Source organism: Arvicola amphibius, chromosome 1 (genome assembly GCF_903992535.2).
Source record: "Arvicola amphibius chromosome 1, mArvAmp1.2, whole genome shotgun sequence".
In the NCBI taxonomy this organism is placed as follows: Eukaryota; Metazoa; Chordata; class Mammalia; order Rodentia; family Cricetidae; genus Arvicola; species Arvicola amphibius.
Window position 1 is genome coordinate 93555522 of NC_052047.1, and position 124074 is coordinate 93679595.

Below are 124074 nucleotides of genomic sequence, written 5' to 3' on the forward strand. Positions count from 1 at the left end.
TCCATCTGCCTCTGCCTCCCGAGTGCTGGGATTAAAGGCATGTGACACCACTTCCCAGCTGTTTCCTTTAAAAATGAATTGGTGGGCTGGAAAGATGGCATAGCCGTTAAAGGCCAGGCTCACAACCAAAAATATAAAATGAATTGGTGACTGCGTTTGATATTTATTGACCCATGTCACAAAATATATTAAGCACACAGAATTATATAAATATATTCTCAATAAAGTCTACATTTGCAATTCAATGTCACCATTTCAATTATATACATATATGAGACACTTTAGGATGCAGTGACCTATGAGGATGCACCAAACTATGATGCAAAATGGATTTAGTCTAATTTCAAAGATCCCCATATTATGTAATAGTACCGATACTGTTGAATGTCACACCAATAAACCTCCCACTTGAGTTCTGTCCTATGGTGTAACTTTCCTTCCCGCCGCTGCCACCACCTCAGCTGCCAAAACATAACAGTTCTCCTCAGTACAAATGACAAAGAACTGCAGGAAAAAAAAAAAAAAAAACAGGGAAATAACACCATTCAAAATTGCTCAGATTATATAAAATATCTTGGGTAACTTTAACCAACCAAGTGAAAAACTTTTTGGACAAAACTTCAAGTCTTTGAAGAAACTGAAGACAGTTCTCCCAAGCTCATAGATTAATAGGACTAACATAGTAAAAATGGCAATCCTACCAAAAGCAACCTACACCTTCAATGCAATTTCCATCAAAATCACAACATAGTTCTTTACAGACCTCAAAAGGACAATCCTCAACCTCAAATAGAAAAATAAAATACCCATATAGCTAAAGCAATCCTGAAGAATAAAAGAACCTGCTGGAGTTCCAGACTGCATGTGTGCTACAGATGTGGTTATAAAACCACACGGTATCAGCGTAACAACACACATCGGTCAATGCAATCAAACTGAAGACCCAGACATGAATCCACACTCCTATTAACATCTGGGTTATTATAAAGCCAAAAATACACACTGGAGAAAAAACAGCATCTTCAACAAGCGATGCTGATCAAACTGGATATGTGCGTGTAGAAGAATGCAAACAGATCATCATCCTGTACAGAACTCACGTCCACATTTCTAAGAAAGTTGTATGGCCCTGCCCTGTGTAAAATGTTAGCTGCTGGGTACTGCAGGCTCACACACAAGCCACAGCCAAACGCTGGGTGTCTCAATCCTCTCACCTGACTAAACTGAGACAACCAGGTCTGTACGAACCAACATGAGAGAGTTGCCCAATCGGAAATTTCAGTGGCTCAAGGTAACCTCCCCAAATTATGCACCCACAGATTTGGTTTTCCTTCATTCATTTGAACTAACGAACTGGGAAAGTACACAGAAAGACACTCCCCTGCACAATCAGATCCTTCTTTATAACAGAGACACCTGCAGTTCACTGATTTAAGCAACCTCCAGTCTAGCTATGGCCTAGCCAATTTTCCCCTGTGGTGTACATAATAAACTATTCCTTCTATTCTGGTATCAATGGAGAAGCTGTGTTCCACACAAACCCTTTTCCTATTAGTCCAATGGACAGCCCACTCTGTGACTCCAGTAGGTAGTTTTAGAAGTGTGCGCTGTTTGCCCGGCAGTGGTGGCTCACGCCTGTGATCGCTGCACTTGGCACAGGTAGAGGCACAGGTAGATGGACCTCTGTGAGGTCACTGGCAGCCTGATCTACAGAGTGAGTTCCAGGACAGCCCGAGCTGTCTCATTGATTATACAGCACACACAGTGACACCATCTGACTTCAAAACTTAGCATACAACTGCAATAAAGATTGTACTGGAGTCCTGTCCAAACCGCAGAAGAAGCAAGATGTGACTGCTCCACTGAAAAAGGTGATGGATCAAGAGATGACTCAGTGGTTAAAAGCAGTGGCTGCTCTTCCAGAGAACAACATTCAATTCCTAGCACTCACAGGATGGCTTACAACCATCCGGACCTCCAGTTCCTGGTGCTCTTACGCCTTCTCCTGGCCTCCACAGGAACTGGGCATGCACTTGGTACACATACTCGGACCCTTTTGGCTGAAAAAGTAGAACAGCTGATGGAATGGAGTTCCAGGCGCTCGATCTTCCAAATGAATGGCGTTTGTAAAGGCCCCACCTCGAAACTACTCTATGATTGTTATGTTCACTGCTCTCCAGCCTCAGAGGCAATGTTCTGTCTGCAGGCAAGCTAATGAGGAATATCAAATCCTGGCTAATTCCTGGCGTTATTTATCTGCTTTCTGCAACAAACTGTTCTTTGGAATGGTGGACTATGATGAAGGAACAGATGTTTTTCAACAGCTCAACATGAACTCTGCTCCCACATTCATGCATTTTCCCTTCAAAAGCAGACCCAAGAAAGCTGATACTTTTGACCTTCAACGAATTGGATTTGCAGCTGAACAGCTAGCAAAATGGATTGCAGACAGAACGGATGCGCATATTCGAGTTTTCAGGCCACCCAACTACTCTGGCACCATTGCTCTGGCCCTGTTAGTATTGCTGGTTGGTGGCTTGCTCTATCTAAGGAGGAACAACTTGGAATTTATTTATAACAAGACTGGTTGGGCCATAGTATCTCTGTGTATGGTCTTTGCTAAAACGTCTGGCCAGATGTGGAATCATATCCGTGGACCTCCATATGCTCATAAGAACCCACACAATGTACAAGTGAGCTACATTCATGGCAGCAGCCAGGCTCATTTGTGGCAGAGTCACACATCATTCTGGTACTAAATGCTGCTATCACCATGGGGATGGTTCTTCTAAATGAAGCAGCAACTTCCAAAGGGGATGTTGGAAAAAGACGGATAATATGCCTTGTGGGATTAGGCCTGGTGGTCTTCTTCAGTTTCCTACTTTCAATATTCCGTTCAAAGTATCACGGCTATTCATACAGCTTTTTAATTAAATGAAGCCAAGTGGGATTCGCATACAGTGAGTTTCTTGTGAAGAGAAGCTATTCCTCACATTTTATTTGGAATTCTTGGATTCATTCTTTGTTGTGATACGCTAGCTTATTCTTGTATGTTTTCTTTAAACTGTGGATTTTCCTAAAAAATGTAATTTATAGAAGTGGATATGTAATATTGAGTAATCCACAATGGAACATCAAAGTGTTTTTCCAGTATTCAGTGTATGCCACATGAGTGAAATAAATGACAGTGTAACTATCATTTATCAAAAAAAGATTGTACTGACTGGAAAACAAAAAAGAGATCAACAGAACATGAGAGCAAACTTAAGACATAGAAACACAATTAATATAGTCAATTTTGACACATGAGGCCAGGAAACCCAGTAAGTGGGGCCTTACTAACACAGGTGACAGAACCACCCTGGCATCTCCATGCAGATGTGTTCATGACGCAGACTTTACGCCCTGCACAGAATTAACTGCAGTCGGATCCTACACTTGAATGTTCAGTGCCAAGTGCAGAACTTCTAGAAGACACTAGAGGAAGCAGGGCTATGAGAGCAAATTGGCCTTCCCTGGTGACAGTAAAAACAGCGCATGCCTGCGCCCTGCACCAAACCGAGCACAAGACAAAAGGGGTCGCGCTTCCCATGCTCAGCGCAGGCGCAGCCCAGGAAGCCACGTGATTAAGGTGTGTGCTGGTTCCCTTCCCCCCCCCCCCCCCCCCCCCCCGCCCAGCTCCCGGAAGTGGCATAGCCCTCGTGTGGCCTCACTGTGTTTGGCGGCTGTTTCCTACAGCTCTGGGAGGACACCACACCGGTCCCCACAGATTCTCCCCGCGTGGGTGAGGAACCCTTTACTCACCATGGCCGGGTTCCGAGCTCCTCCCGCTCTCTTCACAGCTCGCGGCAGCGGGTCACAGCGCAACATACGGAACACTAGAATCGCCCTCATCCCTGGAGCCGCCGGAGCCTAAAGCATGGCGGACCTGAAGTACCCGCCCCCATTCTGACTTGGCAGTCCATCTAGAGGCCGTCATTGGCTAGTGATGCCTGAGTGACAAGGATCTCCCTTAGCGACAGCGTGCAGCGAATAGAGGCCTCACTGTAGTTCCCAACTGTCCCAGGCTGGCAGAGACTGGCATTGCATTAGAACTTGCAGCTGGACAGCAAAGTCGTCCCTAAACGTTTCCTGCACTCAGCAGGCAATTCCCTATCAGTGCACAGGGTCTCTAGCATATGAAGATCATTAAACAATGTGCTGTGGAGCAATCCCCCTGCCTCACAGCTAAAATAGCTTCCAGTCCACCCAGGTCAAATACAAACCACATGATTGATATTCACCAGACACCAGCAATTTTAATAAAGCACATCTAGGAGTGCTTATTGGGGGCTCACACCTCTCGGCTGCACACTGCTATCCAAAACACAATTTCCCAGTTTTCTGTGGTGGCACTGGCCCATCATGCTGGCATTTGGGAGGTGGAGACAGGACACAGAAAGGTTAAGTCAGCTTGGGGACCCCAAAGGGGAAGTGTCCATAGTGATGACCTGGGATGAGAAGATAAAGATAGAAAGTTATGGAGTGGTAGATACTGCGTAAGCTGATGGCTCATGCTAAGCAAGTTTATTAAATACAACTCTGGTACAGTTTCTGCAGGAGGGAATCAATTAGAGTCAGCAGAAATCCTAATTCAGCAATGCTGGCAAGAAGAAAGAGCTTACCTCAGGCTGAACACGTGGTAGCCTTGGGACTGACAACCACAGCCCCTCAGGCTAGAGTCTGGTCCCCTCAATCCCTTCAAGACAGTGGCTCAAATACCAGAACAGACTTTGGCCAACATACAGAACTAGTGTTCTTTTGGGCACTTTTATCAGGGGCCTCAGAAAAGGCCTTGGATTGAATTGACTCACAAAAGGCCCACCTCCAAACTCAACAAACAAAAATATATGAAAATGGAAAATTGCTTTTGTGGAAGAGTTGTATCCTGTGTCCTGCTTTTAGGTCTTCCACTGAAGTTTTTTGTTGCTGTTTCTTTGGGGTTTTGGTTTGGTTTGGTTTTTTCAAGACAGGGTTTCTCTGTGTAGTCCTGGCTGTCCTAGAACTCACTCACTCTGTAGACCAGGCTGGACTCCAACTCAAAGATCCACCTGCCTCTGCCTCTAGACTGCTGGGATTAAAGGTGTATGCCACCACCACCCAGCCCACTGAAGTTTCTTGCAAGCCATACTAATACTTGAATGGCATGTTCAGTCTGGCATACGATATGATTTCTAGATCACACAATCTATTTCCCCAGGACTACTCATTTGTATCTGAACTTGGAAAATGCTGATTATAGAATGGCTGGATGTTGGGGGCACAGAGGTGTAGCAGGCTTTCTTTTGGACCACCAACCAGCTCCCAAATCATAACATAGAGACTTATTATTAGTTCTGAATGCTCGGCCTTATCTTATGCTTGTCCTACTAGCTCTTATAATTCATTTAAATTGTCAGGACTTTTTACCCTTCTTTCATTCTGTATGTCCCACTTTCACTGCTTCCTCGGTGGCTGGCTGGCCATGGGCATCTCCCTCTCTTCCTCCCTCCTCACTTCTCTCTCTTCTCTGGTTCTCTCAACTCTGCCTGTGTCCCCTACCAACTCACCACAGGAACAAGGGCATGCCTGACATTCTCAGTCAGATCCTGCAGATGCAGCACTTGCAGGCTCAGGGTTGCTGAGGACGCAGCTCAGCTATTCAATCTCCGTCCTTCACTTTTGCAAGCTGATGCCCTTGGGACAACCTTCCCCAGGTTCCAGGGTAATGAACTAGGGGCCCAGCTTGGGACCTTACTGTCTTAACTAAGGTTTCTATTGCTGCAACAAAACACCAACCAAAAAGCAACTTGGTGAGGAAAGGGTTTATTTAGCTTCCACTTCCAGATCCTTTTCCATCATTGGAGGAAGTCAGGACAGGATGTAATGGATTGAACAAAGATGCTGTGGTGGAGTCAGACAACAAACAGCTGGTCCCGAGAGCAGCCAGTCCCAGGCAAGGACAGTGCAGTTCCCCAAGAGGCTGCAGCGGGCCACATGGTGGGTGAGAAACCTCGATGGGGCCGGGCGGTGGTGGCGCACGCCTTTAATCCCAGCACTCGGGAGGCAGAGGCAGGCGGATCTCTGAGTTCGAGGCCAGCCTGGTCTATAAAAAAAAAAAAAAAAAAAAAAACTGAAAGAAGTCCATTTGAAAAAAAATAATAAAAAAATAAAAAGAAAAGAAACCTCGATGGGGCAGCCAGTCTCACGAGGAGAGACAGACGGGCATGCCATGATAACACACCGCAGGTCTCCGAAGGCAGCTAGTCCCAGGCAGGAGCCACAAGGTGGGCAAGAGACAGAGACATGGATCAGCACATGCAGAGTGAGGATGGATATTTATTTAGTGGGTTATGGAAGAGAAGGGAAAGGGAAAAGGGAGAAAAGCAGAGAGAGGGGGCAAAGAAACAGAGAGAGAGACAGGGGAATGGGAGAAGTGGGGAGAATGTAGGGGAAATGGGGAGAAGCTGGCTCTTCGGGGGAGAGACAGAAAAGGAAAGGACTCAGTCTGGAAGCTGAAGATCAGTTTGCCTCAGCTGATGGGGGGAGGGGGGCTTGTCTCTTAAAGGGACAGGACAGATCATTACACAGGAACCAGGAACTCACACTGGGCAGGAACCTGGAGGCAAGAGCTGATGCAGAGGCCATGGAGGGTGCTACTTACTCCCATGGCTTGCTCAACCTGCTTTCTTATAGGACTCCAGACCACCACCCCAGGGATGGCATTATTCAGTGGACTGGACCCTCCCCCATTGATCACTAATTGAGAAAATGCCTTAAAGCTGGAACTCAAGGAGGCATTTCCTCAACTGAAGCACCTTCCTCCATGATGACTTTAGCTTGTGTCAAGTTGACATACAAAGCCAGCCAGTCCAACTGACCCCCTGTCAACTTGACACACAAATACATCACTATTAAGCCACAACCTTTCCTTTCTGATTCATCCCCAAGATCTCAGATTAAAAACATAAATAACTTGGGCCAAGCGGTGGTGGTGCACACCTTTAATCCCAGCACTTGGGAGGCAGAGGTAGGCAGATCTCAGTGAGTTCAAGGCCAGCCTGGTCTACGAGAGCTAGTTCCAGGACAGGCTCCAAAACTAAGAGAAACCCTGTCTCAAAACACCAAAAGCAAACAAACAAATAAAATAGTCAATCTTTTTAAAAATCTAAAGTCTTTTAAAATTCAAAATTTCTCCACTGAGCTCCAGTCAAATATTTATACTCCAGTGAAGTACTTCCTTCAAGAGGAAAACTGGGGCACAGTCACAATCAAAGCAAAGCCAAACCAAATTCTAACCATCCAGTATCTGGAATCCACTCACAATCTTCTGAACTCTAGGGGCTTGGGTCACTTCTCCAGCTCGACAGCGCCCACAGCTTGTCTTCTAGGCTCCAGTGGGCTCCACTCCCCTGTGCTACTGTTGGTGGTGGTGGTCATCCAATGTACTGGCATCTCCAAAATGCTGGGGCCTCAGTTGCTCTCCATTGACCCCTTCTTGGCTTCAAAACAAGCACCACCAGGGTGACTCTTACACATTACCAAGTCACACTGCCTGCACGGGGTATGACCTTGGCCACCTCTGGAATACCTCCTCTGTGCTCTCAGGAAACTTTTCCCAGAAGAGCTCACCTCTGTGATGCTGGTCTCTTCTCAATCACGTCAAATTTCTTAGCTCCAGCTGGCCAGCACCAAGTATTCCAGCAAAGCAAAGCTTCACGTTAGTCGTTCTGATGTCTTGTTAACCACAGCTGATTCTTCAGCCTCAGCTAACCAGAACCACAGACTCTTAATTAATAACAGTGGCCCCAATAGAGTCTTTAAACTTCCCTCTGAAACGTCACAAGCCCGGCCCGCAGCCTCTGCCCTGTTCTCAACGTCCTTATCCCCCAAGTCCCCACAGAGGTCTGAGGTCCAAAGTTCTTCCGCCAGTCTTGGTGCTTACTTCTCTTAGTTAAGGTTTCTATTGCTGCAACAAAACACCATTACCAAAAAACAATCTGGGGAGAAAGGAGTTTTTTTGGTTTACACTTTCAGATCTTCATCCACCATTGGAGGAAGTCAGGACAGGATCTCCAGCAGGGCAGAATCCTGGAGACAGGAACTGATACGGAGGCCATAGAGGGTGCTGCTTACTGGCTTGCTCCCCATTGCTTGCTCAGCCTGCTTTCTTATAGAACCCAGGGCCACCAGCTCAGGGATGGCACCTCCCACAGTGGATGGGCCCTCCCCCATTGATCACTAAATGAGAAAATACCTTTAAGCTGGATTTCGTGGAGGTATTTCCTCAGCTGAGGCTCCTTCCTCTCTGATGACTCTTGTGTCAAGTTGACACCAAACCAGCCAGGCCACTCGCCAGTGGTGTCCAGTTGACCCCATCACACCATTGCTCCCTACACGCTGAGCCTCTGAATCCCATCACTCTGCAACACCTGAGATGTTAGAACTTCTACATGCCATCTATGTCACAACTGTCCACCCAGGAGGATAAGCTCCCTATGAGACACTGGTGAGGGCAGGGGTCTCAGAAGATAGTTTGAGCTTCTGAGCCCAAAACTCAGTTATGGCAGTAAACATGAGTGCCATGCAATAGTTAAAGGCACCAAGGACTTGAGTTGTGACTCAGGTAAAGCCCCTACCTAGAAAACCCAGCCAGGGGCTGGGAGCTGGCATGGTGTATTCGAGGCCCTGGGCTCTGTTCCTACCAGTGTTTCTAAAAAGTAAATAAAGGAGCCAGGCGGTGGTGGTGTATGCCTTTAATCCCAGCACTCGGGAGGCAGAGGCAGGCGGATTTCTGTGAGTTCGAGGCCAACCTGGTCTACAAGAGCTAGTTCCAGGACAGGCTCTAAAAAAGCTGCAGAGAAACCCTGTCTCGAAAAACCAAAAAACAATAAAAAAGAAAAAAGAAAAAAGAATAAAACCCAGGCAGTGGTGATCCATGCCTTTAATCCCAGCACTCAGGAAGCAGAAGCAGGCAGATCTCTGTGAGTTCAAGGCCAGCCTGGTCTACAGGGTGAGTGCCAGGACAGGCTCCAAAGCTACAGAGAAACCCTGTTTCAAAATAAATGAATAGATGATAGATAGATAGATAGATAGATAGATAGATAGATAGATAGATAGATAGATAGATAGATAGATAGATAGATAGATAGTGAATAAAAAAGCCAGGCTCCAAGGCTACAGAGAAACTCTGTCTCAAAAAAAAAATCAAAATAAATAAATAAATAGTGAATATTTTAAAAAGCCTAGACTGGATTCTCTTGTTCTCCATCTTTTCAATATCTTGTTCAATTTTATTTTATTTTGCTTTGTTTTGTTGTTGTTGTTGGTGGTGGTGGTGGTGTGTGTGTATTGAATTCAGGACCCTATGCCCTAATCTTTTTCCATTTTAAGGTGGAGGTCTCCCTGTGTACCTCAGGCTGGAGTTAAAGTCACAGATATCCCCCAGTCTCATTCTCCCACGAGCTGAGATGATGGGTGGCAATAGTCATGCCTTAATTTCCATTTTTCTTCATCACTTTCCAGCAAGGCCCCTGCTCCTGTCTCTCCCCATTTCTGGGCAAATCCCCTGAATCTCCCAGAGACTCTGGGTTCTCTTGGTGCTGAAGACGGGGATGTGGCCTGGGATTCCCGGGGACACCAGCCTGTCCTGGGGGTTTCCTTGGGTGTCCTGAACACTTCAGAATGTTCCCGGGGCTAGGAACTACCTAGGGGTAGCAGCTGCTCCCTGTTGTCTGGGGCCTGACACAGTTTTGGGAAGATGTGGGCGGTAAGAGGGCCACCACCCTGCACTGGGACCAATCTCTAGGCCAGTGTCCCTGTCTCTTTCGGTCCCTCTTTCTCTGTCTCTCTCCTCGTCTCTTACTCTCGTTTCTATGTGTCTCTCCAGCTCCCCTCCGCTACGCATCTGCCCTCTGCCTCACCCACCTTCCTGGGGCTTCCCCATCAGCAGGAAGTAAGGCCACTCAGTGACTTCTCCCTTTTGGGGCCCTCTCCCTGCCCCCACCTCAAGGCCTTTCACACTCACACACGGGGCAGTGGGTGGCAGAGTCTGGACTGTCACCATCGCCGCTGTCTCCTGCTCCACACACTGGGCGAGTGAGCTGCTCTGGGCGGATCCTCACCAGGTCCAGGCTTCCAGGACAGGAACGGTCCTTTGCCCCTTCTCCGGCGAGTCTGGAGAATAGAGCCACACAGGCATGTCCCCGCGGCTCCTCCTGTCACTCGCCCTCTGGGCTAGCTGCTCCCCTGGCAATGCAGGGACAGGTAGGTGGTCACACTGGGGACTGGGGTGTCTGGGCCGAGGGGACCAGCCCTTCGCTTCAGTCTTAGGTTATATCTGGAATCGGGTAGGAACTCACACCTACCTACCTATACCAGTGGGTCCTGTTCCCATTCTGCTATAGGGATGGGGAAACTGAGGCAGAGAGGCAAAGCCTTGTTTATCCAGGCAGAGGTACCCTTGAGCTTAGAGGTTTGTGGAGATCAACAGTTAACTCTCAGCAATCCTCAAGTTTCACCTTTGTGACTCAAGTGTGAGTCTGAAACTCAGAGATGCTGGGCGTGATAGTACACACCTGGCGCAGGGCACTCTCACGAGGCTGAGGCCAGAAGCAGCGGAGTTCAAGGTCATTTGCAGTTACTGCATGAGACCCGCCTTTAAAAAAAAGGAAGAGAGGAAGGGAGGACGAGAGAGAGAGAGAGAGAGAGAGAGAGAGAGAGAGAGAGAGAGAGAGAGAGAGAGGGGGGGGGGGGGGAGGGAGAGGGAGAGGGAGAGGGAGAGGGAGAGGGAGAGGGAGAGGGAGAGGGAGGGAGGGAGGGAGGGGAGGGACGGAGGGAGGGAGTGAGGGAGGAAGGAGGAAACTCAGTTTTCTCATCTAGAAAATGGGCTCTGTTGAGGCCCTGGGGGTTTGTAGTAGACGTAGAAGCTCATGCTTCCACACGTGACAGAGACCTGCGAGGCTCCTGGAAGCTCACGTTTCTGTCTCTCCGGCCCTAGCTGCTCTGAGCCAGCCAAGGGTGCGATGCCACGCCTCTCGGTACCCTGTAGCCGTGGACTGCTCCTGGACGCCATTGCCGGCTCCCAACTCCACCAGACCCACGTCCTTCATCGCCACTTACAGGTCAGAGAATGGAGAGGGGCCAGGACGACGAAGGGGAACTAACTCGGGGTCGGAGGCAGCCTGGGACCTACGGAAGCCTGTCTCCAAAACAACAGAACAAGTGTGGGAAGTGGGTTATCTAGGGAGTTCTTCAGAACGCGGTGTCCCCCTGACCGTGTCCGGGCCCCACGGTCTGCTATGGGTGAACTGGGACCCCGCGGACACCTAGATGCCCTTTGTGACTCCTCACGGTGCTTCCCACGCAGGCTCGGTGTGGCCACCCAACAGCAGAGCCAGCCCTGCCTACAGTCGACCCCCGAGGCTACGTGGTGCACCATCCCCCACGTGCACCTGTTCTCCACGGCGCCCTACGTGTTAAATGTCACTGCGCTTCATCCCAGCGGTGCCAGCAGCAGCCTTCTGGCTTTTGTGGCTGAGCGGATCAGTGAGTGTCTGTCCTTCCGGCCTCTCTCAGTCCTCGCCCTCCACCATGCGCCCGCCCCCCGTCCCCCGCCCCCCCGCCGCCGCCCCTACGTCCTGCCAGGTACCTGCCAGCTTCTCTACTCCAGCCTCACGGACTTTCTGTTGCCTCCCCAACACCCCAAACTCCATCCTATCCGAAGCGTTTGCATAACTTCGTTGCTTGGCTTTCTTAGGTCACTGCTTGGGCGTTAGCTTCTCGGTGAGGCCCCCCAAAAGTATATTACTAAACATAAGTGACAATTGCGGTTAAGGGAGGACGAAAGCTGATGTGGTATACAGGGCTTTAATCCCAGAGGTAGACCGATCTCTGAGAGTACGGGGTAAATTGGAGTCAAGAACCCAAGACCCTGATACTAACAAAAAAAGCAAAAAAAAAGGAAGGAAGGAAGGAAGGAAGGAAGGAAAGAAAGAAGGAAGGAAAGAAGGAAGGAAAGAAGGAAGGAAAGCCGGGCAGTTGTGGTGCATGCCTTAAATCCCAGCACTCAAGAGGCAGAGGCAGGCGGATCTATGAGTTCGAGACCAACCCAATCTACAGAGTGAGTTCCGGTTCCATAGCTACTGAGAAACCCTGTCTGTTTCAGTGAAGGTCAGTGAAAGGCTACTCCGCCCTCAAAGGATTAAACATGGAGTCTCCACTCCCAGATATCTGCTCAACAAAAATAAAATGTTCATCCCTACAAATCCTTGACAACCTTATGCACAGCATCCAAAAGGGGGCGGAGCATGCCACGTGTCCTCCTGTGGATGGATGGATGGATGGATGGATGGATGGATGGATGGATGGACGGACAGAAACACAATATCCATCTACACAGGGGAACACCACTCAGCCCTGGAGAATGAGGCTCTGGCGCCAACTACAGTGAGGAGGGACCTTGAGGACACAGTGCTCAGTGAGCAACCCAGACACAAACCGCACAGCGTGGGCTCCCTAACAGGGGGACCAGAGACAGATCTGTGGGTGCTGAAGGCAGGGGAGGAGTAGGGTGATGGCTTATGGGTGTAGAGCTTGTGTTGGCATGAAGCAGCGTTCTGGAGGCAGGCAGAGAAATGGTAACACTCTCCGATGTCCTCCAGCTCAGTCCTGTGAGAATGGTGTCGGGAAAGCCCTTCAGCCCACTTGGGACTTGCACTCTGAAACTCTCCCTTTGTCTGTCATGACTTCTCCAGCAGGGGCAATGGTGATTCAACAAATGCTTGCTCCTTGCGAAGATGGGTGAATGAACGCATGACTGACATGATTGCATAATGAACACATAATGACTTAATGAATAAGGGAATGAATGAACGCGTGAATGATACAGTGAATGAGGAAAGGACTTATTGAGTGAGGAAATGAATACCTGAATGACCTAATGGTCTAATCAAGCATGAATGAATGTACAAATGGATAAGTGAAGAAACTAATGGATTCAATGAATGAATGACAGCGGACAAGTTAATGAATCAATGAATACATCTGCACGTGAACCATGCAATAAGTGTGAATGAGCAGGTGAGAGCCAGCATATGAATGAATGAAGGAGGAAATGAACCAGTGGAGCCGCTTCTGACCCCGACCCCCTGCTCCCCGCAGTCAAGCCCGACCCCCCGGAAGGCGTGCGCCTGCGTGCAGCGGGGCAGCTGCTACAGGTGCTCTGGCATCCCCCTGCCTCCTGGCCCTTCCCGAACATCTTCTCTCTCAAGTACCGCGTCCGCTACCGGCGCCACGGTGCCTCTCACTTCCGCCAGGTGAGAGGGGGTTTGGAAGAGGGTGAGACAGGGTTCCCCTGGACATCCTCCGGTCTCCATCTCCCGCCTATCTGTAGGAGCGCTGAGATCACGTGACTCTGCAGCTGGTTTACAAGAGTTCTGGAGTTTCGAACTCACCGCCAGCGCTTTACCCAGGTTTACCCCAGCTCCCGGTACAGCGTGGTCCTACCCACCGCCTCGTCCTCTCTCCCCGCAGGTGGGACCCATTGAAGCCACGACCTTCACCTTCAGGGCCGCAAAGTCCTACGCCAAGTACTGTGTCCAGGTGTCAGCCCAGGATCTCACGGACTATGGGAAACCAAGTGACTGGAGCCTCCCTGGGCAAGCAGAGGGGACGCCCCAGAAATCCCTGAAGAGGGACTAGGTCTTTGATAGCAGACCCTTATGTCGTCTACGTCAAAGTGTCTGGGTGGCCCGGCCTGGCCTGGGTTCGAGTCCTGACTTTGCACGTGCTAAGATCCTCGGCGCGTTGACCTGACCTCTCCGGACATCAATTTCCAAATCTGTGGGGATGTTATTTCTCCTTCCATCAAGTTCCGTGCTTTGTAAACTGTAAATGTGATTTGATTAGAAATTTTGATTAAATAAGAATTATTAGCCTGGCAATGGTGGCACACGCCTTTAATTCAAGCACTTAGAAGGCAGAGGCAGGTGGATCAATATGAGTTCGAGGCCAATCTGGTCTATAGAGCGAGTTCCGGACAGCCAGAGCTACACAGAGAAACCCTGTCTCAAAAAACCCCAAAACAAAACAAAATTATTATTATTATGAGGAATGGAGAAGCTCGAGACAGGACTTCTTCATGTAGGCCTGGCTGTCCTAGACCAGGCTGGCCTCAAACTCACAGACATCTCCCTGTCTCTGCCTCCCGAGGGATTAAAGACGTACGCCACCACTGCCTGACAAGAATTATTAAAACTGTCCATTTTAAAAATTTAAGTATTTTAATTTCATTTCTAAATATGTGCATGTGGGGAGTACGGCAGTGCCCGCGACGGTCAGAAGAGGGCGCCAAAGCACTGAGCCTCCTCTCCAGCCGCTTGTCCATCTTGTCCGCGGAATGAGCAAGGTGAATGTCTGTGTTTGTCTACAACCCCAAAACAAGGGCTTCATGACGAAAAGAAGCTGATGTGGCTCAAGGTTCAGGAGCCTTGGAGGACACAATTCCACGTGGTACAATGTCTAAAGGTGGAAGAGTCGGGGAGCACGCGGGTGAGAGAAAGGGAGCGAATAAAGCAAGGTGTAAGGTCCGGGTTCCCATCATCGGCACTAAAAAAGGACAAACACACCATAGCACTTGTTTTCCCAACTGAGAGACAAACAGGATGCAGCCCGGCCTTGTCGAAATGAGGACGGAGGGAAAGAATGGTGGGGAGATAAAGGTCAGCCTGGAGACTCTGTCCCAATAATAAGAATAAGGGCTGGGGACGTGGTTCAGGGGTGTTGCCCCTGCCTTGGATCCCCAGGTGAGGGGTTGGGGGCGGACTTGCCATCGTTGTATGCACAAATAATAACTAAGCAAATGTAAAAGCCAGTCTAAGCCTGCGTGCTCCACCACACCTTTAACCCTAACACTCGGGAGGCAGGGGCAGCTGGATTACAGAGATTTCAAGAACAGCCTGGTGAGTTTGTCTCACAAAAGAGAAAAAAAGAGAGAAAAAAAACACAAACCAACAACAGCAAAACAATAAAAATCAAGCAGGCCACTGATTTCCAGCTACTCAAGAGACTTGCAGGAAGACTGTTGCAAACTTAAGGCCCTCTGAACATTTTAGGGAGATGCTGGGTAGTGACTCAGTGGTAGAGTGACTGACTGGCTTGTGCAAAGAGGAAGGGAGGAAAGGAGTGAGGGAGGAAGGAAAGAAGAAAGGAAGAAATAAACAACAGAGCGGGGAGGTAGCACAGCCTTTAATCCCAGCACTCGGGAGGCAGAGGCAGGCGGATCTCTGTGAGTTCCTGACCAGCCTGGGCTACATGGTGAGTTCCAGAACAGTCAGGGCTACACAGTGAGACCCAGAATAAAATACAAACAACATCAATAGAGCAGAGATGCGGAACAAAACTTTAGTGACTCCAGCGTGGCGCACACGCACACACTCGACCCAGATGCTCCCGGAACTTTTATTTACTGCCTCACCTACCGGCACTCAGGAAAGGAACAAAAGCGCACACGGGACCTTGATCGACAGATGCCACAGCCAATGAGAACGCTAAAACCTATGACCTACGTCAATAAGCCAGCCGAGGAAGTGACGTCAGAGAACGGCGGCGCCTGGCGGAATAAACTCCGAAGGGACCGAAGACCACATCTCCTTCGCTAGTTCGACGAACAGGAAGCGACTATGTCGGAACGGAAAGTTCTAAACGTAAGTGCTCGGAGTCTAGATTGTCTCTGCCGTGAGTGTGACGTCCGAGGACTCCGGGAGAGGCTCACTTCCTTCCGGCTAGTTCCTTTAGGAATCCCCCCCCAACGGCTTTGGGGCGGAGCCTCCTAAGCTCTTGCCAATCACATTTCTTAGGGGCGGTGTTAGCGTATGTTTCCCTTCCGGTTTAGAAGACGTCAATCATCCATCCCCAGGCAAGCGGAGCCTGGGTCACTTCATCCGATGGGTTTTCTACAGGAAACTATCCAGTCGCTTTTTCCGGACCGTCGGGGGTGGTGTTCTTGGTGGCCTCAGTTCGTCCCAGTTTCTGTTAAGCGAATATCAGACAGCTCTAGTTTCAGTGGCTGGAACACAAGGACTCAAGTTTCCTCTCCAAAAACTTGACTCTTCATTCCCTGGAATTTTGTGTTTGAGTCAGGGCCTCACTAGCCCGGAGTGGCCTCCGGTTCAGACCCACCTGCCTGAGCCTCCCGATTGCTGGGGTTAGGGCGTGTACCCCTACGCTAGGCTATATTCATTTTTAAAAGATGTATTTTTATTTTATCTTTTGCCTACATGTCTGTGCACCACGGGCGTGCGTGCAGCGCCTAGCCTGACTGGGCTGGGATGACTGGCAAACAGTACCACCAAGCCGGCGTCCTCCCGAACTCTTGGCAAAGCTCCCTTCAAGCGAGGGAGACACCCCCTTCCCCGTGGGCCTGGCTGCCAGCAGGTGGCGTCCGCAGCAGAGCCTCCTTGCTGGTGGTTTACACAGTTCTGAACTTCTGGTTTGTTGAGACAGGGTTTCTCTGTGCAACAGCCCTGGCTGTCCTTGAAGTTGCTCTGTAGACCAGGCTGGCCTCAAACCCACAGAGATCCACCTGCCTCTGCCTCCCGAGTGCTGGAATTAAAGGCATGTGCCACCACCTCCGCCTGGCCTCTTTTTGACTTTTTTTTTAACAGGGGAGTTTGTCGTTCTCCACCCCCATCTCACACTGGAAGGTGCTGGGATGGCAGGTGTGGGCGTTAGCATGCTCTTGATGACCCAGAGGGGCTGTGCCTGTGTGTCCCACCCCAGCCTCCCAGGTACACAGAAGAATTCACTGACCAGGCTTTACTCTGAGAGCCGGTGTGGTTCCCTAGTCCAAACTAGACCATCATCGACAATGCCTGATGTATATTGGGTCCCCGTTATCTCATGAGCATCTAGAGTCCTATGTACTGGACAGAAGGGGTCCACCCCCACTGCAAATCATGGGCCTCTAGAACCTTCCCTGAAAGGCATGTCACAGCTCTGGGAAGCAACCTGCACACACCCTGTGATTTGTCTGAGAGAAGGTTCTGGAAGCTTGAACGCTCCTCTCTTCTCATGGCTGTTCTTCAAATGCCCCATGTCTGGGAAGGCACAAGCAGAATGAATCCTGGGCAGATCCCTAAAACTGGGATATGGTGGGTCCCCTGACATGGCTCCCAGACCCCCTTTCCACCCCCGTGGGCCCTGAGTACTGGAAAACAGCATCACTCCCTTCCCCTGCAGAAATACTACCCACCTGACTTCGACCCATCAAAGATCCCGAAACTCAAGCTACCCAAGGACCGGCAGTACGTGGTTCGACTGATGGCCCCCTTCAACATGAGGTGAATCCCCGGGGGGGTGAGGCCAGGGCTGGAGTCTGTGGAGAAACAGCAAACAAGTATGAATTCCACATCCTCATGGGGTCCCCATCAGAAGGCCTCACTGGACAGTCAGTGACACCTGGCCCCTCCAGTGGCTGCCCTCTTCCTGCCCCAGGGTCTTTGAGCAGCCGTGGCCTCTGCAGTTCTCACGTCAATGGCTCCTGTCCTCCTCATAGAGCCTGCTTCCCATCTCATCCCAGACATTCATCCCACCCTTCCCCTGCTTTCCTGGCTCTTCCAGCTCGGAATCAATCAACCTTCAAACCTGACTTTGTGTGAGAATCATACTCCCGGTAGTCACACCCTCATAGTCACTGAGGACAGAGAGGCTGCCCATGTTAGCTGGCTGATGGTAGATCATCCTCATTCCTTCATCTGTGCCTATCCTACATACTTGAACATGGGGACTCGTTTGTGTGGTTTTGGTTTTGGTCTTTTATTTTGTTTCATTTTTGGAGACAGGGTTTCTCTGTGTAGCTTTGGAACCTGTCTTGGAACTTGCTCTGTAGACCAGGCTGGCCTCAAACTCACAGAGAACCTCCTGCCTCTCCCTTCCAAATGCTGGAATTAAAGGCTTGCGCCGCCACCACCAGCACCGCCCAGCAAACATGAACTCTTAGAAGAGAAAACGTTTACTTGGCGCTCACTTACAGTTTCAGAGGCTTAGTCCATCCTCATGGGGAGCTTGGCGGCAGGCCTGGCAGGCCTGGCAGGATGTGCTGAAGAAGTAGTTGGAAGCTACGTCCTGATCCACAGGCAGAGAGAAACACTGGACCTGCCATGGACTTTTGAAACCTCACATCCCAACCCCAGTGACATACTTCCTCCAACAAGGCCACACCTCCTAATCCTTCTGATCCTTCTAATCCTTCCAAGTAGTGCCACTTCCTGGTGACTAAGCCTTCCAGTGTGGGACCCTGCTGGTCAGGACGTGGCCCAGCCTCGTGATGCTCACAGGCTAGTGGGGAGTGGAAATGATGCCCATCCTCTGGTAGGATGAGGCAGGGCAGGTGACCTGCCTGCTGGACAGTCAGGGGTTGTTAGAATCTCAGGCTGTGGACTCTGCAGAGTAAAGGCCCTGAGGTAGGACCAGCCACAGGTGTTTGTCAGCACAGCAGGAAGGAAAGAAGGCCGGGTGCAGGATCCTGCTGTGCCCTGTTCAGTCAGAGTCTTAGAAGCCCCACACACCCAGACAGCACAGTCCTCCCTGCCTATGGAGGTGTTTATGCTGCGGTCAGGTGCTGGAGCAGAGTGCAGAGACGCTCACGCACCTGCTCTGGCTGCAGGTGTAAGACATGTGGAGAATACATCTACAAGGGGAAGAAGTTCAATGCACGCAAGGAAACCGTCCAGAACGAGGCCTACCTGGGCCTGCCTATCTTCCGCTTCTACATCAAGTGCACGCGCTGCTTGGCCGAGATCACCTTCAAGGTAGGGGCTCCCTTCACTCTGAGGACACCTCACATAGGTGCAGGTGGAAGGTGCTTGCAGCAGGACCACACACAGACAAGCCTGCTCGCCTGCGTGTGCGGATGTGGGGTCGGGTGCACAGGTGAGGACTGTGGAGTCACACTGTGCTGGGCTTCATTTGTTTAGTCTTCTGTAGTCTGAGTGACCGTGGTCCTCCTGTCTCCACCTCTGGTGCCAGGATGACAGGCATGTGCTGCCACATCTGTCTAAAAATCATGATTTTCCTTTGTTTTTTGGGATGAAGCCAGGGCTTCACAGGCACTCGGCAAAAACCTAGGAATTCAGGCAAAGACAGAAGAAGGGAAATTCCCTTCTCTGGTCTACACCATTAGAGGCCATGGGTTTGTTTGGTTAGTTTTATTTTTTTTTTTCACTATAAGCTTTTTCATGTGAGTTCAAAAAAAGAAATTTAATCAAAGTGAACAAAACAAGCTTGAATAAGTTACATTTTTACTTCAAACGTGTTTATCTCTGGAATGTCTGTGTGCCTGGTGCCCTTAAAGGCCAGAAGGGGTGTCGGGTCCCCTGGGACTGGGGTTACAGGTGATCATGGGCCACCATATGGGTGCTGGGAGCTGAACCCGGGTCCTCTGCAGGAGCAGCCAGTGCTCTAACCCTTGAGCCATTCGTCATACCCTTGTTTTGTAAGCGAAGTCCTCATCTGCCCAGGCTAACTTCATTCACACCGTAGCTCCCTGCATCCACCCCCAAGACGGGTGTACACATTAGCTTGTCCATGAAATTCATAAGAAAATAAAGCTAGATGTGTGCACAGCCGGGAGGCCTGAAGGTGCAGAGAACACAGACAGGGAGGCAAAGTAACTGGGACCTGAGGGGATGGAAGCCCACCCCTGCAGTCAGGTGATCTGTGTTATGGTCACGAATATCCCGGAGGGTCTGGGCCTTAGGGGAAAGTACACACCCACCAAAGGAGTAAGCGAAGAAAAGAGGCTGGCAGAGGGAGAAATGCACACAGGGATGCAGGCACCACCCACAGCCATTGGCGATTTTGTCACCTCACCTCACCTGACAGACAGACCCCGAGAACACGGACTACACCATGGAGCATGGCGCCACACGCAACTTCCAGGCCGAGAAGCTCCTGGAGGAGGAGGAAAAGCGTGTGCAGAAGGAGCGCGAGGATGAGGAGCTAAACAACCCCATGAAGGTGAGTCCTAGGCTGCAGGCCTCCACCCTGTGCCCCTCCTACCCCTCCCCTTCCTGCATCCCTCCCCGGCCCTCCCCTTTCTATATCCCTCCCCCCATTACACCCCTGCCCCTGCCTAGTAATCCCTCACCTGCCTGCGTGCCTCCAGGTCCTAGAGAACCGCACCAAAGACTCGAAGCTGGAGATGGAGGTGCTGGAAAACCTGCAGGAGCTGAAGGACCTGAACCAGCGGCAGGCACACGTGGACTTTGAGGCCATGCTGCTGCAGCACCGCCTGTCACAGGAACAGTGGCGACAGCAGCAGGAGGAAGAAGATGAACGTGAGACTGCGTGAGTGGCCAGGGTCCTTGTGGATCCTTCTGTGATTGCCCCTCCCCTCCCCTCCACTCAGCTCAGAGCCCCTTCCTGCCCTGTCTCCTCAGACCCTTGGGATCCAGCGTTGCGTGACCATCACTGGCTTTTCGTGTTGGTTCCATGGCTGTGGGTTTGTTGTTTGAGACAGGGTGTTATGTAGTCCAGGCTGGCCTCAAAATCACTAAGTTGCCAAGGATGGCCTTGAACTCCTGATCCTCCATCGTCCACCTCCCCAGAGCCAGGGTGGTAGGCATGTGCCTCTTCGCCCAGCTTGTGTATGCTTACTTATTTTTGTAGTGCTGGGAATGGACCTCAAGCCTCCATGTGCCAGTCAAGCCCTCAGGCCCTGGGCCACTGTCCTCAAAATTGTTAGCATCGCCCCTGCTCCCATTCCTCCCACTCTGAGAGCAGGACAAGGCAGCAGAGACCCCTGGGGGCCATCCCTGCAGCAGGTTCTCACTGTGTTCACCCTATAGGGCCTTGCTAGAGGAGGCTCGCCACCGCAGGCTTCTGGAGGATTCCGACTCAGAAGATGAAGCTCCACCTTCCCGACCACGCTCAGCAGCAAAACCCAACCCCACAGCCATCCTGGACGAGGTGAGCAAGACCAGAGTGTGGGGGTGGGTGCCCAGGCTGAGCAGCCACAGGGAAGCCATGGGCAGCAGCGCTGTTCCTAACAGGACAGACAGCCCACAGCGTGGTTCCAGTGCTGTTTCCTGCTGCTGAGCCTGAGGAAACAGACCACCAAGGAAGGGAGACAGTCGAGTGCCTGCCCCACAAGCACAGGACTGGGGTTTAGCCCAGTGCCATGCTGAAAGCCAGGTGCTCTCTGGTCATGGTGACACACACTTTTAATCCCAGCACTTGGGAGCAGAGGCAGGTGGCTCTCTCATGTTTGAGGTCAGCCTGGCTATATAGCAAGAGCCTGTTTCAAAATATAAAGCCAGATGTAGGCCTTCAGGCCTGGGATCTGGCACCAGAAGGCAGAGGCAGGAAGTCCTGGGTTGTACCAAGTGGAATCTGCCAAGTCACTGAGAGACCCTACCTCAGAAACCATGGTGGGGATCAACTGATGAAAACAGGTGTCAGCCTCTGGCTTCCACACGTGGGCGCACAGTGAACAACAGAAAAGCCCACAGACCCGAGATTCATACCACTGAAGGAAGAAGGGGTGTCCCTACTTCCCATCAAGGTCCTGGGCATATTCTAAACTTTGCAACAGCTGCAGCCCCAGCTGTTGAAGGTTCTAGGGCCTCCTAGCCTCTTCCAGCTGCATCCAGATGTGAGTACCAGTGCACACACTCAGCTTTTAGGTCTGCAGATAGCCTCCCTCCCACCCTGTTGTGACAGCTATGTGTTCTGGGCCACTGACTCCCAGGATTCTCTTGTCTCAGTTACAGCCATGTGCTGCTCTGCCTAGCTCTTGGTGGTACTGGAGACTTGAACTCGGATCCTCATTCTTCAGGCAGTGCTAACTGGGCCCTCTTCCCATGTGGAATCCAGACTTGCTCTGGTTCTGTTTTGTTTTTCTTTGAAGCAGGGTCACACTCCACAGCCCATCCTGACCTCAAATCCACAGTCCTCCCACTTCAGCCACCATGGGCTAGGGTGACAGGCCTACCTGCACGTGGTCCCTCACATCCTCACACCCCCAGAACCCTGGAGCAGTGGCACACACTGTCGTGTCAGCGCATGGGGAGGCCAAGGCCAGCTTGGACTGCAGGCTGAACACCTACTGTGTGCCAGGAGCTATTGGTGGCACTAGGGAATAGTGGTCAGAAACTGATTGTGAACTGTGGATAGGGGTGGGTAGGCGTTCATAGGGTGAGAATGACCAGCAGGTGAGAAGTCCTCTGATGCTTCCCTGGACCTTGGGAGCCAGAGAGGAATTTAGAGCTGCAGCAGACTCGGTGTGCACACTGGCTCCAAAGAGCCAGGTCGGGGAGGCCAGGGAGGCCAGGGAGGCCAGGGGCGACAGATGTGCATGGTCCCCACAGGCACCAAAGGCCAAGAGGAAGGCAGAGGCCGTGGGCAGCAGGGCACAGCTGGCCGGATTGGTGGTGCCAAAGAAGGTGAAGGCGGAAGCCAACGGGGGCTCAGAGCAGGTCCAGATGCCTGCCGTGGGTAAGTCTAGTGCCTGGCACTGTCTAGCAGCTTCATAGGGTGGGTGAGGTGAGGCCAGTGACCCAAGGACTAGGGCTCGATGGGTAGAGGATCAGGGGTTCAGGGTCACCCTCAACTACATAGCGAATTTAAGGCCAGTCTGGGCTACATGAGACCCCATCTCAAAAAAGAAGGAATAAGGTGGTGCTGGCCATGCCTTTAATCCTAATACTCAGGAAGCAGCGGCTGGCAGAGCTCTGAGTTTGAGGCCAGCCTCGCTACAGAGCGAGTTCCAGGACAGCCAGGGCAACACAGAGAAACCCTGTCTCAAACAAAAAAGATAAAAGGAGCAAAGGCCTGGAATCGAAGTCACATGATAGCTAAATTCGCCATATGGCTGGTTAGTGTCAAGGGACACCAGGTAGCTGTAGATGGGATGCTGCCCATGTAACCTGCAGCTTCATTGTCCTTTCTGTGGTTTGGATAATTTCACCATGTATAGAGAGCACCCTGCTTGGGGTTGGCACGTCTTTAACACAGTTGTCACTGCCAGATCCTAAAGCTCAGAGGGTCACCCACTGCCTGAAGCCACATAGCAGGTCAGGTGTTGGAGGCCACTGACCCTGTGTCACATGGACACTCAACTGCCTGGGCGGGGTCTCCCTGGCCCAGTGTAGGATTGGGGTGACCTTGTCACGGGTCCTCTAACCTGGGCACACTCCCCTGCCCTGCATCCCTGGACTGATCTGTCCTCCTCACAGGTGCCCCCGAGAGCAGGAAGACAGCCAACCTTGCACCCCAGACACCCGGGGCCTCCTCCCTGAGCCAGCTGGGTGCATATGGGGACAGTGAGGACAGTGACAGCTGAGTCCCTACAGCGACATCACAGACCCAAGAAACCAGAGGAGGACATGGGATCAAGGAAGGTACCCTCAGCAAGTTCCTCAACACCGTGTCTGCTGTGGATCCCAGCAGGGTGTGGAGAGGCAATGTCCCTTGTACCAGGTATCCCAGGACAGACAGCCTGGTTCACTCTGTCAGTACTTGAGTTATAGGGAGCCTGTTGGCCCATCCCTTCCTGCCACAGATCTGAACACTATCTGACGGGACAGGTGGCAGCGTCCCTGGGGACTACCTCCCAACAAGGCCTAGGACTCTACCTGCAACACAATAATACTGTGTGATAAAGAAGAAAATCAATTAACAGCCATGTGGACCAGCGAGAGACCCTGCCTGACCATCTAACCAGAGTGAACACTCACCTGGGATTTCGGCCACAGCCAGCCTGGGCCTGGACCCCAGCCGGTGTCCGCCCATTCAGAATTTGGCGGTACATGAGTCTGTGTTCTGGTACTGTAGGAAAACTGCTGAGCCTGAGTCTATCATTTAGAACACAGTGAGCCTGGATGGGGTGGGCAGTGGAGAGACAGGCGTGGGTAGCCCAGGCTTGCCTTCACCTCCCCAGGCTGGGATGAGAGATGTGAACCAAGTTGATATTAAGCCTGAAATGTTCGTGTTGGAGTCTGTTTTTCCCTGAAGTTCTTCCTTCTCACACCATGTCCTTATCCCCCCCCCCCAAGAGCAGAGACACATCAATGGCACCCTGGGGTCTGGTTGGAACCCTCCCACTCCACCCCCACCCTGGCTTCCCCAGCTCTGCAGCTGTCATCTCTTTCATCAGCTCCCTGGGGGTCCCTGGCAACAGGAGCCACAAGGATAGAGCTGACCCCACCACCTGTCCTTGCAGCTTAGACACTAGCTGGACCAGCCCACTCGTGGCCCTCTGCCAGCCTGCTGGTCACCACCGTGGCCCCTGTGCTGGAACACATGGACTGCATGCTAGGGGTTAGGACACACTACAGTCTGATCTGTGAGGCCTTTTTGCCCCAGACACCATTGTTCCTACAGCAGACTGGAGCACTGGGGAGCAGCTGGACCTCCCCCCAGACTGGGAACCTTGAGAGTCAGTGTCTTGCATCTTCCTCAGGCTATGGCCCAGGAAAGCACTGTACTTCACCTGACTGGGGACCACTGAAGGTGGAGCCACACCTGCCTCAGGCTGTGTGCATGCCCCACAGTAGACAGCACCTCCAGATGGGAGGCTACTCAGGGCAAGTTCTGCATCTGCCTGCCATCAGACTGCACAAGGCAAGACCCGCCTCTGCAGGGTCCCCTACAAACACATTCATGGCTCCTTGGGTCTCTGTAGACTAAAGGCATTGGCCACCAGACTCACTGTGGACCAGTGTACCTCCCATCCTGTCCCCGTGCCTTGGCACACTTCTTCCCAGTTTTGAGGTGCAGTCGGGGAGGCCCCACTTCAAGCACTGCTGTGTGCCTGCCACATGATGGGCAGTCACACAGCTCCATCGCATGTCACTGACTGCCTGCATGTGGAAACAGTGAGAGGACCAGACCGCCAAATCCACTGTGAGACTCCAGAACAAGCTGGTGCAGGGACAGGATGGATTCATGGAAACTGGCCCGGACATGGGGGTGGAATGTTCTAGAACTAGAGTGCAGCAGGTTCTATGGCTTTTCTGATACACTGTTCAACCCACTCGTGCGTCGTATTTTCATTTCTATTTGAGTTTAAGGTGCTTGATGAGGGACAAGCCGCCCCGCCTCCCCCCCCTCCCAGTGTTGGGCCGGAGCTCACCTGTTAGGCGCCACCCCACAGCCCTTGGGTTGTACTTCTAAAAGGGGCAGCGGTAGGGCATGTTAATTACAGTCAGACCAATGGGACATATTTGGGTACTGTCCATGCCCATTTTCTTAGTCATCCAACAGGATGTATCAGGATGGCTGCCATGACCCCCTTCCTTCATCAGAAAGTCAAGTCCCTGCTCTTTTCTCTGTTTCCACCACCACCACAACACACCCCGCCCACTCCCCTCCGGAGGCTCCAAGGCGAGGGGAAGTCAAGCGCCGTTTGGTTCCGCCTCGGGGCTCCTGATTGCCATTCCTGCCACGGCGCAGTTATCTGCCCTCCGTGCGGCAGACGAAGCTCACGAGTGATGCGCTCGGCTGCAGCCGCCTGTGCCAACAGGACGATTGCCCGTGCTCTGGGGACTCTGTGGGGCTGAGATAGGAGCTGCCGGTGGTCAGGAGATACTGCGGACTCTGGATGTTGTGCTCGTTCTAAGCCTCAGTTTCCCCAATGGAAAGCAGAGCTCACATCGGATGAGAGGATGAACGCTCATCCTATGAGGGACCAGTGCCACCCTCGAGACGTCCAAACACAAACTGATGGCTGAGTGGCCTGAGTAACACCCCACACCCATAGCCTCTCCTGAACATCTCAGTGGGTAGGGCGTTTGTCTAGCATGCACGAGGCCCCAAGTGTCATCCCTAGCACTTGGGAGGCTGAGGCAGGAGCACCAGGTCATCCTTTGTTGCAAATGAGTTGGAGGACAGCTTGGGCAACAGGAGCCCCTCAGCAGTAACTCTTCTATCAATGCTCTCTGCACCGTTTACCATTTGGGGAGCCTAAGGAACATAGACCCGTGGCCATGGCTGGATTGATTCTGGCTGACTCCTGCCCTGCAATTCCCCTCCTTAGGGTCCCACTTCCCAGCCCCCTCTCCAACCCTTAGGGTCCCAACCCGCTCCCGTCCCTCCCCTCGCGGACCGGCAGCTGCGGCCGCCTCCCGCCCCTCCCCCTCGCCCGCCACAAAGCGACGGACGCGGCGGTGACGGACGGCGCCTCCCGCCCCGCGCCACAGCCAGCCGCGACCCTGCGCGATGCTCAGGTCTCTCGCCCAATCCCCTCCCGGCCCCGGTCCCAAGGGCGACTCGGTCCCTGCGCCGGTGTCCTCGTCCTCCGGGGCCATCTCCGCCCCGGAGCGGCTGAAGGTCTGAGGTCTGTAGATCTGTCGCGGGGCGGGGGCGGGACCCGGTGGGACGCGGGTGTCCTCGCCCCTCCCTCGGCCCGGAGAGCCCAGGCAGGGACCCAGGGGTTTATGTCCCTTTGTGCAGTGGCTGCGGCCGTAGGCGGTTGAGGAATTGGGAGGTTAAAAGGTTGCAGGGAGTGGGGGGGAGGACCCGGGAGTAAAGGGATTGGGGAGGTTAAGAGATAGAGGCGGTAAGGGGTCTGGAGGTTAAGAGATGTAGGGGTGAGGGATCCGAGAGTTAAGATGTACAGGGAGCGGGTAAGGGATCCGAGGGTAAAGGAAAAGGGAGGTTATGAGATGGGGGTGGGGGATAAGGGATCCGGAGGTTAAGGTGTATGGGAATGGTTTTTAAGGGATCGGGAGGTTAAGAGATGGGGGAGTAAGGGATATGGGGGGTTAAGGAATAAAGGGTAAGGGATGGAGGCGGGTAAGGTATAAGGGGGTTAAGGGAATGGATGTGGATTTAAGGAATCAGACCGACTGAGCCCTTGGGATCGGACAACAGTCCACAGGGAGTACGACCCTCTGGGTGGTCCAGCCTCTGGAAACTTTGTGGTGGAGCTCTGGGGGGGACAACCACGCTGACACCATACTGTGTTGCCTGTAACTCGAAGTGCATGACTCCCGCAACGCTGGAGTAACACCTGCTGCCCCCTCCACTCTGAGCCCAGCCTAGGACTCCTGACCACCTCCCCCTTCTCTTTCCCCTTCTCTCTCCTCTCCCTTCTTCCTGCCCCTTTTGTCTCTCCCCTCTTTCCTCCCCCCACCCCCGCTCCCCAGGACGAGCTGAGGAGCTCGCATGGAAGCCCCGGTCTGACACCAGTCAATTCCGGGGACATCGATGGCCAAGTGGCTCCGGGACTATCTGAGCTTTGGCGGCCGGAAGCCTCCGCCGCAGCCGCCCACCCCCGACTACACAGAGAGCGATATCCTTCGGGCTTACCGGGAGCAGAAGGACCTGGACTTCGAGGATCCCTACGAGGACGCCGATGGCCGCCCCGAGTCGGAGCCCGCAGGGCCGGTGGACTCCAAGTACGACTCTCCCAGGCACCGGCTGATCAAAGTGGAGGCTGCAGACATGGCCAGAGCCAAGGCCCTCCTGGGCAGCCCTGGGGAGGAGGTGCGTGGCGGACGGGCACTGGTGCTCTGTCCCCATCATCCCAGGGTCCCAACCTCATGCTCCCCCGCCCCCGGGGAGTCTAAGAGTTTCTGGGTTAGCCAGAGTACCCCATCGAGCCTTTCTCCATTCGGAAAGACCGAGGGTGGGCGCTGTTTTTGTTTTGTGGGAGGCTCAGTGCAAGGTCGCTCAGACTAGCCTCAAATTCACTACTTAGGTGGCGATGATCATGAATACCTGAGACTCCTGCCTCTACTTCCTAAGTGTGTGTCACAGGGTGACAGGCGTGTGTGTCACACTCGAAGTTGGATCTGGTGCATGCTGGGCAAGAGCTCTCTGCCCACAGAGCTCCAGCCCTGCTTAATTCTGGGGCAGTGTTTCTCAGCCCGTTGGTGGTGACTCCCTTTGGGTTCAACGACCCCTTTCACAGGAGTCATCTAAGACCATCAGAAAACACAGATATTTACCGCGATTCTTAACAGTAGCACAGTTATGAAGAAGCAATTAAAAGAATTCTATTGGGGGGGAGGGTAATCACAACCTGAGGAACTGTGTTACAAGGTCACACAGCATCGGGAAGGTTGAGAACCTCTGCTCCATTGGCTTAGTTTGGTTTGGTTTTGAGACAGGTTTTCTCTATGCAGCCCAAGCTGGCCTAAAACTTGCCATCTTCCTGCCCCCAAAGCCTCTAGAAGAGGGGAACCTGAGAGGAGACAGGACAGAATGGATTAAACCCTGCCTCATTCTCTCCAGCTGTGTGACCCTCCCCAGGTCACTGACCTCTGCTGTTGTTTCTTTGCCTATAAAACAGGCTTATCTCTTTACTAAGGGTTTAGGGGCTGGTATTAGAACAACACCAGAGGATTCTGGGAACTGGGTTTGAATTCCCAGAACCCACTTGAAGAGTTGAATGTGGTGACCTGTATACTGGGGAGCCAGGCACCGGAGGATCCTGGGGACTCCCTGACCAGCCTAGCTCTGAGAAATGCGAAATGGCCCAGCAGGGGCAGGAGGAGAGCACAGTATAACACGACAGGCCATCAGAACTAGCCCAAGCCTTTCCCCACAGCCCGAAGCAGACACTGAGTACGCAGATCCTTTTGACGCCCAGCCTCAGCCGCCAGCTCTGGATGATGGGTACATGGAGCCCTATGATTCCCAGACCGGCTCGGGTGGTGAGTGCACAGGGCTGGATACGAGGGCATGGTCCTGCATGGAACAGGAGGGTGACGAGTGTCTCCTCCAACCAGAACGGCCAAGTAGAGCTGTCCAGCTTTACGATACTCCATATGAGGAGCAAGATGCAGAGCCGGAAGATGGAACGACTTCTGGCCAGAGTCGGCTGCCCCTGGAGGATGAGAGGCCGGCGGATGAATATGACCAGCCTTGGGAATGGAAGAAAGATCATATCTCCAGGGCCTTCGCAGGTGTGCGCAAGTCCAGGCCCTTCAAAGCCCTCCTCCTCCCTCCACTGCCTCAGTTTTCCCCAGAGAAAATGCCTTTTTATCCCCATCCGAGTCTGGGTAGTCTTGGGAAGAGACGTGGCTGTGACATCAGACTGGATTTGTGGTCATTGTAGGACCAACCCAACAGGATGGTTGTAGATGAAACGCTAAGTCGCACTCAGTTGTGTGGGAGCTGGTGAAAGATAGCGTGAGGTTTTTAGGGGCTGTCACGCGGTAGACTTGGAGTCAGACAGGTCCTAGCTAAATAGAGTGAAAGAGTAACAGGATCAACATAAAAAATGGAAGGATGAGCCAGGCGGTGGTGGGTGGTGGCGCACGCCTTTAATCCCAGCACTCGGGAGGCAGAGGCAGGCGGATCTCTGAGTTCGAGGCCAGCCTGGTCTACAAGAGGTAGATCCAGGACAGGCTCTAGAAACTACAGGGAAACCCTGTCTCGAAAAACCAAAAAAAAAAAAAAAAAAAAAAAAAGGAAGGATGTGGCCATGACTTGAAGCAGTACTTGCCTTCCACCACGTGGGTAGTCCTGCTTACACACAAGCAAGCACTATTGCCTGCTGACTACAAACTTCCAACCCATTCCTGTTGACCACACACCCTCTGCTCTGATTCGTCAGCCAAGGCAATGCCCCGCCCCTTCCGTAGTGTCTAATTTCTGGGTGACCACGCCACCTTATTTTCAAAAACCAATCAGTTCTTGTGTCAATTCTGTCTTAACCTTAGACTCCACCTCTCCTGGGTTCTGATAGCTTGCCCCAAACTGAGATCCCATTGACTGGCTCCTGTCCTGCCCTCTAGGTGGGCGGGACTTAACCTCACCCTTTCCTCTCCCAGTACAGTTTGATGGCCCTGACTGGGAACGGACCCCAGGATCGACCAAGGACGGCCGGAGACCGCAGCCTGCGGAGCGCGTGGATGCGACTCTGGCCCTGGAGAAGCAGCCGTGAGTGCAAATGCTGAAGGAGGGGTGACCCCGGGGACCCTGGAACTGCAAGGGAGTTGGAGTCTCTTTCATTCATTCTGTCATTCATTTTCTTGGCAAGGGTCTCATGTAGCCCAGGCTGGCCCCACTCACCTTGTCCAAGGGAATTGTCTGGCTGTGCCCTGGGGTCCTTTCCTCGGCCCCTAGGTGTGTGAAGTCAGCTGGAGATATCTGTCCCCACGCCCAGGTGGTTTCATGGCCCCCTGAGCCGTGCAGAGGCCGAGAACCTTTTGTCCCTCTGCAAGGAAGGCAGCTACCTAGTGCGGCTCAGTGAGACCAGGGCTCAGGACTGCATCCTGTCCCTCAGGTGAGACCCAGCGGCCAGTGGGTGGGGATTTCTGGAAAGTGGGCGGGCTTTCAGGCGACTGGGTGGGGCTTCTGGGTCAGTGGCTAAAAGGAACACGAACCAGGTTCGTTTGAATGGCCCTGTCCAAAACTTGAAATGCAACCTGAGTGTGAAGCAAATTCTCAGGATGTTCTAGAAAGCACTTGAGTTTGAAACTCTGGTTCCTTAAGATCCCTAAAGTGTGAGTCCAGTGTAGCATGGCCTGTGATACCAGCACTGGGGGGGTAGAAAGGTAGCGAGGAGAGGGCAGGGCGACCAGGAGTTCAAGTTCAGCCCCGGCTCTCATCCAATTTGAGGATATCCTGGGCTACATGAGACTGTCTTAATAAAAGCAAAGGAGGGACTGGAGAGGCAGTTCAGTGGCTAAGGGCACTCGCTGTTCTTTGGGAGGACCTGGGTTCAGCCCCTACATCTAGTGGTTCACAACTGCCTGTAATTCCAGCTCCAGGGAATATGACGCCGTCTTCTGGCCACTATGGGTGCACACGCACGCGCGCATTAAAAGTAAAATATAGCCGATCCTGGTGACGCATGCCCCTAATCCCAGCACTCGGGAGGCAGAGGCAGGCGGATCTCTGTGAGTCCGACCAGCCAGGTCTACAGAGTGAGTTTCCAGAACAGGCTCCAAAGTTACACAGAGAAGCCCATCTCAAAAACCCAAAATACATAAATAAATAACTGGGATGGCGAGATGGCTCAGTGGTTAAAGGTACTTGCCACCAAACCTAAACAACTTGAATTTGGCTGCTGGTGGTGGTGGCACACACCTTTAATCCCAGCATTTGGGAGGCAGAGGCAGGTGAGTTCAAAGCCAGCCTGGTCTACAAAGCAAGTTCCAGGATAAGCAGAGCTGTTGCACAGAGAAATCCTGTCTTGAAAAACAAAAACAAAAAAAAAAAGAAGAAGAAGAAGAAAGAAAGAAAGAACTTGGGTTTTGAGAACCTATATGGTGGAAATAACGAACTGACCTCCACAGAGTGTCTCCTCTGACCTCCACATGTGTGCTCCCAATATACATATAAATAAATTAATAAATGTGAAAAATATTTTTGAAAGGGTGCATAGGAGTAGAGTCAGTCTCTTCATTGACTCAACATTATTAGAACACCTATCAGGGACTAGAGAGATGGCTCAGAGGTTAAGAGCATTTGCTGCTCTTCCAGAGGTCCTGAGTTCAATTCCCAGCACCCATCTATAGTGAAAGCTGGTGCTCTCTTCTGGTGTGCAGGCATATATGCAGGCAGAACACTGTGCACATTAAAAAAAATGCCTGCCTATATTCCAGGGTCCCCACTATGAGTTGGGGCCCTGGCACGGATGAACTCAGGTTCCAAAATGGGACTGTGGAAGATGAGAGGCTGAGGGAGGACGTGTACAAAAGTGGTACTCAGGCTGAGCTAGGAGCCATCAGGGCCGGGGTGAGCAGAGTGGGAAGGAATCTTACTGCAGAGCCCGGGCTGGCCTGGAATAGCTCACAGAGATCTGCCTGCCTCTGCCTTCCAAGTATTGGGATTAAAGAATAATTTATTTAACTTATTTATTTATTGTGAGGAGAGGTCTCACTATGTAGTCTTGCCTGGCCCAGAGCTCACTATGTAGACCAGACTAGTCCTGAATTTGTAGCGATCTGCCAGCCTCTGCCTCCCAAGTGCTGCAACTTTTCTTTTACTTTTGTGCATGCGTGGGTATAGCGGTTAGAGGACAACTTTTGAGGTTCAGCCCTTGCCTTGCACTTTGTGGGTCTTGGAGAATTAAACTCAAGTCATCAAGCGTGAGCTGCAAGCATCTTAAACCTCTGGTCCCTCTAATTGGTCCAAAACGGAACTTCAAAGGGAAAGCTACCCTGCGGAGCCATGGAGGTCAGGAAATCACTCGTGACTGTCAGTCCCACAGAGAGGCACTGGTGGGGCTGCCAGAGGTGTCCCTGGAGGCCCAGAGTAATGCACCCGTGGAAGGCGGCTGTGGAGAGATGGACAGTTGCGTGGGTCTGGAGAAATGATGCTCTACCTTGCCCCCACAGGAGCAGTCAGGGTTCCATGCACCTGAAGTTCGCGCGGACCCGGGAGAACCAGGTGGTGCTGGGCCAGCACAGCGGGCCCTTCCCCAGCGTGCCCGAGCTGGTCCTGCATTACAGTGCCCGCCCGCTGCCTGTGCAGGGTGCAGAGCACCTGGCACTGCTCTACCCTGTCACCGGCAGCCAGAGCCCCTGAGGGACCCTGCACACTGGCTGCCAGGCCAGAGAGGGGACGGAGGACCCATGACAGACTCCCTCCAAGCCAAATCTACTGCCCTCCGGGAGGTTCCAGGACCCCCTCTCTGTGAGTGGGCTTTGCCTGAGAGAGAGAGAGAGAGAGAGAGAGAGAGAGAGAGAGAGAGAGAGAGAGAGAGAGAGAGAGAGAGAGAGAGAGAGAGAGAGAGAGAGAGAGAGAGACACGCGCTTGATGGGTTCAGTCCCAGGAACACACACGGCCCACACGGTGGCAGTAGAGAGCGGACACCTGCAAGTTGTCCTCTGATTTACACACAAGGCACACACCATAAATTAACAAATAAATGTAATAAAAACGAATTTTAAAACCTTGCCATTCCTTGCTATTCTTTCGGAGCTTCGGAGAGAAGCCAGGCGACCGCTCAGACATTGGAGCGTTCCCAAAGCCATGGCAAACACAGGTGCCTGCGGGTACTGAGCAGTGAACAGCAAAGCCTTTGTCACAGGGGCCCAGCTGGGTTTAGAAGCTAGATGTCCCCAGAGACGGGGACAGCTTCACCTCATCCCAGCCTGCAGCTGGGGCCTCTGATATCCCAGGCAGAGCAAACATCTGTTCCCTGGGAAAGCCACAGGAGTCGGGGAGGGGAGGCAGCCGCAGCCCCGTCACTTCAAGGTGACAACTGGGCAGGGACAGGACCGTGTGTTAGTAGCCCTGACCCTCAACTCTTCCTTTTTTCGATCGGGAAGAAGCTCTTGGTGGCCCATTGAGGAGGAAGGGGCTATTCAGGGCTGAGTGTGGACTCCCTGCTCACTGGACATAAAAGCAAGGGAAGGTGGGAAATTACATAATTATAATCGAAATGTGTGTTTGGGTAAGTGCACGTGTGTGCAGGTGCCTGGAGTTTTGAGCCACCAGAAGTGCTGGGAATCGGTTCTCAAGAAGGGTAGTGTGTGCTCTTAACCTGTGAGCCATTGCTCTATCCCCCTTATAAAAATATAAGGCAGTCCGTCAGGTTCTGTCTCAGGAGAGAGAGACAAGTGGATCTCTGAGAGTTCGAGACCAGTCAGGTTTACAGAGCTGGTTCCAGGTCAGCCAGAGCTGTTATCCAGAGAAACCCTGTGATGAAAACAAGAAAAAATCAGAAGAGGAGTAGACGCTTCCTGGCCAAGGTATGATGCCAGGCCATCTCCTGGGATCCTGGAACCCACAAATGACTCCTCATCACTCCCAACCAACAGAGTCACATTGCATCTTTGACAAGTCTTGTTAAAATTGAGCTTGGCAGCGGCTAGAGAGATGGCTCAGCGGTTAAGAGCATTGCCTGCTCTTCCAAAGGTCCTGAGTTCAATTCCCAGCAACCACATGGTGGCTCACAACCATCTGTAATGAGGCCTGGTGCCCTCTTCTGGCCTTCAGGCATACATGCAGAGAGAATATTGTATACATAATAAATAAATAAATATTTTTTTAAAAATTGAGCTTGGTGGTGTAGGCTTGTCCCTCGTGAGGTTGAGACAAGAGGATTGCCAGTTCCAGATCCTCCCCACCCCCACAGGTATTTATCTCAAAGTAAAGATGAAAATCAGAACTAGTGAGGGGCTGGGGGCGTGGTCAGGATGGAGCCCCGCCTAGACTCCCCCAGTGAGGGGCTGGACGCGTGGTCAGGGTGGAGCCCCGCCTAGACTCCCCCAGTGAGGGGCTGGAAGCGTGGTCAGGGTGGAGCCCTGCCTAGACTCCCCCAGTGAGGGGCTGAGGGTGTGGTCAGGGTGGAGCCCCGCCTAGAATCACCAGTGAAGGACTGGGGGTGTGGTCAGGGGTGGAGCCCCGCCTAGACTCCCCCAGTGAGGGGCTGGGGGTGTGGTCAGGGGTGGAGCCCCGCCTAGACTCCCCCAGTGAGGGGCTGGGGGCGTGGTCAGGGTGGAGCCCCGCCTAGTATCCCCCCCCCCCCCCGTGAGGATGGGGGTGTGGTTCACGAATAAAGCGCTTGTCTAGCATGGTTGAGGCCCTGGGTTCCGTGCACACTACTTAAAGAATCCTTTATTGGCAGCTCCTGGGTAACATCATTGACCTCAGCCTCTAGCTGTTGGACGCTCCCTCCCTTTATTAAAAAAGTGACGCCCTCAAAAGCTCTTGACCAGGTCCATTTTGGGTTCTCAAAGGTCTCCAATGCCTTTTTGACTTCGAGGATTCCTCTCGGCATGTGGCCTTTTCCTACTTCCTACGACTTGCAGAAGATGCACAGTGGACTGAGGTGGGGTAGCCAGGCCTGGGCCTAGGGCTGGGTTTGGAGACCGGAAGTTGCTGGCATGGAGCAGGTTTGGGGAAGGCGGTGGAATATATAACCTGGGCTCTCTGTTCACTGCCTGTATCCTTCTCCTTAGGCCGGGCCTGAGGCCTGCGTGGGATCTCCCGGGGCCGGTAGAGGACATTGCTGTAGAAAGAATTTCCTGGGGGCCGATGACATAAATCAAAAAGCGACAGTAAATTAAGAGTGGCCATAGCTGTCTTGGCAAGGGCAAGGGACCAACCTTCCCTACTATGAAGCCTCCTCTCCACCCCCATCCCCACCCCCAGCTCTCTTGGCAGGGTGCAGCAGTTCCTACATCTGCCACGCGGCATCGGCGGCACCATGTACAGAGATGCCTTCAGCTCCCGCGAGGTGAGACTCACCTGGGCAGGTGCTCTCACCTGAGTCCTCACGGCGACACCTCCTGAGACCCCATAACACAGCACCCAGCACCACCAAGGCTGCCACCACACCCCCAGCCACCAGAAGCACCAACAGGAGCCCTGGGTGGGAAGACAGAGAGGACTGTCTGTGGGGGAGGGGCACGCAAGGTGGGGCAGGTGCGGGGAGGGGATGGGCTCACCTGAAGAATGGGAGTTCTCCTTTAGCGGGAGGTCACCTGCAGGAAAGAGGTTCCTGTCTCAGGAGGATGACCACTGTGGAGCCCAGACACCTGCTTCAGGATATTAAAGCTGCCGGTTCTGCTCTGTGATTTAGGCAGAACCTCAGGATCCTCTTCTGAGAATAAGCGCGTAAGCATAAAGGTGTTCTTGGGCTATCAGTGGGGTGTAACTGCGAACTAGGGGTCCCCTCCAAATTATTCCTGAGACTCTGCCTCCTCCAAATGACTTCTGTCACCAGCTACCTCTCATCCAAATCCCAAATCTTAGGACAAAGCACGCTACACACCAACACTCTCAATTCACCCTGCCAAGACAGGAGAGCCCACGACAGTACACAGCAGGACCGGTGACAGAGACGGAGACGGGGCTCAAGCCCCAAGCCATGTAGCCGGTCTATGAACATACAGGGCAGGAGGCCAGGTCTACATAACTATAGAACTGCAATCAGAAGTGGAGATCTTATGACTTAGAGAAGGTGGATCATCCCCAAACTCTCCTCTTGCAGGTGCTGATGGAGCAGGGGTCCCCGGGGCCGATAGTGGTAGAGAAGCCAGCTGGGTACAGCTGCTCCCCACCCCCACAGCGTGTTAATTGGCTACTCCTCAGGCTGGTGGTGATGAGCCCCTGCAACGGCAACATGTCCCTGCTAGCTGAGGAAAACACACCAGGTACTCCATCCCGGCAAACAGGGTCTAGAACACAGACTGGCAGGAACCACCGAATGGGTATCAGCCCAAGGCTACTGGGGTCCCACCAGGCCCTGCCAGTGGCAGCCAAGCTAAACACAGTGTGGTTTCCTTTGTTCTGTGTGAGACAGTGAAGGCCAGGCTGGTGCTGAGCTCTTGGCCTCTTTCTGCCTCAGTTTCCCGTGGGCAGGAGGATAATAGACAAGTGTTGCCACATCCCACTGAAGCTCACCCTCCTGACAGGAAAGTGCCATCACACCTGGCTCCTGGCTATTATATTATATTATATTATATTATATTATATATTATATTATATATACCATCTTTTTTAATGACTGTTTTTACGTGTGCATGCAGTACCAACAGTGGCCAGAAGGGGGCCGTAGGGTCCTCTGGAACTGGAGCAACAGTGGTTGTGAGCCACCATGTGTACTGGGAACAGAACCCTGATTCTCAGCAAGAGCAGCCGATGCTCTCACCACTGAGCTGCCTCCCCAGCCTCTCACACAGCTTTTTGAGACGGGATCTCACATAGTCCAGGCTGGCCTTGAACTCCTCACCCTCCTGCCTCAATAGCCTGCTTCTTTCGCTTGCTATGGAATCCAAACTAGCTTTGGTTCTGTTATTCTCCTGCATCAGTTTTCCATGTGCTAGTGTAGCAACTGTGCTGTGAGCCATTTTACACTCAGACAGGACCCGAGATTCAGGAGTCCGGGGATTCTAGAGCCTTCCCCACTCACACGCCTCTTCATCCCCGTTCATACCTGCCTCTACCAGGACCTTGGTCCCATTACCCTTGGCCTCTTGCAACTTGGGGATCTCCAGGGTGGCCCAGCACACGTAGTCCCCACTGTCGTTGAGGCTCAGGTGGTCCAGTCGCAGGCTAAAGTTTGTAAGCGACTGCCAGGACAGCTGTCCCCGAGACCCACAGCCCGTGGTGTTGAGGTTGCCACTCGAGATGAGCAGATGGCAGAAAACAACCTTGTCCCGGATCCACTCCACACGCAGCCTCTCCCAGGCCTCACTCTGATTCACGCCACAGGACAGCCACATCTCATCGCCTGGCCTCACCCTCACCGAACGGGGCCACTGCTGCACGCTCAAGCTGACAGCTTCCTGCAGGCCTGGGAAAGATAGGAGTCTTACCCAAATCTAGCAAGCCCCATGAGGGCCTGAGTTCGAGTCCCTAGAACCCCTGGAGAAGACGGAGCATGGTGGTGTCACCCTGCGCTGGGGAGGCAGAGCCTGGAAGACCCGTGAGTTCTCTGTCAGCTACTCCCACAAGCAAGCCACAAGAGACGGAATCTCAGCCAGGCGCTGGTGGCGCTGGTGGCACACGCCTTTAATCCCAGCGCTTGCACTCGGGGGCAGAGGCAGACTGATCTCTGTGAGTTCGAGGCCAGCCTGATCTACAAGAGCTAGTTCCAGGACAGGCTCTAAAGCTACAGAGAAACCTTGTCTCGAAAAACAAAAAAAAAAAAAAAGAAAAGAAAAGAAAAGAAAAGAAAAGAAAAGAAAAAAGAGACCGAATTTCAGAAAAATCAGTGGAGATTGACAGAGTAAGAGTCTGGGGGAGAACACTGGGCCTCTGTGCATACATGCACACACATACACTCACAAATACATACATACACAGAGACACACATACATACACATACACACAAATACATATGCACACATAAACATGCATACACACACATGTACACATACATACTCAGATACATACACACAGTCACTCACACACATATGCACACTCACACATACATGCACACACATACACACATATATGCACAAATATACACACAGATACATACACTCACAAATTCACATACACACTCTCACAGTCATACATACATACACATGGACATGTATATACACATGTACATACAGACATGCACATAGACATGCATACACATGGACATGCATACACACATACACACACATAACCAACATGGGCGCCGACGTGCTGACTCAGCAGATAAAGGCACTTGCTGACAAAGCCTAGGACAAGAATTCCATACCTCATAGCCCACATGGTAAAGGGAAGGAGAGGGTGCTGGAGATGGCTTCAGGAGACCCCACATCCCTGGCCTCTGGGGACCCTGCACACACATGCACACACACACCAGATATATACTTTTTAAAAAGAAAATTCCTGTGGAACATGGTGGTGCACACCTTTAATCCCAACTCTCCAGAGGCAGAGGCAGGCAGGTCTCTGAGTTCCAGACCAGCCTGGACTACATAGTGGGAACCTGACCACCCCATGGCAAGATCCTGTCTCAAAGGAACAAAAGAATATGGGGGCCAGAGGCCAGGGTTCCGGTCCTGGCAGGCTGGTGATTAGGTCATGGTTTGGGTTCCTCTGAAGATGCCTAAGGGCCCAAGCATCCAGTTAGGGGCAGTTCTGACGGGGGAGGGGAGGATCAGGCAACTGAAGAGGGATCAGGCTGGACAGAAAGAGGGAGTGCACAGGTAGGGCCCCCAAGTACTCACCCCAGAACTGCAGCAGGATGAATGCCCAGCCCGGAGACCCCATCCCTGAACCATCAGGCCCCAGGCTCGCCCAGTTGCTCTGGGGTCACCCAGCCCCCACACACACTCTTCCTGTCACAGAGTCCACCCACCCCTACTGCGGTGACGTTGGGGGTGGGGAAACACAGAGGGCAAGCAGACATCCTGTGCTTCAGGCTGTAGGGGAAAGGGGGTCCCTTCCACCCCACGCCTCAGTTCCCCCAAAGCATTCTACATCAGAAAGGGAATACGCATCCATCTGTGGGTGTAGAGACTGCGTTCGTAAGAGTGCAGATCTCTCTGGAAGACACTACAGAGGACGGAGGAAAAGCAGAGAGGGACAGCAAGGAAGAAGGGCTGGATGAGGAGAGCCCGGGCTCAGTGGGCCGAGCACTCACCCATGCGCAAGGCCTGGACAAACACCCAGAGATGGAGAGGTGGAGGCAGGAGAATCAAGAGTTCAAGGGCAACCTTGGCTACACAGGGAGCATGGGACCAGACTGGGCAACATGACTCTTCTCAAAAATCAGTCAATACAGTAAGATCCCTCCGCCTCAGCTCCTGGGTCCCTAAGTCCTTTCCTTGTTGCAGGGCTGAGCATGAGGCCCAGGCCACACACACAGGCCCTGTTAGAGGATTTCTGTGATGACTTTGGTTTTTGTCTTTTTTTGTATTGTTTTTTTTTTTTTTTTTTTTTTTCTGAGACAGGGTTTCTCTGTAGCTTTGGAGCCTGCCCTGGAACTTGCTCTGTAGACCAGCTGGTCTCGAACTCACAGAGATCCGCCTGCCTCTGCCTCAGGAATGCTGGGATTAAAGGCGTGCACCACCACTGCCGGGCAGGTGACTTTGGTTTATCACAGGCATTGTGTGGCAGTGTGGTGGCACACGCCTTTAATCCCAGGAGGCAGAGGCAGGGGGAATCTCTGTGAGTTCCAGGCCCAGATCTGGGCTACAGAGAGAGAGAGAGAGAGAGAGAGAGAGAGAGAGAGAGAGAGAGAGAGAGACAGACAGACCGACCGCAGACCCACCTGCTCTGGTAGCAAAAACCAGACCCCTGTTCTCAGTCCAACCACAGGACATTGGTGAGTTCCTGGTGGACTCAAGCCCATCTACTATCAACTAACCCCGTGGGAGGTTGGGACCCCTGTGTGGGCAAACGAAGCTAGCTCAGCCTGTTGAGGCCAGTTCTGTCTCTTACAGTTTCTGCTACCCCTTCAAGGCCTAGGCAAAGTCGGGGACCGGAGGTCTTAGCCATCAGTCCCCAGGCTCGGGGCCCCTCTGGGGTCAGTGGTCAATGCGGTAGAGTTCAGAGTCTCAGACCAAACCACTGGATGACCTACTATCTCACTGGGTGCTTCCTGGAATTGTTCTGAACCACAAGGAGGGCGCCGCTCTGCACAGAAAGGTTGTGTTTAAAAGATCCTATCCAAAGCCCCAAATGCTGCCCGGTTGACAGCAGGGCGAGGTGAACACAACAAACACGTCTAGCCCTGAAATCTAGGGCTGGTAGAGAGGTTTTGGGGGGGAGGGGGTTAGTTATAATCTGGGGTTTTGTGGAACCTATAGGAGCTTGTTCACCGTGTGACCATAATGCTGAACGCTGGTTGGTTGTACAAGCAAGCAATGACAGTTCTCAGAGTAAAGTTTGGGTACCAATTTGAGTAGCAAATGGGGACGGTGTGGGAGTGAATAAGGGGTGGTCCCGAGGTCACAAGACAGGACCTGAGGTCAAAGCTAGATAACCTGACTTCTGCCTGATTGCTCTCTCATCCCTCCTGGTATCACACGCTCTGATACCCAGGCTCTGGAGGAGAGCGAGTCCCAGCTCCGAACTACATTTCCCAGCAGCTCCCGTCGCGGGAGCATGCGTAATGCATTCAGTGATGGAGCGCTGACCAGGGGCGCGGCGGCGGAGGCGGCGAGGGCGCGGAGGGCTAATTGGTTGCCGGCTGCGGCCACGGAGGCTAGAGTGTTTGGAGAACCAGCTGAGGGGGACCCTGAGGCGGGGTCGGGGCGACCCAGGGCTGCAGCTATGGAGGACCAGAGGGTAGGACCGGGAGGGATGCGCGGAGCGGGCACGGGGCGGGGACCAGGTGATGCCGCAGCGCCCCTCCCCCTCACAGGCCGCCCGCACAGCGGCTCGGGTTAACATGCAACCCCCAACTACCCCACCCCCCAGTTCAGCTTTTCAGCATCCTAGCCTGGGCTTAGCTGGGTCCCCACTCCACAGGTCACTGTCCCCAGCTCCGCAATGCCCAGCCCCCCACCCTGGGTGGGAGCCGGGAGCAGGAGCCCTCGTCCTCCACTTGCTCTGGGAATCCCCCTCTCCAAGCCCCACCCTTCACAAGTGAGACCTTCGGGCTGCCCAGGTGAACTCCATCCACTTCCCAGGCTATCCTGACGCACGCCTAGCGCACCTCGCCCAGGAGAAATTTGTTTCTCTATATAGTCCTTTATCCCAGGCTAGCCCAGTTGGACTCTGGGACTTACCTTGCCCAGGCTACCCTCTCATTGCAGCTCACCTTCAATTTTCAAGATGCAGATATTGGCCTGGGGTGTTGGTGGTGCACGCCTGTTATCCCAGCCTGGGGAGGCAGAGGCAAGAGGTTGATGTGAGTTCCAGGATAGCCTGGGCTACACAGTGAGACCCTGGGGAGGTGGATCAGTGAGTAAAGTGCTGTGCAAGCCTACGGACCTGAGTTCAAGTCCCCAGTGTCCATGTAAGAAGTTAGTGCAGCTGCATACACTGTAACCCCATCCCTAGGGACGGGGACACAGGAGGATCCCTGGGGACTTGATGGCAGCTAGTCTAGCCCAGGCTCAGTGAGAGACCGCCCCTCAGATAATAGGTGGAGAACGAGAGAGGGAGATAACCCACATTAACACCTGGCATCCACACACGTGTGCATGCACACACACAAGTGCACACACCATCAAACCAAGTCCATATCAGATCAGTGCTCAGGCCACATAACAAGGGTCCATCCCTGAGTTTCCTTCTCTGCGATGGGAATGCTACAGCCTCACCCCAGGCCTGCATTCCTGGAGGGTAGCGCTCAGCCAGCCCGCTGCCATGTTCCTGTGTTCCTCAGGAAGCACTAAGAAAAATCATCACCACCCTGGCCGTGAAGAACGAGGAGACGCAGACCTTCATCTACTCCCTGAAGCAGATGCTGCTGAATGTAGAGGTGAGTGGAGCGACCAGATCTGCAGGCTCAGGTGGAGGGGTGCAGGGAGAGGCCAGGGGGCATCTCCCACGCTTCAATTCAGTCTCCCATCTACATGGCCCTCGCTTTTTTCCCCTTGAGACAGGGTTGCTCTGTGTAACCCCGGCTGTCCTGGAACTCACTCTGTAGACCAGGTTGGCCTCAAACTCACAGAGATCCACCTGCCTCTGCCTTCTGAGTGCTGGGATTAAAGGCGTGTGTCACTGCACCTGGCTCATGGTGGCCTCTTCCCATGCAGGCAAACTCAGCCAAGGTGCAGGAGGACCTGGAAGCTGAATTCCAGTCCCTCACGTCAGTGCTGGAAGAGCTGAAGGAATCCATGCTGATGAAGATCAAGCAGGACAGGGCCAGCCGCACCTACGAGCTGCAGGTGTGAGCGTGTACCCGCTCCCTCCTTCCCTCCAGAGCCCCTGGTTCCCTCCTGACCCTTCTGGCACCACCACCTCCTTGTGACTGCCCAGTTCTTCCCACTGGTCCCCCCAGAACCATGGTAACACTCCCACTCAGACACCTCCCATGACTCCCCTGGACTCTGCAGCTCCAAGCTGGCGTCTCTCACATTGAAACCAACTTCACACTCACTTCTCAGGATCCCACTTTCCCACCCGTGATTGCCAAGGGGCCTGAGGGACTCAGGTGTGAATCCAGCCCCATCTGGCTCCGCAAGCACTCAAGGCTCCAGTCTGCCTGTCCCACCTGGAGCCCCATTAGGCTGTGGGTCCTGCGGGAAACAGAGCTCTGGGTGGGTTTGTGGTGGTTGAGGAATCTGTCCCCATTGCTCGCTACCCACAGAACCAGCTAGCCGCCTGCACTCGGGCCCTGGAGAGCTCTGAGGAGCTCCTGGAGACAGCCAACCAGACCCTGCAGGCCGCAGACAGCGAGGATTTCCCTCAGGTGGGTGTCGATGAGAGGACCCATAGGGTCCCTGGGCCAAATGCTCTGTGTACAGTTTTGTTTTTTGTTTTGTTTTGTGAGACAGGGTTTCTCTGTGTAGCCCTGGCTGTCCTGAACTCACTCTGTAGACCAGGCTGGCCTCAAACTCACAGAGCTCCGCCTGTCTGCCACCCGAGTGCTGGGGTTAGAGGCGTGCGCCACCACCGCCCAGTTAGTTTTGTTTGTTTTTATCACACGTGTTTGTTTGTGTGTGGGAGGAGTGTGCGCAGCCCACAGCAGTCCCACCCTCCTTACACGCAAATCAGGTCTGTCAGCAAGCACCTTTACTAGCCGAGCCTCTTGCCAGCTCACAGCTCATTTTATTTAGATAGTGCCATGAGGCACACAACATAAATACGTCTCTGAGACTTCTCAGGGAGAGTCTGTGGCATTGTGGGTAGAGTGCTTACCCAGCATGCACCAGGCCCTGGGTCCCATCCCCACCCCCACACAAACTGTATAGGTCAATTCCCTCCATCCCTCCCCCCCACTGTATAGGCCAGGTGTGGTGGTGCATACCTGTCACCCGAGCGACTGGGAGGAGTGTCCAAGTCAGCCTCAGCTGTGCAGTGAGTTCCAGGCCAGCCTGGGCTAAATGAAACCCTGTCACAAAGAGCAAAACAATTTGACTCGAGAGTAAACAGTGTGATTTCATTCCACCCAGTGGCAAGTGTGTCAGTCTTGCTCAGTGTGAGCTTTTGCCTTGTGGAACATCCGTTCTCCTTTTCTCAGATTTCTCTTAAGCTGGACAGTCTATATTTTGGCTTCTTAAATGTGCTGACTCGAGCTGGCAAGGTGGCTCTGGGGGTAAAGGGGCTTGCAGCCAAGCCTGACAGCCTGAGTTCAATCCCCAACCCCATATGGTGGACAGAGAGAACAACTCCTGAAGGTGGTCCCTTGACCTCCATACATGTGTGTACACATGGAAATAAATGTCATTTTAAAACTAGAAATAAGTAAGCGTGCCTGCTGTGCAGGCTGGGCACAGAGAGGGGACTGGGGTGGGACTCACGTAGGCTCACTGCCCCTTTGACACACAGCCTGGAAGGAGGCAGAGCTTCTGCGAGTAGCACAGACCTTTGATTTCTGCTTTTTCCTTTTCTAGGCCGCCAAGCAAATCAAAGATGGGTAAGATGCTGAGTCTGTCCCAGAGTCCTGCCTGTATGGGACACACCCACTGGGGGAGGTCAGGTACCTGAGCACTGCACAGGAAAACAGGACCGGGGTCCCCCCAGATGTCCCAGCCTGGCCCCTCTGCTACAAAGCTGCCATTGGATCGCTCCTCCCTCCCTCCCTGCAGTGTGACCATGGCCCCTGCCTTCCGATTGTCACTCAAGGCCAAGGTCAGCGACAATATGAGTCACCTCATGGTGGACTTCGCACAGGAACGGCAAATGCTACAGACCCTTAAGTTCCTGCCTGGTGAGATGGGGACATGTCTGGGGGTCCAAGACTCCGGGAGAGACAGAGAATGGGCCATACACACACAGCGTGGAAGTCACACAACCTTCACCTCCCCCCCACCACACACACACACATATACCAGACTGGTTTGGAAACAGGAAGACACACACAAAGGTTGGGGCCTAGTCAAGTCCCGCCCATGCAGGGGTGGGTCAGGCCCTCAACAGTGGCCAGGGTTGTCTTTGGGGTGGGCCCTAGCCAGGCCCCAGCCATGCATACGTTGGCTCTGTGGTTGGCTCTGTGGATAACTGTGTCTGTAGTTTGGTTCCTGGTGGCCTGGGAAAGCCCTGCCCTGGAGATCCCAGGAGACCTCACCTCCTAGGGAACTGGAAGTCTGTGGAGGGCTACTGTGGGGTGGAATCCCAAAGAAAGCCACACCCCAGTTGGTAGAAAATTCTGGAAAAGCATCAAATGGATGCTGGAAGGAACAGAGAGAGCTCTACCTTGACCCCAGGAGGCCCCAGTCCTCCTAGGGACTCAGACACTGACCTTCTTCTTGGGCCCCGGCAGTGCCAAGTGCCCCCGTCATTGACCTGGCGGAGTCCCTGGTGGCCGATAACTGCGTGACGCTGGTGTGGCACATGCCCGACGAGGACAGCAAGATTGACCACTATGTGCTGGAGTACCGTAAGACCAATTTCGAGGGTCCACCCCGCCTCAAGGAGGATCACCCCTGGATGGTCGTCGAGGGCCTTCGGCACACTGAGCACACCTTGACAGGTGGGGGAGCACCCCTCAGTGAGTGAGCATGGGTGGGCAGGAGAGGGAGCACTCCCCGACAGGAAGGTCCAGTCCCAGGCAGGAGAGGAAGCGGTCCCTGATAGACGAAGGAGCACACCGAAACAAGAAAGGGAGCACTTGCATTTGAGGAGCTGTCCCAGCTCAGCTTAGCTGTCCATCTCCCAACTGCCCACCCCCTCCATTGCCCCGGCAACCCAAGGGGTGTTGCTACTCCTGGCTTCCTGCAACTCCTGGAGTCTGAGATCGGGCTGGTAGAGCTAGCCCATCAGAGCCGTCAGCAGAACAGAAGGCATGGTGGATAGGTTTGTCCCGTGTGAAGCACTGGTTTCTCAAAGCCGTTTGAAAACAGAGGAAACTGAGGCACGGGAGGAATACTCCCCTTATCTTCTCCATAGCTCTACTGTCTAGCCGCCTGTCCTTCCATTCTAGCTACGTGTGTGCCAATGTGGAGGTCAGAGGTCAGTGTTGGCCATCCCCTCAATGTCTCTCCACCCTGAGCTCACGGTTAGCTAGGCTGTCTGACTGTCAAGACCCGGGAATCCTGTCTCCTCCTCGGGGTTGCAGTCTGCATGCGTGATGTCTGGCCCTTTCCTGGTGACTGGATTCGGTCCTCGCGTTCTTGCCACTTTACCCAGCAAACATCTCCTCAGCCCTTTGCTCACTAGCGAGCAGCGAACCCCTGGTCCTGACATTCAGAGGGATCCCTCAGATATTCAGGGAGTTTCTGGGTAATTAGAAGTCAGACCATCTAGGCATCCGCATGGTGGGGAGGAGGAGGCTCAGGAGGCAGGAATCAGTCGTCAGAACCCTAATGAGTCCACAAAGCCTTTCAGAGCTGGGAACCCCTGATTTTCCTCCCTAACTCTCAGTTCTCAGCCTATAATCACCAGCCTGCTAGTTATCTGTAATTAGCATTCATGGTTAATAATGAACATGCTAATTGCAGGGAGATGGCCATGCCAGCCAGTGCCAGAGCCCCAGAACCTAGTTCAGAAGTCAGATTTCCTCTCTGTACAGAAATCAAAACAAACCTACCCTTTTTTTCATAGGTCCCAGTATTCGTATCCCAGGCCTCTCTTCCTCTTACTGGTTTTATTGTGGGGATAATCACAGACACACAGGCACAGTCAGGGCTCCTGTCTCCCTACTGGTGGCAGCTTATGGAATAGCTATAGTTCAGCTCTAAACCAAAGGAGTGAAGGGGAGACTTTGCTCAGGTGCCCGAGTGTTCATCCGGCAGGGAGGAAGCCATGGGTTCTACCCCCAGTTGGTGCACACCCATCTTCTCAGCACAGGGGAGGTGAAGGCAGGAGGATCAGGAGTTCAAGGTCAGCCTGGACTATCCTGTCATATAAAAAGGAAACGGGGCTGGAGAGATGGCTCAGAGGTTAAGAGCACATGGTGGCTCACAATCATCTGTAATTCGATCAGATTCCCTCTTCTGTCATGCAGACAGAATACTATATACATAATAAATAAGAAAGTTTAAAAAATAAACAGAATAAAAAAAGGAAAAAAAAACAGAAATGGGGAGGCGGTTATGAATCTTTAATCCCAGCACTAGGGAGGCAGAGGCAGGCGGATCTCTGAGTTTAAGGCCAGCCTGGGCTGTACAGTGAGGCCCTGTTTCAAAACCAAACAAGTCAGATGGGGCTTGTGTTCTGGACCTGAGCTCTCTCAGTGAGCAACGGAAGGTTCTGGCGCACAGGGCTGTGGTGCTAGAACAGGGTGGTGGCTAGTTTGCCTGATAGACAAATAAGACCAAGCTGGACATGGGGCTTGGTACCCTGAGTGGAAGAAGGCATTCCACAGAGGAATGAGCAGAGAGGCCAAGGACAGGAAAAGAACGTGGAGCAGGCAGGCCCACATCAGCACTGGTAACCAAGGAGCCTGAGAGGTAGCTCAGTGGTTAGAACACCGGCTGCTCTTGCAGAGGATCTGGATCCGGATTCGGTTCCCAGTACCCACATGATGGCTCATGACTGCCTGTAACTCCAGCTCCAGGGGACCAGATGCCCATTTCTTGCCTCCACAGGCACTGCATACGGGTGGTGCACACACAGGTGGGCAAAAGATTAAAGATTAAATCTTAGACGAGACACAGATAGACTGGCAGACTGGAGTGGGGACCTTGCTATCTTACATCCTCTCTTCCCTCCTAGGTCTCAAATTTGACATGAAATACATGAACTTCCGTGTGAAGGCTTGTAACAAGGCAGTGGCTGGTGAATTCTCTGAACCGGTGACCTTAGAGACTCCAGGTAACTGCCTTCCACCTCTTCCTGACTTGGTATCTCCCACCCATCCTGTTATCCTGGGAACCCTGGGTCTTGGAATGGGGTGATGTGACCCTTGTTGCTCTGGCTGCCAGGGAGCTCACCCTTAGTCTGCAGTGGCTGTCTCCTGTCGAATATCCTGGACTCTTCTTGGTTTTCTTTTTTAATTTCTATTTATAAAGGTGATCTGTGGGTCGAGTTTTATTTTACATGTATTTATGTGTGTGTGCACATGTAGGGGTTTGTGCTTGAACCAACCATCATCAGGAGTCATTTCTCAGGCATGTCTACCTGGCTGGCCCGAGCCCTAAGGATCCCCTGTCTCTGCCTGCCCTGTGCTGGGTTACAGATGTCACCAACGTGTATGCCTTGTTTTTAACACAGACTCTAGGAATTAGGACCCAGGGAGTCTTGTGGTAGCTCACCTTAGGGCCCACCAGCCTTCAGTTAATTTTTGCTTTGAGACAGGGTTTCTCTGTAGCTTTGGAGCCTGTCCTGGAACTTGCTCTGTAGACCAGGCTGGCCTTGAACTCACAGATCCTCCTGCCTCTGCCTCCCCAGTGTTGGGATTAGACGCGCCAGCACCACCCAGCCAGTTAAAATCTTTTAAGTGGTTATTTTGTGAATTTTTCCGTATGTATGTCCGTGCAGTACAGCTGCGCAGTGCCCATGGAGGGCAGGGAGAGCAGGCAGAGAGCTGGGGTTAGAGTCACGAGGTGGGTGCTGGGAATCAGGGTCTCACAAATAGCCCGGGCTGGGACTGCAGGTGTGGATGAATGAGGTAGTCTTCCTGACTGTAGAGTCCGGGACAGAACGTAGTCATAAAACTGAGTCTGTAGTCTCCCACAGTGACTCCTGTATATGGACTTCAGAAGCTCCCTCTAGCCATGTTCTTTCTCGGGGTCTGCCCTCAGTGGAAGCACAGCTTGAAAACGTTAGACTACAGCCCTTTCACCTGGTTTCTCTGGCTCTTGGTCAGCTCCCCCAGCCTTCCTGTCCTGCGTCTCCCTAAGCTGCCTGCCCTTGTCTCTGTGTCTATCTGGGTTTCCCATCTCTGTGACCCCCCCAACTCGTCTCCCTGGCCCCAGCATTCATGTTCCGCCTGGACGGGTCCACATCTCACCAGAACCTGCGAGTAGAGGACCTCTCCGTCGAGTGGGACGCCATGGGCGGGAAGGTCCAAGACATCAAGGCTCGAGAGAAAGAGGGCAAGGGCCGGACAGCGTCCCCTGTCAATTCCCCAGCCAGGTAGTCCGTGTCCCCTGGTCCTCGAGTCTCACCTCACCAAGGCCAGTTTTGTCAGGACCCGGGGTGGAGGGAGGAGCCTGGGGGTATGACAACTTCCTTGTAGAAGAGTGAATGATAGCAAGGGTTCTGATAGAGGAATAGGAGGGTTTTTTGCAGCATCTACCCAGTTAGCTCAGTTGGTTAGGCATCTTCCAGCTGAGGAAAATGGTGGGCACATTTACAAGGGCTGGCACGGACCAGGGAAAGGTGAAACCTGAGCTGAGCTGAGCTTCCCTGCTATCCACAGAGGGACCCCATCTCCCAAGAGGATGTCTTCAGGTCGTGGGGGACGGGACCGCTTCACAGCTGAGTCTTACACGGTGCTGGGTACGGATGGGAGATGAAGGGAGCTGGGGAGCTGGGGGCAGAGCGCCTGGGGGACATGGGCATAGAAGGTGCGCAGCCGTGGCTCCATCCTACCCCCTCCCTGTCCCTGTGCCTCAGGGGACACGCTGATTGATGGTGGGGAGCACTACTGGGAGGTGCGTTTTGAACCGGACAGCAAGGCCTTTGGCCTGGGTGTAGCCTACCGCAGCCTGGGCCGCTTTGAGCAGCTGGGCAAGACAGCCGCGTCCTGGTGTCTGCATGCCAACAACTGGCTGCAGGCCAGCTTCACCGCCAAGCACGCCAACAAGATCAAAGTGCTGGACAGCCCTGTGCCCGATTGCCTGGGCGTACACTGCGACTTCCACCAAGGTGCCACCACTTTTCCTTCCTCGACCCCAATGTCCCGGCTCCTCCCCGGTCCTCACCCCTGTCCTGACACCTGTTCCCCTGCCCCCTCACCCCAGGCCTTCTGTCTTTCTACAATGCCCGCACCAAACAGCTCCTGCACACCTTCAAAGCCAAGTTCACACAGCCCCTGCTTCCAGCTTTCACTGTGAGCCATTGGCTGCGGTGGGAGGGGGTGGGCTGAGGGGAAGGGGATATGAGGGGTTGGGCTGCGTGGGAGGGGGTGGGCCCAGGTGGAGGATGCTGGGCCTGTCTCCGAGTGCTGTGTCCTGGCTGAGCCTCCCTGTTTCTCACTCTCCCCAGGTGTGGTGTGGAAGCTTCCAGGTGACCACAGGCCTGCAGGTCCCCAGCGCTGTGCGCTGCCTACAGAAGCGGGGCAGTGCTACCAGCAGTTCCAACACCAGCCTCACCTAGGCCGGGGCCACCTGCCAGCCGGGGCACTTCAGCCGGCATCTCCACCTACCTGCTGCTTGGAGCCTTAACTCTGGAATGGGGGGTCAAGGTCCCCTCACCACCTCACTTCATAATAAAGATAAAACACTAGCCATGCTACTGTCTGGTTCCTTTTTGGTTGTTTTGGTTTTTTGAGACAGGATTTCTCTGTAGCGTTGGAGCCTGTCCCAGAACTAGCTCTTGTAGATCAGCCTGGCCTTGAACTCACAGAGATCCGCCTGTCTCTGCCTCTGCCTCTCAAGTGCTGGGATTAAAGGCGTGTGCCGCCACCACTCCCTGCCTACTGTGCTGGTTCTTAGAGACAGGGTACCTTGCATTTCTTAGCTGTGAAACAGGCTTTCCTTGTGGATTGGTGTCAGGCGTGCCAGCTTGGGACCAATACTCGACAAACCCCAATCTTAAAGGCCATGCTAGACACAAACCTTGCAGTCACATGAAGTTCTTATTGTGTTTTGCTTTATTAAACAAGGCCTCACTCTAGCCAAGGCTGGCGTGGAAATCACTTTATGGCTCAGGCTAGCCTCGGGTCTCCCAGGGCTCTTCCCTGCTTCACTGTTTGGAGGACAGGATTCTTCACCGTGTTGGGCATGTCCAGTCCCCTCAGTGAGGACAGCTGGTGGCGGACTGTTGTGTCCCGAGATAGTCCACTGGTCCCTGGGGGCCTAGATCACTGTTCCAGTGCTCTCCTCTTCTGCAGTTTCTCTTCCAGCTCGGCCGTGACGTCCCCCAGCTCTGGTGGGAGGGAACCCAGACTTCAGCTAGAGCACCCTGGACTGTGCCCCTCCACCCAGGACCTGCCTACCATGCATCCAGGCCCCCAGAGTCTCCTTACTTGTCAGAAGAAAGGGATCCTGGGATGAGCTGCCACCTTGCTTTCTGGCCCAGACACTAGTGATGGCTTTGAGATCTGAAGAAAGATGCAGATGAGGTCTAAGGCCACCCGTCACCAAGGAAACAAGAAATCGGGAATGGGAGCCCTACCTGGTTTGGGCATGGTCGGTGGCTTTGGGGGTTTTGCTGGAAGCTTCGCTGGCTTCTTGGGCTTTGAGGGGACTGGATGACTAGAGGAAGACACTGCAAGAGAGAGAGAGAGAGATGTGACAAGGTGTCACCAACCATTCCTCCCAGCTCCGGTGTCTGCCGCCTGGCTTACCGTCTTGATTCACGTACTCAACTGCCGGGGAGTCTTCAATGGGGGTCACATAGTTCTCATCTTGATCCAGTAGCTGAGGCAGGGGAAGTAGAGGTAGCCTGGCCTCCTGACTGGACACAGACACAGGCACAGGTGGGAGTGGCTTCGAGACATTAGCAAGGGGGGCAGGGCCTGACAGAGAAACAGTCACTGTCAGGGTCTCTGTGGTTCAAACTCCTAGGGTATACTGCAGAGATAAGTATCCCCTTGTGCTCATCTGTCAATCACAATGTGTCTGCAAATTGGGATGCATGTGGAATTGTGGCTTCAGACAGGTACACAGATACATGCATGTGTGTTTATGTGTATACAGAGGCATGTATGAGCCTCTGATGTGCACACACTCAGTGGGGAGCAGTGTGTGTGTACGTGTGGTTCAGGCCTGGGCTCGAGGACTATGTTACATTCCCCTCAGACCTCTGCAAGGTATGCTGCCTCTTCCTCTCACTTGGTAAAGGAGACCCACATCCACTCCCTGCACAGATCCTTCCCCAGGTCTCCCCGAGGTAGCTGATCCTCCGCTTTACCCATCTCTATTAATAAAATCCTTTGGAGCTGGGCCATTAGTTCCGGCACTCAGGAGGCAGAGACAGATGGCTCTCTTGAGTTCAAGGTTAGCCCCATCTATAGAGTGAGACCCCATCCCAACAATCAGCCACAGCACTGGGGAAGAAGAAGCAGGTGAGTTCAAAACCAGGAAACCCAGGGCTATACAAAGAAACCAAGTCTCAAAAAACAAAACGAAGAAACAGAACCTTTGGGCTGCAAGGATCATGGGAAAGGGGAGTTACCTGAATCCCGCGAGGAGGACACAGCCCATACACTCTCGCCGTTCTCCCGATCTGAGTCCACGAAGCCTGGAACAGAGAGAGCGGGCAGTCTGGAGGCAGCGTGGAGGCCCGGAGCTAGCGCTCCACAGAGTGCCCCCGTCCGAGCCTGGCTGCCCCACATCGCACACCTAGAACCTTCTCATAGTCCTCGTCCATCAGGAAGGGTACCAACGCCCTCTTCGTGTATGTCACGAAATAGTTGACCACAGCATCCAGTGAGGGGCAGGAAAACTGGGGCGAGAGACGGCGGTCAGGCAGGGAAGGGAGAAGGATCCCAGAACCTAGGACACCCCAAAGCTCACCGGGTCTTCCACGTCGATCACATACATGGGACCCTCCCGCTTCACCTTGTAGTGCTTGACCACTGGCGACCTGCAGAGTCGCAACTGGCTAGCTGGGATGCCACACTTCCCACCCCAGGAGACCATGCGCCTATGAGACCCACGCCAGGACCGCGCCTTTAGTCGTTGTCCCGACCCTAAGCCTGCCCAGTTATGACCACACCCCAGGAGACCCCGTCCCTAGGCATGACCCCGCCCCCGGAAGTTCACCTCTAGTCACAGCCTCACACCCTTCCCCAGAGAGTGTCCCAGCCCCGGCCTGACTCCACTTTCCCAGCATCCTCTGGCTACCAAGCCCCCAGCTCTGGCCCCTGCACCCAGATGACTCTGCCCACCCTGGGCTCAGAGCCCCACATGCGCACCCGTTAAGTATCTGCCGGGTAGTGACAGACACACCGTCTTTGCCGTCCCCTCCAGGCCGCAGCAGCAGGTTTCCGCACTCGGGGTAGCGCTCCAAGAGCAGCTGCGCCTCCAGCCGGCTCACCTGCAGGAAACACCTGAGCGAGCGCACACGAGAGAGATGCTAAGAGTCCTGCAGGCAAGCTTGGACCTCAGGGGACGTGCTGCTCCACCCAGGCCCCGCCCCTAGAGACACATGCCCCGCCCAGGTCCTGTCTTCTCCCTGGAGCCTGGTACTTGTGCACCCTATGGGCGGTCAGGACTCACCAGGGCACCTCTGCTGCTCGCCTCGCCTTCTCTTTGTCCAGAACCTCGGCCATCATGTACAGGTGTCCGGGCAGCAGGGTCAGGTTAGACGGGACATGGAGCTGAAGGATGATCCAGGCCGAGAACACATAGGTAGGTACCGAAAAGAAAAGGTAAAGTCAGGCCAGCTTGTGGAGCCATGAAGGCGTCCCTCTGGGCCCATCGCTACCGAGCACCCCACAGCATACAAATGCAGGACACCCCCCACCCCCGAAACAGACGCTAAGGCGGACTCGGAAGGTGCTAGAACCTCGCTCCGAGTGCTGGGCAACTCTTAGGTCTAACTAGGAGCCATGAAAAAAATGTGGTTTTAAACTCTGCGGTAATGTACATCTGTCCGTCTCCTGCCCCAGAACTCAGGAGAGAGGCAGAGGTGGGAAGACAGGAGTTCAAAGTCATCCTTGGCTACAGAGAGAGTTGCAGGCCAACCTGGGTTACACGAGACCCTGTTTCATTTTTTTTTTAATTATTTATTATGTATACAATATTCTGCCTGTGTGTATGTTTGCAGGCCAGAAGAGGGCACCAGACCTCATTACAGATGGTTGTGAGCCACCATTTGGTTGCTGGGAATTGAAGTCAGGACCTTTAGGAAGAACAGGCAATGCTCTTAACCTCTGAGCCATCTCTCCAGCCCCGAGACCCTGTTTCAAAAATAGAACTGGACCAGCACTCGGGAGGCAGAGGCAGGCGGATCTCTGTGAGTTCGAGGCCAGCCTGGTCTACAAGAGCTAGTTCCAGGACAGGCTCTAAAAAAGCTGCAGAGAAACCCTGTCTCGAAAAAACAAAAAAAAAAAAAAAAAAAAAATAGAACTGGAGCCTCGTCCCAAGACCCACTACTTGGTCAGCTCGCAAACTCCTGTAACTCCTGTTCTAGGGATCCGAGACCCTCTTCTGGCCTCCGTGGGCACTGCACACACACGCACACACACACTCACAGACAAAGTATCTAAAACTAAAATAATTTAAAAAATAAAACTAGCTGGGCAGTGTTGGCACATGCCTCTGATCCCAGCACTCGGGAGGCAGAGGCAGGCGGATCTCTGAGTTGAAGTTCAGCCTGGTCTACAGAATGAGTTCCACGTCAGCCGGGGCTACCCAGAGAAACCCTGTCTGAGAAAGCAAAAACAACAAAACCAAACAACAACAACAAGCTAACAGAGTAGAGTCACTTTACCTCCACCACAGTCAAGATAAATCCTTTCCACATCTCACGAGACTCCAGGCTCTCCACCTAAAGGTGTGTGTGTGGGAGAGTTATGTTAAAGAAGATGGATGTGGCCAGGCAATGATGGCGCAGCCTTTAATGCCAGCACTCGGGAGGCAGAGGCAGGCGGATCTCTGTGAGTTCGAGGCCAGCCTGGTCTACAAGAGCTAGTTCCAGGACAGGCTCCAAAGCCACAGAGAAACTGTTTCTCAAAAAACAAAGAAGGAGGAGGAGGAGGAAGAGGAGGAGGAGGAGGAGGAGGAGGAGGAGGAGGAGGAGGAGGAGAAGAAGAAGAAGAAGAAGAAGAAGAAGAAGAAGAAGAAGAAGAAGAAGAAGAAGAAGAAGAAGAAGATTATTGAAGTGGGTTAAGGGCCCCTTCTGCCCCAGCTGTGTCCAATATCCAGGGCCTTTGCACAGGTCCAGGGACTTGTAGACTTGTAGAATGCGAGAGACTCAGAATAAGACTTCGTGTGACTCCCTTGGTTTTTTTGTTTTGTTTTGTTGGATTTTCTTTTCTTTTTTTAAAGATTTATATATTTATTATGTATATAGTGTTCTGTCTCCATGTATGCCTGCAGGCCAGAAGAGGGCACCAGACCTCATTACAGATGGTTGTGAGCCGCCATGTGGTTGCTGGGAATCGAACTCAGGACCTTTGGAAGAGCAAGCAGTGCTCTTAACCTCTGAGCCATCTCTTCAGCCCCCATTTATTTGTTTTTTAAGACAGGGTTTTTCTGTAGTTTTGGAGCCTGTGCTGGAACTTGCTCTGTAGACCAGGCTGGCCTCGAACTCACAGAGATTTGCCTGTCTCTGCCTCCCAAGTGCTGGAATTAAAGGTGTGTGCCACCACTGCCCAGCTGACTCTGTATTTTTATTCTGAATGCTGGACTCAATGGAGGGGTCTCTCTTTCCTCCTGACATACCTTGAATTTGACCTCCTGGTCCCGGAGTACCAGGCTGAAGTGAGGGCTGGTATCCTTTGAGCTTCCCCATGGAGACTCATCTTTGATCTTTGAAAACAGCCTCAGGTCCACCTTCTCCAGGGCCTGGCCCAGAGGAACACGAGTTCCTATGAGGCCTATGGATCTCTCAGTCCCCAGGATGATCCCCCCCATGGTGTAATCTCAGATGGCCACCCACCTAGGTATTCATTCATCAGGCCCTGAGCCCACACCCCTGCCCTCACCTGAAAGTCCCGATTACTGTTGTAGAAGCAGATGGCTAAACCCTGGAGGCCTGCCCAGAACTTCCTGTAATCCTGGGGACAGAGAAGAAAGGGGAAAGGACCCAGGGGGCAAAGTTGTGTGTGCCCAATATACCCCCTTCTGCTGCAGGTTTGAAGTGGCTGTTCTTGTACCTATGGATCCTTCTCACTACAAAGCTACCTGTTTTCAGTAAAGGTTATATTTCATTCATTTATTTAGTTATTTAATTAATTAACTTAGTTAGCTAGTTTTATATAGCCTAGGATGACCTTGAACTCTTGGTCCCCCTGTCTCCACCTTCTGAGCTGGGGTCAGGGGCATGTACCACCATAACCAGTTTCTGTCCTCCTGGGGATGAAACCTAGACCTCCATCACCCTGGGTGAGCAATGCACTGAGTCCCAGCCCGTAAAAGTACATGTTCACTGAGGTCTTCCCTGCCCATTGTCCAGCCTAGGTATCTCTTGTCATCCAAGACTATGGTCTGCCGAACAGCTAGTGGCATTTGTCTAGCATGGGAGTGAGTCTGGGCTCCATCAACAGCATTTAATAAAGATGAAAACAAGGGGATTCCTATGGGATAGAGAGACAAGGCACCCCACAATGTGAAGAGATGTGTGCTGTGGTAGTAAGCTGATTTAACTGGATTAATGGTTTTCCATGTATACACATGTCTATCTACTCACATATTCACCTACCAACTCACCTATCCAGGCACCCACCCACTCACCCATCCACCCACCCACCCACTCACCCATCCACCCACCCACTCACCCATCCACCCATCCATCCACCTACCCACCCACCCACTCACCCATCCATCCACCCACCCACCCACTCACCCACCCACCCACTCACCCACCCACCCACTCACCCATCCATCCACCCACCCACTCACCCATCCATCCACCCACCCACCCATCCATCCACCCACGCACCCATCCATCCACCCACCCACCCATCCATCCACCCATCCATCCACCCACCCATACATACATGCATACACCCACTCATCCATACATGCATACACCCACCCATCCACCCATCTGTCCATCATTTGAGTACATGATATAAAGAACTTGCTGGTTGTGGTTTATCTGGATACATACATATGGGATGTGGACAAGAGGAACCAAGAGACATAGTCTGAGCAGTAATCAGGGAAAACAGAGGGGTGCATCCAGCAGAAATACATATGGGCTGGGCATGGTTGCAGAGCACACCGTCATCCCAACACTTGAAAAGCTGAGGCAAGAGAATTTCTTCAAGTTTCAAGCCTTTGGGGGTCATAATCCTGAAAACCTGCCTCAGAACAACCCTCTCGGTTGCTTTGAATTGACAGCTGACTAGCTGTCACCGGGTTCATGTGCCACCTGCCGTGACCTTAGCCCAGAACCTCAAGTTCATGGGGTTACTTCTGAGCCGGGACGGGGAGGAGGCCCAGGAATCAAAGGAGACCTTATTTCCTGGAGGAAGTCTCTAGTCTTGTTTCTATGCAGAGAATAGAAAGAGAGACAGGCAGAAAGATTGAAACAGCAGCTGGACAGATCAAGAGACCAAGAGCTAGGCAGTAGGGCAGCCAGGCAGGAAGGTAGACAGACAGACGGACAGGCAGGCAGGCAGAGAGACATGTAATCAAAGGACAGAATGTGGAAAGAGACACAGAGACGCACAGATAGCCGGAGCTTTCCACAGCCAGCAGCTTGTGCCTTGCTCCACCAGATTCCTCTCACCATCAACCACCCCCTGCCAGGCCCTCAGTCAGACTGTGTGGATTCCCGGGGCAGCTCAGCACTGCCGGCCGGCTACCCACCCTCCATACCTGGTCACAGGGTCCCTTTTTCTCTAGGAAGCTCTCATAGTAGTGTGAAGGTGGCACGCCTTTGGGCTTGGGGCCCTTGGGTGGGCTCAGGGCTGAGGCCATGTCCAGCCCAGATCCCCGTCCTTCCAGTAGGAACCCCAGCCTGGCCAGGAAGCGAATAAACAGGTTCCTGGGGAGTTTCCTTAACTCAGTCAGCTGTCACCTCCCTCCCTGGCAGGGCTGGGCGGGGGCTGGATCCTGGGGAAATCCCGGCAGCTCTGGGCTCCTGTCCCAAGCAAAGGGACTGTGTTGAAGAAGGTGGCTGGGATATGATCCCAGGGAAAACAGAAGCACACGGCAGACACATCACAGCAAGATCTGGAATGCTCGTGAAGTCGCTGAGTGTAGCACCCATGTTCCTGAATCATCAGACATGCATTTGCAAGACAAGTCCTTAGCCAGGGATCAGGCAGGGAGGGGACTTTCTCAACTTAGGTCAGTTTAACTTTTTATTACATCCACTGTGTGTATGTGTGTGGCGGTCAGAGCACAGCTCGAAGGAGTGGATTTTCTCCCTCCATCACGTGGGTCCTGGGGACTAAATGTAGGTCATTAAGCTTGGTGGTACACTCCCTTCCCCACTGAGACACATCGCCAACAGCCCGTGCGTCCTGATTACCCTTCATCAGACTTACAGTTAAGCACTTTAGTTATTGGTTTTAGTTTTGTTGCATTTGCTTATTGAGCCAAGGTCACATAGCCCAGGCTGGCCCCAGGATGACCTGAGGATGACCTTGAACTCCTGAGCCTCCTCATTCCACTTCCTGGATGTATGACTAGTATCCGTGTTCTGAGTTTTTCTGGTTTGGTTGGTTGTTGTCTAGATACACAGCCCAAGCTGACTTTTTATTTTTTTGGTTTTCCAAGACAGGGTTTCTCTGTAGCTTTGGAGCCTGTCCTGGAACTAGCTCTGTAGACCAAGCTGGCCTCCAACTCACAGAGATCTGCCTGCCTCTGCCTCCCAAGTGTTGGGATTAAAGGAATGCACCACCAGTGCCCGGCCTCAAGATAACTTTTAAAAAAAATTATTTACTTATTTATTTTATGTTTGAGGTCTCTGTCTTCATGTACAACAGAAGATGGAATCTGATCCCATTCCATACAGTTGTGAGCTACCATGTGGTTGCTGGGAATTGAACTCAGGACCTTTGGAAGGGCTGCTAACTGCTGAGCCATCTCTCCAGCCCCCTTGGCTCCAGCTCTTTCTGCCTCAGTCTCTCAAGTGCTATAATGACAGATGTGGGCCACCAGGCCTGACTCTCACTGCTAGTCTGAAGGATTATAACAAGCCAATCATTTCTCTCCTGCTGTTCTCTCACTGTTTTCTTTTTTTTGTTTTCTTCTTCTTCTTTTTTTTTTTTTTTTTTTGGTGCAGATGCGAACCAGGACCTTTGTACCTGCTAAGTGAACACTGTACCACAGACCACAGAGTCGCACCTAGGCCTTCCCTGTGACATTGTAGGCCAATGCTCCACCCCTGACCACGGCCCCAGCCCCTCACTGGGGGATTCTAGGTGGGGCTCCTCTCTGACCACGCCCACAACCCATCACGGGGGAATTCTAGGTTGGGCTTCTTCTTGATCACGCCCCCAACCCCTCACTGGGGAATTCTAGGCGGGGCTCTTCCATGACCACGCCCCCAACCCATCACGGGGCGGGATGGGGGTGGGGGGAATTCTAGGCTGGGCTTCTTCCTGACCACGTCCCCAACCCCCCACTGGGGAATTCCAGGCAGGTGTTCTACTACTAGTAGAGAGAGGCCTGGGGGCATGACTTGTGTCAGTAAGTGAACCTGACTCCTTCGAAAACAAGGCTCTAAGATCAATTACAGTGCACTCAATCAGTGTATAAGTTCAGCCAGGCGTGGTGGCACACTCCCATCTTCCCGAAAGTTGAGAGATAAAGGCCAGAGCATCACCAGTTTAAGGGCAGTCTTAGTTACATAGTAACCTGAGTCCAGTTCTGTAAGTAGCTTACGCTGTTTTCAAAAAAGAAAACCAGAACAGTTTATGCATTCATTTCCCGCAGTCCTTGGCCCTAGCACCTGGACTTTACACGGGTAACAACCGGTAGCGATGGGGACCATAGATAGTTGCTATGGGCAGCATGGCGTTCCTTTATCTGTCCAACTGTCCACTGTTATCTTTGGAGGACTTTTCGTACATTGTCAAAACACAGTGCTTGCTTCAAATTGTCTAAGACCACAGGGAAGCCGGGTGTGGCAATGCAAACCTGTGATTTCAGCACAAGGGAGGCTGAGGCAGGAGATTACCATAAGTGTGAGGCTAACCTGGGCTACATGCTGAGTTCCAGGCCAGTTATGAGATCCTATCTCAGAACTTAAAAGAATAGAGGGAGGAAAAGAAAAATGACTAGGGAGCCACGGACTGTTGTGAGGGAGGTGAGATGTAGTTACGGCATAGAAAAATCCCTCTAGGACCAGGCTGGGTAGAAGATAAACAGGATAAGGGTGGAGAGCATGGTGTCCCATGAAGATAGCTAGTGTCCGGAACATGGTCCCTCACTCACTCAAGGCTTGGCCTGCCAGGAGGTGGTTAGACCTGCTTATTGAGCACAGTGAGGGGAGGTGAACCGAGGCTAGCCTGGTCTATGAGGAGCTGGAGTCTGGTGATCCGGCTAGGGGAAAGAAGGATTCTCTTTCCTTAGACCCTTCCAGAGCGTCCCGTGCTCTCTTTCCCCAGTGTGACGACAATCCCACCTGCCACTCTGCTAGGTTCCCTTCCCAGATTTTCAGACGTCCCCGGATTGGGGGCAAAGGTTTCTGACCAGAGGGGAACAAAGGCCTTGGGCCTCGCGCGCGTTCAGCAAAACCCGCCCCTTCCCGCCCCTGACCCCAGCTAGGCGCCGATTGGCTGGGTGGAAACCATCCCTTGTAGTTAATTGGATGCTGGGGGCACCTGGTGATTGGATGACGTGACGGCTGTAAATTGCTGAGTTAACACTATAGATGCTGAAGCTGAGCCTGACCCAGGTCTTTCGATCCACCTGCAGCGAGCCTTCCCATCGCGGCCCTACATTTCTTACAAAGCTGGTTCTCCTCAGCTCCCAATCACCAAGGACGCCGAGCCTATCTAGCGCGCTGGCCGCGGGACTCAGTTTCCCTCATCGCTTCGTAGGGACGGGTGCGCCCTAGCCCCTAGATGCAGCCCAGCAGGCGGCGGCCTCAGGTGGGGCGTGTAATCCCCTGAATGTGGGGGTCCTGGGTGTCAATTTTTTCCTCCAGGTCACCAGCACCATCGGGTCTCAGTTTCCCTAAAGTAACTTCCCGCATTTCCTTTCCCGTGGAGGGCAGGCTAGAGATCTGAGATTCCCATTTCTTTCTAATAGGCTGATCCGCTACTGCACCCAGGACTCAAGGCTGCAACCTGGTAGTTGGTGGCCTCTTGTAACCCCTGAAGGCAGTGTCCTTGGTCTGAGTCCTCGTCCAGATCTCCCACAACCTCCAGCCTCAGTTTCCCAACTGCCCCGGAGCCCTCCAGCTCCAACCGGAGCACAAACCAGGGGCTTGGTGTCTCCTCCACCCCTCAGTGGGCCAAACCTCTCCGCCCATCCCTTCGGTGACCAATGGGCTACGGCGTCTCCGCGCAGGGCGGAGCCCGGTTACCCGGAGGAGGTTGTGCCGAGACGGGGCAGCCATGGCAGGTAGGACGCTCTGTGCGGGCGGGGACAAGGCAGAGGGGTGCGATCTCTGCAGCCCGTCGCTGTCTCGTTGCAGCTCCCGAACCTCTGTCCCCCGCGGCCGTGGCCGATGAAGCGCCGGAAGAGGATGAGGACGACGCGGAGGCCGAGGACCCCGAGCGCGGGGCGGGCAGCGGAGCGCGCTGCGGCAGCCTCAGTGGCATTGGAGGCAGCACGGTTGGGCCTGGGCTGACCCTGGGGGGCGCGCTCACGAGGCGCGCGGTCACGCTGCGGGTGCTGCTCAAAGACGAGCTGCTGGAGCCCGGCGAAGGGGTGCTATCTATCTACTACCTGGTGAGACCCCCAGAGACCGTTCATGTCCTCCACTGCTCATGTGTAAGGGGAAACTGAAGCCCAGAGCCTGATTCTCACAATGCCGTAACCGAAACCTCAGCCATCTGGGTGTATGGATAACCAATTGTGTGATAGCAGCTTCCCCATCAGTAAAATGAGGTCTTCCTTCCCAGATCCTTTATGAAAAGTGTACTGAGTACTGTTTAAAACGATCACGCTAAAAACTTTCTTTGTGCTGCCAAAAATGGATCCTGAGCCACGCCCCCCGCCCCTCACTCAGGGATTCTAGGTGGGAGCTCCACCCCCTGACCACGCCCCTAGTTCATCATTGGGGGATTCTAGGTAGGGGTTCTACTTCTGAGTAGAAGTGTCTTATAAAGTGTACCTGGAAGGCTTTGTACTTGTGGTCTTTCTGCCTCAGCCTCCTCAGTATCTGGGCTGACAGTCCTGCCTTGCTATGTCGGGTCTGGCTGCTGTTTAACTTCAAAGCTGGGTGTTGAGTGTCGGGATGCTGTACTGGTGTGACAGATGGTGTTCCTAGGAAAATGCCTCTTGTGAGCCCTAGAAGAATATGGACACCAAGCTTCAGAGAGCATAGAGTCAGGAATCTCTGGGAGTGGGCGTGTCCCAGCCCTCTCTGTCTCTGCAGGGCAGGAAGTTCATTGGGGACCTGCAGCCAGATGGCAGGATCCTGTGGCAGGAAACTGGACAAGTCTTCAACTCACCCAGCGCCTGGGCGACACACTGTAAGAAGCTCGTCAACCCAGCCAAGAAGTCCGGCTGTGGCTGGGCATCGGTCAAGTACAAGGGCCAGAAACTTGACAAATACAAGGCTGCCTGGCTCCGCCGACATCAGCTGCATATGCCAGTAGCTGCTGCAGATGAGGTGACTACAAGCCTTTACCCGTGGTACGCTGCAGGAGAAGGTGTGCAAAGGCCCTGGGGTAGGACACGGCCTTGCGTGTTGCAGAAACAGCAAGGTGGCTTGAGAGGCTGTAGCAGAAAGCGCAAGGAAGGAGGGAGGCAGGGAAGGACAGACAGGATCAGCAGGGTCCCCTAGGCTGGAGGAAGTACTTCAACTTTGACCCTAAAGGGAGTGGGAGCCATGAAGTGCTATGGGCAGAGGGAGCTGTGCCTTGGGCACATCTGCTCACCATCACCCTCTGGTGGTCACTCGAGGCAATGACATCTAGCGCTCAGGCCTGGGCTCCAGAGAGTACTTGGGGCTGTGAGGCGCTCCGCTAACCTTACTGCCGCTATACCCCCACTCCACCAGTGTCCCACCAGCGAAGGGGAGGAGGAGGAGCTGCTCCTGGAGGAGGATGAAGATGATGTGCTGGCGGGGGTCTCAGCAGAGGACAAAGGCCGCAGACCGCCTGGGAAGGTCTCTGAGCCAGGTGAGGGGCCGGAGAGGAGGGGACTGTGATGCCGGAAGCTGGCTTTGATGTTTCTTAGGCCTGATTTCACTCTCTGCCTGGCTGGCCTGGAACTCACAGAGATGTCTGCTTCCTGAGAGCTGGGTCAAGGGTATGTGTTAGAGGACACCTTTCAGGACTTGGGTCCCTTCTACCATGCGGGTTCTGGTGATCAAACCTAGGTCTTCAGGCCTGGTTGTAAGACCCACTGAGCCATCTTGCTGGCCCCACTTCCTCTTATTTCTTGGGCATCCTTGCTTCTTTGCAAAGAGAACAGAAGGGAGGGTTCACACTGACTCCTTTCCTATCCCTCTCCCCAGAGGCCACACCCCTGGGCAAGCGTGTGGACAAGGTCCAGGTACCAGTGCGTTATTGCATGCTGGGCAGTCGTGACTCTGCCAGGTCAGTTGCCCCCTCTGCCCTGGTCCTGGCTTCCCTGGTGCCTTTGGTTGATTTGGTTACGAGACAAAGATCTGGCAGGGCCTCAGCTGCTGGGAGGCCTCAGGAGGCAGCAGGGTTGGGAGGTGCCTGAGTTCCTGAAGCCCTGGCACCCTTCCCGCCACTCCAGGAACCCCCACACTCTGGTGGAAGTAACATCCTTTGCTGCAATTAACAAGTTCCAGCCATTCAACGTGGCCATTTCTAGTAACGTGCTGTTCCTCTTGGTAAGTGACTAAAGTCACTTTGCCTGGTCATGTCAAGGGAGAAGGAACTCGCCGGCCTGGGTGGGGGCGTGGAGGAGTCAAGGATATGATATGCAACGGGTACTCATTACGTGCTTGCTATTAGAAAGTAATAGGAGCCCATTTTCCCTTTGGTGCTGGGATTGGACACTAGTGCCTTTCACACGCTAGGTGCAGGCACTGCATGCTCATCAGCGAGTGACATCCCTAGGTTAGTGTGTGCTTGATAAATGCACACAGGAAGCTGGGCTGGCTTACATTGACGCAGGAAATGCAGTCTGTTCTCCCCCTTCGTCCCCAGGACTTCCACTGTCACCTGACTCGGAGTGAGGTCGTGGGCTACCTTGGTGGTCGCTGGGACATCAACAATCAGAGTGAGTACTGGGACGGGGCGGACGAGGGCACGTCTGGGGTAGGACTGACGGCTTCTTGTTCTATACCCCCACAGTGCTGACCGTGCTGAGAGCCTTCCCCTGCAGGAGTCGGCTGGGGGACACTGATATGGCAGCCACTGTTGAGGAGGAGGTGAGGGCTTGTTGGGAGGGGGCTAGTTGTCCTGGTGGCCAAGGACAGTGGCCATGCTCTGCAAAGATGGGAGTGTGGGTGTCCATGTCTGGGGTGGAAATGCTGGCTTGGGCGTTACATGACAAGGGCTTTTGCTGTGTAGCCCAGGCTGGTCTAGAATGAGGCATCCTCCTGCTGTACCTTTTGAGTACTGGGAGGATAGGCCTGTTGCTATGTCTAAATGGAATTTTTTTTCTTGTTTGAGACAAGGTTTCTCTATGTAGCCCTGGCTGTCCTGCAACTTGCTCTGTAGAATAGAGCTGGCCTCAAACTCAGAGATTAGCTTGCTTCTGCCTCAGGAGTGCTGGGATTAAAAGCGTGCGCCACCACCACCCAGCCAGCTAGATGTACTATTTAAATTAGAAAACAAAAGCCGGATGGTGGTGGCACACACCTTTAATCCCAGCACTTGGAAGGCAGAGGCAGGTGGATCTCTGTGAGTTCGAGGCCAGCCTGGTCTACAAGAGCTAGTTTCAGGACAGGCTCCAAAGCTACAGAGAAACCATGTCTTGAAAAACCAAAAGAAAAGAGAAAAAAAAAGTGTATGTAGTGAGGCCAGAAGAGGGCATCTGATTCTTGGAACCAGAGTTACAGGTGGTTGTGAGCAGCCTGTGCTGGGAATTGAACTGTGGTCCCCTGCAAAAGCAGCCAGCACTTACTGAGCTGTCTCTCCAGCCCCAGATGTATTGTATTCGTTAATCATACTTCCTGCCATAGTTTGGGGAGGGGGGGAACCACTTAACTGCCTTTGTGTGAGACTCAAGGCTCAAGGCTCTGGTGGTCCCCACCCCCAACCCTAGCTTCTCTGCCTCCAGATCCACCAGGTGCTGTTCCTTCGAGGCCTGTCCCTGGTGGGCTGGTACCACAGTCACCCACACAGCCCCGCAGTGCCCTCCCTGCAGGACATCGACACACAGATGGAGTACCAGCTGAGACTGCAAGGCTCCAGCAATGGCTTCCAGCCCTGTTTGGCCCTGCTGTGCTGTGAGGCCCCAGCTGGGCACCAGGTTGGGGGACTCACCCTGCCAGGACCACTGGGTCCCCAGCCTCAACTTTTGTCCCCACAGCCCCCTACTATTCTGGCAACCCAGGCCCCGAGTCCAAGATCTGCCCTTTCTGGGTGATGCCTCCCCCTGAGGTGGGTAAGCTGGAAGACACCAGATGGAGGGGCATGGATGTGAGTGGGTACAGCAGGGTCGTATCTGGGCAGATGTTTGGGGGCTGGAGAATGTGCTGTGTCTTAGGCAGGGAAATCCAGTTCTGGGCTGTATTGAGCAGCTGTGCCTCAGTAGTACTTCAGTGGTTACTCTTAAGCCCTTCTGGGTAATGCCCTACCTTCCCACATCCCTTAACTTCAGACCCTAGATGCTCCTGGCACAGGCAAGGCCTCTCTGACTGGTCCCACTCCTCCTAGCAGCAAAGGCCCAGTGATTATGGCATCCCCATGGACGTAGAGATGGCATATGTCCAGGACAGTTTCCTGACCAGTGATGTCCTTCAAGAGATGGTGAGCCATCTGTCCGTGGCTGTGGTCCACTTGTTTTGTTTGAGATATGGCCTTCCTACGTAGCCCAAGCTTACAATTATTCTTCCAGCTTTCTCAGTGCTGAGATGACAGGTGTGCCTGCAGCACACCTGCGTGTGTGGCTGTTTTTTAAATGACTTTGTCATCCCTGAGGGATCATGGGAGTGTGACTTCTTGGGAGGAGGCTACACCAAAGCCAGGGCAGGCCTTCACTGTGGTGACACGGAACCTAGCCCCTCCTGGGAGCTGCAGAGCCAAGAACGGACAGGAGCCAGATGTGCTGCCCTTGCCCTGTAGGTGCTGCTGGCGGAGTTCTACAAGGGCGCCCCTGACCTCGTGAGGTTCCAGGAGGCCTGGAGCCCAGAGCATACCTACCTGGACAAGCTCAAGGTGAGACTGTGCAACCCTGCAGCCTGGGTCCTGTGGGGGGCACAAACCACTTCCCAGAGTCTGAACAAAAGACTTCCCCAGAGTCTTGGGGTAGGGAGGTTACAGGACCTGGGTGGCCAGGTAAACACTCTTGCCAACTACTGATTCTGATTCCTGCATGTGGCCTGAGGTCCCCTCCTTTTGTGTGTGCTCACCCAGGAGGGTGCTCTGCACTGTACGTTGCTCAGACTGTGAGGCTCAGTGGGGCACACACTGTCAACCAGCACCCAAAGGCGTGCACATGTGTGTGGGGGTGTGTCTTCTAGGTTGGCCTGGGCTACATAGTCAAGACCCTGCTTCCAAACCCTAACCAAAGGAATTTCTTACAGAACCAAAGTCTTGGTAGCCCAGGCTTACCGGGTGCGGCACCCATTTACCCTGGTAGGGGTAGGGGATACCTGTCCAGGGCAGAGCCTGACCCCAGTCCTGCTGTTGCAGATATCCTTGGCCAGCAGGACCCCAAAGGATCAGGGCATGTCCCATGTGCTGGAGCAGGTCTGCAGCATGCTCAAGCAGGGGAGCTGAGGCCATGCAGGCCCTGCTGTCCTGGACCAGACTGGGCAATAAAGTACCCACGCACGGACCTGTGGCTGGGGTAGGATGGCAGGCGGACCCTTGGGCTGGATAATAAAGTCTAAGTACCCACAGCATGAGCCTGCGGCTGGGGGGGGAGTTAGGCTCTGTGGGGTCCTTGGGCTGGGGTGGGGTGGGGTGACAGGGCTGTGTGGGCCCTTGCAAGGGGACAGGGTCATGCTGAATTAAGATGTGGCAATGGCTGTAGAAAGAGACATTTAATACTTTTTAAAAAATCAGGAGTAGAGTTCACTTCAGCCCGGGCTGGAGCGGGACATTGTTGCCCACTGGGGATGTGGAGGTGGCCCCACATGTCAGGGATGAGCCATAGGTTGTGGGAACACTGTAGAGAGTAATGTGACTGAGCCCAAGCTGGAGGCCTCACTTGCTGGCACCTGGCAGGGTACGATGCAGAGCTGGGCTATGGCAGGCCTGCTGGTCGGAGAATGGACCTGCCAGCTGCCTGTGGTAGCCTACAGGTGCAGAGTCACATGGACAGGTAGCAATGGAGCTGTCTCAAAGGAAAGTGCCAGGGACCTGGGAATGTCTTCTCTTCGGGGCCTTTGTGCTTGGCCTTCGGCAGGGCTGAGGCTGGTTCTGTGGTCCCGTGGGAGGTATGCACATGTGTGCTGTGTGCACTTCTGCATGTATAGCTGGTGCTAAGCATTTCTGTGTCAAGTTGGGGTACTGGCCAGCCTCAGCTTGCAGGATGGGGACTCCAAGGGCCCGCCTGCTTCTGGGGAGCCTGGAGAAGGGGCCAGGGCCCATCACCAGCAACGGGCTGGGAGGGTTTGAAACAGGTGGGAGCTGCCACCATCAGGAAGGCAATAGGACCTCAGGGTGGGCCTTCCCAAGTCTTAGGATGGGGGCCCAGGGCTGGGAGAGTGAGGAGGAGGGTCCCCTGGAGGAACGTTAGTGTTTCGAGAGCACCTTGGCGTTAGACTGCTGCCACAACGTGCAGGGAGTCAGGGTGCAGGCGCGTCACTGAGGCAGGGGCACCAGCACCTGCACATAGCTGAGCGGGAAGAAGCCCGACTGGCCGTGCAGCATCCCCTCGTACCAGTTCTCATCGATCTGGTTGGTGAGTGTGATGAGGTCGCCCTCGCGGAAGCCCAGTTCACCGTCATTCTCAGGCTCAAAGTCATATAGTGCCTTGCAGCTTGGCTGGTCCAGGGGTGCTGGGATCAGGGTAGGGGTGTCAGGATAGGACAGCAGATAGGCCAAGGCAGGTGGAGGTTGGCCCTGCTTTGATACTTTGGTGACCCCAAATTAGCAACCTGCAGCAGCTGTGGTAGTGGTTGGGGGAAGGCAGTCTCCTCTCTCCCTCTCTTCCCCCCAAGACAGCAGCCACCTCCACCCCTGGACACTCACGCATACTCCTGCTGGGGGTCCTGGCAGGCTTGTCTGCTGATCTGAATGACGAGGAAGCTGTTTGTGGAGGAGGGCAGGTGTGAGTGGCTGGACCGCCATCTCCAGCCCGGGGAACCTGCCATGGGGCTTTGCTACCTGTGATCTTGGGTGCTGGGGCGGAGGGGAATCCCCCATTGGGCTGCTCTGGCTCTCCAAGGTCGAAGGGCTCCCGCGGCCGGGGCTTGAACTCCCTCCTTGGGCGCGAGGAGGCTTCCTGCACCCTGCAGGAATGCAAAGCCCAGAGTTCCCACATACCTCTTCTTCCACCCTGTTGTTTCTGCTGCCGCCTGAGGGCAAGGGCTGGCCCTAACCTAAGCCAGTCCCAAGCACGGGTATCCACAGAGACTGCCAACCACCTCTGCCCTCAAGCCACCCTGTGCAGTGAGAATGCACAGTGACATCCCTGGCCACCCGGGGAGCTGCCACCTGACAAAAGCAGGTCAAGAATGTGAACTCAGGCAGCTGACCTCGCTAACTCCCTCATCTTCTCATTCTCTGGCTCACACCACCACTGCCAACTCCCTTCTGGGACCTACTGCTGTTAACACACACAGCTCTGTGGACCCTTCACTGATACAACCCAGCACAACTGAAGCCTGTGCCTGGCCTGGCAGGTTGGGTGCACAGCCCATGCTCGCCAGCAGAGGGCGCACAGGAACTGCTGGGGGCGGGAGAGAAGCCACCACTCACCGACGCTTCAGCTTGTCTGCCAGCTCCTCCAGGATCTGCACTGCCTGCCGATGGTAGTCCAGCTGGGCGTCCACCAGGGCTGAGAGCTGACTCACCTGCTCAATCTGTGGGCAGGAAAGGGGCCAGATGACATGGCCATGCACCCGCCCTGGAGGACCAGCACCCTAGTCTGGGAGGGCAGCACCCTCATCCTTGTGGAATGGTGTCCTGGGTCCTTGGCCCGCCCAACACGCACATCAGTCTCCAGGAGGTTGTGCATGCTGGTCTCTGCCACCTCCTTGGACTCCTCAAACTTCTCCAGGGCCTGCCGCAGCTCCTCATCAGGAATCTTGCCCTGTCGTTTCTTCTTGTAGTCAAAGTCCAGGCGGCGGCCCTCCAGTTTCTTCAGGTGGTGCTATGGGTGCAGACACGTGATGGAGCAGCACAGTTGCACGGGACACCCTCCCCGCCTACCCACGGACCCAGGCATGGGGCGGCACCTGGATCTCCTTCAGGTCCTTGTCACACAGATTCTGCAGCGGGTCGATGAAATTCTGCTTGACTTCGATGTCCAGTGAGTCCTTCACCTCAGCCAGGCGCTTCATGGACTCGCCTGCATCTAGCAGGGCATCACCTGAAGGGAGGGGAGGCTGTCACAGGCAGAGTTCCCCACATACCAAGGCAGGTCAGAATATGGGACATGGCTGCCCTCCCCACCCGACCCCTCAGCTGCCCCTCACCAAAATTGGACTCTCCGCCCAGTTCCTTGCCGTGGCGGACCATGCACTCGCCCAGCAGCCCCTCTGACTGTGGGTAGCCAGGGTTCTTCACTTGGCCCCGGATCTTCGATACAGTGTTCAGCATTGTCAGCTTAGCCCGTGAGGCTGCAAGGGAAGATGGCTCAGGTGGGACCCACAGGCTCCTCTCCCCTGGACCAGGACCACATATCCTGTGCTGGCCGGTGGGCCAAGTGACAGGAGTGTCTTCTCATGCCCTCCCAGGGGTTTGGCAACTCAACAAAGAAGGGACCAATCCCACATGTCCCTTCCCTAAGGCCTCCTCAGGAAGTGTCTGGAGACTGTAGAGGCCATGGTCTTGGTATTGCGGTCTGCTCCACGGCCCTGGACTCCACCTCCTCCCATCTCCAACCTGTGCCCCGGGGGAGACCTGGCCCCACTGCACACCAGCCCAGCAAGTCAGCAGAAGGGACCCTTGTATGTGGTGCTGAGGAGAAGAGAGGTCAGGAGGGCCATGGTCACTTCCGGGTGACCTACCTGGGTTGGGCTGCAGGTACTCGATGGTTCTGACCAGCACCTCTGCCACGGCCTTGCTGGTGACATCCACCTTCTGTGAAGAAAGTCAGTGTTGGAACATCGGGCACCGAGGCAGAGTGGTGCAGGCCCCTTTGTCCTCCAGAAGTGCGGACTGTGCCTGGGACCCCTACCTTTTCCATCTCTTTGAAGTCATCGTCCAGCTTGGTGCCCTCGGCCCCGCCAACCTTCTCGCTGACCAGCTGTTGGGTAGAAGGAAGGAGGCATGTGAGGGCACAGGAGGGGACGCAGCCTCTGGGACAGACAGGCTGACGGGGAGTCTGGGTGCTGTGATGCAACCCAGCACCTTGTGGGGACTGTCCACTTTTCACAGTTATTGACCCGGTCACTTTGGGAGAGGCAAAGCAGGCCCCACGTGAGCTTGTACCGTGTCCTGCGTATATGGGTACTGCAGGCTTCAGGAGACTCCTGTGTTCCTGAATCCTTGGTGCTTGCCACTGTAACAATGATACCCACAATAAGGATGGCCCCTCAAGGAAATCAGAACTTGAGAGCCTGGGGTAGGGTGCTGGAGACCCAGGCATATGGCAGAGAGCCCCAAGTGCCTGTGTTATCTGAATGCGGAACAGTGTCTATCGCCCCTCTGGGGCACAAGACCTCATGCTCCCCCAGTCTGTCTACCACAGCCATCCTCACTCATCACACCCATCCTCTGGGACAAGCAGGGCAGTCATTGCCTGGTCACCCCACATGGGGTATGCACACCCCATATGTAGAACAGCAGAATGGCCTGAGAGAACGATGCCAGTGAGGCTTTCATGGGCCACGGCCTTGGTGCCCCCGACTCTGAGCTGTTACCTGACACAGGCAAGGGTTTTGCAAGGACCATGTGGTGCCTCATATCACAGGCAAGGCAGTAAGGAGGACTGTGTAGAATGCCCTGGGAGGAAGTGACCAAACACATCAGGAAGTGACCTGCCAGCCCTGTGACTGTGAGTAGCCACCTACCATGTTCTGAAGAAGTCCTCCAGGCTCTCTGGTCTGCCCATTGAACAGGGCTGCTTCTGGGGTTCCCCAGAACCTCTCTCAGAGAGGACAGGGCTCGGGGTAGAGACAGGAAGAGAGTAGGGCCCCCCACAGCCCCTGTAGCTATAGTTCTCCCAGAGCAGGCCCTATAGGCTACCTCCTTTGGGTATTCCCAGGGAGCCCCATTGGCTTTTACAGGCTGGTTTCGCTTCTCCAGGCTGAGCAGAGGCAGGATGTCGCCCACCACAAGGCCTGGCTCTTCTGGTAAAAGCAGAGAAGTGAGGCAGGGCCACAGCTTCCGGGGGACAGCACCTGGGCCTGGGGACCCGGAGTCTCAGGTAGAGCAATGAGGCAGGAAGAGGGGAGCCTGAAGCATACCTGTGATTTGGGAATCCAGTCTCCCCAAGGCCCAAGAGCTCCACTGGGGCTCCCATCCTGGCCACCATACATGTCACTAGCAAGCTGCACCCTCACACTCTGGGCTCCTTTGTAGAAGGACCATCAGTGCCCTCCATAGCTCCTGGGCATGGAGGGAAAGTGGGAGAAACACGCCTGCACTCCACAGAGCAAGAAGACAGGGTACAGGACTATTTACAGGTCTGTGGGGACCATCGCAGCTGCCCACAATACAGCAGGGGTTGCATGGTGGCAATGCAAACACCTAGGTTCTCAGCAGAGAGTGCCAGCTCTGTGGGAGATCACATTCCTGCTAAGAGCTGCCTTGCTGCAGTCACCATGGGGGGCAAACTGGGTAGTGGTGAGCTAAGCCCAACACCACCAGGGACCTTAGCTCAAGCCAACATGCCCCAAGACTGCCCAATCCTCTGGCCGGCCTGTTTCCACAGGACAGGAGCTGGTGGGTCCGCCACACCTGCTGGGTCTGCCTGGCACAGCCTCTGTTGACAATGTCATCTGTAAACCAGGCACATGGGGTGGGGGTACACAAAACAGGGAGATGGGTCTCCCAATGGGATCACAGAGACTGAGGTGCCACCACTGGGTAGAGACTTGCCCCGAGCATGAGACCCCCAGCTCTGCGCCAGCATGGCCAGACTAAGTATGGCAGGGGGAATGCTGTGGCTGCCCAGTGCAGAGGAGCCATGAGGGAGGTGACAGAGAAGCTAGGCAGAGTAAGGATTCTGCAGGGAACATGGGAGCTGACACCCTGCCCTGCCTGGCCACCACCCTTGGACGGTCATGTTCCTTTATCATAGTAAGGAAAGGTGATTAGTGGCCATGGGAGATTCAGTCTGAGCAACAAAGATAGTGGCACGAAAGGGGGTGGGGTGGGCAAAGGGTGGCTCCATGCTGCATTTCGTCACAGTGACCCAGAGGGTCAAACTGGGGCCTGCTGTCCAATACCACAGTGCATGAGAACTGTCTATGGATGGCCATGCTGTCTGGTGGACCCAAACCTCATGCACAGCAGCTCACAGCTGCTGTTCCTCTGCACAGCCTGTTCCTGGAGGGACCTGGCCCACGACCGAGAATATGGGGCAGGCTGACATAGGTGAGGGCCGTCCTGTAGGGCACGAGGACACTCTGAAGGACCTGATGGTGTAGGCAGAGGCTCACTCGCTTCAGTTTACCAGTGGCAGCATCACGGCAGACACAGCATTCACAGGATACTGCGACCATCCGCAGGACACCGGAAGCCCATGTTGGCCCCGAGAGCACAGGGTGGGGGTGTGGTGTGGTGGCATGGACAGGACATAGGGTAGAAAGGCTATGAGAGTAGGGAGGTGTGTGGGTGCCACACCAGGTCCCTAGTGGTCACCAGTTCGTAGAGAGAGGGACAGCTTGCAACCTAGCCTTCTGTCCTGCTATACGCAGACTCTGTGTCCCCAGTTGGGGACCTCAGGGCAGGAGTAGACTGAGCCTGGGGAGTCACAGCCACCCCTCTTTCTCAGTTTCCACCCCATACCTTCCTTCTGAGCAAAGCCACAGAGCCCCACACACCCAAGCCTGACCTACCCCATGCCTACGCCTTGCTCTAGGTGGGGAGCAATCAAGGACAGAGCAGGCCCACTGAACTCTCCAGAATGGGGGTATTGTTGACAGGGACCCAACTCAAGTGTCCTCCCCAGTCAGGTGCCTCCAGTTCCCCAGAGGCACAGAGTGAAGGCCAGAACCCAGACCTTTGGGTAAGGTTCTTCTATAAGCTGCTTCGAGTCCCCTGCCTACACGCTAAAATGGGAAGGGACAGGCTGGAGAGATGACTCAGTCGTTAAGAGCACTGACTGCTCTTCCAGAGGACCTGGATTTAATTTCCAGCAACCACATGGAAGCTCATAACTGTTTGTAACTCCAAGATCTGACACCGCACACAGACATACATGAAGGCAAAACACCAGTCTACATAAAATAAAAAATTACAAAAGAAAAATGTTTTAAAAAATAAAATGGGAGGGGACATGCAGGAAGGTGGCTGCCCCATGGAGGATCCTGGTCCCTGGAGGTAATGGCACACCCCGGGGTCAGACACAGGTCTCCATTGCTCAAAACAGCAATACCAGGATGTGGAGTGAGCAGGGTGTCAACAGGAGCCACCGCTGTGTTCAGGAAGGCATCATAGGCCCTTATCACACATCACAGGCTCTCATAAATATTTGGAATTTGCTGGTTGTGCAAGCCACTGCCTCCTTTTGTGACAGTAGGCATGAAGGAACTTCCTCTGGCCTACCAGGAAGTCCCACACCTTGTGCCGCCAGGGTGTAGTAATTCCACAGACTGCCTTGGTTAGCATGAGTGGCAGTGGTGCCTGCAATCACTCAGATCTCCTGGTGGGAACCCTAAGCAGGCTCCCAGGAGCATACAGGGAGGAGGCAGCCCTTTGTGGTGGGCTGAGGCTGGTGTGGGAACTGAGCTTTGGGAGCCACAGACTGTGGGCTCTCAGGTGATAATCACCAGGACAAGGGCCACAGCAGAATGCTCCAGGCCTCTCATGATGCCGCAGACTCTGGGACAAGCCAACTGCAGGAGGCTGGCTGCTGGGGTCAGGTCAGGCCTGACTTCGCCAAGGGCTTCTTTCTTGACATGGCCAAAAGACACCTGAGGCTCTGCTCTGGGCCCTAGGCAGTCCCCACTGCCTTCCTACGACAGTCTGGGGTCTCAGTGTTGGCTGGGACAGTAGGAATCTGCACAAGGCCACACACAGCCTGATCCACTGTCTGTCACTTCCTGTTTGTCTCCCAAGTCTTTCCAGAGTGCATCCATGGGAAAGAGCTCAGCACACACCGTCACCAGTGTCTTATCTTAGTGGCCTGGCAGGTGTTCCTCACTGTCCAGGCCTAGCATACGAGGACACCAACAGGCTCTGCTCTTCATGGGCAGAGTGGATGATGACTGTACCCCACAGCCCCTTCCCTTGCTTGCCTTCCCTTGGGCCAGGACCTAAGATCAGCAGAGGTGGCTGACACCACGGAGCCTTAGGTCACAGAGGAGGAGGTGGTGAGTGGGCAGGCTCACCCCAGGCAGTAAATGGTCAAAAGGTAGAAAGCAGAGGTGGTCTCAGGCATCCTGCACCCCCTACACTTCTGAGCTGGGTGGGGTTCCTAACCCTCTGTCCCACAGCATGAATGGTACTGGCTGGCCCTGTGTGCACTTGGCCTTGTCAGAGGCTGAGATGAAGTGATGCCTGACGGTAACTGTCCTGGGACCCACTACCCAGGTGGCTCTTGGCCGGGTGAGGCAGGAGGGCTGTGCCTTACATGCTGGGAAAATCAACGTCAGATGAAAACTCAGAAAAAGAAAGAAAAGCCAAACCACAAACAAATGGGGCAGCAGTCACCTGAGGCCCACGGGGCAAGCTGCTGCTGCTTCCCTGAGGGACGGTCCAGCCTGGCTCCACCCATGCTGGGATGAGGGAGGGCTTCATGGGTGCAGGGCTGACCGGCAAGGCCCACCTGCCACCTGGGAGCATAGGCTAGCTATCAGGTGTGAGTCCCAATAGAAGTCTCAGTTCCCTCATGTAGGAAAAATGGGGGAGACAGATCTAAGGACCCCAAACCCCTCCTACCCCTCCCACCCCTCCAGCTCTGAGGAGTCAGAGCCTTAGGCTCCAGGCTGCTTATCACTGGCCTCCCTCAGCAGGAGGGGCTCTGCCCCCTCCCCTATTATTTTCTGTCTGAGCAGCCTTCTGTGGGCCATGCCAGGGTTTCTGCAGCTCTTGGAAGTCCCAGCCCTGGCTGTCTTGTCTGTCTGCACCCTAGAGACCTGGATGGTGGGGGTGATGTGTGGCTGTGTCACAGGACACAAAGGAAGAAATGACAGGTTTCTTTGGCTCAAACCTTGCTGAGCCTCCCGAGACTACAATCTGCACCAATCACAGCAGACCTGGGTAACAAGGGACAGACACATGGGCAGGTCGGGACAGTGACCTGGGGAGAGCTGGGCGAGTGAGGCGGGGACTGGCACCCCCACTGCTGGGGTCTGCTAACCTGCTTGCAGATGCTGAGTTAGATGCCAGACCAGCAGACCATGGGCACTGGGTATTTGTTGAGATAATATTTACTGAGAAAATAAACCCTCAGTGTGGCAAGGCTAAGTCACCATAGGTGTGCCCACAAGGTCTGGTGACACACGATAGGGAGAAGCCTCTGCTTGGGAGCCTGTCCCTCAGAGCCAGGATGAAAGTCCTGAGCCGGTAAGGAAAGCATTCTCCTGGTATCGCAGAGGCCCTGGGATTCCATCTTCAGTACCCAAAACAAAGACGAAACCCCAGACCCAGTCCTCCTGCTTCAGCTCCTCAGCTGTAACATGGGTGGAGCAGCACCTCAGCAGCCACTGCCCCACGGGAGGGGGGGAGGAGGTGGCAGAGAGACCCTTTTCTAAGCAGAGGCATGATGGGCACCCCTGTCACCCCAGCACTCAGGCGGGAGCTAGGAGGACCAGGAGTTCAAGGTCATCTTCCCCTGCACAGTGAGTCTGAGGCTAGCTTGCTTTTAAAAATGCAAAGCAAGTTGGGTGGTGGTGGCTCATACTTTAATCTCAGTACTTGAAACGCAGAGGCAGGCGGATCTCTGTGAGTTTGAGACCAGCCTGGTCTAAAGAGCGAGTTCCAGGACAGCCAGGGGTACACAGAAATCCTATCTTGAAAAAAACAAACAAACAAACAAGGCAGAACTTTGGACACAGCTCAGTGGCAGAGAGCCTGCCTGGCCTGGCCAAGGCTGTGTCTAACCGCCAACAGCAAGCCAAAAAGAACTCAAGCATGGGCATGGTGATGCTCTACAGGCACCCAGCCCTGGGTACCAGTGACACCTACCCAAGCTCCTCAGGATAGGGAGGGGGACTGTGTCCTATCAATTGCATCATTGACGGCTGCATGACAACAGGGATGGGGTGAGGGAGGCTGGGAAACCCACATGTTCCCACAGCGGCCAACTCATCCCTGCGTGGCTCACTGCCCCTTAACCCCTGTGCAGCCAGCCTGGTGACCACACCCTTCTAAAGACCCTACTTTCCCTGCTCTGTCTGGGTAGTTATGTCCCCACCTCAGGTAAGGACATGGCCACCCTCAGGACACTGAGCAGACTCTGGGCCACAAGCTGATGGCTCTCACGCCTACTCCCGGCATTCACAGGACTCTTCATTTTGAGTTTATGGAGAAAATGCCCACACCCCAAGTCTCCCGACCGCCTCCACTACTGTGTCACCAAGTATCTCACACTGCCCACCCTCAACCCAGGATGACAGCAGTACCAAGCTTTTCTGCCCTCGGTCCAGCTGCAGGGAGGGACCAGCTATGAGTGGGGACAAGTACACAGCATGGTGACACTTGGGTGGCATCTGTGCTTGGTGCCCTCTTCTTCCCGCATCTGAATTCTACTAGGCCATGTGTTCCATGAGTCACTCAGCCTTCCTACCGAGGTCGCCCATCATTGGCCCTATCAGTCAGACAACACTGCACACATCGGAGATGCTCACGTGCTGACCCCTAGGTCTGCCCTGTCCAGTTGCTACTGCTCACATAACTATTTTTTAAAGGTTTTTTGAGGTGTTTCTCTGTGTAGCCCTGGCTGTCCTGTAACTTGCTCTGTAGACCAGGTTGGACTCAATTTCATAGAGATCTACCTGCCTCTGCCTCTTGCCTCTGCCTGCAAGGGCTAGGATTAAAGGCATGTGCCACCACCATCTGGCCAGCTATTATTTTTCTCTGTGAGGTTCAGGAGGGAGAAGCACACCCCTCCAGCAGGCCATGGGCAGCACTATGTCCGGCTGAGGACAAGGAGTGGGCAGGTGTGTGGAGGCAGGTGAAGAAGAGGGACACCAAGGGGAGGAGCCCAGCCAGTCCATTCTGTACAGGGCACCAGGCTCAGCAGTGCTCACCCATCTAAAGCCTGTGCCTGTGGACACGGTCAGCTCCTGTCGCTGCAGGCAAGTGCTGCTGAGGGTTATGGGGTACGGGACACCCTCTGGACCAACCTGAACACCACCAGCTCCCTGAAGGACCATGCAGTGGTGCCTGTGACCAGTGGCTTCTTTTCAAGTGCCCAGGGGTAAAGTATGCAGAGCTGAAGGTCAGTTCTGCAGAGCATAGGGTGAGCAGAGACCCTGAAGGGATCCCAATGCCTTTGGTTAGTAATGGGGACAAAGATTCGAGACACTGGCTGTCTTCTCTCACAAGGAACTGACCATCCTAAAGGTCCAGGTGATGTAGGTGTATCTTCTATCTATCTGTTGATTTCATTCGTTAATAAAGAAACTGCCTTGGCCAGCCCTGGGTGGAGTAGACAGAACAGGAAGAAGGAAGTGAGGTAGATGGCTCAGACAGATGCCACGCCTCTCCTAAGTTAGACTGACCGCCATGCCTCTCCTCAGGGAGACAGACGCAATGAAGCTCCAGCCCAAGATGGACGTAAGCTAGAAACTTCCCGGTAAGGCACCACTTCGTGGTGTTACACAGATTATTAGATATGGGTTAGTCAAGACGTGAGTAAGAGGCTGGAATTAATGGGCCAGGCAGTGTTTAAAAGAATACAATTTGTGTGTTGTTATTTCAGGGCATAAGCTAGCTGGTGGCCGGGAGCCGGGCGGCGGGAAGCCGGCCCGCAGCTCCACACTACATCCAGGTACTGGGCCTGGTCTTCAGAGCAATGAGTGTGCCCTTGTTGGGGACAGTAGGGTCCTTAAAACACAAAAGGCCAACAGGCAGGGGCTGGATCTCCCGACTGAGCCAGGACAAGCCTCTCTTAGGCATGTGGCTCAGTGACTAAAGCAGGGTGACCATGGCTCTCAGAGCAAAGGCAGGTCAGACCCCACTCAACACATCCCCTTAGCCATCAGCATAGGGCCCTTGGTTTGGGAGGACACTGGAGTCCTTCACCCTAATCCATGGCACAACACCAGCATGGCAAACTAAGCTTCTCTCTGCAAGGCTTACCCACTTCCTCACCCTAGGGACCCGATAATGCACGAGCACCGCGCTAAGGAAGCCACCTAAAAAGCACATGCACTGACTGGAGCCCACAGTGTGGAGGCCGCACTATCCTTTGGTGGGAAGCTTTGGGAGCTGGGAAAAGATAGCATGGCAGTCTCTGGTCCCTCTAGGAACACAGGCACAGGTGCCAGCTCAGACCCCGGTGTGTGTGCCAATCCTGGGGATGCAGGGGAACTGCACCAGGCAGCTGTGCTGGGAATGCAGAGGCTGGGTGCCAGGGGCTCAAAGTGATGGGCATGGCCAACCAAGCACAGGAGTCCAATGGGTCTCTGTCTTCAATTTATGGTGATCCTCCTGCCTCTGCCTCCTGAGCACTAGGACCCCATGTTCTGGCTGGCAGTCCTGATTCTCAGAGCACAGGGCCAACTGTGTGCCTGGGAGCCTCCTGAGCTGTCTGAAGCTTCTAGGCATGGACAACATGGCAGGGTGGCTAAAATATCACCTTCCACAAGGGCTTAAATACACGGTACCCATGGCTCTAGGCTTGGATAGGGTCACACCAATGGAATGACTTGGTGATTTCCCAGGCCAGGATCACAGACACAGATACAGACACAGCAAGCAGGCAGGGCTCCCATAAAAAGTCAGGGCACCTGTGCAAGGGGCCAGCCACATGACAACCACGTGTAAAAACAGCGAGACTCGCTGCGCCTTTAATCCCAGAACTCGGGAGGCAGAGGCAGGCGGACCTCTGTATCTATGAGTTCAAGACCAGCCTGGTCTACTGAGTGAGTTCCAGGACTGGCTCCAAAGCTACAGAGAAATCCTGTCTTGAAAAATGAAAAAAGGAAAAAAAAACCTGAAAAAAGGAAAACAAACAAACAAACAAACCAAACAAACAAAAACCCAACCAACCAAAGGAAAAAAAAAAATCAGTGAGACTCATATGTCTTCCACCTCCACTAGGACAAAGGACAGCCAGGGCAGTGATGGCTCATGGACAGTTCACACAAACCAGGTTTCCAACCACCATTTAGCAGAATGTGGGTCATGATTTGCCACGTCCCGTTGACAGAGCCCCATGCCATCTTGCTGAACCCAGCCAATAGAACTCATTCTAGATCTCGTCAGAAACTTCTTGTGTCTTACACTGAGGAAGGGAGATGACCCGTGTCCCGCAGGTCTGGGGTGCACAGCCAAGGGACAGTGCAGCTCGCCACCTCACCAGGCACTGCCAGCAGCTGGTATTATGCATTCGCACAGGCATTGCAAGCCCCGCTGGTGAGGGTAGAAAGGACCTCAGAGAGCCTCTCTACTCACTGCTGGGCTGAGCCCTGACAGCAATGACATCAAATACTGTCCCGCTGAAAGTCAGCGGGGCTGGACTGCACTTGGCTACTGACATTGCTGGCCATGGTGATGTCTGAACAGTCGCTAAAAGAAGCCACTAACTACCAACCCGCCCTCCTGGCCCCTGCAACCTTGCTGCCCCCAAGTCCTCCAGTGGCTACCAATTGTCTTCTGACACAAACCTAAACCTGCTAGACCCCAATTTCCCTGAGATCATGGGTGCAAGTGGGGCTGGACACCGGGGAGTTAGGATGAGGCTGACAAGGGAAGGTGACTGACTCCCAGAGAAGGTCATGTGGTGAGAACAGTATTCCTTCCCATGAAGATTATTTTACAGCTACCTAGGGCCAAGAGAAACTTCTGGGTGGGCATGACTGAGCTTTGCAGAGCTCCCAAACCTGCCACAGATCTGGGCATTCACTGTGGAGCAGAGAATTCGCTCTGCCACTCTCTCCCTGTGTATCTGAAACTATAGCTATCTACTTGTGTCAAGCAAAAACATCAAGACTCCCCTCCTGCTGGAGCCAGAGCCCCTGCCCAGACAGGGGCTAGGTGGAGCTCCACCCCAGCCACTCCCCAACCCCCTCACTGGGAGATTCTAGGTGAGGTTTCTGCCAATATGTCACAGTCTGGAAGAACCTACTAAAGGTGGGTTTAAAAGGGAGTTTTAAGCTGGACTTGGTGGCGAACACCAGTGGCCTCAGCACTTGGGAAGCTGGGACAGGACTGTGAGTTCCTGTCAGGCTGGGTGAAAGTAAGAATGTCTCAGAAGTAAACTAGGAAAGCTCTTCCTGCGAAGGGAGGAGTCAGGCTGCGGGGTGAGGCCTGGCTCCTACAGGTCTGCATGAGTGCTGGCAGGCAAGCTGGGGAAAGGTGGCTGGAACTACACTCGGTGCTGGGATGGAGGTCATGGGGGAGGGAGTGGTTGGTGCCAAGGAATGGCTCACAAACAGCACTGGGATGGAGGGGGAACCTAGGGGACAAGGTGGCTGTGAGTGTCAGGTAGTGTGTCACAGCAGGTGCATGAGGTGCAAGGCAGGCCAGTCCGTCTCCCCAGCGGTGAACCGAGGTGTATGGAGACGGGTCCCCCCCCCCCCCAAGGCCTGGCTGTCCTCAGCCTGCTCCATCAGCTCCTGCCACCCCACGGTTCCAAAGCTCGGCCTAGTGCAGCCTCTCCCTAGTGCTGGAGGTGCATCCTAAGGCCAGAAGGCTATAGCCAGGCTAATTCCTCTGTAAGACCAGTCGGACCTGCTCCTGGCCAAGTTTCAAATGACCCAGTTCCCTCAAGTGCCCAAGAAGTCAGGCCAGGGACACTGTGGGAGGCCACAGAGAGGAAGCCCCATTCTTAGCTTTGAGCAGGAGGCCACCTTGGTGTTGCCTTTGTGATCAGCCTGTCAGCTGGTATCACGCAGCAGGACACGGGCTTGGCGGGGCCTGCCTGTAGGAGCATGCCACGCAACAGCAGAGCGTACTGATGACATGAGAGTGACACCAGAGTGCCAGGGCTGCCCCACTCAGCACCGAGACGCCAGCAGCCAGCCATGTCTGTGACGGATGGGCAGAGGGTGGAAGACCAGGCACAGAGAGGTGCATGAGGCACAATGCACCAGAGAGGTGGGGCAAGCACAGTACAGCTTGGCGGGGTGTGGGAAGAGCTGTGCAGACTGGTCTGATGGCACACACAACACCTGTCTCCAGTGTGACCCTGAAACTCTGCCAGAAAATGCTAGGGGACAACACAGACTGGACCCCAGAAGTCCTTTGTGGCCCTTGAGTTGTTACATAGTTACATAGTTCTGGGCACGGTCCCCATGCAGGCCAGGGACCCAGCTCAACGTGGGCACAGTCTCCACTCACAAGACTTGGTGACCCAGGCCAACGCAGTCGGGCACCTGTCACCTGTGTCACCCTGAAATGTTGAGTAAACACGCTGGTTCTCAGGAGTCAGCCACCCCCCACATATCCCAGGGGGCTAGCACTGAGGATCAACCAGAAAGGAAGGAACCCGCCTATGGGAGTCCTCCAGAGAGGTCAGCCCGCAGGTGCTGAGTCAGGGCCCTGGAGGAAGCCACAGCTGTGTTCCTTTGGTGCTTGGGAAGTTGTCCCATGACCCCCAGGGGCTCAAATCAGCAGGTTTTCTAGGAGCTGAACGGAAAAGGAAGATGAGGCATCCTGCAGACCTGCAGAGGGCAGGAAGAGGGAGCAGGGGGCGCCCACCCAGGCAGCAGGGGTGACCCTGGCAGGGAGAGGCTGAGCAGGGCAGCTGCCAGAAGCTGCAGTTCTCTCTCTAGCTTTCCAGGGAGAGCTCAAGAGAGGACCAGACAGCAGAGACCACACAGCCATGACCCCAGCACAGGGTGTGAGTGTGTTGTTAGCCTAGGTGATAGACTGAGACCCCATCTCACAAACAAAAACTCAGAGGAGGGGCTGGAGAGATGGCTCAGAGGTTAAGAGCACCAGCTGCTATTCCAAAGGTCCTGAGTTCAACTCCCAGCAACCACATGGTGGCTCACAACCATCTGTAATGGGGTCTGGTCCCCTCTTCTGGCCTGCAGGCATATACACAGACAGACTATTATATACATAATAAATATTTAAAAAAATAAAATTAAAAAAAAAAACTCAGAGGAATAAAGTAAACAGGGGATGAGATGGCTCAGCTGGTACAGTGCCCACCACACTGATCTCAGCTCCCATATGAAAAGCTGGCTATGATGAAGACTGGCAGTTCCGGTGCTGCTGGACATGGGGACCCTGGCCAGCCACGCTAGTCTTAGGTGAGTCCCAGGTTCTAACAGTGGATGGTACCTCAGGTTGACCCCTGCCCTCCCCAACAAGAAAAAGAAAAAAAGCCCTGGGCTGGAGCTGGGGGTGCCAAGCAGAGAGCCAAACCTGGGCCTGGCTCCCCTCCCCACACAGCTGCCTGCTTTGGCCTCTCAAATCCTACCAGGGAAGTGGGATTTGAGGGTACAGCTGTGTCCCAGGACCCCAACCAACCAAAGGCTGTGCTTGGTGGGGGGAATGGACACATATGCACACACAGATACATGTATGTGCACTGCATGCATATATACATAGAAGGGGCCTCTCTGGAAGGGCCCAGGCTGAAGAACAGGGAGGAGGGGAGTGGACACTAATAAGTGAAGTGGCACATTAATAGGGACGCTCAGATGATGGGGATGGGACTTATAACAAGATCTGCCAGTCCCCATCTTCCTGGCACAGTGGCTGCTGCTGTGATGCTCTGAGCTGGAGATGCCCAGGCTGTCTAAGCATGGTGGGGGTGGCCTACCACACCTAGGTGAACGATTAGCTGGGGCGCTGCATTGGGAGCTCAGGGTTCTGACTCAGGTGGACTTTCAGCTCATAGATTAAACGTGGCCTCAAAGTGAGGGTCAGGGTGTCACTGAATGCTCACCGGCAAGAGGCCTCTAACGGGGAGGGAGGGGAGAGAGGGAGGCAGACAGAGAGAGAGAGAGAGAGAGAGAGAGAGAGAGAGAGAGAGAGAGAGAGAGAGAGAGAACATTACAACTCCAAACCCAGAGTCCCAAGTCTACAGACCCTCCTAGCCTTCGTGTCTTATGGGGAGGCGGGGGCTCACCAAGCACTTGCCTGGTACCCCACAGCCACGCAGTTGTCAATTTTCTTCCTAAATCAGACCAACCAATCCTTCTTTACAAACTTTCCCTTTCTCTCAGGCAAAAAGCGAGCTGTGGGGGTGGGGTGAAGTCCGCATTCCAGGGGCACAAGCACCATCTTAGTTACACTTCACCCCCAGGCCATCACAGAATGACCAGGAAAGCAGTCAGCTCAGGCTAATAGTGAAGACACCAAACAAACTTCTGAGCCACTCACAGGCCACTTCCATCTGCACCCAGACTTCCTCAGAACCCTCAGTCCTCCACACTCACACCAGTGTGAGGAGACAGAGGAGCCACCATCCCTCCACTGCCTCACCTGTAGGAAGTGAAACTCCCAACTTCCCTCAACACCCAAGCTCACTTTACACATTCACATTTAACCTGCAGGCTCAGCTGGGAGATGAGCTGGGGACCTGTGACTTTTGTATCAATGGGACCAGAGCCACAGTCTTCCCCGCCAGAAATTGCCTATGTTACCTATCCTGTCTTCCAGCTCCATCCATACCTTGCCTTGACACTCCAAACCTCTTTCCATAACCAGTCATTTCTGATTCCTGCCAGTGTGGGCTGAGGATTCTTTTATCTTTTCTGTGACAAGGTCTAATGTAACCCAAGCTGGCCTCAAACATACTATGTAGTTGAACTGATCCTCCTGCCTCCACCTCCAGAAGACAGGTGTGGGCTCCTACACGGGGGTGGGGGTGGAGTTGGGGATGGAGCACTTGGTGAGAGCGCTACACGCTGAGCTCCAGGTTCTTGTCCTACTGGTGCTCACTATGTAGCCCAGGCTGGCTTGGAACCCACAGGGATTACGGCATGCCCTGCCACATCTAGCCTGTAGCTTCTCTAATAAGAAATGATATTTCAGGGACTCAGAAAAAAGAAACGCAGGAGAGAGACCCAGCTGAAACAGTGGGATGTTGAGGAACTGGGGAAACTCTTATCCTGCAGGCGGCTGGGCTGTGAGCCATCTGTGTGCAGCTCTTTAGAGCTGGCTCAGACTCCTGGGCACAGCAGTCATTCTTTGGGACAGGGCCCTGGAATGTCAAAACAGTAAACTGATCCTCAGCTGAGCTGGACTTTCCAGGTTTGTAGGCAAGCTGGATGGTGGCCCACCAAGAGGCAAAGTCTGGTGGCCACCCCAATGGGTCCCTCTGTCAGTGCCTGCTGGGAATCAGCAGGGGAGAGGCCTCCAGAGACTTCTCCAGCTGAGGGACCTGGAGCCACAGGGATTCAAACAGGAGGACAGCCTCAGGCCCAGGCTGGCATCACATTCCAAGGATCTCAGGCACAGAGCTTGCCTACTGTACTTCCTGCATGGGTGCAAACCCTCTCACCTCCATCTGAGGGCATGCACTGCAACACTCAACATTCCTGCACTTCCTTCTTTAGTTCACCTCCCCAACCCCAGTCTCCCTCCAAGGTCCACAGATAGAGCCCAGATGTCTTTAACCATTCCTTTTGGCCCCTGGGGTGAGAGCAAGCACCAGCTGCCTGCTCCCTCTGGCTGGGCCTCTCCAGACCACGGGGAGAGCCCTTCTTGCAGGCACAGCCAAGCAATTCCTCACACTGTTGCTCATCTCTCTGTGGAATCTCCTTGCGCCAGTACCACACCCAGAAGTCTCAGGCTGTACTGCACGGCCACAGGATTAGCACATCTGGGGCTTCTTGGAGCAGAAAAACCAGGCAACGAACTGCATGTTCACAGGGCTCCCTGCACGGACCCATGACTTGCATGCCTCTGAGTGGAGTTTCATTACATACCCCTGGAACTCCCTTTGTAAACCTTCTACTCTAACAAACCAGGGCTTCCTGCATGGTAGACAAGCACCCTACCAACTGAGCTACACACCAGACCATCTGCTGTTGTTCTGAGATACAGACAAGTTAGTACTCTGTTGCCCTGGCTTACAGCTAAACTTAGAGCTAAAATCCTGCCACAACCTATCAGACGGGGGCCACACTATGGCAACAAGGCCAGGCTCTGTTCTGTTCTCTGCATTTTGAGAACGACTTGGGAGTCCTACAAGGGGAGCGTGGCTGTTCCACCATCCTTGACTGGGACAGGCCTCTGAGATGAGAGTGGTGCGGGGGGGGGAGGGTTGCACAGAGTGAAGACAGCCTTACACTGCCACACCAGTCCTGACCCTGGGGACCTCTAGGGTAACAGGCATGGCAGCCGAGTGTTTCATTTGGAAACATCTCCTTAAGTTTCTGGAACTTACTTGGCCATGAACTTTTGATCCTCCTGCCTCAGCCACCTGCGTAACCCCCCAGTCTGAGATTTGTCCCACATAATCATGCATTATCAAGCAGGGGCCATAGCTTAAGGTAGAGAGCATTTGCTACTGTGGACAAGGTATTGGGTTCTGTCCCCAGCGCACGCGCATGCGTGCGTGCGTGTATGTGTGATAGACAGACAGAGAGACAGAGAGACAGACAGACAGACAGACAGACAGACAGACCTGTCGGGAGGAAAGACAGAAGAAAAGAAACCCAAAACAGACAACAGAAAACTCAGCTATGAACTTGGCAATCCACTTGCAGAGAATTTATCTTACAAAACTAATCTCACTAGTGAGGCTCGGTACAACTGTTCGTAACCCAGCACCAGGATGCGGAGACAGGGGGATAATGAACAAGAGGCCACTCTAGCCTCAGACTAGGACAGAGAACACAAGAGTTTGTTCAAGGAGAAGCCTGAGACTTATGACCAAGCCTCAGCACTCAGAGGCTGAGGGAGCAGGCTCACAGTGCCCAGGAGTTTAAGGCAATATAAGACCGACCTTCAATATATGAAGGCAAGTTTGAACTGTCATCCCAGCACCCTGGAGGCAGAGGCAGGAGGAAATTCTGGGCCAGCCTGGACTACCAAGCAAAACCTTGTCTCAAAAAAGCAAACAAAAAAGTTCCAGAGGGCTGTTAGTTACAGGTTGTCAGAGACATCTGTTGTCAAGATGAACAGGGCTCCTCCCAGGGGGTGAGGTTCTCATTGTTCAGTGATGCAACAGATGCCTACCTGGAGACCTAACTCCTGAATGTCAACACAGCAGACAGAATGCAGAATTTCAGTTCAGATTCATGCTCCAAGAAGCACTGAACCTGAACGACCAAGTACCCAGGAGTGCACAGTCTGGTACAGCCATATCAATGTAACGTTCAAAGAAATACATGTTTTGGAATGGGGACACAAAGCCTGTGACATTTTGTAACAGAAGCCTGGAAAATTACTTTTCACTGTACATTATAATTCGGTACAATGTCTACCAAGAGATTTTTCTTTTTTATTTCATTTTTGAGACAGGGTCTCCTTATGTAACCCTGGCTGGCCTCAAACTCTTTGAGATCTCCTTGCCTGCCTCTGCCTCCAGAGCGCTGGGACTAAAGATGTGTACCACCTGGCAAGTGTTTGGGAGTTTTTCGTTTGTTTTTGCAACCCATCTTAGAGATACCAAATAAAAGAGATGGGACAGATTTTCTAAGCCTTGTGTGGACTTGGTAAATGTATCAAGTTTTTTGTTTTTTTTTTTTTTGAAAACAGCCTAGACACACATTTTCTATGGCATGAAGTTATGTAGTGAGAGTCCGGATGTACACAGCCTGGAAACGGGGGTTTCCCTCCTTCCTTCCTGGGGTCCCGGGAATCGAACTCACGTCATAAGGCTTGGCGGCAAGCCCCTCGCGGTGGAGCCCTCTAGTCGGCCCTCCAGAGCTTTTTCAGAGCCGCCTAGACGCGCACACCCCGTGCCCCTGCACAGTCGGAAAACGGGTCTCCTATTCCCCGCCAACCCTGAGGGAGCCAGCTCGGCTCGCCCGCGGTCCCCCGAGCCAGGCCCAAGTCCCGATCGCCCGGACGCGTCTCACCTGGCTCGCCTTGTAGAACTGCTTCTTTAGCCCCGCCACCGACATGCCGCCTCCCTCCGTCGGTCGTCCCGCCCGGACTCAGGTTTCCGCCGGTGCCGCCGAACCGACCGCCTTCCTCCGCGCTGCCTCCGCCAAAGCACTTCGCCAGCTCTACGCGCCCGCCCCGGAGACGCCTCAGCCCGCTAGTGCGCACGCGCGGCCGGAATATTACATGGCAACCGCATACTTCCGGTGCCGCCCCCACCTCGTCTCACCCCCGACCCCCGGAATCCGCGCGCGCGCGCCCGCGCTCCGCCTCTCTGTGGGCGCGCGCCCCCTGCAGGCCGGAGAACGCATTGCGGCTGGAAGGTAGGCGAAAACCCGCCCACACCAACGAAAGAGGGGGAGCCTAGAGAGGCCAGAGGCGGCTCCCTCTGCAGCCAAGGAGATCGCTGTAATGTCAAAGTCAGTTCGCGTGCCGTGGAGCCCATGTGGAGGTCAGAGGACCGCTGCAGTCAGTAGTCGGGTCTCGCCTTCCACCATTTAAGTCGCCGGAATCGAACTCATATCTCCAAGCTCAGCTGTAAGCTCTTTACCCACAGCCATCTCGCCGAGCTCCTAAGGAAAGATTCTGTCAAAGTTCACGGCTATCCTGGCCCGCGGGAACTCATAATAAATAAAATAGAGAATAAAATGGAAACAAGAAAAAGTAAAGTAAAATAAAATCTCTTAGGGGCTAGAGGGATCCATGGCTTGTTGTCCTGCCCGACAACCGGAGTTCGGTTCCCAGCACCCACATCACAACCTCCGGTAACTCCAGCTCCAGGTCCGCCCTCTCCTGGCCGCGAGGATCACCTGTATCCCCATAACTTAAAAAGCTGGTCTACAAGATCTGGTTCCAGGACAGGCTCCAAAGAGAAACCCTGTCTCGAAAAGACAACAAAGAAAGAACATAAAATCATGTTTTAAAGATAAAAATAAAATGACATTAAAAACTCAACCTAGAGAGTCTCCAGTTTAGAGGCGTCTTCATTTGTCTTCCCGTGACTGTGACTAAATGCTCTGACAACAAAAACAAAATCAAAATGCTCGGTCAAAAGCGACCGAAACAAGGAAGGGTGTCTGCGGCTGGAATGTCACCTCCTTGATGAAACTTCCCCAGATTGACACATGCACCTTAACCCTTATATCAACTGCGCTATAGATTTCAAAACATATATAGAATATGCCAGGTGTGGCAGTGCACACCTTTAATCCCAGCACTTGAAAGCAAGACACATGGATCTTTGAGTCTGAGGCCGGCTGGGTTACATAACCAGTTAAACACCAGCCTAGTAACTTGGAGATTAATAGTAAATGGGGTGATGAGTAACTAGATCCTAAAGTAGGAACAGGAAGATGTTTAGGGTGAAGGAATTTTAAAAATCTGGTGGTGAAATTGCTGACACATTTGAATGATTTCATGAAGCCAAGGAGTTCTGGAAGGTTCCAAATGACTCCAACAGAATGCAATGCAGCAGAACAAAAGAACACGTATGTGTCATCCTTATTGGCATGATTAAAGGAGCCTTTATAAATAGTTCGGATTATGAGTCGTTTTGTTTTTTTTGAGACAGGGTTCTCAATATATAGCACAAGTTGGTCTTGAACTCCTGATCATCTTGTCTCACCTCCCTGGTGCTGCCATGACAGGCCTATGACAGCATGCCCGGTTTCAAAAACCATGTGTGTGTGTGTGTGTGTGTGTGTGTGTGTGTGACAGAGAGGGGGGGGGGGACTGGAGACTGCATGCCAGCAACCCACAGGCTAGCCTCAAACTTCAGCCTACTTTGGCCTTTTGGACTTTATTCTGGGTTTTCCTGTCTTCACCTCCCAAGTGCAGGGTTGATAGGTATACAACGGTAGGATCGGCTCCAAAAGATCTGCACAATTCAGTCAAATTCTATTGCAGCAGTCAAAGGTGATGAGGTTCAAGCATTTCATACAATTAAACTAATTAAACTATTAGCCAAATAACCCACTTACTAGCCACAACATCAAGAAAAGAATTTGTTCGGGCTGGAGAGATGGCTCAGAGGTTAAGAGCACTGACTACCCTTCCGGAGGTCCTGAGTTCAATTCCCAGTAACCACATGGTGACTCACAACCATCTGTAATAATATCTGGTACCCACTTCGGTCTGGCATGCGGGCATACATGGAGGCTGAACACTGTGTACATAATAAATAAATAAATCTTTAAAAAAAAGAAAAGAACTGTTGTAGGTTCTGAGCTCTTTGCTGGTGAGGTTTCTTCCTTCGCTTAAATATCTTAGAAACTGGTTGGTGTGTACCAGGCCAGCAAGGCATCACTGTGAGACCCTGTCTCAAAATAAAATAAAATAAAATAGGCAATTAATAATTTTTTGATTCAGTGTATCGCTGGCTGGCCTGTAACTAGCTATGCAGACTTGGATGTCTTTGAACTCACAGAGATCCACCTGCCTCTGCCTCCCAAGTGCAAGGATTAAAAGCTCCCACCACCAGACTCAATTAATTTTTTTAAATTAATATATCTTAAAAGTAATTTACACTAAAAAAGTAACTCACGATTTTAAAAAATAATTTATAATTTTACAACGGAAAATTCTACTTAAAAATAACACAAATCGTAATTTTTTTTCAAAAGCGGTTCATCATTTCAGAAAAGCAACTCACAATTTTAAAAAATTAGTTTATAGTTAAAAGGGAAGTAATTTATGAGTTAACAATGAAAGAAAGTAATCTCCAATTTTAATTGCAGTAGCTACTTTCAACCAATCACTAATTAGGATAAACTCACTTCAGATTCCTGCTTTAATCCGTAATTTCAAGTTGTCACTGGCACCGATCGTGACGTACCGTCCCGCCTTTTTCCAAGAATATTACCCAATAAAAGGGAGGAGTCTTAGATTGACATTTCATAGGACCAGTAGAAACGCGGCTCTCCACAGCCACTCAAGAACCGCCGGAAAGGAGCCCTCCTCTTTCCACCTCCCGCGGGATTTTCGGGCAAACAAGCCACAGTTCTCGCGAGGACACGCCGAGCGCACCTCTTTTCCTGAGGCAGGGCTGTCACGTGACGTGCTCTTGTCCAATCGGCGCGCGGGCCGCGGAGGTTGCCGCGGTTCCCGCCAAATACGAGCGCGGCGGCACCGGCGGCAGCAGTGGCGGCATAGGCGGGAGGCGGAGAGCTCAGCGGGGCCGCCTAAGTGAAGCCTGAGCCGCCGCCGCCGCGATGCTGGAGGAGCCGGACGTCGCGACGCCACGAGCCACTGGTGAGTGAAGCTGGGCCAGAAGGACTGGGTCCGCTCCCGGGTGGCCTGGGGGGCCGAGAGGCGGAGACGGGAGGGCTCCCAGAGGGGAAACTGAGGCCCCAGGGAGGGGGAAGAGTCATCTTTGCAAGTTCCCGAAGGAAACTTGTCGTCCAAATATCTAGGTCCTAGTAGCAGATGAGGAAACAGACCCTGGTCGTCTTTGATGAGTCCTGAATGCATCTGTGTCCTCTAGTAGCGGGTGGGGAAATTGAGGCCAAGGACGGGGTAGAGTCAGTTGAGCAGGTTATTAAATGCATTTGTGAGTTCTCGAGTGAGTCGGACCTTTGCAGTGGGATGGGGAAACAGGCCTGTGGTCCCTTGAGCTCTGGACACCAGAGAATCCCGCAGCTGTGCGGGGCAGGGCAAGCCCGGAATGCTGGAGGCTTTGGGTGGCAAGCGTGACCAGGAAGCTCTCTTTTGTGAGTGTGGTATGGCCCTATGGAGTACGTGTTAGGAGTCTTTGTAGCATGCGGCAGGCTTCGCTAAATGTGGGATGTCCAGTCTCGCTGCTTGACTCTGAATTGTACTCCCAGCGGTTGGCACTGAATCTCACCCTGTGTGGGTTGAAGGATTCGGGGTCTGGAAGGGATGGGGGCCGTCCTGATGGTCCAAGATTTCACCAACTGAGCACCACTTGGACATTTTAGGACAGTCCCTTCTGGGACCAGTCTGCCAGTTTGTGTGTGAGTGGGGGTGGGTGGGCAGTTTCAGGGATGGAGGGCAGTGTCCTCGATCTCCATCCTCTTCTGGGATAATGCTGTCCCCCTCTACGGTTCTGACCACCAAAGATGTACACCATCCTCTCTCCCCAGCCGGGTATCCCAGGAGGGCTAGAACTGTTGCCCTGACTAGCTTGGGATTTTATGAAAACATAATTAATATTCATAAAACTACCTGGACTATCATAGAGCATTGCTTTTATTTAACCAAGGCAGAACGTTTAAAACCAGCACTGTTGATAATCGGGAAGAACAGCCAGTGCTCTTAACCACTGAGCCATCTCTCCAGCCCCCGGGTATGGTAGTTTGTATCTGCAGTTCCAGCATCCTAGAAGCTGAGGCAGGAGATGATGAGTTCCAGATTGACCTGGTCTCTCACCAACTGAATGCTATCGTAGATAGGAGAGAATCAATTCTACAAGCCTCCTTTGCAACAAACTAATTAAAATAATAATAAAAGTTTTAAAGAAAGGATGTCTTTTGGGGGGGAAATCTATATGTTTGGTAATAGAAAACAGAGCAATGTTGTTTTTCTTCCATTCAAATAGAAAAAAAGGAATATGGATGTTCTGGGTAGGGTCCAAGTCTCTAAGCTGGGGTGAGCAGGCTGTCTCCACTTGAGACAGCTGAGGTTGTCCAGAGTGGAGTCTGAATTCCATGTAGCATTAGTAAAATGTATGAAAATGCTCCCCAAATTACTGAAGGAGGGTTTTTTTCTGTCCACTTAAAACATACTGCCTAGCAGGTGTGAGTTTCTACACCTGAACTATCTGTTTAAAGTTCTAAGCTAGGCATGGTGGTGCCTGCCTTTATTCCCAGCCCTTGGGAAGCAGAGGCAGGTGGATCTCTGTGAGTTCTAGGCTAGCTTTGTCTTCATATCGAGTTCCAGGACAGCCAGGGCTACATAGAAAGCCACTGTCTCATAACAAACAAAAAACAGGTTCTATTTATTGTCCAACATGCATGGATTTTGATGTGTTTAGGTAGTTCCTGAGGTTTTTTTTTTTAATAATTGTATTTTTAATTTTATGTGCATTGGTGTTTTGCCTGCATGTATGTCTGTGTGAGGGTGTCAGATCTTGGAGTTACAGACAGTGGTGAGCTGCCATGTAGGTGCTGAGACTTGAATCTGGGTCCCCTTAGAAGAGCAGCTGGTGCTCTTAACCACTCCCCAGACTTGGAGAGCGCCCTAACTCACTGAACCGTCTCACCAGCTCTCACTAGTTTTTTGAGATAACCTTGGCAGTTTAGCCATAACTGACTTAGAATTCTGTGTAGCCCAGGGTGGCTTTGAAGTTGAGGCAATCTTCCTACCTCTACCTCCTTAGTCCTGGGGTGGCAAGCATCACTCCGTGGCTGGCTCTTCCTTGTCTGTTCTCTCATGCCCTTGCTTTTTGCTCACTGTTCATCAGTTCCCAGTATATTCAAGTGTTGAGGAGGGCAGTCTGGGTACAGCGTGGATCAGGTCTGGCATCCATTAGGGGATATAATGCAACAGTTACTGAGCGAGGCACACAGAGAAACTCAAAAGCAGGGGACCGAGTCTAGGGTAGAATTGTTCAGTGTTAACATTTTGAACCTAGTAAGTCTTTGTTGTGGGGCTGGCCTATCTATTTATTGCAGGCTGTTTAGGGGGAGTGCCTGTGTCTCAGCTAGAAGTGAGCAGCACCCCCAAAATCTTACCCCAATCATAAAAACTGTCTCCATGGGCTGATGCTAGGGTTCAAGGGTCAGAAGACCTGCTGCCAAACTTGACCGTTGGGTGCTGTCACGACAACCTACATGTAGACTGGCCCCTGCGAGTTGTGCTCTGACACACCGTGTGGCAAATGTAGAAAGTGTGAGGAAGGAGAGATGCTCAGCAGTTACAGGGGACCAGCACTTACATCCAGTACCTCACAGATGCCTGTAACTCCTCTGAGCTCAGACACCCATACACACAGATACTCGTGCATACATAAATAAGAAAGGTAAATGGCAGCTGGGTGTGGTGTAGCCTTCATTACCAGCGTTTGAGAGGCAGGGGCATGGGACCCTAATGGGGGCTGCTTGTGTGTGACTGCTGTGGTCATTAGCTGGCCAGTGACCCTCACCCTTAGTAACTTCTGCTCTTCTTTTTTTTTTTTTTACCCACAGCTATGGATTGCAAAGACAGACCGGGGTTCCCATTGAAGAGGTTGATACAAGGTAATTAGGGGCTGGGAAAGCCCTAAATCTGATTCCTGACTTTTCTCCATTGGCTGCTGTGGGGTCTTCAGTAGCCTGTTAAGGAGCTGAGGGGAGGGCAGCAGGTGCTCCCTCCAGTTTGATAGGTTCCCTCCAAAGTGTTGCTCACTAACCTTTGGAAGTCTCAGGTGTTTCTGACATCTTACCTTTTCAGTTTTGATGCTGGAACCCAGCCCAGGGCCTCGTATGACAGCCAAGCCCTGCACCACTGAGCTGCACCCACCCCAGACTTGTCTTTGGGATATGTGTATATATGGTGAGCCTAGGTGTGCATGGGGCTCACTGTGAGTTTAGAATTGAATTAGTTCCATGGATACTGTGTACATGAGCTGAAGGCGATTGTGTTTTCACAATTTGTTGCTTGTTTATTTATTATGAGACAAGGTCTCACTATGTGGCCCAGGCTGGTCTAGAACTCCAAGAGAGCCATCTACCTCTGTATGCTGGAATTAAAGGTGTATGCCACCATGCCCAGATTCCAGTTTTAATTTTTTTTATCAATTTATTTTTATCTGTCTCTCTGAATGTTTGGCCCTGTATTTTAATGTGCCCACTGCAGGTGGAAGGTCCTTGCTACAGATGGTTGTGAGCCACCAAATGGGTACAAGATCCATCAAATTTTCTTTAATTAGGTATATATTTGTGGGTGATGTGTGTACCACTTGGTTGCAGAGGCCATGGGTAGTCAGATTCCCAGGAACAGGATTTATGGGCAGCTGTGAGCCACCTCGTGTGCTGGGGGACCCAACTTTACAAGAGTAGGAAGTGCTCTCAAGCTGCTGGGCTTTGGTTTTTGAGATGGGGTTCTACTTTTTAACCCAGCTTACCTATTAGCTACAAAGTCCAGACTGGACCGGGAGGCAGAGCTGCACCCCAGGGCAGGGTTACCATTTGATTTGTGTACAGATAAATCAAATAGTGATTCATCTGTGCGTGTGCACACATGTGTTGGGTGTGTGTTCTGAGGTGTGCATGTGGCGACCAGAAGACTGCTTGTGCAAGTCTTTTTTCCTCCTCATGTGGGTCTTTGCATCAGGCCTGGCAGCATATGCCTTCTTTATTCACTGAACCATCTTTCCGATGCTTTGGTGGTCTTTCTACTGGGGGGGGCGTGCTTGCTGTCTCTGATGCCCTGGCCCCTTCCCAGTAAGTGCCAACAGCTGCCCCCAAACTGAAGCAGCCAGGCACTGCCTGACTACCTGTGTGGAGACTGCTGGGCAGCACATGAGTGTCTCTTATTCCTACGTTCACAAGCCATGCCCTTGCCCTTGACCCCAGTGGCAGTGGGATTGTGTCAAGGATCAAGGCTCTCATTAAAGAGCCCAACCAATTGTCCATCTGATTGGCCTCTAGCAGTTCCCTCTTCCCTTAGGACTCCCTACCAGACTAACTTTGGTGAGATGTGTCCCAGGTGGGAGGAATCAGCAGAGCCTGAAACTCAGGGCAGCTGTGTTTCATGAGGCAACTAAACATAGGGAAAAGGTTGGTTTGGGTTTTTACTTATGTAGAATTAACCAGTGATACTTGGCATTTAAATGTATAGAGTGGGGAGTGAGTCCTGGAGGTCAGGTGCCTGCTGCCAAGCCTCCCTGCTTGAGTTTGATCTCCAGCCTCCAGCTGTGCCTACCTCTTAAAATTTTCTGGGTATGGGTGTTTTGCCTGCATGTATGTTGGTGCATCATGTGCATGTCTGGTCCTTGGAGGTCAGAAGGAGGTGTCACATCCCTGGAACAGGTGGTTGTGAGCCACCACATGGGTGTTGGGAATTGATCTCAGATCCTCTGTAAGAGCAGTCATTGTTCTTTATAGCTGAAGCCGTCTCTTCAACCCACAACAGCTCCATGATTAGGCTTGAAATTTTCATCACAGACTTCCTGGCCATTAATGCTCAGGCACTCAGATTTTGAACACGGGTTTATGGTCTCCCTTTGCTGTCACTGAAGATGTTGTTTTTCTTCATTTCAGCCCGCCTGCCCTTCAAACCCCTGAACCTTGTTCCCAAGGAGAAAGCCGAGGACACATCACCAAAAGTGTCTGTGGAAGATAAAGTTCCGGAATTACAATTGTCCTTGGACACTTTGGAAAACCGCTGTCACACAGGTTCTCATGTAGGCTTGAGTCCGAAGCTGGTCAGTGGCCGAGGCCCCATTGATAGCTTCTTGAGGGCCACAATAAAGCCAGGGCCGAGTGTGGTCATCATCGACCTGACTGAGAACTCCAGTGACATTCCAGACAACCCTGAGGGCCCCAGGGAACCAAGTCCTGATGCCCCAGCAGAAGGAGCCGACCAGCAGCAGGGACCCTCCACAGTGGAACAGTGTCTCCCAGAGACCCCTGCAGACATTCCTTGCCTTGTGGAGGAGGAGCCTGGGAGCCCAGGAGGCCCAGAGAGGACGGGTGACTGTCAGGCTGGCTTATTACAGAGCTGTCCTGAGCTGACCACGGGTTCTAGGACATCCCCCATAAAGGAGCCATCAGGCTGGAGCAAGGCAGGGGGTCTCCTTTTTATAGAAAAGGTGCCCATGGTGGTACTTGAGGACATTCTGGCCACTAAGCCTCTCCACACCTCTCTTCCCACGATGACCCTGGACAGGAGTGTCACTTCAGAGAGTGAGGTGCTGGAGTCCTGCCCTGAGGATGACTCCACACTGAGCCACTCCCCCACCAGCTCTTCTCCAACCAGCTCTCCTGAGGGACCATCTGAACCCCCAGCACAGCTCAGTAGGACCAGCCCCCCCTCCACACCCATCTGCAGAGTGAGTACCCACCTCACATAATCCCAGGATATTGACAGGGCCTTGCAGTGGATAGAGCACTGGTCCTGCATGCTTGGAGCACTTGGCTCCATTCTAGGCACCTCAGAAACTTAATATCTCAGCACTGGGGAGGTAGAGACAGGAGGTCAGGGTCAGCCTCAGCTAAATAGTGAATTTGAGGCCAACCTAGGCTACATGAGTACATGAGATTCTCTCTCAAGCTAATCATAAGACCGTTATTTGGCTGACTGGTGACATGCACACCTTTAATCCCAGCAACTCGGGAGGCAGAGGCAGGTGGACCTTCTCAGTTGAAGTCTGCATAGTGAGTTCCAGGACAGCCAGGTCTGCATAGTGAGAATCTGTCTAGGAGAAAAAAAAAGTTCACAGAATGGAAATCGATTATTTGGTTTGGGGGCCCCTCATCTCAGATGACAAACATTCACAGCAGATGCTCTTGAACATCTGGGACAAGGAGTGCTGAAGCATGTTGTGACCAGGCTCGCCGCTGCCCTTGTCTTTGGAGCTGAGCTTTCCCACACCTGCCACCTTCCCGCTTTATTATTAAAGAGTGGTGGTCTGTCCAGGGGTGCCTTCCCTCTCCACCAAAATGACCATCCTGAGGTCACTACTAGCCAGGTGTCAACAAGGCCTAGAATAGTTACTCAGAGCCAGGCTACCTGCCATACACATAGAAACCTGGGGCCCTCACACATGCTAGGCAAGCACTTTACCACTGAGCTGTATCCCAGCTGTCTTGTTTTTGTTACGTCTTTATATCTGGTCCTGGCTGGCCCTGAAACTCCCAAACATTGTTATTACATATAATGGGTTTTGATTGGTGTGTGCTTGTGTGTCAGGTTTTTTGTTTTGTTTTCAAGACGGTTTCTCTTGGCTGGCCTGGTGCTTTGTAGACCAGGCTGGCCTCAGAGATCCACCTACCTCTACTTCCCTAGTGCTGGGTTTAAAGGCATGTGCCACCACCACCCGGCTATGAAGCCTCCTTTATTCAGATGTTTGTGTACCCTCAGACAGAGCTGAAGTCAACCCTCTTTTGGGGTGTTGGTGGCAGCTGTCAGAGTGAGGTCGGGTATGGGATTTTGTACTGGTGATCGTGTCTTGGAGTTCAGGGAGTCTTGTGTTTGAGAGGACTTGGCATTTCAAATGTCATGAGTGTCTCACTTTGTTGGCTTTAAATCTGCACAGTGACAGATGTATCAATTCTCAGCTGTCCTTAAGATCTCAGATAAAACTGTATAAAAATTCATCCAAACCAGACATGAGATCACATGCCTATAATCCCAGTCTTTGGGGTAAGGCAAGAGGATTGTCATGAGTGAGGACATACACTCATGAGTGAGGACATATACAGTCTGGAGTGTATAGTTGGACAAGAAGCCTTAAACAGTCAGAATCCCAAGATATTGTGGTTGTGTGGCACTTTTCCTTTGTTCCCATTAGATCTTGGTTTGGTATGGACCCTTGTCGTGGGTGGTTTGTTCATCCATTCTGTAAGGTCTGCTCTATCACCAGTCTGGGTGGCTTTGTGACTTTGTTGTTTCTCGAGACAGGGTTTCTCTCTGTAGCCCTGGCTGTCCTAGAACTAGTACTTTAGACCAGGCTAACCTTGAACTCACAGAGCTTTCTCTGCCTCTGCCTCTGCCTCCCAAGTGCTGGGACTAAGGGTGCGCTGCACCACTGCCCTGCTGCCTTTGTGACTTTTGATGTGTGGAATTACTTCATTTACTGAGAGCACAGTCATCTAAGGGATGTGGTGACCTGCTGGCTTGACAGACAGAACTTGGAGCTGCTGCCTGCTCCTGCAGCCTCATTGGCCATCTTGTCTGTGCGTCCCAACTCCTGAGTCCAGCTTCATCTTCAGTTTGTAGAATCTCCTTATCCCGTGATGCATCGAGGTGTTTGCCGTGTCCGTTAATCTTGTTTTTTCAGCCCCTATCTGAATCATAGATCCACCTTGTGAAGTTTGACTTGATTCCTGACCCCAGTAAATCTAGAACTCAAGGCTTTTCCAACCTATCAGATCTGGATCTGTCTGGATAGTTTCTGGTTTTGACATGGGGTCTTGATGTGTAGAGCAGGCTGGCTGCAAGCCAGGTGACAGTCGACACAGCTGATACAGCGAGGTGTGGCTCCTGCCCCTGTAACTTCTTACTTGGTCCCTAATGCCTGCATGTCTCAGTGCTTTGGGAGTCACTGCAGGATCCTCTGCTCTCATAGCCAGCCTGCCCTCTCCTGATCGGGGACAGCCATTTTCTCAGCTTGTAAGACAGTTCTTGTCTTTGTTCATTTTGTTTTTTTGAGGGTCTCCACGTAACCCTGGCTGTCCTAGAACTTGCTGTGTAAATCAGGATGACCTCAAACTCACAAAGATCCACCTGCCTATGCTTCCCAAGTGCTGGTACCTTGTCTGTTTTGTGTTTAAGAATTCTATACATACTTAGGACGTGTTTAGATCAAATACATTTCTTTCCATTTCCCTCCAAATTCTTCTCTCCCCCTCAAATTCATGAGTTTCTCTTGTTTCGTTTTTTTGGAGGGGAGGGTTTGAGACGGGGATTCTCTGTGTAGTCCTGGCTATCTTGGAACTTACTCTGTAGACCAGGCTGGCCTCAAACTCACAGAAATCCACCTGCCTTTGCCTCCCAAGTGGTGGGATTAAAGGCGTGCACCACCATTCCCAGCCTTATGAGCTCTTATTTAAATATATATATATATATATATATATATATATATATATATATATATATATATATATATATATATTTTCGAGACAGGGTTTCCCTGTAGTTTCTAGAGCCTGTCCTGGAACTAGCTCTTGTAGACCAGGCTGGCCTTGAACTCAGAGATCCGCCTGCCTCTGCCTCCCGAGTGCTGGGATTAAAGGCGTGCGCCACCGTTGCCCGGCTAAAAAATATATTTTTAATTAAAATGGGATTATATCACTTCTCCCTCTAATCCCTGACATGTCTTACATTCTCAAATTGGTAGCCTCTTTGGTGTGTGTGTGTGAGAGAGAGAGAGAGAGAGAGAGAGAGAGAGAGAGAGAGAGAGAGAGAGAGAGAGAGAGAGAGAGAACAAAGATATGTATAAATACGTCCTGTGGAGTTTTTGTTTGTGTGGATGATCTCAGGTCTGACCACTCTGCCACTCTGCATTGGACAACAAGAAGAGGGCTCATTTCTGGGTCTGGGAGAGGCTAATTCTCCTTCTCTCAGCTGTCACTATTTGCCTGTAGCTGTTTGTCTAGGGGTAGAACCCCCTTGAGATTTTCCACGTTCTGTGTTAGCCTGTCCATTGGTGCTGCTGCTGTTCAGGTCTTGTTTATGCAGCTTTTTCTAGGAGACACCGTCACAGCGACTATCTGATCCTCTGGCTCTTACTGTCTTTCCACCCACTCTCATGCTGTGTTCCCTGAGCCATAGATGCAGGAGCTGCGCTGTAAATTATCCCAGGCTGGGATCCCCATGATCTGATGTCTGTGTTGTGCCCAGTTGTGGTTGCTGTGAGAATCGGCATCTTTGAGGAGAGGGCTATGCTTACCCGGGAAAGAGGCTTATACACAGAAAGACTTGGCATCTAGGGTTTTGGAACTAGGTCTGTGGGGTTTCAGGTGGCAAAAAGTTGCCTGCTCTTGTTTTTTAAATCTACTGAGTCCAGTTAGTGTACATGCACCACAGGAACCATCTACTGGCCTTAAGTGACCTCTCGGACCACATCCCTTAGAAGGCTGATCCTTCCCTTCCCGGCAGCCACCCTTTCTCAGTGACTCCTAAACTACAGGTGGAGATTCATGACTGTTCCCCATCTGTGCTGGAATTTTGTGCGGCTTGATCTGTGTGGGTCTTGTGCTTACAGTCACAGCTGCTGTAAGTTCACGTGCACGACAGTCTCACTGCAGGTGTCTTCCCTAAGACCCCTGCACCTTGATGGCAAGAAGTGATGTAACCGTCCCACGTAGAGCCGAGTACCTGCCTGTCTTGCATGTAGAGGTTGTGAGGCTATCTGGAGGTATTTCAAAAAAGAAGCCTCTGGGGTGAGAGCTGACTTGTCTGTGGGTATAAAGATACACAGCACACCGAAGACTCAGGCCTGGAGACTAATTGCTCCTTCAGATGACACAGGCACATAACATGGTGACAGACACGTGAAGGCAAAACTTTCAAGTGTAAACGTGTCTTTAAAAAGAACCTGAGGGGAATTAATTACCACAGCCAATTAGGGCAGCTCCATTTAAATCCCGTGCATGCATGAACTAGGATGCTTCTGTAGAATCACGTAGTCAAAGGCCTTGAGTGTTATTTACTGCACCCCATTTAACCCTCCTCTTGGTCCATATCCCTTTCCTGCAGATGCTTCTCCCTTCGTTGCTCTGCTGCTTTTCTGACTTCTGTGAGTGTTCCAGTGTGGGCCTACCAGACTAAGGATTCAGGGATGGCATCCACAGATGGGAGACTGGTGGCATTTGTCTTTCTGGGTCTGGGTTCCTCATCCAGGGTGAATTTCCTGAAAATTGCATAATTTCATTTTTTTTTTCTTTTTCAGTTTTCCCAGGCTGGCCTGGAACTCACAGAGATCTACCTGTCTCTGAGTACTGGGAAATTATGATGCTACCAGTGCCCAACATCATAGTTTCATTTTTCTTAGCAGCTGAATAATATTCCATTGTGTCAATAAACTGCATTTTCATGATCCATTCAGCAGTTAATGAAGAGCTAAGCTGATTCCATTTCCTTCTGGTATCCTAACCCAGGGTGTAGCTGGATCACAGCAAGGCAGAATAGCAAATGTTAGAGGCCCCAGGTGGGTGAGAACACCTCAGCCACGTGCTTCATCTTTTACCCTCCTTCTTAAGAGGCCTGCTCACCGTTTCCTATGTAACACTTTTTAATTGTGTGTGTGTGTGTGTGTGCGCGCGCGCACACATATTCTAAGGTCAGGGTGGCATCAGGGAGTTAGCTTGAACTAACTCTGATGTTAGATTTGCTCACAAGCACTTTTGACATGCTGAGCTGACTCCTTGGCCTTTATTTTGTTTTAAGACTGGCTCTCAGCCGGGCGGTGGTGGCGCACGCCTTTAATCCCAGCACTCGGAAGGCAGAGGCAGGCAGATCTCTGTGAGTTCGAGACCAGCCTGCTCTACAAGAGCTAGTTCCAGGACAGGCTCCAAAGCCGCAGAGAAACCCTGTCTCGAAAAAAACAAAACAAACAAACAAAAAAGTGGCTCTCACTGTGTAACCCCAGCCTTCCTTGAACTCACAGAGATCCTCCTGCTTCTGAGGCCCAGGTGCTGGGATTTCTACTCATCCTGACAAGGCACGATTAGACCATCTGGCATCTTCTGCATCAGGGCAGGTTCTTAGCATAGTTTCTCCACTGGCAGAGGTTAGGTTTCTGTGCTGTGAGACCTGTCACTCAACGTAGTGTCTGGCAACACATAGTGTCATTGCATTCAGGATGGTATTGGTGCAGCCGTGTTCCTGGGTATTTGCCCTTGTGCCATATTAGCCCTCTGGCTGCCAGGCTCTTTTCAGTCCTGCACTCCTGCAAGTTCCTGTACCTACGTTGCATTTGACAAAGCCAGGTCAAAACCACTCCAAAAAGCCACAGAGAAACCCTGTCTCAAAAAAAAAAAAAAAAAAAAAAAAAAAAAAAAAAAACCACTCCAAAGGTAGGTGCACACCTTTTTTCCTAGAGGCAGGAGGATTAAAAATTCAAGGCTAGGCCTGGGCAACAGAGGGAGACTGTGGCTCAAAACACCGTGGTCTGGGCAGGGAAAATTCCAGAAGAAAACTTGGATCTGGAAACATCACATGTTGGCTGTGAACATGTCCAAGCAGCTTCCCTTGTCATTCTGCCCAGAGCAGGAAGTGGTGCCCGTCATGGTATGTGTCTGCACGAGGGCACACCAGGTGCTGTGTAGATGCTGCTGAGCTGTGTGGACAGGGAAGCAGGGTTGCTCTGCTGCGTTTGCACTGGTGCTGAGGTACTGAGGCAGGAGGATCTTTTGAATCCAGGACTCAAGCCCAGTATGGAAGCACAGGTGATTTTACCTCACACAGATGCTTCAGAGCTCACCCAGAGCAGAAAGCCCTGGGTTCCATCCCCGGCACCACGGAAACCAGGCCCCTTGCTGGTAATGTTTCCCTGTAGCTACGAAGTCCCAATGAGCCTGACCTTGTAGGAAAGACTGGATTGCAGCTCCTGTGAACACAGTGGGGTGGGACTAGGAGGAGCTGGCTTCCTGCTTAGTTCTGCCCACTGCTGGCTTCTCTCTGTTCACTGACATCTTACCTGTGTCCAACTTACCTGAATAAGGCCTTTGTATGCTGGCCCTATTGTAACCTTTGCTACTATTGCTGGAAAAGACTTTTGCAACAATGTTTTTGGTGGGGGGGTGATTTTTGTTTTTTAGGTTTGATTTGGTTTTTCGAAACAGGGTTTCTCTAGCTTTGGAGTCTGTCCTGGAACTAGCTCTGTGGACCAGATTGGCCTTGAACTCACAGAGATCTTCCTGCCTCCTGAATGTTGGGATTAAAGGCGTGCACCATCACTGCCACGGCTTCAACAGTATTTCTGTTTTGTTTCTGCTGTATCTCAATAATACAGAAGGGGGCACTCCACCTCTGACCACACTCAGCTCTTCTGGGTGATTGTACCTATGAACTATATCATCCTTGATAAACAGCCTTTATGGGTTGGTTCCTGTGAGAGTGGAGGCCAGAAGACAGCCTTCATCATTGATCATCAGGCAGTAGTCATCCTTTTTAGGGAGCAGGGCACGGGGTCTCACTTTGTCTCCCTGGCTGGCCTGGGTCTTGCCATATACACCACGCTGGCTGTCTGTCTCTGCCTCTCCAGTGCTGAAACTAAAGCCATGGCCACCACACTGAACATCTTGTCCCCTTGGGCCTGGGCCAGTTAACTGAGGTAGACTGCCACCCAGGGATCCTCCTGTCTTTTGGTCCCTGGTGCAAGGGTTAAAGTGTGTCATTGCACCTGGCTCTTTCTGTGTTTGTGCTTAATCAGGTCCTTGTGCTCCAAAAAAGTCAACTGCTAATCACTTGGCTCTTCTGGGGCTTACATACGACACCCACGATGTTCCCTGCAGGCTCCAAGTCCTGCTGCCCTTCCCATGGGGTGGGATGGAGTCCCTTGGGAATATGATCTAAGTTCTTCTGTCTTTCTTTTCAGGATGACAAGAAACTCGTCAGAGGCTCCATGGAGAAGGGCAGGAGCAAGTTGCACAGAGTAAGGCCCTCCTGGCTCTCCGAGCTTTGTGCTTCTGGGCTCTGCTGCTTGTGCTGCCACTGCACTAACAGTGGTGATGGTCTGGGTGTCCTGAGTGTGCAGACCTTGCTTGGGCCTCTGTTAGTGCAGTGTGGGTAGTGGGCATTGAGTTCAAGTGCTGCCAGGGCTATATACTGAGCCAAAAAAAATCAAAAAACAGAATCAAGCAAAATACCTTTGTCATAGTCTCATTCTCCTTGGAAGGGTATGAGTTAGGTTCACACGGAAGTGGCCCCAGACAGTGCAGAGGTGACAGCTGCTTATGGCTTTTCGATCTCTGGGTCATCATGTGGCTCATGGGGGAAGGGGACACTAATGTGGAAATGTTTAGGCCCTGCTATGTCAGCTGGTGTTCCGTAGGCATTTGGTATTGGAGGGTTAGTATGGGAAAGGCATGCTGAATGTGCTGGGCCTCTGGGGTACACCCCAGTCCCATCTGTCGTATCTCTTAGAGGCTCGCTGTGTAACCCAGGCTAGCCCTGGTCTCCCAGTGACAGGTGGCATGCCTGCAGCGCTAGGTACAATTCAGCCTTTGTGACAGCACACGTGAAGGTGCAGCAGCCAGACTGAATCTCCAGGGCTTCTGTCTCCTTAGTAATGGCCAGGAACAGACCAGTCCCCACAGTGTGCTCAGGCCTGCACTCCTACCTAGTCCAGGCTGCCTCCTTTGGCCAGAAAGTAGAACTTGAGGGCTATGGCTCAGCACACAATTGCAAAACATGCTGGAGTCACTGGTACCAAGAACCCACGTAACATAGACCTGCTGCAGCAGCTGCCCCCATCCACAGGCTTCAGTCCAGGAAGGCTCTGAGTCCTTTTCCCCGAGTTGGACACTGAGGGCTCAGGCTCCAGTGTGGAGAGACCTGCTGGACTAGAGCTTAATTCCAGAAGGATTTCTGCTGGGCATTAGGGTCCAACCCAGGACTCTGTTTAATACTCGTCCACCGGGCTCCTGTTGAAATCAAGCCATGCTTGTGTATGTAGGGAATCTGAGTCAGCTTGGGCTATGTGGAACACTGTCATCTGGCAGTTCTTGTCACCTGTGGGACACCTTTGCCACTATCTTCACAGGACAGAGAACAGCAGAGGGAGGAGAAGGAGAAGCTAAGAGAAGAGACACGGCGAGCCAAGGAAGAGGCTCGGAGGAGGAAGGAGGAGGAGAAGGAGCTGAAGGAGAAGGAGCGGAGGGAGAAGCGGGAGAAGGATGAGAAGGAGAAGGCAGAGAAGCAGCGGCTCAAGGAGGAACGACGCAAGGAGCGGCAGGAGGCCCTGGAGTGAGTGGTGGGGGCCCCCAGAGGCTCTCCCCAGCAGTATTCTGTGCCGAATCCTTTCTGTCTGTCTCACCGGAGCCTGACTGGAGAGGGTGCAGTTGACCTGTGTGTGTTCTTTCTGTATGGCTGCAGGCTTTGTCTGGCAATGGTTCCCAGATTTCTGGGGGTTTTAGATGCTCTGGTCCCATCAGGATTTCTTACTCAGTTTCCTAGCTGGGCTGTTGTTTCAGTTGATGACTACTGTATCCTATGAGGTTTTGACACTGAAAGCTCACAGCCGCTCTTGTTCTGTGAGACATTTCTTTCGTGGTAGCACTATTTTCTGTGTTTTTGAGACAGGGTTTCTCTGTGAAGCCCTGGCTGTCTTGGAGCTCACTCTGTAGACCAGGTCTGCCTCTGCCTCCTGAGTGCTGGGGTTAAAAGATGAACGCCTCCATGCCTGCCCACTAGAAATCATTCTTTGTGCCATGCACATAGGTGGTTGAGACTGATAAATGGCAAGTGAGTCATGTTGCTGTGGATGACCTAGGGGTTTTGATTCTTCTGGCTCCACCTAGTGCTGGGATAGTCAGCAGGCACCACCACATCTGGCTTTTGACTTGTGGAGGCTGCAGCCCAGGGCTTCATGCATGGCAAGCTTTCACTCTACCTCCTTTAATCTGTACTCATGCTGGGGGATCAGCAGATCAGCTTTGTCTGTATAGTGAGACCCTATCTCAAAATAATAATTTCTTAAAAAGATTTATTTCTTATGTACAAAGTGTTCTGTATGTACACCTGCATGTCAGAGAGGACAGCAGATCTCATAGGTGGTTGTGAGCCACCATGTGATTGCTGGGAATTGAACTCAGGACCTCTGGAAGAGCAAGCAATGCTCTTAACCTCTGAGCCATCTAATCAGCCTCTCAGAATAATAATTTTATATGGAGATTTGTGATACCTGTAATGTTAGCACCTAGTCTGAGGCAGGGGGATTGCAGTTGCCAAACTGGGGTTGCCTAGGAAGACTGTCTCAGAAGCAAAAGGAAGAATTTTGTGATGCTGTGCATTTTGCCATAGCCTTGTCACAGCACAACAGGAAGGTGGGCAGCTGGCTTCTGGCTTACACAGCTTGTGTGTCCTGTCTCCCAGGGCTAAACTGGAGGAGAAGAGGAAGAAAGAGGAGGAGAAGAGGTTACGAGAAGAAGAGAAGGTAGCCTGACTGCCTCCCCTGCCCTTCTGGACACTGAGGCATTGGGGTGCTTTTTGTGTCTCAGTGTTGGGGCAGCGGGCCCCAAGGGGATTGCACCTACTCAGACCCCGCCTTGCTTCCTTGACTGCTGTTGGCACCGGTTCCTTGCTGGGCAGATGTCTCGTGGGTTGGGGTTTTGAGAACCTGAAGCATAGTATTCCCTTTCCAGACTGCCCTGGAGTAACTGCTGTCCTGTTCTCTCCCTACCACAGCGCATTAAGGCAGAGAAGGCAGAGATCACTAGGTTCTTCCAGAAGCCAAAGACTCCGCAGGCCCCCAAGGTGAGCACCACCTCAGCTCTGAGTGCAGCTGACTCTGTGCGTGTGTGTGATCCAGGTGCTGGTTTCTTCTGTTGTTCTCCACTTTATTTTCAAATTTATTTTATTTCTAATTATGTAAATTTGTCACCATTCACTTTTTTTGAGACCATCTCTTGGAACCTGTCGCCTAATTACCTAGATTGGTTGGAACTAATCTGTGGCTGGCATCAAGGCCCTAAGTACAGAGAGGATCAGGGTGCTGGAGAATTGGGTGGCCTGATGCCGACCTTTCACCTAGCCAGCTCCCCTCTCCTGACACTGTGTCATCTACTGCTCAAGCACTGGCCTCACGATGGCTTGAGTGGCTTGGGTGTTTGAGGCCCTGGCCCTGGCATGTTAAGATCTAGTTGAGTGTTATTTCCCAGGCCATGCTAGAGTTGGCTGTGTAGGCTGGGCTAGGCTTGAGCTCACCATCCTCAGCCTCTGGCTGCTGGGATCGTAGGACTGAGCACGTGCTGGGGCTAAGCGTGGTCTTACATTTGCATGCAATGTGTTATCTTGGGCATGTGGCCGGCATGAGACCACACAGTGCTGCAGGTTCCGTGGCAATTCCCTGAGACTAGTTGGAAATGGCCTTGCTTATTGGGAAAGCTGTGGTGACCCTGACCAGCACATGTAGGAACTGAGGCTGAAGGCAGCCCCCTCCCACCCTTCCCAGGTATGGCAGCTGCTCTGTTACCTTAGCCTGTGAGTAACAGACTTGTTGTGGACTTGTCAGCTCAGTGGAGCATCCTGTGACCAGTTGTGAGTCTGCCTTTGTCCCTGCATCAAGTCCACAGCTAATTAACCTGTAAATTGGGAGGCTTGGCTCAGCTGCAGCTTATTGGCCTGTGGCTAGAACCAGTGATAAAACTCTCTCACTTTATGATAGAATGTAAGACCCTTGCTGTGTTAGTGTCTTGCCATCTCCTCTGTGCTTTGTTCCTTCCTGTTCTGCTGACTGTTGTTTTCCTTTTTGCTTGGAAAGTCTTGTGTTCTGTGGTTTCGAGCTATGTGTTGTGGCATCCAAACTCAGGTCCTCTGTAAAGCAAACATACACGCCCATGAGCCATCTCCTCTGACCTTGGTTTATGATTACTGGGTGAGGATGTGAGTGTGCACATCACACACGTGGAGCTAACAGTTCTCCACTGTGTGTGTCCTGGGGATTAAACTTGGGTTATCAGTTTGGTAGGAAGCACTTTTACCCTCTGAGTCATTTTGTTGGCCCCTGATTTGTCTTTTTTTTTATTATTGTATATATGCGTGCACGGACAGAAGTCAAAGGACAATTTTTTGTAGTTTTCCTCCTCCCATCATGGAGAGGTTCTCAGTCTCAAACTCTGGTCACCAGGCAGGGGTGATGAAGTTTTTAACCTGTTGAGCCAACCTGCCAGCCCTTCTTAGTATATTAGATCTGCATTCTACCCAGTGGCCCAACCCTTAGCTTGGTTGAGCACTTGGATCACTGGTTTCCTGTCTTCTAATGCTGCATGAGGCTCCTGGCCCTAGAGGAACAACAGCTGTTGGTTCTCTGCCTCAAGGCTTTGGGAAGTCTCAGGGACCACTGGGACGACACCCTGGGGCCTGGCTGCCCTCTAAGGTCCCAAGGCCGAGCTTGGGTGGCATGTTTTTTAGGGATTTCAGGGCTCTCCACCAGCTAAGCAGACTGGCCCTGGTGTGGGCTGACAGTGGCATTCAGAGAACTTGAATTCACAGCCAATGATGGGATGACCAGTCCAGCCATCAGGCCACATGGCTGGATGTGGACCCTGTTGGGGACTCTTGTATTTTCATTTTTGTTTGTTGTTTTGGTGTTTTAGTTTTGTTTTTAAAACAGGATTTCTCTGAGTGCCCTAGCTGTCCTGGAACTCAATCTAGATCAGGCTGGCCTCGAACTCACAGAGATCCATCTGCCTCTGCCTCCCCAGTGCTGGGATGAAAGGTCTGTGCCACCACTACCCAGCTGACTCTTGTGCTTTCAATGTGAGACTCTTGTATTTCTGGGGGTAGAGGGTGAGACAGGATTTCCCTGTGTAACAGTCCTGTCTGTCTTGGAATTCACTTTGTAGACAAGGCTGGCCTTAAACTCACAGAGATCTGCCTGCCTTTGCCTCCTGAGGACTGGGATTAAAGGCATGTACACCACTGTGTGGCGTTGTGAGACTCTTGATGAACCAGTCCACTGGCCCACAGTCCCTATCCCCAGCATTTTCAGGAGGTAGCTCTGAGCTCTGTCGTGTGCTCCCCTCCCCCAACCCCGAGCCACTGCTTATTTGTGGTCTCGTTCATTCATCCTGGTCATCCAGGTTCACACATTAAAGTGTTTTTTGGGGACTGGAGAGAAGGCTCAGAAGAAGTTAAGAACACTAGCTACTCTTCCAGAGGTCCTGGGTTTACTTCCCAGCAACCACATGGTGGTTCACAACCATCTATTATAGGATCTGATGCCCTCTTCTGGTATGCAGAGCACTCATAAATAAATTATAAATAAATAAAGCAAACAGTGGTTTTCCAGAACTCAGTGACTTTGACAGAAGTTGGGGGCCAAAAGGCCCTCACCATGATTAAGATCTGAAAGCTAGGATTAGGGGAGGCAGCTAGCATGACATGTAGAAACTCACATAACAAAATGACTGGAGACTCTGTGTAGATTTTTGTTTTATGTGTGTGGATGTTTTGCCTGCATGTATGCCTATGCACCACATGCATGCAGTACCCACAGAGAACAAAAGGACAGCATCCTCTGGAACTGGGATTTCAGACAGTTGTGAGCTACCATGTTGGTACTGAGATTTGAACCTGAGTCCTCTGAAAGAGCAGCCAGTGGTCTAGTGGTCTAGTGGCCATCTCTCTAGCCCCTAAATAAATAAGAGACTATGGAAGCCAGGTGTGTCAGCCCAGGTTACAGCAAGGCTGTGTCTCCACAGGTGGGGTTGAAGGGCCCACAGGGTAGAAGTAACTCAAGTGGGCTTCTGAGATCCAGCCCCATCGCTGAAGACCCAGAGTCTTCCAGCACCCAAGCAGCTCCCTTTGGCCACTCTAGACCTGTGGCCACCAAGCAGCAGTTCTCATAGCCATGTACCTGAGCACCTGGACTTTCCACGGTGCACTCACCTGCCAGCATTGCATTGGATTGTTCCTGTTGCAGACCCTGGCCGGCTCCTGTGGTAAGTTTGCACCCTTTGAAATCAAAGAACACATGGTGCTGGCTCCGCGGTGCCGGGCTGCCTTGGACCAGGACCTGTGCGATCGTCTAGACCAACTCCTACAGCAGCAGACTGGGAACAGCTCCTTCCTCAGCGACCTGAAAGATCGGCTGCCCCTGAAGTCGGGACCCACCCAGGTCTGCAGCCGCAGCACCAACATAATGGACAGGTGAGACCTGGCATGCCAGGTCCTAGGACCTGGAAAGTGGTTCCATGCTGCCCATTGCTGCTGTCCCCTAGAGTCACCATCTCCCTGGGTGTCTTTCTTGGTTGCTAGAGTATGTTACAAGGGGCCTCTGGGGCACAGCATGGCACCTCCTATGCCTTGGGTGCAACAGGAAGGGCAGTCAGTCCTGAGCAGTTCCTGGACAGGCCGGTCCCATGGTGACCAGCCATGAGCACAGTACCAAGGAACCGTCTGACCACCACCCAGGGACGTGGTCATTGTGGAGAACAAGGTGGACGGTGTACCTGAAAGGAGGAAGTTTGGCCGCATGAAGCTCCTGCAGTTCTCAGAGAACCACCGGCCAGCATACTGGGGGACATGGAACAAGAAGACGGCAGTTATCCGCCCCCGTGACCCCTGGGCCCAGGACAAGGTGAGCCCTGGAGTTGGGGGGTGGGGGGTGAGGCTCTGTGCTACGTTTGTGCCATGATGCTCATGTGCCTTCTCCCTCCAGAACCTTCTTGACTATGAGGTGGACAGTGACGATGAATGGGAAGAGGAGGAACCTGGGGAGTCTTTGTCCCACAGCGAGGGGGTGAGTAACCCCGGTGGGGATGTGAGGCCTCTGCACCAACTGCGGAAGCCACTGTGCAGTTGGCTGATGATGTAGGACAGACTGGGAGATCTGAAGTTTTGGTTCTGCGTAGACTAGTAAGTGCTTGTTCGCCTAGCTTCCCCAGTCACATTGGAGCCACACTGGGCCCTATCAATCCCTTCTTCCTGGCTCCCCAGCCTCCTCTGACACCGACAGTTTTGTCCATGTGTGTTGTGGCGCCAGAGATACACTAGGACATGTGAAAGGCCAGTGCTGGCCCCTAGGCAGGCTCTGTAAACCCCTTAGTTCCTGCATGGTTACATGTATGTGAGACCAGGCTGTGTTTTGTGTGCGTGAGCTCTTCTTTCTCTTCAAGGACGAGGATGATGACATGGGGGAAGATGAAGATGAGGACGACGGCTTCTTTGTGCCCCATGGGTACCTGTCTGAGGATGAAGGTGTGACTGAGGTGAGGGCTCCTGCCCAGGCTGGTTGTGGAGTACTGGGGTGATCAGCTGCTGTGGCTTGGGCTGCAGTGAGCAGGCATAGAACTTTCTCTGCTGCAGAGTGATTGACATGCAGCCCAGCCTATACAATCCCACCTTCACCTAGAGTTCTAACAAACTCCCCAAAGAAAGCACAGACTGCCTCACAGCTCCAGAAGGTCCCTGTGCCCCTACACGCTCTCCCATAAGAGGCCATGTTGAATTTGAATGGTGTCCTTAGGCCCTGAACTCCGGGTTGTAATTTTAGGAAGCCTGAACAGGGTGGTTGGGGTCAGACTGGCTGTGCCTTCTCGTGGCGATTTGGTCACCTGTTTACCACATCATAGGAGCCGTGAGGCTAGACAAGCAAAGCCACTGGAATATCCTGACTCATCATACAGCTCAGGGTGTGAACTGACCCCTCTGGTGTTGCTCTCAAAAGCTCAGTGCCAGTACTGGGTCACCAGAGAGCATGAACATTAAACAAGGTCTGCTCCTTGTCCTGCTAGGAGTGTGCAGACCCCGAGAACCACAAAGTGCGCCAGAAGCTGAAGGCCAAGGAGTGGGATGAGCTCCTAGCCAAGGGCAAGCGTTTCCGCGTACTGCAGCCTGTACAGGTGGGATGCGTGTGGGCAGCTGAGGCAGCCAACTGCGCAGGCTCTGACTTGAAGCTGCTGCAGCAGTTCACCGCATGCCTGCTGGATGCAGCACCCCCTGAAGAGCCAGAGCCAAAGGCCTCCAGGCGGGAGAAGAGGGACCAGCATAGTAAGTGGGGTGCCAGTACATTGGGCCACGGTGCTTGTCAGAGTGTCCTTGTGGAGGTCACACGTCTGCAGACTGATAGGTTGTCTGCATGCACAGCAGTGCCTTCTCATCGATGTAGCATCTCATTGCCCTTTTTAAGTTTTGCTTCTGGGTACAAAACCCAGGATTCGCATGTGCCTACCAAGTACGCACCACTGAGCCACACCCCAGTCCTGTTGTCCGTGACTGTTTTGTTTTAACTTATTTTAAAATTTTGTGTCAGTAGACAGGCGATGGTGGCGCATGCCTTTAATCCCAGCACTCGGGAGGCAGAGGCAGGCGGATCTCTGTGAGTTCCAGGCCAACCTGCTCTATCTACAAGAGCTAGTTCCAAGACAGGCTCCAAAGCTACAGAGTAACCCTGTTTCAAAGAAAAAAAAAAAAAAATTGTGTCAGTGTCTTGAGTTGTAGCCCAGACAGGTTATGAAGTTATCAAGTGGCTTACAGTGTTCTTGCTTCTGCCCCCTGAGTGTTTGGATTTGCAGCCCAGGCCTGCCTGGCTCCTTGGTGATTATAAACGTAGAACCCACAGCAGAATTGAGACCTGGACCAGAGTGCTGTGCCACTCCCTCTATGTTAAACCCTGGGATACTGATGACTCAGAGAGCAGTAGCTTCTCAGGAGGAATATGAGGGCACACAAGCTGACCACATGGCATTGCTCAGTGCCTCTAGGGAGCAGGCGTGTGGCTTGGCCACTTTTAACCCCACTCTTAGTGGCTTTCTTTGAAGCATGCCTTGGATGGGGCTCTCTCGGTGCTTATTCCCTAACCCCTGTCTCATCCCACAGTCCTGGCCCAGCTGCTTCCACTGCTGCATGGCAATGTGAACGGGAGCAAGGTCATCATCCGCGAATTCCAAGAGCGATGCCGCCGTGGCCTGCTGAGCCCCCCAAGCCCCACTCCACACCCACATGTACCCAACCCGGAGGATGCTATGGTCGTGCCATCCAAGGCCAGGCTGAAGCGCCTCATCTCTGAGAACTCTGCCTATGAGAAGCGGCCCGACTTTCGTATGTGCTGGTATGTGCACCCACAGGTGCTCAGGAGCTTCGGCCAGGAATGCCTGCCTGTGCCCTGCCAGTGGACCTACGTGACCGCCATGCCCTCAACACCTAGGGAAGACACTGGCAACACTTCCGAGGGGCCTGACCAGGGCACATCCATGCCAATCAAGCGGAAGCCAACAGCCACCATGTGCATTACGCAGTTCATGAAGAAAAGGCGGTATGATGGACAGGTGAGCTGCAGACGGAGTGGGCCTTGCTCACCTGTGCCTATAGCAGACTGTGCACCTGCCACACAGCTTGTGCCAGGTCAGAGGACAGCTTTGTGGCACTGGTTCCCTCCCGCCATCACATGGGATTTTGGGGTGGAACTCAAGTTGCCAGGTTTGTGCAGCAATCGCCTTTACCTACTGGGCCATCTCACTGCCCTGGTACAACAGTTACGGCCGCAGTAGTGGATGGGTGCATCTGTATGCACAGCTACATCTCAACTCCTCATGCTGATATCACCCAGAGGCCACTGTTGGCTAAGGAGCTGGTTCTTAGTGACCCAGCTTTTGTGACTACCGTCATAGTTACCTGGAGTTGCTTCCTTTCCCAAGAGCCTATGCCCCACCTGCCCCCTCCTACACTAGCAGCCATGTGTTTGTTCATGTCCCTGAATGTCATAATCAGGGTCACACAGCAAGTAACCCCTCAGCCTTCTACTGCTTAGTTTATCCTTGCTTGATAGCTCCTTCTAACTCCAAGTGGTGCTTTGTGCACATGAACAGCCGAAGCACTGTCTACTGGGCTGCGTGGGCACAAGTATGTGGTGGTATCAGAGCCCCATGCAGCCCTGCCCTCTGAGGCAGTGTCAGCATTTTTTTTCTTGGAGATGTCCTTTCTGTCACTGAAGTTCAGCTCACTCACCACGTGTTGGCATTTCAGATTCTCTTCTGCAACTTTAGAGGGCTCTAAGTGTTCCTGGCGCTGGCACCACTGTGGATAGACACAGGGCTTGGTATCCATGGCCCTGCCCCAAACCACAGCAGGGAGCCCTGAGAACACTGCATCTGCAGTCATTGATGGGTTTATTCCCTTGTGGCCCTAATGTCACTGTCATTGATGGCACAGGTCGCCTCAACCTGGGATGTGGTTTAGTGTCATGGAATGTGCCTGGAGCATTGTGCTCCAGCAAGTCAAGCTACTCTGCTGCTTTTCCTGTCCCCCTCATCTTTGCTTTACCTTACATGAGCAGGGAGCGAGGCTCAGAGACACACTTTGCTGTCAGCCTTGGCCCTGAGGAACCCCATGTGCCCACAGCGGTAGGTTTTTGGATTTCATGGCTGAAGGTGCTACCTCCAAAAGACACAGGCCTAGATGGTGCTCACACAGCGCCCTAGACTGCCTGGGTGTGTTCCTTAGCCCTGCAGTCCAGTGTTCCATCAGACTCTTCTAGAACTGCTATGAGGAGCAGGGCTAGGTCCAGCCTTCCAGGTGTCTGCGCCCCACCCCCCTCAGGGAGGGCCAGCTGTGCTCTTGAATGTTCTGTATTCATCTAGTGCAGCGTAGTTTAAACTTCAGCTGGAGCTGTGGTCACACCAGATCACTGTGCATCACTAGCCCAGCATGCTCCAGTCTTTTGAGACTTGGTTTTCCATTATAAGGGTTTTTCATGTTTTATCAGTGTGTGTGTGTAAGCATGGTGCCCATGGAATTTCTCAGCAGCTGTGGTTAAAAAAGCATTTGTGAGCAGCCATAATGGGTGCTGGGAACCAATTCTGGTCTCTTGATGGAGCAGCCAGGGCTCTTAACCATTAAACAACCCAGGCTGTCTTCCAACTCTTGATCCTCCTGCCTCAGCTTCTGAAGCTACCATGCATGGATGTAGGCAAACATCTGCATAAGAGGCATTCAGACTTGTGGAGAAGCAGCTGCCTTCCCTGGGTCGAAGGCCAGTTAGCTATTTCCTCATCATGTGGGATTACCCCAGGCTGCATCTATGTGGAATCCTCACATCATCAGGAGCCACCAACTCTAGCCACCCATAAAAAGAAATGCCAAGAAGGTGGGTGCTCTGTTGGTTCTTTGAAACCAAAGTTGAGAAGCCACTCAGTCCAGGTGTGGATGGCACACGCCTTTAATTCCAGCTCTCGGGAAGCAGAGGCAGAAGCAGATGGATCTCTCTGAGTTCAAGGCCAGACTTGGTCTAAACAGTGAGTTCCAGGATAACCAAAGATACACAGAAAAGCCCTGTCTTGAAAAAAAGCAAAAGAAAAAGAAGCCACTCAGGTTGTGGTGGGGTGCTGCTGTTGGCAGTTTTTAGATGGGCGTGTAGGTCATCTTAGCACAGAGATTGTAGCCATTGACCCTCGTGTGAACACTGTCACTGAGAATTGTCCAGGACTATGTGTGTGTTGGGAGTGCGTGGGTCAAGACGCTGACAGGCTATATTCTGTGCAGGTTGGCTCTGGGGACATGGATGGCTTCCAGGCAGACACAGAAGAGGATGAGGACGACGACACAGACTGTATGATCGTGGATGTGCCAGATGTTGCGGGTGACGTGTCAGAAGCTCCTGTGCCTGCGCCCACGCTTTGCAAATGATGGGTGTCAAGTTGAAAGACCCAGGGACTCCTGGATAAAAGCAACCTGTGCTGCAGGGAGTGGAGTGTAAGCCATGACCTGGGCAATGGTGGCCGCACCTTCCCTCAGCTGCCGAGGGAAGTGGGGATGGGCACCTGAGCAGCTGCCACCGGACTTGAGTTTCCTGCCGACTCCCATGTAAAGAGCACTTTGTCCCACACCCCAGGGTGTGGAGTCTAGAGGAGGCCAGAGAAGTTATTCTAAACTGTAAAGCCCCCAGGGCTGTGTGCTGATCTACCCTTCTTAGTTAAGCATTATTGACAGCTGATCGACAGGTGCCTGCTGTGGTCAAACACTTGCTAATGAATTGTGCCAGGGACACTGAAGCTGTTCTGCAGGCCCTGAGCAAACATGGACATGTATAAACGTACTCTACCTGAGCCTGTCTGTCTTCTGTCACAACTACCATGTTACACTGGTGTGTGTCCTACCTGTCCCCTGCAAACGTGGATGTCTCCCTCAGAAAGGAGCCCCTCGGCCCAGACTGCCCTAGTGTCATCTCCAAGGGAAGTGCTATTGCTGGCTTGTTCCACCAGTGCTTCGAGAGGCTGCTTAGCCTGGACCTGGGTGGCTATAGGGTTTTCCACTGCCATGGTACTGCCTTGTGAGGCTTTGATGAAACAGGGAGGCTGGGTTTAAATAGCATGTTTATTTGGGCTCATTACTTAGAAATTATAGCTCCATGCTGCCAGGCACCTGCCCCTACTATCGTCTCCAGTTCAGGTATGGAGCAGGCTGCCTCCACCCACAGCCTTGCTCGGCCTGTGCCCGTGCTATAAGTTCACTCTGCCACAGAGGTGCCCGTCCCACCTGTGCTGGGCTCCCAAGGGCTCCACACTCCTGGGGCAGATGTAAGCCTGTCCCTGCAGCCCAGAGGATTCAACCCTTGAGATGGGACCCTGTTCCCAACTCTGTCACTAGTGTCTCTTCTATTGCCAGGGGCTGAGAAAGGAGTGGTTTTGGGGACATGGGCATGAGACAGCCACCCTGGGCCAAGTCTGCTTTATTCAGGAGAGCTGCTCCATGGTTGTGAGCAGCTCAGGCCTCAAGACAGATGTGGCTGGTTCGGCTCCTGCAGCCCTCATGTCCTCTAACACAGAAGCATCCCAGGAGAAGGTCAGCAGGGCAGACGGTACCTGCACGCAGGCAAAATGGCATCACCCAGGGTATGCTACCATCCATCCCCACACCACCTTCTCCATAGGATCCCCGCAGTTGGCTCTTTAGAGGTACCCTCCCGCGCACTGAGAGGCCCCTGGCAGCGGGAAAGTGATCCAAAATGCTAAAACCTGTGAAGCACACCCCAGCTCACCAGCCCACATTCATTCAGGGCCAGGGCCTGGTCTTCCACCAGCTTCTGTCCTCCTGAGGCCCGCAGCTCAAAAGGCAACCAGTCGTTCTGCAGTGCCTCACGCACGAACTGGAAGAGCACAGGCAGCCGCTCCCGGGCATAGAAGGTCCCTGTGGGGTACAGAGCATGAGCCAAATAGTACTGCCAACCCGCCGCCCACCCTGAGCTTAAGGCCACACACCCTGCAGCAAGCAGCCGTCCGGCAGGCGCACACGCAGTAGGGCATAAGTGTATTTGCGCAGCTCCCGCTGCTCCTCCTTCTCCCGCATGGCCTTGGTCCTCAGGGAGCTCAACCGCTCCACGGCCTCGGTTCTGTGTGGAGTCAAACATGGTTGGGCTGCCACCTCGGGAATTGCACCCCTTCTTCCCCTCCTGACATGGGCCTACCTGAGCCTCTGTTCACGCTTTACCTCCTCGGCAGTGAGGCTAAAGAAGTCGGCAGGGAGCTCGAAGTGTGAGGCCAGGGCCGAGGGACGGAAGACGCGGCGCTGCCGGTCCAGCATAGCACGCACTGGCTCCGCATCCAACAGCTGCCGCTTATGCTGCTCCAGGCTCTCCGGCTGCGCCCGTGCGGCCTCACCCAGTACATAAAACTCTTCGGAGCCCTCTGCAGAGGGGTCACAGCTGTCCCCGTGTTCCGCGCGCCACCCCTGCCCCCTCCCACCTGCCTGGCTGCCCTCTCACCCTGATCTGGAACCGGCAGTGTCACCTTCCTGAAGCCAATGGCTTCAAAGAACTCATGGGTGCCCTCCAAGCAGTTGATGCGCTCCTGGGGACAAGGCACTCATGTCAACCTGGCCGCAGGGCTGGGACCACCTGAACCGCTGTTAATTGATACCAAGCAGCTCCCACTGGCCACCAGGCTAAAGACCCATAGCTGGTGAAGGGTAGCTCTTGGCTTTATGGCTGTGTTTAAGACACTGCTATGGGCACAGGCTGGGATGGCTGCACCTACAAGCCTCATATGTGCATTTGTAGGACAAGTATTCAGTTGAAGAGAGGCCGCTCCAGGGAGACAGGTCCCCAACCCCAGGGACTCTCAATCATAGAACCTACTACATCCCAGGACACACGTGGTGGAAGGAGAAAGCCAGCTCCCACAGTTCTCTTTGCTCCACACTCATGCTGTGACCCATGCACCCATATGTAAATTAAATACATGTATGAGATGAAAAACGGTGGTGTACTACATCCAGTATCCTAACACTTTGGAAGCTGAGGCAGGAACATTTCCCCTAGTAGGTTAGGTTGGACTGCATACTGACATCTGATGTCAACAAAAGTAAAATGACCACAGACAAAACCGAGCAACACTGCCAACTGTAAGATGCCTACCCCATGCCCAGTGACCCCGGGACAGCCTGTGGCTGCAGCGCACCTGGAACACCTTGTTCTGCAGTTTGATTTTCTGGTACTTTTCCTCCTCTGGGTGCAAATGGATGTTGTCCAGGTACCTGTGCGGGGCAGAGGTACACACAAGTCATACCTCACTCTCCTTCAACCCCTGGGCCTCACACTGAGTGAGCCTGGTACCCACAACACAGGGAGGACCACCCCCAATGCTCAGACCCCGTGGGTAAAACAGACTCACTTGGCAATGGTATCCACTCCCAGCTTCACCCGGTCCCGGTCTCTGTTAAATGTATGTATCTTCATGATAGCGGCAGCCACGGGATCTGTGGAGAAGTGCTGGGGGAGGGGAGGACGTGCTGAGAGCCCCACAACACTGCAGGGGAATAGGCAGAGGGGCAGCAACTGCAGTTCATTGGTTCTCAGGTCACTGCAGCATAAACTGAGGCTAGCTGTGAGTGCTTGATAGACGGCAAGGGGCATGCCTTCAGTGGAGGCCACTGTGCCTCTTTTACAATGAAAAAGCCAAGCAGGAAGAGGAGACAACATGTCCATTGTGGCCATACAGCTGTGTCTTGTGAACCATAATGGTACCTAATAGAAGTTCCCATAGCTGCCAATCATGTAACTCCCAGATGCCGGACCTGTAACTGTGAGAAGTCAGGACCATGGTGGCTACAGTGGATGTCAGGTAGCAGAGAGGGACACGAGTCTGCCATTAACAACAGCAAATCCAAGTGGCCGGTATGATGCTGGAACCCAGGAATACCCTGTGGTGGGCTGTGGGGCAAGGCAGTATTGGGGTTGCTAATCATGAGCAATCATCAGAAGACCCACAAATGGGGGAAGTCAGACAGCTGCCGGGAAGAGGAAGCCACAAGCCAAGGATGAGAAGCCTCTAGCTGCTGGGGAAGGCAAATCTGGAGCCTTCCCAACCTGGGTTTACCCCAGCAACTCTTCTCCTAGACTCCTGACTACAGTTCAGGACAGAAATGCACAATGAAGCTACCAGATACTGTCAAAGCTGGTTGCAGGTATGTGGATGTTTCTTTATTCCCAGGGTTTTTTTTTTTTTCATTATTTATTTTGTGTGTGTATTTATGTGTGTGTGTGTTGCACAGGGTGACCCAAAATTCACAATCCTCCTGCCTCAGCCTCCTGAGGTCATAGGATGACAGGAATGAATCGCCACATCTGACTTTCCTCTATTTTCTGAGTCTTCTATACTCTATGCCTCATGTGCGGATGGGGCAAAAACATGGGGTCAGATCACTCAGAGCACTCGCCAGGTGCAGTACTTAGAATAAGAACGGCCACCACAGGCGCATATATTTGAAGGCTTAGTCACCAGGGAGCAATGCTATCTGAAAGGATTAAAAGGATGCAGAGGTATAGTCCTGTTGGAGGAGGTATGTCACTGGGGGTGAGTGTGGAGGTATAAAAAGCCCTTTACAGAGCTGGTGATGCACACCTTCAATCCCAGCACTCAGGAGGCAGAGGCAGGTGGATTTCTGAGTTGGGAATCTAGCCTGGTCTACAAACCGAATTCCAAGAATACACAGATAAACTCTGGAAAACAACAACAAAAAAAGCTCACGGCAGGCCCTGCCTCTGTCTCTTCCTGCATATCAGGACGTGCAGCGCTCAGCTACTTCTCAAGAACATGCCTGCAGCCACGCTCTCTGCCATACTGTGAACACACTGAGCCTCTGGAACTGTAAGCCAGCCCCAGTTAAATGCTTTCCATTTTAAAAGTGGCCTTGGTCACTGTGTCTCTTCACAGTGATAGAATAACAACTAAGACACCAGGCTTGATGGGCACCTGTGGTACTATGTGTCCAGGGGTTCAGGCCACTCACCGACAGGATAGCCTCCTTGATGTGCGCATCTCGCTGGTCCTTCTTTAAGGTGACGCCTGTGAGTGGGCAGATGAAATATACACCAGGCACTGCCAGGTGGGGAGAGATTTCCTCTTTGGGTTCAGGTACCTGAAGACAGACAGGATGGGGGGCTCTCGCAGCTGACTATATAGACCCATGGCAGTCACCTCCTTCCAAAGGTCCTTCGCCCCACTGCCACAAGGGCTGCTCATGCCAGGCTCTGCAAGAGGCTCTCCCTCCCCAGGTAGTACCTGCCTCCACACTGCCCCAGAGCACTGGACAATCCCCAACAGATACCATACCACATTGGTTCCGGGAGCCCCTGGGCTGTTGCTGGAGGTGGCTTCGGCCTGAAGTTCCTTTCTCACTGAGAGTTGGAGGGAGGTGGAGTTGTAATGGGAAAAATGTGAGAACCCCAACCTGAACCCAGAGGCTGAGCCATACCCATCACCCTCTGGTCTCAGAGCTAGCAGCCCTCTCTGCCAAGGCTAAAGTCTTCCTCAAGTCCACTTGTGTCGCCTGTCTCAGAGGGACCCACTGCTGTCTTTGTGAACCTCTTCTCATTAACGTAATCTCACCCCATAATTCTCACCCTGGTTCCGGATGGAGTCCTGAGATGTGGGCCCACGGGCCCTGGGCTGCTTCTGTTCCAGCCGGGCCAGGGCAGCAGCGGCTGCCCTCTGCGCCTCATCGGTGGGGCCCTGGCGGGGCTGCCGGAGGCCTAGCTGTGGTGACTTTTCTTTGGGATTCTTCTCTCTGGACAGACATGGGGACCCGAAGAGTGTACTGGGACTCCCACCTTGCAAAGAGGTGCATAAATCACAGACACTGGACCTCCAGTCACCATCCCTTCCGAGGATCCCATCAACCTCCATCATGGGAGCTGCCCCACTATTTGTAGCTGGACCTCCCGTCTAGCCCTGGCCTACAGGCCCCTTGTCCTCTCGACCACTAGCCCCTGGTTGTCAAAGGCTCGCCTTCTCTACCTCCCTGCACAGTCCTACAGACTTCTTTCTGGTAGCCTGGAGACAATACAGCCTCAACCCCACCCCAGCCCACTTGCCATGCACCCATGCCTCACCTCCCTCTTCGGCACGCACAGCTCTCCAGGACCTCCAATGCTCCTGCGAGTACCCCAGATGCCAGGGCCCCCAAAGACATCACGCCCCTTCCTCCCGGGGCCTTCTAGGTGCATGCACTCCAACCTTACTCATCAACAGTCTGGAGTTCTCTGACCTCCACATTCCTCCAAGACCCTCCAATAACCTCTCCCTCCCCAGCAGTACCCAGAGTAGCACATTCAAGCCCTCCCACACTCCACACCCCCTACAAGGGAGGCAATCTCTCAGTCACCTCCCTTCGGTCCTGACTAGGCCCCGCCCCCAGAGGGGTCCTTCCACCAAACCCCTGACATCGCAACCGCTCCTCCCCACAAGCCAGGACCAGGAGTCTCAAGCCCAGACCACTTCCCATTGCCCACCACCACTACACCACGCCCCACCCCCTCTCGGGCCACGCCCATGCCCCGGCACTCCTAGGCCACGCCCATCTCCGAACTTCGCTCTCCCACAGGCTCCCCTGTGCATCGTTTGGAGGGGTTTCGGGCACCCCGCCGGCTCCCCACGGTCCCTTGTCTAAGTTGCTCCCGCTGCCCAGCCGCCGTCACGCACCCTGCGGAATCCGTGAGCTTCTGGCCGGGCCCTGCGCTCTTGAATTTGATGTCAGCCTTGATCTCCTGGAAGAACTTCTTCATGGCGGCGGCGGCGGCCCGGCGGCGAGGGCCGCGGGGCGGGGGCGCAGGGCCCGGGTAGGGAGAAGCAGGCGGCCAAGCACCGGAAAGAAAATATCACGGCGTCGGAAGTCCCGCCCGCGCACGTGACAATCGCCTCGCACGCACCTGCGTGCGAGGCGCCGCCTTCCTGTCTGCCGACGCCGTTGCCATGGCGACGGACCCGTCTCCCTCAGGACCGTGGCGTGCTGCCAGGGGGCGCTAGAGAACACCGCAGCTACCGCGCGGCCTCGAAGTGTCCCCTGTGAAACTAGGCTGTATATGATGATTTCAAGGCCAGCCTGGGCTAAAGAGAAAACTAGCCTGATGGGAGCACGGAATCTCTTTTGGGAGGAACAAGACAGAAAAAAAGGAGATGACAGAGGGATTGGTGCAAGCAAAGTCAAAGCTTGCCCTGGACTACTCTACTGGGGAGGTACCTCAGCACTTGCCAGCATCTGTAAAAGCCTGAGTTTAATCTCCTGCAACACTTCCAGTGTTCAGTGGTGGGTACACTGAACAAAAAAGATGGATGCTCTGGGCATCCTCAGGAGATACTGACGGTCCGTGATTGTTAACTAACAAAGGAAATGTTAATTGCTTCTAAAGCCTGGGGCCCGCAGGTCTCACTAGGTTAATTTCCTAGGTCCAGAACTTGCCCTGCAGAGGTGATAGAGTTGAATATTTTACTTAATTTGTGAACTTAAGATGGCATAAACAAAATATAGGTCTCAAAATACAGGTCTTTGCTTCCAGCAGAGGACCTCATGTAGGCTAGGCTGGCCTTGAAACTCTGATCCTCCTGCCTCTGCCTGCCAAGGGTTGAGATGACGGTTATGTGTCACCTTGACAGGACAAAAGTGTGTGTGTGTGTGTGTGTGTGTGTGTGTGTATGCAGTGTATGCACACATGTAGTATGTGAGGGTGTGCATGTCTGTTATCTGTACAGAGACCAGAGGAGGACGATGGGCGACCTCACCCTTCAGTTTATTCCTGGGAGACAGGGTCTCTCACTGAACCTGGCGCTTGGCTGGCAAAAAGCCACAGCCATCCTCTGGTCTCTGTCTCACACAGTCTGGACAATCCTGAGCACTGGGATGACAGGCATAACTGACCCAGCTCTGTGTCAACTTTTTAGGTCCGGAGAGGTCCATGCAGCATAGACAGCCCACTGCTATTAGGCTATTTTCCTTTGAGATTGTACATAGAACTGTTATGCCCAAATCCGTGGGTCCCCACAAAAGCCAGCAATGGAGACCGAGTCGCATATGTAAAAGCAAAGAGCCTTTATTTTAATCAAGGAGGTCGGGTAATCTCAGCCTGCCAGGCATTGTCTCAGGGTAAATTATTGAGACTCTAGACTCCATTTAAATTCATCGATGACCAGTCCTAGGTGATAATGGTTGGGGAAGAACTTCCTTTCTGCCCAGACTTAGATTATCATCGCTGGCCCTCACAAGAACATAAATAAATAAACAAACAAATAAATAAATAAACAAACAACAGCTTTTTTGTTTTATTTATTTATTTTTTTGTTTTTCGAGACAGGGTTTCTCTGCAGCTTTAGAGCCTGTCCTGGAGCTAGCTCTTGTAGACCAGGCTGGTTGTTTTATTTATTTTTGTTTTGTTTTATTTTTTGTTTTTCAAGACAGGGTTTCTCTGTGTAACAACTCCAGCTGTCCTGGAACTAACTTGTAGGCCAGGCTGGCATTGAACTCACACAGATCTGTCTCTCTCTGCCTCCCAAGTACTGGAATTAAAGGCATGTGTCACCACTGTACAACCAGAAACAGTTCTGTATGGTGTGAGTCAGGATTCTGTCGTGGAAGTTCCAGAAATCCCAAGGATCAAACAGTTCAGGATAGGGAAGTCACTAACACTCACTAACCCCATGGGACTTTTGTGACGACAGAGAGCTCGCGTTAGGAAATATTCCTAACAGGGACATGTTACATTGCAGACCCTCTTTTACAGCTGGAGAGACTGAGATACTCGGCACAATGTGGTTTTTGTTCATTATGGTATTGCATAGTTCGTGGCATGACATATAGTAGGTGCTCAATTACTGCTTTGTAAATAAAATAAGCACTGGATGGGCTTCAGTGGGTGGAGCACTCACCAAACATGCAGGACACCCTGGGTTCCATCCCCAGCACCGCAAAAGCACTTGGGACAGAGTCAGAAGAATCAGTTCAAGGTCAGCCTTAGCTACGTAACTATTCAGAAACTAGCCTGGTCTAAATAAGATCCCATCAAAAAAATAAAATTAATGGAGAGCTGGAGAAATGGCTCAGAGGTTAAGGACACTGGCTGTTCTTCCAGAGGTCCTGAATTCAATTCCCAGCAATCACATGATGGTTCACAACCATCAATAATGAGGTCTGGAGCCCTCTTCTGACTTGTAAGCACACATGCAGGAAGAACACTGTACACATAATAAATAAATCTTAATAAAGAAATAAATAGACAATGAATAAAACTAAAATACAGTATGAAGAACTGGAGAGATGGCACAGTGCTTAAGAGCTATTCTTCCAGAGGACCTGAGTTCAATTCCCAGCACCTACATAACAGCTCACAACTGTCTATGACTCCAATTCCAGGGGATCCAGCTCCCTCTTCTGGCCTCATCAGGCAACAGACACGTAGGTGCATACATTCAAGCAGAACATCCATACACATAAAAGGAACTTTTTTTTTTAATTTAAAAAAAGGTAGGGTGGCGCACGCCTTTAATCCTAGCACTTGGAAGGCAGAGGCAGGCGGATCTCTGTGAGTTCGAGATCAGCCCGGGTCTACAAGAGCTAGCTCCAGGACAGGCTCTAAAGCTGCAGAGAAACCCTGTCTCGAA

The 124074-nt window shown here is 52.9% G+C and overlaps 11 protein-coding genes across 15 annotated transcripts; 7 read left to right on the top strand and 4 right to left on the bottom strand.

The window, feature by feature from the left end:
- Positions 1-1954: 1954 nt before the first annotated feature.
- Positions 1955-2938, top strand: LOC119813281 (tumor suppressor candidate 3-like). The gene is given in 3 exon segments (XM_038328543.1): positions 1955-2121; positions 2123-2721; positions 2724-2938. Coding segments are annotated over 3 exon segments (981 nt in total).
- Positions 2939-10003: 7065 nt separating this feature from the next.
- Positions 10004-14270, top strand: Ebi3 (Epstein-Barr virus induced 3). The gene is made up of 5 exons (XM_038342165.1): positions 10004-10284; positions 11018-11141; positions 11387-11565; positions 13180-13334; positions 13552-14270. Exons 1-5 carry the CDS (start codon positions 10218-10220, stop codon positions 13717-13719), a joined length of 693 nt encoding a protein of 230 aa, XP_038198093.1. The 5' UTR covers positions 10004-10217; the 3' UTR covers positions 13720-14270.
- Positions 14271-15333: 1063 nt separating this feature from the next.
- Positions 15334-23999, top strand: Yju2 (YJU2 splicing factor homolog). Its single transcript, XM_038339970.1, has 8 exons — positions 15334-15722; positions 17257-17357; positions 18683-18827; positions 19900-20034; positions 20183-20364; positions 20865-20985; positions 22386-22512; positions 23253-23999. Exons 1-8 carry the CDS (start codon positions 15699-15701, stop codon positions 23357-23359), a joined length of 942 nt encoding a protein of 313 aa, XP_038195898.1. The 5' UTR covers positions 15334-15698; the 3' UTR covers positions 23360-23999.
- Positions 24000-27225: 3226 nt separating this feature from the next.
- On the top strand, positions 27226-32502 carry Shd (Src homology 2 domain containing transforming protein D). Its single transcript, XM_038315830.1, has 6 exons — positions 27226-27504; positions 28571-28676; positions 28752-28928; positions 29799-29907; positions 30134-30253; positions 32313-32502. Exons 1-6 carry the CDS (start codon positions 27226-27228, stop codon positions 32500-32502), a joined length of 981 nt encoding a protein of 326 aa, XP_038171758.1.
- A 2211-nt stretch (positions 32503-34713) lies between these two features.
- Tmigd2 (transmembrane and immunoglobulin domain containing 2) lies at positions 34714-38652 on the bottom strand. Its single transcript, XM_042055259.1, has 4 exons — positions 38595-38652; positions 36839-37222; positions 35191-35292; positions 34714-34949 (listed from the first exon to the last, which is right to left on the bottom strand). Exons 1-4 carry the CDS (start codon positions 38635-38637, stop codon positions 34714-34716), a joined length of 765 nt encoding a protein of 254 aa, XP_041911193.1. The 5' UTR covers positions 38638-38652.
- A 1992-nt stretch (positions 38653-40644) lies between these two features.
- Positions 40645-49686, top strand: Fsd1 (fibronectin type III and SPRY domain containing 1). Its single transcript, XM_038347702.1, has 13 exons — positions 40645-40659; positions 41705-41800; positions 42078-42209; positions 42632-42733; positions 43878-43900; positions 44073-44194; positions 44747-44956; positions 47140-47238; positions 48342-48501; positions 48788-48867; positions 48985-49236; positions 49332-49420; positions 49576-49686. The coding sequence occupies exons 1-13, from the start codon at positions 40645-40647 to the stop codon at positions 49684-49686; spliced, it is 1491 nt and encodes a 496-aa protein (XP_038203630.1).
- Positions 49687-50159: 473 nt separating this feature from the next.
- Positions 50160-57222, bottom strand: Stap2 (signal transducing adaptor family member 2). The gene is made up of 13 exons (XM_038348082.1): positions 57027-57222; positions 55187-55258; positions 54924-55046; positions 53971-54027; positions 52755-52855; positions 52451-52585; positions 52050-52119; positions 51876-51978; positions 51709-51774; positions 50879-51049; positions 50707-50799; positions 50558-50632; positions 50160-50457 (listed from the first exon to the last, which is right to left on the bottom strand). Exons 1-13 carry the CDS (start codon positions 57126-57128, stop codon positions 50393-50395), a joined length of 1233 nt encoding a protein of 410 aa, XP_038204010.1. The 5' UTR covers positions 57129-57222; the 3' UTR covers positions 50160-50392.
- Positions 57223-60043: 2821 nt separating this feature from the next.
- Mpnd (MPN domain containing) lies at positions 60044-66321 on the top strand. 3 transcript variants are annotated; one of them, XM_038348062.2, is made up of 14 exons: positions 60044-60253; positions 60414-60728; positions 60781-61058; positions 61708-61944; positions 62335-62455; positions 62794-62875; positions 63042-63138; positions 63458-63530; positions 63605-63681; positions 64536-64704; positions 64788-64858; positions 65135-65227; positions 65543-65635; positions 66113-66321. In XM_038348062.2, exons 2-14 carry the CDS (start codon positions 60722-60724, stop codon positions 66197-66199), a joined length of 1485 nt encoding a protein of 494 aa, XP_038203990.1. In that variant the 5' UTR covers positions 60044-60253; positions 60414-60721; the 3' UTR covers positions 66200-66321. The 3 variants fall into 3 exon arrangements, 2 of the variants coding, with proteins under 2 accessions (XP_038203990.1, XP_038203999.1); XM_038348071.2 differs by having other exon boundaries at positions 65138-65227; XR_005287461.1 differs by lacking the exon at positions 66113-66321 and having other exon boundaries at positions 65079-65227.
- Positions 66322-66450: 129 nt separating this feature from the next.
- On the bottom strand, positions 66451-89711 carry Sh3gl1 (SH3 domain containing GRB2 like 1, endophilin A2). 3 transcript variants are annotated; one of them, XM_038348093.2, is made up of 12 exons: positions 89659-89675; positions 87840-87900; positions 86860-87456; positions 69771-69839; positions 69601-69673; positions 69067-69210; positions 68827-68960; positions 68583-68741; positions 68348-68451; positions 67754-67878; positions 67619-67675; positions 66451-67425 (listed from the first exon to the last, which is right to left on the bottom strand). In XM_038348093.2, exons 3-12 carry the CDS (start codon positions 86902-86904, stop codon positions 67229-67231), a joined length of 1107 nt encoding a protein of 368 aa, XP_038204021.1. In that variant the 5' UTR covers positions 86905-87456; positions 87840-87900; positions 89659-89675; the 3' UTR covers positions 66451-67228. The 3 variants fall into 3 exon arrangements, with proteins under 3 accessions (XP_038204021.1, XP_038204028.1, XP_038204036.1); XM_038348100.2 differs by lacking the exon at positions 87840-87900 and having other exon boundaries at positions 89659-89711; XM_038348108.2 differs by lacking the exon at positions 87840-87900 and having other exon boundaries at positions 86860-87761; positions 89659-89677.
- A 283-nt stretch (positions 89712-89994) lies between these two features.
- Chaf1a (chromatin assembly factor 1 subunit A) lies at positions 89995-114918 on the top strand. The gene is made up of 14 exons (XM_038344590.1): positions 89995-90133; positions 93028-93078; positions 95083-95873; positions 103086-103142; positions 104253-104455; positions 105584-105644; positions 105896-105964; positions 109134-109360; positions 109625-109790; positions 109872-109952; positions 110329-110421; positions 110947-111202; positions 112031-112479; positions 114692-114918. Exons 1-14 carry the CDS (start codon positions 90094-90096, stop codon positions 114833-114835), a joined length of 2688 nt encoding a protein of 895 aa, XP_038200518.1. The 5' UTR covers positions 89995-90093; the 3' UTR covers positions 114836-114918.
- A 590-nt stretch (positions 114919-115508) lies between these two features.
- Positions 115509-121315, bottom strand: Ubxn6 (UBX domain protein 6). Its single transcript, XM_038334401.2, has 11 exons — positions 121126-121315; positions 120048-120211; positions 119758-119822; positions 119435-119563; positions 117817-117914; positions 117604-117679; positions 116910-116994; positions 116613-116832; positions 116407-116537; positions 116187-116335; positions 115509-116010 (listed from the first exon to the last, which is right to left on the bottom strand). The coding sequence occupies exons 1-11, from the start codon at positions 121206-121208 to the stop codon at positions 115882-115884; spliced, it is 1329 nt and encodes a 442-aa protein (XP_038190329.1). The 5' UTR covers positions 121209-121315; the 3' UTR covers positions 115509-115881.
- Between the last annotated feature and the right edge of the window lie 2759 nt (positions 121316-124074).

Excerpts from the sequence above, each read along its gene's own strand:
- Ebi3 (XM_038342165.1), top strand. The coding sequence starts at position 10,218 with ATGTCCCCGCGGCTCCTCCTGTCACTCGCCCTCTGGGCTAGCTGCTCC. Across the intron at positions 10,285-11,017 it reads CCCTGGCAATGCAGGGACAG|CTGCTCTGAGCCAGCCAAGG; the intron begins GTAGGTGGTCAC and ends CTCCGGCCCTAG. Across the intron at positions 11,142-11,386 it reads TCCTTCATCGCCACTTACAG|GCTCGGTGTGGCCACCCAAC; the intron begins GTCAGAGAATGG and ends CTTCCCACGCAG.
- Yju2 (XM_038339970.1), top strand. The coding sequence starts at position 15,699 with ATGTCGGAACGGAAAGTTCTAAAC. Across the intron at positions 18,828-19,899 it reads TGGCCGAGATCACCTTCAAG|ACAGACCCCGAGAACACGGA; the intron begins GTAGGGGCTCCC and ends CTCACCTGACAG. Across the intron at positions 20,365-20,864 it reads GAAGATGAACGTGAGACTGC|GGCCTTGCTAGAGGAGGCTC; the intron begins GTGAGTGGCCAG and ends TTCACCCTATAG.
- Shd (XM_038315830.1), top strand. The coding sequence starts at position 27,226 with ATGGCCAAGTGGCTCCGGGACTATCTGAGCTTTGGCGGCCGGAAGCCT. Across the intron at positions 29,908-30,133 it reads CTGGCCCTGGAGAAGCAGCC|GTGGTTTCATGGCCCCCTGA; the intron begins GTGAGTGCAAAT and ends CCCCACGCCCAG. Across the intron at positions 30,254-32,312 it reads GACTGCATCCTGTCCCTCAG|GAGCAGTCAGGGTTCCATGC; the intron begins GTGAGACCCAGC and ends TTGCCCCCACAG.
- Tmigd2 (XM_042055259.1), bottom strand. The coding sequence starts at position 38,637 with ATGGGGTCTCCGGGCTGGGCATTCATCCTGCTGCAGTTCTGGG. Across the intron at positions 37,223-38,594 it reads CATCCTGCTGCAGTTCTGGG|GCCTGCAGGAAGCTGTCAGC; the intron begins GTGAGTACTTGG and ends TATCTTTCCCAG. Across the intron at positions 34,950-35,190 it reads GTGTCGCCGTGAGGACTCAG|GAAATTCTTTCTACAGCAAT; the intron begins GTGAGAGCACCT and ends ATCGGCCCCCAG.
- Fsd1 (XM_038347702.1), top strand. Across the intron at positions 48,502-48,787 it reads CCTGTCAATTCCCCAGCCAG|AGGGACCCCATCTCCCAAGA; the intron begins GTAGTCCGTGTC and ends TGCTATCCACAG. Across the intron at positions 49,237-49,331 it reads ACACTGCGACTTCCACCAAG|GCCTTCTGTCTTTCTACAAT; the intron begins GTGCCACCACTT and ends CCCTCACCCCAG.
- Stap2 (XM_038348082.1), bottom strand. The coding sequence starts at position 57,128 with ATGGCCTCAGCCCTGAGCCCACCCAAGGGCCCCAAGCCCAAAGGCGTG. Across the intron at positions 51,775-51,875 it reads GGACTATGAGAAGGTTCTAG|GCTTCGTGGACTCAGATCGG; the intron begins GTGTGCGATGTG and ends TCTCTGTTCCAG. Across the intron at positions 51,050-51,708 it reads GTCCTCCTCGCGGGATTCAG|GCCCTGCCCCCCTTGCTAAT; the intron begins GTAACTCCCCTT and ends TTTCTCTGTCAG.
- Mpnd (XM_038348062.2), top strand. Across the intron at positions 65,228-65,542 it reads GTGATGTCCTTCAAGAGATG|GTGCTGCTGGCGGAGTTCTA; the intron begins GTGAGCCATCTG and ends CTTGCCCTGTAG. Across the intron at positions 65,636-66,112 it reads CCTACCTGGACAAGCTCAAG|ATATCCTTGGCCAGCAGGAC; the intron begins GTGAGACTGTGC and ends CTGCTGTTGCAG.
- Sh3gl1 (XM_038348100.2), bottom strand. The coding sequence starts at position 86,904 with ATGTCGGTGGCGGGGCTAAAGAAGCAGTTCTACAAGGCGAGCCAG. Across the intron at positions 69,840-86,859 it reads AGTTCTACAAGGCGAGCCAG|CTGGTCAGCGAGAAGGTTGG; the intron begins GTGAGACGCGTC and ends TCTACCCAACAG. Across the intron at positions 69,674-69,770 it reads ACTTCAAAGAGATGGAAAAG|AAGGTGGATGTCACCAGCAA; the intron begins GTAGGGGTCCCA and ends CTTTCTTCACAG.
- Chaf1a (XM_038344590.1), top strand. The coding sequence starts at position 90,094 with ATGCTGGAGGAGCCGGACGTCGCGACGCCACGAGCCACTG. Across the intron at positions 105,965-109,133 it reads AGACTCCGCAGGCCCCCAAG|ACCCTGGCCGGCTCCTGTGG; the intron begins GTGAGCACCACC and ends TTCCTGTTGCAG. Across the intron at positions 110,422-110,946 it reads AGGATGAAGGTGTGACTGAG|GAGTGTGCAGACCCCGAGAA; the intron begins GTGAGGGCTCCT and ends TTGTCCTGCTAG.
- Ubxn6 (XM_038334401.2), bottom strand. The coding sequence starts at position 121,208 with ATGAAGAAGTTCTTCCAGGAGATCAAGGCTGACATCAAATTCAAGAGC. Across the intron at positions 119,823-120,047 it reads GGACTCCATCCGGAACCAGG|TGAGAAAGGAACTTCAGGCC; the intron begins GTGAGAATTATG and ends TCCAACTCTCAG. Across the intron at positions 116,336-116,406 it reads GGACGGCTGCTTGCTGCAGG|GGACCTTCTATGCCCGGGAG; the intron begins GTGTGTGGCCTT and ends TGTACCCCACAG.